The sequence below is a fragment of the Calypte anna genome, chromosome 2, assembly GCF_003957555.1.
Source record: "Calypte anna isolate BGI_N300 chromosome 2, bCalAnn1_v1.p, whole genome shotgun sequence".
Taxonomy (NCBI): Eukaryota; Metazoa; Chordata; class Aves; order Apodiformes; family Trochilidae; genus Calypte; species Calypte anna.
In genome coordinates this window covers 105,448,337-105,560,151 of record NC_044245.1, presented here as the reverse complement: position 1 = coordinate 105,560,151, position 111,815 = coordinate 105,448,337, and the positions used below count along the sequence as shown (strand labels likewise).

The following is a 111,815-nucleotide window of genomic DNA, read 5'->3' as shown; positions in this document are numbered from 1 at the left end:
GCTGTCTGAGAGAGAATGGTTTTGGAAAATCAGAGTTCTTTAAGAGTTCTCAAGTCAGACATCAAAAACTACTAAATATTTCACATTTTTCTCTTTCCTCAGTGTTGCACACCCTCAGAATGGCAAACATTTCATGACCTGAAGTCAACACATCACTGGTGTACCACTGGCTTGAAACAACACCTATTTGAAGGGATATTTTAAAGAAGTCTGCAGTGCTGGAAGGAGGCTTTTTCTGTACAGCTTCTAGCACGGATGTGCTGATCTGAGCACTCAGTAGAATGACTTATTTATTAGAACTTCATACCGTTTCTTTTCTCCCCATTGACACAGGATTAAAATTAAACATCCTTAACAGCACGAGATGAAAGTAGAGTTTAGCTCACTCAGGTACCTCTGTATTAGATACGTGTGTAAGTGATTGCTCTCCACTAGTTTGATCTTGCATTTGTGTACAGGCAAAACTTCCCAGAGATGGCTTGCCCGAGTCAGATGTTCAGATGAACTGTGACTATGCCTCGGGATGGCAGGAATTGCACTAGGTCAGGGCACACCTTTGCAGATTGATTTTCCAAAGACCCCATCAATAGCTGCTATTGATGCTAAGGGAGGCTGTCATTATGGCTGTAGCCCTTGGGAATGCATTGGATTCACAGCACCATCATTTCACCTGCTGAGCATGGTGCTGTGCCAACAAGCACTACAGCTCATAACTCACCTCTTCAGGAGATGGTGAAGAGATGTGTTCTTGGGTCATGCAGCTGCTTGGCTATTGAGTACTGCTCTCCAGTGCTGCCAAGGGGCCCTGGAAACACCAGTGCTGGAGGAGTCTGGCCAGGTAAGAGGCACCTCCACAAATTGAAATTGCAGGATTACTGAAGCAAAACTCAGTGCATTAGCAGCAAGTGAGGTTAGCACTCAGTAGACCATTTAGAGACCTTTAGAGAAAAGGATGGTGCTTTGGCACATGCAGATTGTGCATGGCCCCTCAATGAAGCAGGGGAGTGCCAGGGAAAGCTGTGATACAGACACAAGGCAGCCAACAGCAGCATGGCCAGTGGTCATTTGGGCCACCTCTTCACATGAAGACTTTGCTCATAGCAGTTACCAGGTCTCAGGCTAAGGGAAAGGGTAGTACCTTACAGTGGTCTCATCACTTGATGGCTGACTCTCCTGAAGACAGTACAGGAGATAGAAAATATCCAGCTGGGTGTCCTGCTGCTGGTGTACAGCAGTGTCTCACCAGGTGGCAAATGAGGAGCCAAAATAGTGAGAGCAGCCCTGGAGACACACAGGATCTAGGAGAGGGAAGGAAAAGCATCCCCAGCCAAAAGGTCCACTGCTAGGGAAGCAGTGCTGGGTGCTTTGGCTGCTGGGAAAGGAGCAGGAACATGCAGAAACCCATCTGGCTGGGTTCTGGCCACTGCTGTAGGGACCCAGGTGACTCAGCCCTAAAAAATACTGCTGGGCCAGACCGTCCTGCTGTAAGCAGCTTGCATTCTGTCATTCCATCATTAAAGTTTCTGCTGTTCCATCAGGTTCACCTACTCCAGTCTCTGGGCTGATGACTTTGGGGTTGGACAGATGGAAAAAACTCCTGAAGATACCACTGGAAGTTCATGGAGGTGGTTTACCCGCACGTCTGCTTCCCTCAGGTCTTTGCTGCCCTTGCAGCTTTGGGGAAAGCAGGGGAAGGAGGTCACTCATCCTGGCTACAGGTCCAGGGGACTGCTGGTCTTTTGCTGGTAAATGAATCACTGAACTGGGGAAGATGGAATCAGGCAAGATGCTGCAGTGGCTTGTGGCATACTAAGAGCATGCATGGTTGGAGCATGGACTTGCTCAGACTGAGTAGAGTCTGCAGGGGCCTTGTCATGGATATAAAGGGCTTTTCTTGGGAAAAGTGTTGCCTACAAAACCCCCTAAGCTTTGTAAAGCATAGAGGTGAGCATGGTGCTCTGAAAGGAGTAGCAGGGTCCATGGTGGAAAGTGGACTCTGCCAGCTCTGACAAGGGGTCTACAAAGAATTCAGCAGATAAGCAGAGATGCAGGCTTCAGAGGAAAGCAGCTCCTGTAGCATTATGTATAGGCTGAATGCTTCCCCAGCCAAGATCACAAAGAAGAGATGAAATACACTTCTTGCTGAAAATAACACTGAATGCGCAACTTGCTTTGAAACAAAGCCTCACACTGCATGCAGTCATCTGAGAAATCAAGATCTGCCTTATCCTTCAGACTGCTGAGTTTCCCTACTTTTGCAGTAACAAGTTTATTACTATGTCAATACCTCTCTGTGCATATGTTAAGTGGCTATATATGTTGTGGTGCCAACACTGAAACCAGCTGCCCTGTGCTTAATATTCCCCAAGGTTTGGAAAGGTGGCCTGGAATGAAAGCTATCACCACAAAGACCTTCATACATGGGTTGGTTGGTAGGTGATTATAGAGTATCAAGAGATGTGCTACTAGAGCTTGGCCATTTTTATTGCAAACACTGTGGTCAAGGTCCTGCTGTAGGAGTTGAGGCACCCTCATTCATGAAGTTTAAATCCTATGACAAAAGGAGAAGCAGCCATGTTACCAGTGCCTGCAGAATCTTATATGAAATGTATATGAAAGTACTTCCAGTGCTTCCATCTCCCCAGAAGTAAACAGAAATTAAAATGTGCTCTAAATGTGCACACACAGAATCATTAACTTGGTATAGTTAGGGACTAGAGGGAGGGAGGGAAGAGGGATTTTTGGTACGTTTTTTTCTTTTTTTTTTTTTTTTTTTTTTTTTTTTTTTTGCCCTGGGCAAAATTTTCAACATTAACTAATTAATGTTTATAAAGCACTTTGCATATATAGTGCCTTTCATCAGGGGATCTCCGAGTATTAGATTATATTATCTTGAAGGCCCCAGGCCTGTGCATACTAGCCCTATAAAGTATTAGCCTTACAAACTTTAGTAATTCACCTCGGGTTTTTTCTGAGCTTTTTTTAGTTGGGTTTTTAATCTTCACTCTCCTGAAAAAGTGCCGAGCGTTTTGGCTGTGTATGTAAAAAGGTTGTAAAAAGGGTGGTGTCATCTAGAATGACCATATGAAAAATCAGGGCCCCAAAATGCACTTCTGAAATCCTCTAATTGCTGGAGTTGGGGAGCAGCAACCGTGCCAAACTTAAATTGAACTATAAATCCCACACGTCAAGTAGGGATCAGGAGGACGCATCACCACCAGTGGGGGAAGCAGCTCTGATATTTGCTTTGCATTACCTTGTAATGACAGCGGGGAAAGGGAAAGAAAGGGAGACCTCTGCTCTCTAGAAGCATCAGGAGACAAATGTGGGGCAAGGTGGCCCTTCTGTATTATATAAAGTTTCTGATACTGGTGGCTGGGAGCTGGGAACCCAAGGATGGGCATGAAAATGGCCACATTTAGCCCATCTGGAGCATCTCCATTTCTGCCTCCCTCCTGGGCAGAGGCAGGAGTCAGAAGACCCCAAAGCCACGCCAACAGTAGTGAATCTCCCATATGTTAAATCCAAAAAGCCTGCTTGGGTGTGGGCTCAGTGGATGACTCAAACAATTACTTAACAATAGCTGGTTGCATGAGCTGGCAGGGATGTAGCCAGGTTCACAATGGAAAAAATGTGTGGGCATCTCTGCTTTAGCAAAACACATGGGGAACAGACTTGCTGCTGCATGCAGGACCTACCAACTGAGAAAGCAAGGCCTTGGGGAGCAGAAACTTGACAGGGACAAGGCAGAGGATGTCTTTGCCCTTACTTGCACGTCTTGCAGGTGGAATTCCCCCAGCTGAATTTAGCTGGGTAAGGGCTGCTGCTCCGAGTGCAAAGACTGAGCAGCAAATCCAGCATCCCAAAGAGTCAGCGGGATTCAGAAATTAAGAACAGAGCCATCCTCACTGAGGTCATCTTGCCCAGACCAAAGTACCCTTGCAAGCAGTGAAAGTTCACAGCAAAGAGAGGGATAGCCCTACCCTTTAAAGCAGAAGGAGAGCTCAGCAGACTGACCACGTAGCAAAAACCAGACAGGTATTTCTTCATAAAAACAGCCTGAGAGCTCTTCCAGAGCCTGCACACAATGAAGAACTTGATGGAGAGCTTGGGATGAATAAAAGAGCTCACATGCCTTTAGTGGGCTCAGTCCCAAGATAAGCACTGTGTGTGCCTCCCCAGGGAGAAGCAGCTGGGAGAAATGTGTAAGGGGGCTGAGGGGAATGGGTTGCCAGCTGGGATGCAGGCAGCAGCTGGACGTAGAAAGTCAAATCATGAAACCAAGAAAGTAGTGTTCATTCATTGCAATGTGGACAGGAGGCCTGGGAGCCAAAGTCTTGCACCCCACACTGTACACTCTCAGACCCAAGGAGGAGTGGGAACCCCATACAGATCTGGCAGGTGACCTAGAGCAGCATTCAGATGGAAATAGAGCTGTAGCACTGCTCTTGCTGGCAAGGAGCAGCCAGACAGCTTTGCTGTGGAGCTCCATGTCCTCTATCCCTGACGCCAGTGCTGTGAGAGACCAGGAGGTCCATGTGCTGTGTTGGCAGATCTCTTAGGAAGAGTGGCCCCCATGGACTGCTCCATTACTGTAAGCAAGAGAGGATTGTGAGGACCAGCTGTGGACTGAGAGTGAAAAAAGAGCTAATTTTCCCCCTCTGGAGACACTACAGCACAGGGGTGGCCTGTGAGCAAGCAAAGATCTCACCACCTCTCTTTCAACAAACATTGTAGGCTGATGGACCATATGTGACTTCAGCAAGCACTGAGAAGGACTTCTGGTTTTCTCTCTCCCCCTCAGGCATCTGTGGTTGAAGAGAAATTGGGAGAAGAGGAATCAAAGCAAGAACAAAGCTGGGGTTTGGATAGGTCTGTCCTCCTGGGCTATGATACTGCTATTTTCCTGGGATCTCAACACGTGCCGGGCTCGTTCTGTTCTTTCAGCATCTCCTGCCCTACACACACTGTGTTTGTCTCCCACTAGCAAATACGTATTTATATTGGCAAATGAGACTACCTACCAGATAAAGGGCCTCTAACAAAGCAGGCAGGCACGTTTACAAGGTTCTGCTGCCGCTGGCTGTGCATGTACATGTTATTCTCCCTTCTTCTTTGATATAGACACTTTGCTTAGGGGTCAGGCTGATACGCCTGGTCCTTCAGGACAGGATACTCCCACATTTGCTCATTATGCAGCATGAGGGAGTGCTTGGTGCTATTGATATTACCTCCAACCTAGGGCAAGAATGGATTAGTTCAGGCTCATCAATAGGGAGCGAGGCACCTTTTCCCTTTCGCTGAACTCGGGAAGCAGACGTTGCTGAAGAAGGCCCCGGGGAGGCTGGAGCCAGGCACGGTGGCTCACAGGTAACCATAAACCAGCTCTGAGTCATTCCTGCCCTGGAAGCCAACCAGGTCCTGCTCATGAGCTACCATTGCAGGAGCTGCTGCAGAGCCCCTGTTACAGATCAGGGGTTTCACTGCCCCTTGGTTGCTGTCCCTGCCCATCGGGTTGGAAGTCACCTGTGCTCCTCTGCCACAGGTGGGTAGTACAAGTGCTCTGGAGCAAACTATGGTGCTTGGCTTGGGAGGCTGTGATGCTTTGCTCATTTTATGGCTGCAGCTCCACCCCTCACTGAAGCAGGTGCACTGCCAACTGCAGGCTTCAACCTCAGCAGTTCTGGGGCTCTTTTGTTGCTCTTCCCATTTGCATGCAATTCTCTCTCACACTTGAATCTGTGCCCTGTGACAGGTAATTTGCCTGCCTGACAGAAGCTAAGGAAGAGCCACGCAGCCTGGGGTTTCCCCACATTTCTCACCAATGAGTCCTGCTTGGTATTCTCCTGCAACAGTGAGCTGGGACATCAAAGCAACAAGGAGCAACATGCAAGGATGAGAGTGGCTTCTCTTGAAGCAGAAGAGATGGTGGCCCGGTGCAGTGAGGCAACTGTGATGTGCTTGGGCTTAGGAAGACCATCTCAGGATGCTGTGTAGGCAACCACCCTTAGGAGTTCTTTCCCACAGAGGTCACCCTGCTGGTCCTTCAATGTGGACAGCTGTAGCTGAGCAGCAGCAGCACGACTGAAGAGCTTGCAAGGATCAACACCATGGACCTGGCAGTGGCTGAAGGACTCCAGAGGGACACGCAAGAAAGGACTTGCAACAAAGCTGACTCTGCAAGGCTGAGTTGGGCAACAGCAGTTTAGATCAGCAGTAGATCTAGAGGCCCTCAAGAGAGGTAGGAGACAGAGCAAACTTCCCTCTCCTGCCAGCACATCCATATTTGGAGGTGTGGGTGAAGGCTCCTTACTGCCTAGGGGCTGAAGTGCCAACATATAGGGCAACTTAGTCTATCACTGGGGAAGTCCACCACAAAGCTCTCGTTCTCAGGTTTTGGGGGGGTTGAGGTGAGTTTGAGAGAGGAGGTATTAATTTGTGCCCCCGGATAAAATATCTTGAGTTCTGCCTTATAGTGAGCTCTTGTGTAGTATGGAAAGCAATTTATGTCTCTCCAAAAGAGTCGTTGTGGGCAACTCTCCCTACCTTGGGCAGTGCTGCTTTGGTTTTACAGACCAGACTATCTACATCTCTGGACTATTCAGAGTAGTCACTCTCTCTTATTAAAGCCTGTGGGACAAAACAGAGATGGTTCTTCCTCACCTCCTGCCCATGGAGAGAAGACTGACCATGGTGCAAGTGGCTCTTGGTCCCCACCATGGTGAGATGGGCACTGGGGCTCATCCATCCTTCCAGGCAGCTCAGCAGGGCTATGAAGGGGCATCAGCCAAGTCCCACAGCAGGAGAGAGCACTGCAATGAGGCAGGCTTAAGGGACTGGGAGGGTGACATGACCTCCTTGGGCTCCAGCTTAGGGAGGAAGTGTTCCTATAAAAACATGTGAGCCTTGGCTCCAGCCCGTCGGCACTGACTCCCGTGCAGCTTCCCCTAGAGCACTGAAAACATAGAGGGAAATACCCTTCAGAAACTGCCCAGATTTTGTATTTGAAATTCAGACCACCAGTCTTGTGATTTCTGGAGATCTGATTCATGCTTTTTGAACATGTGGGTTTGGCAGTCCTATGCTTGCACTTACAGCCGTTTCCCAACCCCTTATTTTCCCCAGAGGTGTTCTTACTTTTCCCTTTCTTGCTCTTGTATACATGAAATAAACTGCTTGGGGGGCTGAGGGAGTTGTTACCAATAGCAAAACTCATCTATTAAACTCACAGCGAGCTGCTCACGGAACAACAACAAAAAAACCCCCACAACTTTATAGTCTAAAATAACCACTGTGAATTGGGGCGACTCCTCCCTGCTCTTGCTTTGCCTTGGAGTGGTATAGACGGAGTGAGGACTCTTCTCCCCAAGAAGAAAAGTGCTGTCCCCCCACAGCAGCCACTCTGGGGGTGGTGGACAAGCCCTGGGGTATCATGGTGGATGTGACCCTGTGTTTCTGTGGGAAAGCTGAGCTCCTGCCCATATCAGATACACTGGGGAGGGAGGTCTGAGGTGCAGGCATGCACTTAAGCCCTGAGTAGAGCCAATCCTGGGGTCGTGAAAAGAGGATGGTCTTGATTTGGGAGATTAAGTGTGAGACTTTTGGACCCGTATCCAGATAGGTATCAAAAAAACCCCTGTTTTTTCCTCTCAAATACTTTTTTCATTCAGTCATGGCAGGGACTGTATCTTTATCGCCACAGATATCAATCAGGGGCATAAGTGCTACCTTAGCTCAAAGAAACAGAATTAATTATCTGAGGCCTGTGCTGAGCACCATTTTTATTCCCATACACAGCCTGCTGCTGGCACGGTAGAAAGGCAAAACCCCACACCCATGGGAGTAGAGACTGTTTTCCATTCCCTGCAAATGGAAAGGATCACTGCCCTCTTGAAGACAGAGCAGCAGTCAGGGAACAAATGGGAGTCCTGTTGAAAGGGAGAGGGTTTGTGGGGTGCCAGCCCCAAGCTGGGGAGAATCATGCTCTCAATGAACGTGCAGGGCCAGGCATGGGAGGTGATATGAGAAGTGGACTTGCTGGGTGGGTTTGGGACTCACAGCTACTTTTAGGAAAGGACTTTGTTAGCCCTGCTAGTCTGGACTCCACTGCCTCAAGTGATGTGTGAAGGAGATCCCCAGAGGATGGCACATCAGGAAGGGGAACTACCAGAACTAGGAAGAGGGAAATGCCCAACACAGGGCTCTAGATGCTGAGAAGTGAGTGCAGAAACCTAACTATGTCAAGTTTTTGTTGACATTGCAGCAAAGCCCAATTTGAAAAAGATACCCAAGAGAGAAGAGCTTAATAACTTAAAGGCACTGTAGCTGCCTGGGACAGCCTGCCTCCAGTCTACAGTAGCTCCACACAGGGATTCAGGAAAGGAAAACTTTCTCCGAGCTGTCCTCCCTTGGGGAAAGGGAATCTGCATCTCCAACTCCACAGGAAGCTGGAGTTGATGGTGGAGACTTTTGCAGCAAGCACTCCTCAAGGCTCTCCAGAAAACAGTTTCAAGATTTGGAAGCTCTTGAGAGGGCAAGTGCAACAGGGGTGAATTTAACAAAAGTCTTAAGAAGAGAAAGTAACTCTGCCCTCTTTTACCCCTGCTGAAGTTGATTTCTCATGCCCAGAGGGTCTCCAGGTGCTCACAATTTCTGCCTGTGCATAGGACAACAGATTTGCAATCAAGATCTGTCAGCCATTAGTCCAGATGGGTGGCAGCTGAGGAGCTGTTGTTTGTGTAGCAGATGTCTCCTGTGGAAGGAAATCAAAGCAGTGAGCCTGAAGAAGGCTGGGGTGGGACTGGAGTAACCCAAAGGAAACAGATTACTTGAGGGATGGGGAGAAGAACTGGAGCAGCCATGGAAACTGAAGAGGAAGGCAAACTTTTGGGAAGAGCAGAAGTGTCCAGCAAGCTGTGCAAGACAAGGGCACCCCATTTGCTTGGCTGTGAGCATTTCACTCGGGTTTCACCTGAATGCAGGAGTTAAAATCAGGCCAGAGGGTGCTTGGATGAAGCAGACTGTTCACTCCATGTTCACAAATCATTCCCAGGGCTTAAAACATGAGGAAGGACAGTGGCCAGGGAGATCCTTGAGGGAAGGCAGGCAGTGTGATGGTGTGTTTGTGATGCAAGGCACAGGTACCGAGGCAAAATGCAAAACTATGGCAGGCTGGGGAGTAGTGGGGGGGAAGGGAGGTGGGAAGGAGATCCAACAGCACAGAAACCAGGAGATGAAATGCAAGAGTGGGGAAGAGGAGCTGGGCCACTGCACCTGCATCTCAGTCGAGCCAGGGAGCATTTGTGCCACATCCCGATGTCAGGAGCCTGAGTTCTTTTCATATGGCTCACTTGTGATGGAGACGGGCTTGGCAAGGAGACCTCCTGGACGTGGGGCACATCTGAGGAGAGGGAGCATACATGGTGCTGTGGAGGATCAAGGAGGACCCCATGGGGATCAGGTGGCCCAACAAGGCCTCAACACCCCAGCAGCCGGGCCTCCCACCCACACTCCTACAAGCTCATCCTCTGGCCAAGAGCCATCAGTCCCCAGCCCGGAGCAGCCATGGGGTAGGGCAGTCCCGCGGCGGCTCTGTGGGGCCCGGCAGGCTGGGCCGGGCCAGGCATGCCCGGCGGCCCCCGGGGCGGTGGGGTGGTGCTGGCTCCCCTGGGCCCTGTGCCAAGCAGTTGGCTTTCCCAAGGGTGCCTCAGCCATCACAGCCCCACCCGGGACAGGGTCCCCATGCAGGAGCTGTGAGCCTCTTGCAGACAGCCCCTACCACCCATTGCCCCTGTGCCAACCCCATTGCCCCCTACCACCCATTGCCCCGTGCCACCCCTTGCCCCCTACCACCATTGCCCCCTACCACCAATTGCCCCTGTGCTACCCATTGCCCCCTACCACCTATTGTCAGGTGCCACCCCTTGTCCCTGTGCCACCGGTTACCCCTGAGCTACCCATTGATCCGTGCCACCCGTTGCCCCCTACCACCTATTGCCCCTGCACCACCCATTGTTGCCCCTGTGCCACCCATTGCCCCTGTGCCACCAATTGTTGCCCCATGCCACCCATTGCCCCATGCCACCCATTGACCCTACCACCCATTGCCACATGTCACCCATTGCCATGTGCCACACATTGACCCTGTGCCACTCACTCTGCCCAAACCCTAAACTGCTTCAATATATCCTATGTGCCAACTCACTGCCAGAGGCAGGTGACAGCTATACAGGGTTTTAAATCCCTTCTTGAGCAGAAATCTGTGCTTCTGGGGGTTAAAAAAAAAAAAGTAACAAAAGAAGCAGCAGCACACTGCCTCTCCTGCCCTGCAAGGGCTGGGCTGACCCTCCTTGGCTTTCTTCTTCTACTGCACCTGGGGTCACCCTGGCTTCCCTGCTCCCAGCCATTCTTTCCCTGCTCTCAGCCATCATTGGAGACTCAGCTGCAGGTCAGGGCTGCAGAAAATTTAGCCTGTGACAGAGAAAAAGGCTGAAAAGACAGCCATGTGCCTTAAGGAGATGGAGGAGTCTCACCCAAGTATAGGGAGGTCTGGAAGAGCTGGGTCTCTGCAAAGTTTTCTGAAGTTTCAACTTGATCAAGAGTGTAGAGAAAAACAGAAAAAGAAAAAAAAAAAAAGGCCTCCTGACTCACACTCTTCCCAAGACTGCCCTAGCCCAGGGCATTTTCCCTGCCTTGGGAAGTGTTGCAAAATTTGAGCTTGCCCTAGAGGTATCTCTCACTAATTACTGGATATCCTGGTTTTGTGTAAGGACAGAGGCAGAACCTTCCCACAGGTTCTTCTTTACAGCATGGGAAAAAAAACTAGAAACACTGATTTCTGTTTCAGCATCTCCAGCAGACTGCTGTGAAGGGATGATTACCCACTCGAGGGGATCTCTTTCTGGAGCCATCCTCCCCTGCTCTGGGGCATCACTCACCAACAGTCTCTAAGCAGCAAGGAATTTCAAAGGCAAAACTGAACCTTACTTTTAATATTTGTGCTCTATACCTGCAGTTTACCTGCAGACTTTCAATTTATTTTTTTTTAATTTCCCCTGTAATAAAGAAGGCTCAAGCTTTCAAATTAGAAGCAAAGATTCGGAGAGCTTTGTGAGATGAGGCCTTTTTGAGTTTGCAGCACCTGACAGCCTTGCTGCAAAGGGCTAATGATTCAGCAGGTGGAAGGCAGGGTGCAGAAAATTACAGCCCTGGTCTTGAAAAGAGGTAGCACAATCCTGATTACCATGCCAGGTCAACACGAGGCAGGTGCTTATAAGGGCTGCACTGGGATTCAGAAAAAGGTAAACGTCTCCAACCAAGCTGTCCTCCCTTGGGGAAAAGGGAATCCGAATCTCCAATACCATAGGAAGTTGGAGTTGATGGTGGAGACCTCTACATCAGTAGAGGAAAACAGTTTCATGCCTGAGATTTTGAATAGCCCATGCTATACATACAGTTTCTGGCATCTGCTCTACCTACACATCTTCTGCACGTTCCAGCCTCCTCTTGCAGCCCCAGGCGGGCCACCAACTCCTATGGACAGCGTGTGTCTCCCCAACCTGCTGTGCTTCATCTCTGTGGCTGGACCACAGCACTGGGCTCCAGCTGGCAATAATCCTGACTGCCACTCCTTCAGAGATTTGGAGATGAGATCACTACAGAGGGTTTCTCCAAATTTTAAGAGATGTGAAGAATGAAAACTGCGTTGAACAGAAGGCAACTATTTAAGGATTTCTTCCTCCATGTCTGCTTTGTTAAATACATAGCCTGCATACACATATGCATCTACTTTGAGAGGTTTGACTTTTTCTCTGGAAAGGCTCTTTTCTGTAAATGAAAACCTCTGCCAGAACACACATAAAGGTATCACTGAGGGTCCTAGAGCAAGCTCTGTCTTCAATCCTCTAAATGACTTCTCCCTTTTCTACCCTCCCTTCTTGAGAAGTCCTGCTGATCAGCTCCTCAAGGGAGTCTTTATTCTCTGACCAATTTTGCACAAAGGTATCAAAGGATTTTAACATATTAAAACTTGCAACCTCTTCAAGAATTTGCCTCCCTCTCTCCTTGTTGCTGGAGTTTCACACCTGGGAGCTCTTATAACTCAGCCCTTACAAGTAGTAGGGTATTTCTTTTTAAAAGTTACTTAGCTATCCTTAGACACAAAGAGTACATGTATATTCATATATAATTACTTGGAAAAAAATGCTCTCCCTCCTCCCTTCCAGCTTCTAAGGACAGAAATAAGAAACACCTTCAAATAACTGTAAATAATAAAACCCGTCACGCTAAACACTTCAAAGTGCAAGTGCAAATATCTCAAGAAGCTTGGGGAACTACACATAATTATAAATTAACTCTCAAAACCAGATACAGATGATCTGTCAGATAATTTTTCATTCCAAATATATTTGAAAATACTGTTCTTTGTGATCTGGTAGAGAGAGTAATTGTTTACCAATAACTGCAGTTCTTCAAGGAAAGCCTGTGGAGCAGGAGCGTGCATCGCCAAGCTGCTGAGAGCAGACAACTTTTTAGCCTTAGCAGTATTAATGCAGAAGAGCAACCCCCCAACACCTTTGATCCCTCCTGGCAGGGCACATCCCCAGGGGCAGCTGTCTTTTAGTGACACTACTGATGGTCAGAGCTCTGGGGAAACACATACTGGTCACCCCTGAGGGCTTCAGCACAGCTCCTGATACCACCCAATGTCTAGTGGAATCACACGACAGCTATACCCTTTCCTACCAGAGACAGAAAGAGGTTGGAGAGGAGATAATGTGGAAGAGCTGTAGGCTGTGAGATGGGGTTTTGGGAAGAGAATGGATCACTGGCTCCAATAGGGTCTCTGGCAGGAATTTTATGTGGCTCTGAAGAAACAATTTTGCTAGGGAAACACACATTAGAAGGTGTGCAGTACCTACTTCTGCAGAGACCTTGTAAAAACCCTTGACAAAGGTAGGAGTTAATGGTAGAAGTCTTGGCCACCATGAAACACACACTTCCTGCAAGGATCTGCTCCCTGCACTGAATATTGCAGCCTTTGGGCTGATGAAAGCTGAACTGCATCACCACCTCCTTCCACTTCAGAAGAGCCCTTCAACTTTCAAGTCCAGGATGGAGATCCTCCCTTCTTCAGAGCAAAAACCCTTGCCTGGAGGCAGCTTGTGAACTGTGAAGCAGGGGCCCCTGAGGAGGGACTCAGCACCAAAGTTAGCAGCTAACATGTCAGAGTAGCTACAGAGAGCAAGCAATGAGTGACCAGTTCATGCCTACAGTAGAAGAGGAAAGAAGAGGTGGTAGGGACAAGGACTGATATATCTAGAAGGAAAAGACCAGGCTTGTTGCCTATTCCTTTGAAGTATTACAAACCCAGAAGGGGTGCTCACCCAGCTTCCAAGAGGTCTGCACCAAGTGGAACATTGGCACTGCAGACTGCAGACAGGTAGCCTTCCTACTACATGAGGGTAGGACACACCACTGAGATGTGGCAACAAGCCCAGTGCCAAAATGAAAAAATAGAGAAATCCAGTGTGCTACATTCTTCAGTCACGGTACTTAATTTTGCACTCATCAAAGCATTTCAGTCTTCACTGCAGATCGCAGTTATCTCCAGAAGAGTTATCTGCAGGCTGCAGCCATGGGACTTCGGATAACAATGGTTTGATCCATCTCTTGGAGGATGTGCAGACATCACGTGTGCTACGTGCAGAGAGAAGTGGTGTGTGCTGCACTTGGCCTCAGAAACCCAGCAGCCCTCATTTAAAAAGCTGCTGGGAGCAAGCCCATTTCATCAAGTCCAATCACTTGGACTGTCTGCCCTTTCAGCACATCCTTGTTTGCCTTAGTCTCTCCTTCTTCACCCCAGTGATTACAAATGAAAAGGAAACCAAAGAACAGAGCAGAGATAAACCTGGAGAACAGCTGAGGGCATTTTTTGCCAAGCACTCACATGGCAGGACACAGGTGCCTACAAGAGAGCAGGCCTATAACAACTTGATGCAAACAGTAGCCCTAAGCTACTCATGTCAAAGTGTCCAAGAGTGCAATGGCTTTGAGGAATCATCTAGCAATGTCTCATGGCCCCCACTACCTTCCTCATTAAACCTCAAACAAAGCTGTGGGGTATGCTAGTGCACTCCAGCTAGTCCTTCCCAGGGGGAGGAGGGAAAAGCTGGAGTCAAAGGTAGTGCAAAGGGCTGGATTCAGTGGTAAAACTTGAAAATGGCAATAAGGGGAAAAAGCAGCAGCTGGAGGAGTACAGGGCCCCTTCTGTCACCACATAATGTACAAAACTTTGCATACCCTGCTGCTAAGATAGTAGTACTCAAGAACCAACAAACAACAGCTTTCCCCCCACAGCTGTATATAGTTTTCTCTAAAGGCTGAATACTTGAATGGCAGGGAGAGTTGCCCAGACAGCTCCATGCATCAGAAACAGCCACTAGGCTAGCAAGGCCATCAGCAAGAAGTGCCTGGAAGAAGCTTTAGATGCCTCACAAGCACTGGTGGCATGGATGGCTCTGCTGCTAAGTCCCTCAGCTTGAACTTGAGCAAGCTGAGAACTAAGAGGCAAGAGAGCCAGATGGCAAGGATTGTCCTCATCACCTTGTGTGTCTGGGATTTAAGTATTCCCATAAAGTGCAGCAAGGTTGGGGAAAAGCAGGTTGGGGAAAACCCCTGGTCATCTCTCCTTTAACTCCTGGTGTGACTGAGCAAAGCCCAAGCATCTCATAAATGCCACTTCAGAGGACATTTGTTCTTCTTGGAAACAGAGCTGAACTTGAATGAGAGGGAGGCTGAACCCTTGGGAGGGAGACAAGTAATTTTAGCCTGTGCACTTAGCCCTTGTCTGCTCCTCTCTGAAAAACATTTCTGAAAATATCTGCTGCTCCTTAGAGAATAAAAATTTGGGGGCCAGTGTGTTTCATAGAATCATAGAATTGGCTGGGTTGGAAGGGACCTCAGAGATCATCGAGTCCAACCCTTGAACCACCGTTGCGGTTGCTAGACCATGGCACTGAGTGCCACATCCAGTCTCTTTTTAAATATCTCCAGGGATGGAGAATCCACCACTTCAGTGGGCAGCCCATTCCAATGACGGATCACTCTTTCCGTAAAGAAATTCTTTCTAATATCTAACCTAAACCTCCCCTGGCACAACTTAAGTCCATGCCCTCTTGTCTTGTTGAAAGTCGTTTGGTAAAAGAGCCCAACCCCCACCTGGCTACACCCTCCTTTCAGGTAGTTGTAGAGAGCGATGAGGTCTCCCCTGAGCCGCCTCTTCTTTAGGCTGAACAACCCCAGTTCTCTCAGCCTCTCCTCGTAGGGTCTATGCTCGAGTCCCTTCACCAGCCTGGTTGCCCTCCTTTGGACCTGCTCCAGGACCTCGATATCCTTCCTGAACTGGGGGGCCCAGAACTGGACACAGTACTCAAGGTGTGGCCTCACGAGGGCTGAGTACAGGGGCAGAATCACTTCCTTGGACCTGCTGGCAATGCTGTTCCGGATACAGGCCAGGATGCCATTGGCTTTCTTGGCCACCTGGGCACACTGCTGGCTCATGTTCAGCTATGTTCAGCTCATGTTCAGCTCATGTTCAGTTTATTGGCAAGAAGAAAGAGGTGGAACACAGGGAAGAACTACTGGTGAAAGAGACAATTTGCTATAGCAGCAGTGAAAGCATGCAATCTGCATCATAGGCACACCATAAGAACACTTGAATCATCTTTCATTTTAAGTATTGCATCGCTTTAAGAAGAGGAAGAGGCAGGTCAAGATGCAGATGCTCATTTGTGTTCTCCAACCTGCACTTAATTAATTGTGAGTTGCTTTAAAAATAATTTAGGACAATGCTTCCATTGCCCACTGCTGAAGCGAGACAGTTCCTGTGTTACTTCCCAGATTAACATGTGCCCTACCTGTTAAAAAAACCAACAAACCAAAACCTCCCAAAACCCAGCCTCTCTGCTGACTGACTGGGGGAAAAAAATCAGACAAATGAGAAGCTGCTTTTTCTCTCTCCCCTTCAAGTAATTCTTTGCTCTGTTTAAAAAACTTAAAATTTAGATGTTTATCATTAAAAAGTCATGTGGGGCAACTGAGCCAATTCCTGCGATGGGCAGATAGCTGGGGCTCACTCTCAGAGCCATGCCATTAGTCATGGTGATGACAGCTTCAGACGCTGAATTTTGCACATTAGGAAACAGCTACTGATTTATTATTTTTAATAAAATAATTGCTTTAATGCAGTATTTAAAATAATTTTAAACATCTGATCAATAAGATACAGTACACAAATATGGAAAATGCTGCACTTTACATAAAAAGTAAAGCTATGCATTCAATTATACAAAACGATTTTGCCCGATGCCATCAACATACTGCAAACTATAGCTTAGTCAAAGTACTGCTTTTCTTATATATATATATATCTGCTATATATACATATATAAATACTTTACAGCATTCATTTACTAATTTGTTTACTACTGTTCCAACAAAAAAAAAAAAAACCAAACCAAAACCAATCCAAAACTTAGTATATTTAGTAACAATCTGCAGTGGTTCTGACACTTGAAGGCATTTGAAACATCGCTTCAAATTCTGAAGGAGCATGCCAAGTAACTGCAGGAAGCTTGTTCCTTAAAAGAAAAGTTTCAGCAGAAAGCCACTCAATACAGTCAGTGCCTTTCCCACCAGTCTCAAGAAACAGCCATGCTACACAGCACTGTGTCATGGGAGGCAAAATGTTTGTTTGGAGGCTGGGAGAAGGGTGACCCGGGGTTTTTTCCTGCCATCGCACAGCAGTCTTTAACAGCAAGCAGAAAAATCTTTGAATCTATTCTAGCAGTCTTAATAACCCAGAGTCCTCCTCCCCACTGAATGGAAACCAGGCAATTGTCTTAAGTACTTTCTATTTGGGAATTTTCCCTGTTATACCGTGTTAAGGTATTAAATCAATATTCTAAATAAAGCGGTGAAACTTGTGCTTTGCAAACACTGCTTTTCTCCTTATGGGAGTTTCCAGCTGCAAAGTTTCACCGTGCTTCAAGTTTTCCCTTTTTTACAGTCAGCTCAGGTTGCTTTTCTTCATTTCTTTCTATATCTGTGTCCAAGTTCAATACTATTTTCTCTATCTACAGAAAGATAAAACTGTTTCTTCTTTTTACCTGTCCCTTCTAGGTTCTTTCTCGCCTTGTATTCAAGTTCAGTAACTCCACATTTTCCCTGAACATCAAAGTATGCCCGAAATAGACTGCCTGATGTACTTCACAAGAATGACCAGTTTGTTCACCTTCCCTCAGTCCCTTTCTCAGAGGAAAGGGAGATTGTAGATGAGGCAAGGTGGGGGTGAGAAAGAACCCCTCATTCCTTTTGCTTGCTCCTTTGCTCTCCACAAAGTAGTAATTCTAAACCCAGAAAAACTGAAGAAGATGCTGAGTCAGATAGGTAATACATTAGCATGTTGACTTACTGCTGGTTCATGGTTAAATACTGTTGCCATGCTATGCAGTGCCTTTAAAGTCTTATTTGATTCCCTAGATAAGGTTGGATTAGAAGAAGGCACTACATGTAGAACAGATGTTGCAGACTCTGGAGTAGTGAAGCAAGTGACATACATAAACTAGGGACACGTATCAAGCCCTCGGAGCCTGCAAGACAGTTAAGTGCAAGCAGGTTGTCAGGTGCTCCTGTGTGCATCTCAGTGTTTGTACTGGTTTACAGACTGATTTAAGCCAAGTATTATTAAAAACCCTACAGGTGCTAAGTTAGGTATTTAATAAAAATGTTTATCTGTAAACAAGAGTTATCCTTACAACGGATCATATTCCAGAAACCGGAATTTCAAGACAGTGCAACAATGCTTCAGTGTTTTCTTTGGCAGTAGACAGCAATTTGAAATGTAAAACTCTAATCACTTCAGCAGAGCACGGTACAAGGTTAGAGAATGCTTCATCTCCCTCTCTTGTTCCATGCAGAATATCAAGTCCCTGAGACAGACACGGGTTATTCTTGGACAGAGCAACTGTTTCGTAAGGCAAAAACCTGATGATCCAGGAGCAATTCCATTGCCTTTCAAATCCTAAATGGGGAAGAGAGAAAAAAAAAACCCACATTAGAATTCCATGTAAATACAAGCTTTTAACCAAATTGGCTGGATTATACTGCCTACTTGCATAAAATCAGCTTGCTTATGTTCAGCTTTACGTGTTGGAAAACCATTAATCCAGAAGTCCTTGCACATTGCATACTTCAAAGACAAAGCCAGCACTTGCCGGTTAACGGTTTGTTTCAGTCAAAGCGATGAAAAAACCCTCAGTAAAAAATTCTTTTTAAAAAACTGTATCATTACAGTGAGATAAATAACTGTCATTTCACTGATGTCATACTACATAAACACTTGCACTACATAAACCAGCTAAGTAAGAAGGTACTACCATGGTCCCTGTGCAGAACCTAGGTTGTGCAAGGCTCTTACTCCACTTGCCAACACGCAGGCTCCAGTTTTTCCCATCTCTACTTGAAGCAAACCATGACTGCAAGTGGGCTCTAGCCTTGAAACACAGCCAGGAGAAATTCTTACCCTGGGCATCACCTTTGAATTGTCCTTTTAAGGGAGCAACAAACAAGAAGTCAAATTATCCGCATGTTCATAACACTGTACCCGAGCCTATCCATCTCAGTTGGCTGCCTTGCTTGGTTATGAAAGCACAATTGGTAGGAGATGATGATGTTTAGTAGTTATACATTCAGGCTACTGGAATGAGCAACCCCCACGCATTCCAAAATGCCCCAAGATTTATTATTAGAGGCAGGGAGGAGGAAGATTACCATAAGCTGCACAATAGACTGGCTACTTATCTTGGAGCCAATCTATGCTACACAGCCAGTCTCTTATCACTACTGGAGGGTTCTCAGTAATGAATGCAATTTGTACAAATACGAGTGCTCAGTCTCTGTAACTTCAGCAAGGCAATGCCTGCCAGCATCAACACCACTTGGAGATGGTGTTGCTTGGATGCTGAGTTAACTATATAAATTCTTACCCTAACACTCTCTGCAAGACTTCAGCAAAATGACTTTGCCCACTTTGCTTAGAGAAATCTGGTTAAAACCCCCATACATTAGAAACAAATACCAGTGCTGGACCATCTATAGCAATGAGTGCTACTGTTGTTAAGGGGGAAGCATTGAAATTTACTAAAAAAAAAACCAACCCCACATATTCACCAGAAAGCACACACTAACCACAGGAAACCCAAGGCATATTGTAGAAATGGAAGCTGTATTTCTTACTAGCTGCATGCAGGGTATTCAGCATCATTTCATTTGCTTTACAGTCAATACTATTAAACACTATGAAATGTCATCATCTGAAACTTTCAGTTTGTTAAATGGCTTGGAACAAATGTGTGTGTGGGGAAGACTGCTGGCCACATCGTGCAGGGAGGGCACTGCTGTCCTGGTAGGAGACAAAAGGGTCACAGTTCAAGTTTGTCATATGACAACCCTGAAGGATCCAGGGAAAAGATAGCTCTGCAATGCAGCTGCCAGCACGGGTTGAAAAGGAGGTCAATCCAACAGGATGCAGCAGAAGGCCTGAGGCAATGTTATAAATGAAACAGACCCCAAGGGCTTTCAGTAACCCAACAGCTATGTCCTTTATATTTAAAAAATAAAGAAACCAAAACTTTATGGAGGTGAAAGCATTTTCTCTCTAAATAGTCATTAGACTAGAAGTCTTACCTTGAAAAAGACACCAAACAAAGCCACTTCAAAACTGTTCACCCCCTTAAAAAAAGAGAGGCAGGCAGCAGAAAACCCCAAGCCTGCTTTGGAAGCTGTTGGAGCTGCAAGGTGCAGGGCAGAAGTGCCAAGCTGCCTGCATTTGAGACATAGTGATGGATTTCTTTATTCCTGAATTCCTAACCATTGTGCCCATTACAGAGACACAAAGTGATGTCTGTAATACTGCATCCAAAGCCAAAGCTTATTCTGGACTCTTGTTTGCTAAGACAGTAAGTTAATACTTCTAACTTTCATGTAGAATCATACCAGCTTATCAGAGGTACTGAGTCCAGCATCCCAAGGGCCAAGGGCTCTTTGAGTAGTTACTGAACATACCTAAACAAACAGCTGTTACCACATTCAAGTTAAAAGAAAAGGTCTTTCTCTCAAAGTGCACAATGGCTTAAAATTGAAGAAACCAACAGTCATCTTAGGTCATTCCAGTCCAGACTGGGACAGTGTCAGGGAACTCACTCCGAGCTAGGTTTACCTGGGTATGAGCACCAACCACTGGCCCCTGCAGCTACATCAAAGCACTGGTCTTCCATTGTTTTGTTTTGGACTTTGGACCAAAGCAGTGGAGAGTGATGTACTTACTACTTGTCTTCTTGCAATAAAACATTTAGGGAACCAAAAGTAAAACCACTTCAGGTTAAGATGCCATGCTCACCAAAAGGAGCCTGATCCTGTAACTGTTAATGTCCAAGATCTTACTCAAGAACTGCCCAAGTCTGAGCTCTACAGCTGAAAAAAGGCACACTTTAGGGGAGGATCCTCTGCTGGTTGCTTCTTGAGAGAGCCTCTTCTTGAGCACATTCCTGTCGGGTAGACATCAGTCTTGTCTCTTCCTAGGCACCAGGCAGCAGTCCTCTCCTTTACACCTCATATGTCTTCCTGCACAGAAACTTCCCCACACTGCCTTTGAGACCTTAAATACCCTGGTTCATTCACATAATTCCAGTCAATCCTTTGCTCCTAGACATCTCTATTTTGTTCCCCCCTGTTGGGCAGTCCTTGCTATTTTAGGAGATTCTTCATTACAAAATTCTTTAGCCTAGGCTAAATCACCTTTGTGAGCACCTTCTTGTGAGCAGGACGGTTAGACTAGATAATCTCTCTTATCATTCTGTGAATTTGAGTGAAAAGTGCTGCTTTTCAACCAGGCCACGGACAAGTATGAGGATAAATTAATCCAAAATGCACCCCCGCAGAACAAATTTTAAGAAAAGGGTGCTGCAACAAGCTTGCACCCCCTCTCCTGCAATATCTAATTATTGGTGCCTTAATTAGCAAATTCTTCTTTTTTTCTTTACTTCTTCTCCTATTTATGTATTTTTTTTTCTTAACTGGGAACACTCCCCTTCTCCACAGGGGTGGCTGGAAGAAGTCACCCATATCCTGAGATTCCTGCCTTTCACTTACACCCCCAGTACCCTGCTTTCCTTCCAAAAGGGAAAGGACACAGATACAGGCACTCCAGGAGGGGCGAGTACCAGTACAGATACCACCAGCTGATCTGGATATGCTACAGCCAGCAGCAACAGCTTCAGCTGACAGATGCTATCCATAAACCACCATAAACCAGGTAAGGTACTCTGGCAACAGGGCTCTGTACCACTGGAAGCCACTCTTTGCAGTACCCAGCTTAAAACAAGCTCCTTGAGGCCCCAGTGGCAGCAGTCCTGCTTTAAACCTGTCCTCAGAGTCAAGTCAAATCAGCAACTTTGCCAAAGCAACATTCTGTCACCCCTTCTTGATCCTCAGAACCTTTTATATACACCTGACAGAGATAATTTACTCTCACTGTTCTTGGCAGCAGAAGACATCGCAGAGCTCCTGCAATAGTCCCACACCTACTGTGCGTTTGGTCTGGGAGGTTCCTCCTGAAACCCATCTCTAAGATTTCTAGAGCTCTCTCCAGTGGCTGGACCAAGAATTAAATGCTAACTCTGAAAAGGCAGGAGTGAAGGTGATACAGAGCCACAGCTCACCAGAAAAGTCTTCCTTTACCTGAGCAGCCACCACCACCTTATTCCTAATCTCCAAGGTGCTCAGAACATCCAAACACATTTGTATCGTGGGGACTGACAAGACAAAAGTTGCTCAAAGGGCTCAGCAGACACCGTGGGTCAGGCTCAGAGGTGTTCCCAGCAGAGTACACCCTCCTTTCTCAATTTCAATGGCTTCACAACAATCAATTTCAAAATTTTAAACTCTTGAGAGGAGCACTTTAAGAGAGCAAAGTGTTCAGTCAAATGTTAAAAAGGCAAACAAAGATTTCTCTTTTTAGTTTCTGGTGTAGCATTAACATGACCCAGTCCCACAGCTAAGATCTTAGGAGAGCAAAGTGTCATTGCAAAGCACGGGACAGTTTTCAATGACATCTTCAAAGTCTAAATAATTCCAGCTGTGTGCATCAGAGACACTGTTGGAGAATGGCAAGAGCAACCAGCAAATCAGAGCAAAAGCATCCAAGTTCAACCCCCAGCTCTGTCACCTGTGGTCACACTCAGGTCTGTGATATTTACTGCACTCCCTACGACAGATTCCCAGCCATAAAACACAGAACAGGTTTCTGTGACAGGAGTTAAAAAGGTTAAAATGCCATTAACACATTGTGGAGTGCCCAAACACTTTACTGGGTCTCTCCCAGCAGCAAGGGGGAAGGAAGAGACCTTATCAGAATTGTGACAGTTTTTCTTGTAAAAATAAATGCTTAATTTAGACCAGAGAAAAAGGAAAAAAAGTTGATATTTGGTGACAAGCCAGCCTACTGATGCTGTCTATTCTAACAAGCCTCAATCTGATAGAAGCAATCCCACATTCACAATAGTAAAATACTACATTACTCAATACTCATATGATTATTTTTTAATATAAACTTGGTTGTACTAGGTGGTTGGGGTTTTGGGTACTTGCTTTGTTTTCTTTTTTGACCTTATAGACCACTAGGGTAGATCAAGCCAACATCTGAAAGACTTAGATCTCAATTCCAGGCTGCTTCTCATGCAGCTAAAAACAAACGTATATTTATGATGCTATCTGCAGCCTACAAAGAAGCCTCATGAAGCTGTCAGGTCTATATAATGGAGAATGCTATTCAGCTATGCATTCTTCCTCAGATTTCACTGCAACATTCCTACAAGTCCTTTCAAATGTAGGCAACAACATGTTTTACATATTGAAACAAATTACTACAAATGTAATGTCAGTTTATTCACTATTATGCCCAAGATTCATGTACGCACGTCACTTCGTATGGCTACATCAGATGCTTAATCTGTACCTGGAGGTAATGAATACTATACAAATATGTCATGTTAGTTAATAGACAATTATTAAGCTGAAAATTTCTGGCTCTTTGCCACATGATTTTAAGCAATGTATTGTCAACTAAATTATAAATCTCCTGACCCTTCACATGTCATCAACATTCGCGCGTTACCAATATGTTCAGCCTAAAGCTACAACGCAATTAGTCATTTAAATTGCAGATATCTTTCACACACAAGAAGAATTAAGTTCATCTCTAGCACAGAGAAGGCACAATATGGGCCAATGAACTGGATTTCTGAAGTGTGTGAATGGCAGTTGAGAATATTTTTGCCTATTCACATGAGAAAAAATTCACATCAAGTGTAAATGGCCTAGACTGACAGCAGCCAAGAAATTCAGTGCTGAAACTGAAACTCTACAGCTGACAGGGCTCTGCTTGGCTCTTCCAGTAGATAAGGAAGATGCTGAAGCCATGTTTTATAATTGCAGTAACACTTTTAGCTCCTCTCTTCCCCAAAGGTATGACTGTGCTGTAGACTCTTGAGTTGTCTGACAACCTGAATAAGAAGCGGAATCTGAAATCAAGAGTCTGCATATATTGAGCACTTGCAAAGGAGAAAAAGGAAAACTCTTCCTGTATCACTTTAGACCTATGGGCTGGGGGAAAGGGTGGTAGAGACAGAGAGACACGTAGAGAAAGAGAGGGACACCCTTAAAGTGTAGAAATAGGTTATGTAGCTGGGCTCTGAACACCTCACTTACATGCAAGTAGCCTAGGTCCAGTTTAAAGTGATCACTTTTAAATTAATTTTCTGCAGATTTTAAGAAAATACTTTAACAGACTATCAGGTACTAATGCCAAGAACCAGCCAGCAGCCTCTCTGCAACCCCTGGGTACACATGGAGTAGCAAACCTATCACCATTGGCTACAGAGCCAACTTCTGTGTTTAATTCACGTTTAGATACAGTCAAATCTTTAATACCAGTTCTGAACTTGATGAATTATGCTATCGTGTTCTCTTAACAGAAGAATTTATATCCAAAAAGGCGCCAAGATCTTCTCTAGCTAACACTTAGAAGAGCCTAATGCCAAATATACTCTACCACACATCCCCCCTGCAAATGCCAAACAAGTAAAAGCAATCTGATTGTCACAGATTGCAAAAACCAAACATCTCTCTTCACCAGTCATTTGGAAGAGCTGGAGTTTTCCTTCATTCTTAAGAAATTTTTACTTACAGGCCTAGTTCTTCTAAGGTCAGCCTAAAGATCCTTTCCAAAGCTTAAGCAAGCATCATATGCAGAATGTGCTTAATATAAGTGCATACCACCATCCCAAGCTGTAAAGCAAGAAGGGTAAGTTTAAATTCTGTTAACAATGATCAGATGTGGCAGAGACCTGGCCACAAACATGACGAAACACAAAGCTTATTTTCTCCACCCACAATAAACACTAAAAATGGAACAATGAGCAGTTTGGTAAACAAACACTTCTTCCTGCTGAACTTCTTCCCAGAAAGAAAATGGAAGCTTACTTGTGAACTGCAGTACAAAAAGGTGTGCATCACCCTACAAGTATCACATTATTTCATGCATGTTGGCCCAAGCTAGGGATTTTACAGTAAGTACTCACATGGCTCTGCACTGCCCCCATGATACCAGCTGCATAATTTCTTTCTGCAGCAGCTCCACAGCATCCATAAAGTAATATTAATAGTTATTATATAAAATTATACTTGTAGTAGCCTAAGTTTCCACAGCAGAGCTAGACTACAGGTGGCAAGGCAAGACCTCCACTTACAGAGCAGCCATTCTCGGTGGTGGATAGAAAAGCTGCATGCAGTATCTGGAATGAGGATGCTTCTTTTGCTGATGGATCAAGCAAAAAGAAAGAAAAGACAAAATTTAACCCTGAGTAACTCAATGTAATCACCATGGAAGGAGGAAAAAAAAAGCACAAACCACCAACAGCACTTAGGGGAAAGACAGACCACATCATTTGTGAAGTAATGTGCTATCACTGAGTCAAAAGGAATGATAAGCAAGCTCTCTCCCCCTTCCCTGACCCCCCAAAAAAGCCCCACAAAAAAACCAAAAAAGCCATAAAAAACAATCACAGGAAGTGCAGAGGCCCAAATAAGTTTTTATATATAAAGCAGAAGAATGGTCCAAGCACAGTCTTCAGAAGCTAACCATCAGAATAACAGCCATTCACCTAACTCTACTTTCACAGATGTAGATAGATTTTTTTTTCCTCCCTGCTGCAGGAAACTGCACCATACTGCTCTCAGTTCAAGACTGAAGACAACCTCAGACCCAGGACACCTTTGGACACAAGGAAAAACAGTTTAAGGACTCAGAGATGCAGATTGTTTTCTCATAGACAAAACCTTTAGATATCTGCAAGGGTTTTCTTACTTTTAAGATTGAGTTGCCAAACTAGCTCTGTCATCAAAAAAGCAGCAAAACTTAATAAAAAAGATATTTCTCTGTCTATTTCTCACCATTGAAAACATTATGGGGCATGATCCCAACCAATAAAAACTCTGAAGCAGAACACAGAATTGGGAAAATAAGCCTGTGGCTTCAAGTTTACTCCTTTTCTGTTTTGTTTTAAAAGTGTTCTCCACTCTCAATATGAGTTATTTTTCAATTCTTTCCACCCTTTAATTCATTACTGGTCACCACATGTCCTCAAAATGAGGGAGAAGAAGAGATAGGTAACCAATATACAAACCCCAAAACACATATTAATCAAATCCAAAGGCCTCTCCCCCTCATTGTATGCAAAAGCGTCTGGAGGGACCAGCACAAGAGAGATGGTATTACCACCTCTGGATTACAAATAGCACCAATTAACACATTTTTATAATAGAGGGACTTTCTTACCAATACTTTCTAAAATTACTTTTTTGAACAACACCATTCAAATGTTCAGTTGTAGTGAAGAGAAGATGTAAAACTACTCCAACAAGTGGCTCCAGCCAGAAAGGGAAGAATTCCCATTATGCTGATGCTTTTTTTTCTTTCATTAGGCCTAGAGCATTAGCCTTATTTTTTCATTTCATGATCCTCAAGGATTTGCCCCAACTGCTATTTCAAGTTTAGTGATACAAAAGCAACAATCATGGCAAGATATAATTTATCATTTTATATTCAGGGTTTTTTAGGTCCAAATTAGTTGACAGATGCTCCTCTGGGCTCTTTCTTTATTTGCTACCTGCCACACTATGAAGTCATGTGGCAGGCTTCTAGCTGTAAAGCACATGCTCATTTACCACATGTTCTAAGCTTCCAAATTAAAATAACCCGTAATAGGTCTCCTAGGACCAAGTAAAGAAAGCAGAATTTCAGGGAAAAAGACAGGATGAATGTGCAGGAATCAGACACCGAACTATCCCAGAATTAAGACTTCCCAGAAGAGGTGCAAAACCAGGTGGCAAAGTAAGGAGGAAGCAGATATTTAGGGCTGAAGAGTCACCCAATTAAACACAGATACTCATTTGTGGAGAAAGGAAACATGGCAGACTGACAAAATGCTGTTCTTTAGCCCCTCACACTTACTGTTACTGCAACAGAAGGTAACAGATCCACACCAACCCAGTCTGCTGAGCTGTACAACTTCCAGTACCCATTACATTTTGGTACCGAATAAAGGCAGGCGAATATGGAACAAATTTGCTTACAGAGCTTCACTTTTTTAATACATACTGTAAATTATTATTTCTTCCCTGTCTCCCCAAATACCTTAGGGCTTCAGTTTACATCAATAATGGCTTGAAACAATTCCTTTCCTTTAATTGTTCTAGTAGGCAACAATAAAAAGAAGCTGAACAGAATCAACTTAGTTCTGACACAGACACATGAGATACAAGGAACATAATCCAAGGAAAGTTGAAGTCTCAGTAAAAAATCCAAATGCAGTTATCATAAGTGATTTCACTCAATACTGTCAAAGGATCATTCTTATTCAGGATTAACTTCTTCCATCCTACCCATCTAACAAGATACTCAGCTTGAAAAAACTAATAAATGGTCACTGAGGTATTATGCACAGATTTACTCCTTGCCACTGCATTGCTACGAAGTTCTGACATTTAAGATTTCTTGAGAGTAAAGCTGTCTGTATTTGCAATTTGAAATGAAAAAGTACATCCTGCCTGTTTAAATTATTCTCAGACAGGTTGCCCAAAAAGATGATTTTAAAGATGCCCAAATGTGTATCAGCCTCAGGCCATATTGTACTTGCTTTCAGTTTCAAAGACCTCCTTTCATCTCTGAAGAATGGAATGTTGTTTACTGCTCAGGATGTTTTGCCATGTTATCATGAATGTATTACAAATGTACTGCTTCTTGAACAAGAGAATGTTTGTCAAAATCATTCTTTATTCTACATGAGAAGTCTAAAGCCTTTTATAAATCCTATTCAGATTTACTGGGACATTTAAACATTTAAGTATAAACATCTTTGTCAAGTTTGCTATCCTGCATAATTTCATAAAAAAGAAAAAAGGTCCACAGAGAATTGCTTTCTGGTAGCATGAAGCCTGAAGTACTAGGCACTGGAATGCCAGAAATGCATGTGAGAAACAAAAGTAGTTGCACAGGCAAAATTACTTTCACCTACTGCCCTCACAACTCAGTCTAGGAAGGCCACCTATATGAGAAGGATCTTAAAATACAGGAGGTAAATTTGAGACAATGAAATACTATAAGGTTCATGGTCAGTTTTAGGCACATTGTTTCCCTATCCTTTTAAAATGGCAATATAAATAATGGATCAGCACCTCACAACAGCAACACTGTTATTTGTCTTTCTTTGGCACAATCTCATGAAGCTTTTAATAAAGCAGACATAGCAGGCAATGAGAAATAACTGAAAAGCACCCAACAGGCAGACTTGCTAAATATTCAGAAACAAATTCTGCAATAATTACAGAAAACCACTATGAAGAACAGGAATAGTTACTTGATAGAAGCTTGAGGGAAGAGGACAAAAGGACGGGGAAAACAGTTCTTATGCTGGACTAATTTTTTCAAGTTTTTCCAGTAGTATTATAAAAAAAAGTAGCTATACACCTTCAACTTCATGTGAAATTGCATTAAAAAACTTCAAAGTAGTGAAGACTAGCTGCTCAAAAGCTGGGAATGCTGCTTTCTGCAGCTTGTTTAGACATAGATTTCTTTTCCCTTCACTTGTGTTAAAAAGGGAGCATTCAATGAGCTAAGTGTGTCTCCACATCAGAATAAAATCAAAGAAACAAGTCTACCTCACCTCCTTAGAGAGGTCCCTTGCAACAGTCCAGGCTGAGGGTACAGACTGCCTCAGTTACATCGCAAATAGCTGAACTTTATACAAGGTTCTTCCAGCATGCAAAAAAACCCCAAAACACTGAAGTATTTTCAATCCTAGCTTCTCTTTAAGCTTCCTAGGCCACAAGAATAAAAAAGACTTAAGGCTTATTAGAAAGAACAACTTTACCACTGCTTCCTCCACACATGAGTTACTTTCCAGGCTTCTGCTCCCTGTGCTTGGGTCAGTGGCCAATCAGTCATTCACTTGAGCAATACCAAGGCTTCACAAGAAAGAGGAGAAACTAGTGACAACATTTGAATGACAGCCTTCAATATGTTTCTCCCACTTCCACCCACGATGATGATCTTGAACATTAGTAGGCTGTCAGCCTCCTTGGAAAGAACTTCTGCAGCCCTGTAAGCTTTCCAGGTCCTGGAAACAGTTAAATCTCCAGTACAATCGTAAGAGAGCCAGAAAAGGTGACCTGGCTCATTGCAGGACCTGGATGGTCCAGCTTTCTTTACTGATTTTGAAGGGGAAGGATCTAACCAAGGTAAACTGTTCAGTCTCTATGCATTGGAAAAAAAAGTCCACATCTGAATGCCATAGCAAGAGCCTTTTCAGAAGAAATTGAAAACAAGCACTGTGACTTCAGCTGAGGGGCCATGACAACTAACTGCTGTGGAAGAACACACCACAGCTTCATTACCCTCCACTGAAGATGGAAGTTTCTCTAAGCCATCATTTTGTTGAGTCTTTTACAGACAGTGCCCTTATCTGCAGATCTTCCCATAGCACAATTAAACATCTCCATCAAATTTACCAGAAAAAATGCTTTTCTAACAGAAAGTTTCTAGTTTTCTTACAGTATGTAACCAGTCATTTCATGTAGGAGAATTCTCACTTCTTCCTACAGGGAAGGATAAAAGTAATTCAGTATGAAGACAAAACATCACCATGCAAATCACTGCAAGATATGTCCATACCTCCAGCCCTCCAGATACAACGTTTGCTGAATCCAATGGTCTTTTCTTCCTTGGTCCAATGGCTGCCAAAGCTGTGAGGTTGGCTTCTCTTTGTTGCATTTGAGCTAACTCCAATTGTTGCATCTAATTTGAAAAGAAAACACTTTTGTTAATTATGACAAACAATATCCTAAAAAGGTCTTGGTTCTCTTTACAGGAGCTTCACATAGTTCTGCAGTCCCTACTGAGACAATGTATTTCACAGAATCTTTTCCTGTCCTTCCAGACACTTTTGATATATTCTAATATATCAAAACTCAGTCATACGTAGAGCCTTAGAACACTCATGACCCTATAGACAACACTGTGTAGAAGTAACACTTTATGGAGACCACACTGTAGAGTCTAGGTAGCTTCAATAGAAACCTTGCTCCTGCTTCCTCAGCCTCATAAGCTTTGCCATTTCTAATTAAGAGAAACTATTGACCAGAAATGGCTTATGAGGTTGGATTAGTATTAAAAGTAGAAGTTGCCAAGTTCTGTGAGCTGAATGCATTCTTTATTCAGAATCTTAATTAATGACTGCACAAGCAAGATATTAAATTTCTTCAGGAGTAGTATCTGAACCCAGCACTCAATATTGCCATTCTGAAACATCTTATCATCCAACTGAAGAGGATGCTGTCAGTTTACTGAAATTCTTTCTATTCCCTGTACATATTTGAGTCTTCAGGCATATCTGAAGCAAGTTGGACATATACTGCTACATTTATTTTCACTCGCCTCCAAAAACTGCTCAACACAAAAAAATCCTTGGAAACAACCTCTGCTTGGGTTAGATAAATTTGAGATAGGAGAAAAGCCAATAGCTTAGACAATCAAAGAAAAAAAGGGGAAAATATTTATCTCTGCAATTCAAAGTACATAGTACTCCATTCTGTTCAGTAAGTATAGATGCCAGCTGCTCTGGAGCTCAACCCAGTCAGGTCTGCAGGCAGGTGGATGACCTTGGATTGGCCACCTTGCCAACACAACCATGCTGCTTTCAGACCCAACAGCTGTCCAAATTGGAGCATGGATGATCATGGGAAGAGCTCCTTTTTCTCTGGAGAGAAAGAAGACTTTTGTATTTACTCGAGTTTGTCCCTAAATACAAACCTCTGGATTTGATGTTAACTCTTAGATGATATGATGTGCAACTAGACCAGCTCCTCAGCCCATGCTCTCCTCACTCTCAGGACTTAGAAAATTACTTGGATGCAAACCCTTTGCCTGCCTGTATGTGCCTTATCTTTAAAGTAAGTACAGCCATATTACAGTAGCAAAGCATCCAACTCTCTTCCCTTCCTCCTCTACAGCTCCCCCAGTCATAAAAACAGTTAATTAGTTAGAATTCCTCATCCAGTCAGTACAGATATTTTGCTTACTAAGCTTGCAACACACTAAGTCTTTTCTTTTCAGCTCTCAGAGATCCCACTTCATAAGAACTGAGATCATACCATCTACAAGGCATTATTCCCCCACTTGTTACTACTTAAATAAAGAAGAATAAGGTAATAGTGTGGGGTTTGTGTGTGTGTGTGGCTTGGGGAGGAGGGCTGCTTAGTTGGGTGGATTTTTTCACAAGTCTTATTTTACTTCAAATAGGTAAACATGTTCTTACTTTAGTGATGCTGGCAGCTCCACATCAAGTATAGCAGCAGCCAGGCTACTGAAAGAAAAATGGTGTTTCAGTGGAGATTCCTAAAAAGATATCTTGCCCTGGAAGGTGCCAACTACAAACATGGTTTTTCAGCAGAAATCAGGAAATGCAAGACTTTGACATACACACATTGAGAACAATTTGTTTTCTGGTTGGGATTTTTTGAGGAGTTTTTTTATTTGTCTGCTTGTTTTAGGAGATGAGACAAATGTGTCAGTTATGAAAACAACACTATTTTTAAGTCAGCTTTGATCACACATTGTGTAGGTTTTTGCTTACAGAAAAGCAGTTGTACTTCCTCAATGCTAAATACCATCATTCAACAACCACAGAGACACTATTCTTCCTTTTGTGTGCATTGTAAACACTCAACCTTACTTATCAGAATTCATTCAGTTCTGGAGACTTGTTTGTTTTAGAGAGACAGTAATATTTTATGTCCCTTAAACCTGAAAATTACTAGTGTTGTGCAATTGCTTGAATTGTGCAATTGCTTCCCTTTATTCTCAGTCTTAAATGTGTATACTTGCACTCAGAAACATGTTGCAACCAATCAGGGACGGGGGGGGGTGTGAAATAAGACTAAAAGTGAAAAATTAACTTGAAAGTTCACAAACACCACGAAACACTGACACTTAGAAAATATCTTTATATGATATCTTCATCGCTTCCCAAAATAATCAGAAGCAAATAAGCACTGAGATTCTTTGGTGGGGGCACATGCTGACTCACTTCCTGCCTCAGCTGCCCAGGCCTCCAACACCTGCAGCAATTCCTATTTACAGGAAGCTCCAGAGCATCCCTGTAGCAGTAACACCTTCCAGCTACCAATGTGGTTCTGTCCTCGTGCTGGCCATGCGTACAGAAGTTTGTGACACTACAACATGCCATCCCTCTCAGGGCACATTAAATTCCGAAAGGCTCCAGTGGTAAAGAAAACCAGAAGGGGAAAGATGATTTGCTTTACTTTTAAGAATAATTACACTTAAATCAAGCAGGATTTTTAAAACCATTAAACTTAAAAAAAAAAATCAAACAAACCAAATGCCTTTACTAGCTTGACCATGTGCCTTCATTACCATCGGCCATACAAAAACATAGCCCTCCTCTCCGTCAACCCTACAAAACACACCCAAACCAGCTTCACCACAGTTAGACGTGAAAAAGCAGGTACCTGGTGAACATTTGACCATTGGCTTGAAGCAGAATTGAAATAAGACCCTCTCTACTTTTTAAAGCTTATGCTGATGGACAGCCATGGTAAAGACCAAGGACAAGAGGCCAGAGCTATGAATTAAATAATGAGAGGCCTTTGGGTAGGTATTGGGAAGAAATTCTGCAGTGTGAGGGTGGTGAGACAGTGGCACAGGTTACCCAGGGAAGTTGTGGATGCCTCATCCCTGGAAGTGTTCAAGGCCAGGTTGGATGGGGCTTTTTAGTGGGTGGTGCCCTTAACTATGGCAGAGTGGTTGGAACTAGAGGGTCTTTTAAGGTCCCTTCCAATCCAAAACCACCCAGTACAGGGTGGAGGGGACTGGGTGTGTTGAGTGCCTCTTGGTGGATTACCAGGATGATGCTCTGGCTGAGGACTGGGTAGCACCTGGGCACCATAACTCCTTTATCCTACACAATCCAAGCTGACAAAGCATACTGTCAACAGAGATGCCCCCCAGGAGCTAGCACTGCTGCTGGAGGACAGCACTGGCAGAAAACCAATGCTGCAAAGGATGGTATGAAATGATGTGCTTTCTAAAGACAGAATTGATGCATTAGTGACCAGGCAATTCCCAAGAAAATGCCAGAAATGGAGCCATTACCATGATCTACTCTTCTCAATACATTTCCACCTACTACACAGTCAAAAGATTTTTCAGATCAGGCAGAATCTCACCAGGGTTTGGAGCAAAAGAAAAGAGAAATCATAGTCTCTTTTCATTCTAGACATCTTGGGGATTTTTCTGAGAACATAATTAAGACAAATGAATTTAAACACTCAATCTCCATAATGGACTCAACAGATCCCCATTAAGTGTTAAGGGCAGGCATCCAAATTACCCCGCTGAAGCCAGCAAAATCATCTTTTCATCAAGTTCTGTTGCATTAAAAAGCGTGAGATTAAATGTCCAAACATTGTGTGAGCAGTTAAAAGCACAGTATAAGGAGAAGACAGGCAGATAACATCAAGGGATACCCGAGGATACTGGCTGGCTAACTACTGCTGGATTTTCCTAAACAAGATTAGGAAAGAACAAGAGGCAACTATGTTGAGTCAAATCTTTCTTTAACAGACAGTTTTGTAGCACACAAACTAGGGTAGAAAGATGACTGCAGCAAGTGAAATGTCCTATATACACTTCATTAAAATATAACACAGAAAAGCTGCATCTGGTAACTGTTTCTCTTCTGGGGGCCAGCTTTACTAATATTGGTGTCTCTGTCTAGAACAGGATATAAATACCAACTGTCATACTCATGTTTGTATCTTGAAAATAGCTTTTTTTTTTCCCTTTTGAAGACAGAAGTGTATAATGGCAATTCAAGAGGAGCAGGGGGAACCTGCATCACGCACCAGACCCCCAAACTAGCAGATTTGTCCTCAACCTGACTTACTTCATCTACTGAAAGATGCTGCTGTTCACCACAACAGAAAACTACAACACATGTCCTGCACAAAATTTATTCCCCAAGAAAAGGACTGAGAGGGGGGAGTCTCCAGGCAAGAGGCAAATGAATGTTCAAGCTTTTTCCCAATTTTTACATATGCTCAGAATAGCAGTACTAAGAATTCTAAAATCCTGTGTATAAAGATCAAATTGCTATGAAAACATTTCAAGACTTGTAAAATATTCTTTGTTGCTGCTGGCTTTTTTAATAATAAAAATAGGGTTTAAAGTCTGGTCGGCAGCAAGCAGGAATCTCTAGGGTGACACAATAACCATTTAGGTTAATCTGACCTGCAGCACAAATCAAGAAGTAAGGTATATTTTAAAGTTCTCCCTCATAGTGAAATGGCATTCGCAGCATGGCTGTAATCACACACAATGAAAGGTTTTAAAATTGACCTCTCTGTTCTTCACTCAATCCTCTACTGAGAAAAATATTTCTTTTCCCGTTCACAGAAATTCTATCTCACTTCTGTCTCATACTCCACATCTCAGAAAACACGCAAAATCTATTTCCACTACCACACCAATGACTTTTTTGTGTCATTTTAATATTAAAAAATAAATTTCAAGCTGCATAAGATGAGCAGTACTTCAGCTATGAGATGCTGAGACTATTTTTAAAGCAATACTGCAAGCTGGTCCCAAACCCTTTCACTTATGAAGTACATGATATATGGTTGTTGAATTATTTGAGCTCTGATACCATTAAATGACACAAATCTTGCAAGGTTTTCCTTAAGCACTGCAACAAAACTAACCTCTTAAATACAACTGAAGAAAGTAAAAAGTATACTCCACTACAAATAAAGTCAACTAATTCATACCATTGAATCCATGATATGTACAGCACCAGGTGGGTGCATCATCAAAGGGGGAAAGGAAGAGCTACCCAGGTGAATACAAGTTTACATTCAAACAGGAGTAACAAACCCGCTCACGTTGGTCACAAAGTCCCCAAAGCAGAACACTGCAGTTGCTATAAGCTTTTACAGAAAACAAAGAACATGAAACCTTTACTCTTTAGATACTCAAGAGTAGCTTTAGCAGGGAAGATTTCCCTAAAAGTAGAGACAAGAAATTAAGCATCTGTAGGGCCTCATAGAGCAGTAACAGGATCCAGGTTAAAGTAAAGCCAGGCATGTGGCACTTGTCCAGTATGATGCTGGTGGATGACACTGTTCTCAAGAAATTCATACCACTGCCTACTTCTGCAGGAGCTTCAATATGTACAGTATTTGGAAACAAATTAAGAGAGATTTCTCCATTTCTCAGATTTAAGTGCTAGGAATTTGTGTTTAGAAAAAAAAACCCCAAATAGTCTTGGCACTGCAATAACAAATAAATAGTCGTATGGATATAAATGAGCTCGGAAGAAATGCTGGCAAGACAGATGGGGAAGCTAAACATCACAATTCTGTACTTGGTTATAATTAATTTAAAGGAAAGACTGAAAAGTGTATGTACAAGGATTTATACAAAGAAAAAAGTGAGAATGTCACAACATATGACATTGTAGGCTGACAGAATATGAGACAGATGAAATAAATATTTAAAGTAAAAGAAGAACTGTCAGGAAAGGAAACCAGGGAAGGCTGAAGACAAGTTAATGTATGCCTAAGGGTTATGTGTGCTATCCAGCAATAAGTGCATTAGAAGTAATAAAAACACTAAGGTAAATGAACAAGAATTCATATAAGACTTGCAGTGGTATAAAAGCAAGGAATATAAGCATGTAAAAGAGGCAGAAGCCCCCAACTCTTCAACTTCCACAATAAAAAAAAAAACATACAATAAATTAATGAATATTCAAACTCTAAGTAAGTCAAAGCAACTGTGGACAAATATCAGCATTTACTTTTTTACAGACTGCATCGGTGAAAAAGGAACCTGAATACCTAAGCAGGTCCTTTTTACTGCCCATTACTATACAATTAAAAAAAATAAAATATTGAGGTGCCTTTTAAGTGGAGTCACTTATCCCACTGAACTGACTCCTCTCTCTTCTATCCATTCTTTTTTCCTGACCATTTTTCCCAAGTTAGACTGGGTTTCATTGTGTCTTCTATGAAGTACATAGAAAGTTTTCTACTGCTCCCAATCACAGAATTATCTGGGTTAGAAGGGACCTCTGAGATCATCAAGTCCAACCCTTAATCCACTGTGACTGTGGTTCCCAGACCATGGCACTGAGCACCACATCAGTCTCTTCTTAAAAACCTCCAGGGATGGAGAATCCACCCCCTCCCTGGGCAGCCCATTCCATTACCTCTTCACCCTCTCCGTAAAGAATCTTTTCCTAATATCCAACCTAAACCTCCCCTGGCAGAGCTTAAGCCCATGCCTCTTGTCTTACTGATAGCTGCCTGGGAGAAGAGACCGATCCCCCCCTGGCTACCCTCTTCTTTCAGGGAGTTGTAGAGAGTGATGAGGTCTCCCCTGAGCCTCCTCTTCTCCAGACTGAACACCCTCAGCTCCCTCAGCCCTTCCTCACAGGATGTGCTGGATCCCTTCACAGCCTCCTTGCTCTTCTCTGGACCTGCTCCAGCACCTCAATCTCCTTCCTGAGCCCAGAACTGGACACAGGACTCAAGCTGTGGCCTCACCAGTGCTGAGTACAGGGGCAGAATCACTTCCTTGGACCTGCTGGCCACACTGTTCCTGATACAGGCCAGGATGCCATTGGCCTTCTTGGCCACCTGGGCACACTGCTGGCTCATGTTCAGCTTCCTGTCAATCCAGACTCCCAGTTCCCTTTCTGCCTCACTGCTCTCAGACACTCTGTGCCCTGTCAATTCTCCATTCATTGACATCAGAAAAAAAACCCTCTTATTTTCTTTACATGGCATTTAAGCATTTTAAGGAACTTGTGATGAAAATGAAAAATAAACTTCAAAAATCTGTTTGCAATCCCAAGCCTCTCACACTGGTTATCAAAAAGCTCAACAAGCATTATTGCCTCCAGCCTCCACCTTTCCTATACAAAACTTTCTGCCCAACAGGTTGACTGAGGCTGAATAGCAGACTTCTCATATGGGGGAGATTCTCTGAGGAAAGCTGACATTTGAAGGTTTCATATTTAAACATTTATCATCCTCTCCTCTTGTCTATAATGCAATTTCTCTTCTTACAATTGCTTCCTTTCAAACTGTTTTAATTAGCCATACAAAACACCGACTTTTCCCTCTCTTGTAATTTATGTTTAACAGCAGAAAGGTTGAATAGCATGCACTGGTTTGATAGGCACTCCTAACTTATCATAGGGCTGTATGTAATACTGTAGGATTCTCTCAGGTTAATATTGCACATACCTGATTCACTGGACAAACAGCCCCTACCATGGCTGTGTGCCACAAGACCAGGTGCCTTTTCTGGTTAGAACTAAAGGGTGCAGTGCAGTAAGACAGGTTGGAGAAAACAGATTATTTTTTTTTTTTTTCCAGGAAATCCATGAAGCAATTTGCCCACAGAAAAAAAAAATTCTTCAGTTAATATTTGACATTCTTTGATCTATAAATGAGCAGGTGCCCACATAATTTAAAAAAAGGTCCAGGGTACAGTGACTTCTTGACTCCTAATCTTAACTATTCTGGTTAAGACTTTCCCAAGTGTAGTCTAGAATAATCTAGAACACCTGGAGCATTATAATTAGACTCTGTAGTTTTTGCTTCAGATGCTATCACATTCAAGAAAACCACTCAATGACCACCAGCAGACCTGCATTATCACAACAGGACAGTGTCCAGCCTTTGCACTGTATTACTTTAAAACCAATCACAGTTTTTATAAATGCACACTGTTTTGAATTATTTTCAGCTACTCTTAACATTGTGTATTCGCTCACTCTGGAGGTCTCAAAGCCAGAGAATGCTGAAGACTTAGCTTCAATCTCTAATTACTAGTCCATCTCATCAGGCAGTCTACCCAACACTCCTTCTCAGCACAGAACACTCTGGCCCTCCATCATCATCTTTTTGTTGTACTTTTAGTCCTAAAATTTCCTCTATTAGCAAGATTCTAATCCAAGGCCATATGCTCAGCTCATTACATGTCCATTACAGTGTCTTAGAGAAACTTGGAAAAGGCTAATTTGACAATCCAAAACAGGCTTAATGGACTTGGAGGGGTGGGTGTGGGTGTTAGTTTTTCACTAGACTGAGGATAGTTGCTGTCATCTTCCAGCCAGATAATTTTTGGGAATCTGGAACAGTATCTCAGCTGCTCTTTTCTTACAGTCCTTCCAAACACCAAAATGAAATGAATTTAGTTCACTCTGCAGTTTGCTCAATAATCTAAACACTTGACAGGACTTCCATCCCTGACTTCCTGCAACAACTCATAACACACAGAATCTCTGATGACAGACCTCTAAGCTACATTGCAGGTAACAAAATTTATGTCTGTTCAATAATTATGCACCTTTTTTTTTTTCCCAAAACATGCAGAAGCAGGTAAGAAACAGTACAGAACAAAGATAATATAAATCAGGTAATCAACCAAAAGCTCTCAGGATGTCACTGAGGGCTCAAAAAAGGCAATGGATCATGAGGAGATTTTACTTTGGTCAAAGCATCTTGTTTGCTTTTTTGAGAGGTTACGGTTAACTAGGGAGCTTCCTTTTCCCCTGCCACAAGAGTGGTCTTAAAAAATCTGAACCATTAGTTCCAGAAGAGTAAATACAGAAGCAGCACAAGAGGCATAGAGAAGAAAAGGAAATAAACAGCTTGAAAATGTGGGTTGGAGATGATACAGAGAGCAGAAGAAAAAGAATTAGGTTTACACTTACTTGTTATCCCAGAATGTAAAATGAAATAAGTAAGAGAGGATGGATAAGTGACATAGGGGGAAAAAAAAATCACTAATTTTTAAAAAAAGATACTATGGAACAACTACCTTACAGTCATTACTACACAGCACCCACAGACTCCCTGGAATCATGCAAACTTTTTTTTCTATGTTTTTGATGGGGCTGTCTCCACAAAAATCCAAACCAAACGAACAACCAACAACAAAAAACAACACAACAAGCCTATAAACAAACAAGGGTTTGCTCCCAGTCAGTTGATAGTACAGGTACTGAATTTTCTCAACATATAATCTGTTGCTGTCTTGAGGTATCTGTGTCGAAACTGTAACAGTGAAATGCACACATGCATCAAGCAGGAAGGAACAAGGAACTGGAAAGACCCATGCAGTTGTAGAAGAACAGAGATGGAAAGGGCAAGGAATGGGGCAAGCAATTCTGCAGTCCCTCAGAGGCTTGTTCCACACCCTTCTTCTTCTCCTAGTTCAGGACACTCAGCTTTACCCACTGATAGATGCTGCAAGGTGCCACAAGTTGAGAACAGAGATGAAGGTAGCTACTACAGAATAAGCAAAGATACTACAAGTACAACACTTGGTTCAGCTACACAACCCCAAGCAGCAATCTTGCACACATACAATCCAAAAGGTTTGCCCAGCCTCAGCCTTAGGCTTCCTGAAGCCATACTTCAAGCACACTCACTTCTGAAGCTGAGGCAGAAGTATAAGACACCAGGATTTATGGGGTTTTTTTATATTTATAGTACACACTGTTTAATAGTGTGTACTGTTTAATAGACATTTTTACAGGTCTTCCGGGATGCACTTTTCATATGAAATTCTTGTGCATTTGACAGCATCCTACACCTACTCAATTTAAGTAAGCTCAGTCAGAGAAGGGACGAAGCCAGAGAAATTGTAAATACAGCTACAAGAATTGCATCAGCAGAATATTTGCTTTGTAATTGGCAGTATAGCTCAAAGTAGAACAGGAAATAGCAGAAAGCACCAAAAAAAGTTATGCTTTAAAAGTGCAAGTATCAGGGACACTGCAAGGACTGAATCCTCTCAGCTTGAAGTGGCAGATAAGGCTGAATGAAAAGCAGGGATAATTTACTCAGACTTTGGGAACGAAGTTGCAACAAAGAGCTGGCCCATGAGGTGTGCAAAGACAAAATTCTTGACTGCACAAAGGAGCAGCTTGGGGCAAGCCTTGCAGCTGCCTCACAAGGAATGTGCACTTTCTGTAGGTATTAAAATCTGCTGAAACAGGTGAAAGGGGAAAGTAAATAAAGACTTAATTCATAGCAAACTACGTAGACTAAGAATATAGGAAAGTAAATGAATGACTTAGCACAGGGGAAGTTTGAGGCAAAAGGTCATGCAAAAAGGGATGAAAAGGTCACAGCAATTATGTATAGCCTTTTGGATAAAAGAATTCACTGCTGAGTCTCTGGATGTACTTCCAGCAATGTTAAGATGTTGCCTCCAGCTGCTGGATGACAGCACATCCTGGCTTCATAAGTATTCATTGTTAGCATGTAGACTACATTTTGAGAAACACTGCTTTAGAGACACACTCCAGTGACATTACCCTACACCCTCTCCCTTCTCCCAGGGGTCACCATCAACATAAAAAAACAGCTTTGAGGAAAAAAGACCTGTATTAACTTTTAAAGAACTTCAAGCGGATCAAATATGGCTTTCCAGTGGATATTCAACAAGAGTGGCCTGGAAAGGATCTAATTCCAGCAAACAGAGGTATCGAAATTCCCAAGTGTGGTTTCTTAGAGCTGGCTACACTAATAACAGGTCAAGACAGACTATGGAGAGCCTTTTCAGGCTTTCATCCCAGTACAGACCATGCTTCTGCAGTACCAGTTTTAGACTCTGCATATTTGTTGATTTTCTTTTGTTCTTACTCCATCTTTACTCAAGTCTGGTTTTTTGCTTTTTTTAATGCAAATGTTCTTTGACCATTTATCCCTAAACTGTCAATAAAGTGCCAAAACTGACCAGCTGCATTTGGGCTCATTTCCACTCAACCTTGAGATGGTCTTGCAGGTAAGCAGACACAGCAGGTGGGTGCAGCACGTGAAGCCTGCAGAAGTTCTGGCTGCCTCATTCTCTGGAGAACAAAACAGCAGGACAGAGGGCAAGGCAATACCAGTACAAACATCAGCATCTACCCAAAAGGCACATCTGCCTCTTCTTTTTTGAAGCAGTTGGAGACCATATCACTCTGAGAGGAGCACAGCATAAAGGAAATATGCAGGCCAAGTACCATGAAGGCTGTGAGAGTCTGGCATAAGGTAAAATGCACTGAAGAGGGTGAACTCCAAGCACTTTGTAGAACACCAAGCACTAAACTTAGATGCTTTCTCTGCTCTGTTGGTTCCTTCTTTGTACATCTATTTGCCACTTTTAAAAAGAGATCTCAATAAGAATACCAAGCAATCTAAAAAAAAAAGTCTCAGAACACATAACTAACTTCTTTCTGATACCTGAATCACAGAATATTATTCAAGACAGTACATATTATGTTTTAAGTTAACACACACTATTTTTCACAGTAAAATAAATTGTATAAATTAATTGCTCTGCAGCATTTTATTAAAAGAAAGATCCTCTAGAAACTGTCAGATGATGCAGAGGTAAAGCCTCCCACAAAACAAGACAACTTAGCATCACCCACTGGTTGTTGATCCTGGTGGCACTAGAGGCAAACTGGGAAGGGCTTTAGGGCAACTTTGTACTCAGATTGTAAGCACGAAGAAAGAGTTCAAAGCAGAAAAAGAAAGAATTAAAAGACAGAGTAAAGCAAATTCCTTTTCTGTCTCTGTATTTTACAGTTTCTTCTACTATGGTGCAAATCCAGAGCATTGATTCTAATACTATTTTACTGGATTTCCATTTGTTTTGCCTGGGTTCCTACATTAATCCAAACAATAAGGGTCTTTAAAGCATTCATAAATAACCTGCTGCTGCTGCTGGCACCTAGTAGCCAAGCACAGCAATGTTAAGGAACAACAAATTTCATAGTTCAAGAGGCACAGTTAAGGAGAAAGGTTGCTCAGAAAATCACTCTCATTTAGCACAAAGATCCTTAAAAATTGCATGAAATCAGTCAAGTAACTATAGAAACCAATTTCTTCAGCTCTGTATCACACGTCTCACACCTCAATTGTCTTTATTATCGTCTGCTGTCAGATCCTTAATCAGAAATGTGAACAGGCTTGATGATTTATTCAGCAGGGAAAAGAATCTGTAGGTCAAGTGAAAAATTTCACACACACATACACACACAACTTCAACCTTAGGTACTTTCATTTCATTCTGTTCCCAGTAGCTCTGGGGGCAACTCCAGTGAGATCCAATATTAAGGCTCAATTAAAATAAGCTCCAATTAGTGGAGCTTTTTTCTCTCAGGCTAGAAAAGTCAGGAAATGGATATTGGGAAATGTAAAAAGTCAGCTACTGAGAGGAGGCTGCAGACATAAATGAACTTATTTGTTGATTTCTACAGTTGCTATGCAGAGGCCTCTGGGAGTAAAAGCTTAACCAGTCTAAGCTATAAACTAAAACCCCTGCAGCTAAACATGAACTGTGTGAAACAAGGGCTCCATTCCAGAACAGAAAACTGCTGGGCCCAGAAAATTAAAAGCCAGAGGCGTTTTCCATTTAAAACTAAATCCCAGTACCGCCTCCCAGCCAAAGAATTATAAGCAGTATCAGATTTACAAAACGAACAATTACCCTGGAAAAATGTAGCCTATTGTACAGTCCCAGATGCTAAATCTCAAAGTTTCGGGGGTTTTTTTGGTTTTTGTTGTTTTGTTTTGTTTTTTAATCCCACATTATATTCCTACCAAGTGTACTGCTGCAGTTTACAAAGAGCCATTTCCAGACAGGACTGAAAGTATGAAAATAAAACGTTAAAAAAGAGAGAGCTCACAATTCATTGACCTCATTTGAAGCGCTGCCCTTGCCTGTGGCAGTTCCTGTCCTTCCCCGAGGCCTCTGCAAATGGTATGCAGCAGCAAAATAAACCCTGACCTAATTGCCAGGACAGGGCTGCCAACCTTCTCTCAACACACAAAGGCAAGCATGGTAACTTGGTAACATGGTCCTACCTCTTTCGCTTTCTGCTTTAACCGCAGTTGCTCTGGATCTTCTTTATTGGAACGGCTCTACCAGAGGAAGAGGAAAAAGATTGAACAGAAATTACTGGCATCCAAACACCGTCGCATCCGTTAAATATTTAATAAATGACAATTTTCTCTGGTGATTGAAAGATATAGCTCGAGGGTTGAATGCCTCAATCCAGACTGGCTTCCCTCCCCCTCCACGTGCAAACACGCACGCACCCCAACCCCCCCCACCCTCCCCTCATCTGGGCCGGCTGCCTCTGCTCTAGCCTGAAGCAAGATTAAGCTGAAAATGATGCTAACACTGTCAGTCAGGTCCAGTCTAGGCATGATGTTGTTCATGTCAGCAGCAGACACTTAAAAAGGATGGGAAGTGTAGGAAAGAAAGGGAGTCATACTCGTGCAAGTACAACACGATTCTTTTAACTCCAGATCAGGCTTCTACCCCAGGGGCTCCAGAATTCAGCTTGAAACAAAACAAAAACCCAACAAGCAGGAAACAAGAAATTCACATTTCATGGAGCAACAGCTACTGATATTTATTTTCATTTTGCTCCTGCACTTGAAGGCAGGAAAGAGGGAGGAAAGGTACTTATTCAGTCCTAGCAGTGCTTCCATCAGGGGCTTGGAGATGCTGAGGTACCAGCTCCAAGGCTATCCCTCTGATCTAACTACAGAAAACAAACACATCTGGCAGGGTAATGGATCTCACCAAGCTCCAGCTTGAACAAGCAGAACAAACCCATATTTTCAAACAGTGCCATGCACAGATACGGATAAAGACACACCAATTTCAGAGTCAGAAACAGACCCTGGAAGGACCTTTATGGCTATATGAATTTTTTTTTTTTTTACCAGTAGGACTAATCTAAAAAAAAGACCACTAACCACAAATTTCAAAGAATTATTGTGATTTTTTTCAAATAATACAAAATCTAAAATCCTTTTCTGTAGAGCCTAAGATATCATAAACATTACAGTTTTCCAGTTACAAGGTTAATGGTTACTACATTTCAAGCACAAAGAAGAGAAACCTAAAGATGCTCAGCAGTCTAAAGGATACCACTACTTCCCTGGAAAGTAAGAAGTGCAGTTCTTACCTTGGCTGCTCGAAGCAACATTTCACGTTCCTCCTCATCCTTTCTCTGCTTTTCTAGGTGATCAAGCTTTTCAAGAAATCTCAGCTGTGCTCTGGTGTCACTAGATACGACATAGTTATCACTCCCCTGGAAAGAGAAGTTTGTTATAGACAACCAGGCTTTTAAATACACCATTAAAGCTCAGAAACCCAATGGGAACAATCTGAACAGAACAATGCTATTTTTTGAAAGCTGAAATGTGTGACGTTTCTTAGCATCTGTGACTACTAAGAGGCTATTGCAAAAGTGGCATTAGCAACATCTAGGTCCATTGTTTTTTGACTATAACAACCAAAAAGTTTTCAACTTTAAAGGCTAAAATTTTATTTTAAACAGCAGTACTATATTCAGTAAATATATGTACAAGACTACTCCAGACATGTTAAGAGGAAAAAAAAATTAAAAATTACAAAAATTAAATATATTAAAAAAAATTTTAAAAAATTAAAAATAAAAAAAAGAGGGTGAAGAATAAATAAAATTTGAGAATTTGAGATTTTAAGTTTCTAATGTTTGGAGTTGTGCTTTCAGCTATTTAATCCAGAATTTGAAGTAAGCCTCACCTAGTATTAAAAAAAAAAAAAAGAAAAAAAGGGGGGTTTATGGAACACAGGGGTGATTTCAAACTGGTTATAATGAACCTTGGAAGGTGGGGAATATGAGATGATTAATTATATATGGTACGTTAAAGCTTTGGGAATACATACTTCTGCCTCAGTGGGTGCTCTCAAGTCATACAATAGCTTTTGTTGAAAGGTGACCTGTGCAAGTCATCTGGTCCAGCCCCTTGTAAAAAGCTGGGCCAGTGAATACTAATGACAAATTCCAACAATAACTGAACTCAAACAAGACTACAGGCCTGTTGGGCTAAAAAAAAAAAAAAAATGCAATCAGAAGTTTATTTTTCCTACTGTTTTTGCTCTCACTGGAAGGCCTGAGTGAGTTTAGTTTTACTTTGCCTAGATGGAAAACAGAAAGGAAAATAATCTAAAATGAGGTCAACTGACAGTGACAAGTTTGGGTTTAATATTCTGCTCTTCCAAATACATGTTATTTCAGCCATGCACTAGTCAAAAGAGCATTAGACAAAATAAGGCAGAGACATCATTCTGTGAGATATGTCTTAGCCACCTGTTTGTACCACGCTATAATGCACATCCTAGTGTTACTTTCTGCCTTTTTGTCACTTTGTGAACTTGTCTTTTCTTGAGAAATTTATCCTTGGGTTTTTACCAGCTAAACACACTATCTGTTTCCAGCAACCCCTTCCTTCTACCCTATCCCTATATACCATACCCCTATATACCATATACCCTATCCCTATCCCCTATACCATATCTACCCTATCCTATCTCACACTTCACTGAAGCAACCTTGACACACAACCGATCTGGAACAGGCACAGATGCTTTATATATACAGCATACTTTAGGCAAGGATGTATTTTATGTATAGGAACTATCCATGACTTCAGTTGCTAGTTTTTTATTTTCAAACACACTATGCACAGGCTGTTCTTCTCACACCCAGTCATACACTTTTAAAAGTTGGAAGAAAAGCAAATGTCTTCTTGGGAAGCACTGTCATCTCCCAGTCTGAATTCTCACAACCCAACCAGAGCATGAAATCAATCCCCCTTCTGGAATTAAGTTTGTGCCTTTTGAGCCACAACATTGTCATGTAGCTCATTGTGGCTCAGAGCAGATCAAGTGTTGCAACCGAGCAGATTGTCTTTCCAAAGTGGAGTCTGTGGCTCTGCAAAGAAGCCCAACAAACTTTTCCCCCTTCTTTTGTCACTGGTCAAGATGGGTTTTTGTAACTGCTCCCCACAAAACATATACTACTTTGAGTCAGTCTCAGTGCATTAATACAATTGTTTTTGAAGCAGCTGTTTATAATAATCCACCATCATGCCACAATCCTTTTAAAGGGTCAAAGAAGAAGACCCTATTACCAGAAGACTTTTTTTCCCAAAGTTTAGAAGTGTTCAGCTCTGGAATGCCCAAAGTCAGAGTTAGATATTGCATTTTAAAGCCACATCAAAGCCCCTGTGCCTATAAGGAATGCAAACCTCTCAGTCAGAATCAGCCCAATGCACTACCATGAGCTTATATGGGATAAGAAATGGAAGGAAAAGGAAAACTTGGAGTTATAATTTGTTCTACTCAATGAAGTTGCTCTCTCTGATCATTTAGCAGTGAATTATTTTGACAAAAAACATTGTAATGTATCTTTCTGTAACTTGTAACCATAACTGTTATGATGAAGCAAGATGGAATCAAGTTTTTGCTCACTTAACAGTTTAACTTCCTCACTTAAAGCCAAGCTGACCCCAGCCACAACAGTGAAATTGTAACAAAACTGAAGTTACAAATGTAATCAAGGACAGAATTTAACTTGGTGATAAGGAACATAACAACAAGGGTGTGGTTAGATTTGTGTGTTTCAAAGCTAAACTTGTATCTGACAGCTAAGAAGGTGTTTTTACATTAACTGAGCTAATTTTAACCCAAGAAGCTATTGTTCTCACAGAATGGTATCACATTAGTGTACTTATACAATCTTGTTATGAAATTCATTCCTCCCCGTTTTTTTTCCTTCAAGAGACATGTACACTCAAGACATGTATACTCAAGATTTCTCCACAGATGCACTCCAAAACACAGACAATTCCTACTGAAACTTTGACTTTACACCTATGTGAAACATGCAGCATTGAAGCAACGCATTCCTATGTATGCCTTTAGTCAGAAGAGAGCTGGCAACACATTCAGGAAAGGCTCTGGATGATTCCCCAAAATACATGGAACCCATATTGCACACTGCCACCTATCAACAGCCTAAAGGGAAACAAGGACTGAGAAAGCACTGTCAGAGATGGAATACAGGGCTGTGTGTACATGTGTGTGTCTCTGTGTGTATATACATATAAAATAATACAGAGCTCCAAACCCCTCTAGTGTTCTGTTCTTGAATTTAGATCTCTAAAACCCTGACAGCATCTTTCATAATAATACTGCTCACAAATGCAGTCCTCTGTATTGTAATATCATCTTCATGAAAGAGGGTACCTGTGCCTCTAGGATTATTACGCCCATTACTTTTTTTTTGGTTTTTTATTTGCCTCGTTTTTGAGAAAAGAGGAAAAGAAAGCAAGCTTATTGCAGCCCCACAATTTTATCATAGCTTCTGGCAATTCAATCAAACAAAAAACTATCAGTTCCTCTGGTGCATTTGTTCAAGTTTTAAAGAAATCAGCCCCTTCAAGCCCCCTGTCCAAAAATATGGTCTTGTGTCCTTGACGGCTGAAAGCCACCAGGACCTACTGGTTCTTCAAGACTCAAGCTTCCACTTCACTTTTGCTCATGAGCAATACTGGATCTCACACTTTGAAGAGACAACACAGAACATGTGCAGATTACTAACAATTTCTCATTTTAAAAATTCACTATACTTTTAGACTGATTTTTTTTTCCTACTGCATCTTCTGCTGGCAAGAAACGGCATACTCCAACTGCTCCAGACATCACTATAAATACTTGGAAGCTTCCAAATAGTTCCTGCTCTTTACTATTACTTCTCCAGTGCTTAAAAGCCTATAAAAAGTGTTCAGTAGAAAAGGAACTCCTATCCCATGAGTCAGTTTCTCATTAACTTTGTTTAAAAAACCCCAAAAAAACACAAATGAGAAAAAAAACAATCAACCCAAACAAACACTCAAAAGTCAACAGATACATCTGCTTCTAACTTCCAACTTTTTTCAGTACCAAGCATTTATAGAAAAAATGACTAATATCTTATTATGGAAAGACAAAATAAAAAGGCATCGAAGATCTATTTGGGTCACTAGTAACTTATTGCTTCACAATTATACCATACAACCATCTTAAGGGATAATGGATCACTAGAACCCAATACAGTTTCTATTGAATGGAACTAATACAGGAAGGATGGGAATGAAACTTAAATAGCAATGGTGGAAATAAATTTCTGGAAACTTTAAGATCACAGTGGATCTCTGCTTTCACATGGAACACTTTCTAAAAAAAAATAAATTCTCCTCAATTCAGTTTCCTAAGGCTTCTCACTGTTCCACCAATAGGAAGTGCATAAAGCAAAGAGGCTCCTAAGCCAACCCAACCACCAGGAGCATTAAAAAAATAGCTTCATATTTACCATCCAAGACAGATTTTGTATAACAGCCACCACTTCTATGTAAGAGGAGAAACACATGCATTTACTCCTATGCTTGGTTTTAAGAGCACTTATCCAACAAGTCAAATGGAAAATGTAAAGAACAATTAGAGGCTATGAACAGTTAAAACCAGCCTTTGGTAGATAGTGAAGATGCACATATTGCATATGATGTGCCTACACTTGGAAGAGGTTTACCTTAAAGGCTGCAAAGTGGGAAAACCTTGGTGCAAAACTTGCTTAATGATTTCCTTTACCTTGTGGGTTGATACCCTGTGCTGAGCAATTACAGTTAGTTTTTCTAGGAGACCTCGTAATCTCTCCTGTGTAGCGTGGGAGATCAAGTTCACAACATCAGAGTTAAGTTCCATAATGTCATGCCTTTTACCTGTGGAAGCAGAGAAAATCCATTACATGTTTTAGTAGTAGCTGATAATTGAAATAATTAGCACAGCAGGTATTCTGTTCCCCCTGGAAGTCATACCCATTATGAATAAAGGTTTGGAGATTATGATTTTCCTGGTAAAGTCAAAACTTCAAAGATCTTAGACATTACATTAATAAAACTTAGCCTGGAGCTTCAGAAAATATAGACATTGTTTCACTTAGCCTCCAGAACCACTCTCCTTGCAAGGTCATTTATAGGACAAAGTTAATAAGAACACAAATCAAGCCTCATGTTCGGGGAGGGGGAGAAGCAGTAGCTGTAGAAATTAGTGCCATATTCTGTTAATTCCAGTAATTAAAAAAAAATAGAGAATTACATTTTGCCCTGCTTGACACTGTGCTTGTTAACAACTCATGACATTTATTCGATGAGCAGGGATGGTTTTTGCAGCACACTCCAGGCACATGGGATCCTCTCACCTGCCTCAACCAGCCGGCACGGGGCAGACAGACCCAACCATCCCACGGCAGCAGCTCGGACAACACGGCCCGGGTCATCGTTGCCATCACCTTCAACCTTTCCTCCAGGGCTGCCCCTGCCTCTCTGCATTTCAGCAGCTGTGACCAATGCTGGCTACAGCTCCCAGCAAAGCTGTCCCAGCCCCGTGCCCATGGCTGGGCATCACCTCTGCAACCTTCTCGTGGCTGCAGGCTGCCGACGGAGAAGCCTTCCTCTGGTTGACAACATCAATCACTCGGTGAAGCTCCGTCAAGACACCTGGATGGCAGAACTTTTCCCTGGTAGGCACAGCAGGCAGCAGTTTCACACGCCTCATACGCCATGCCCCTCAGAAGTGCTCTTCCTTGCCCCTCGCTGCATTTAACAGCAGCTGTAATGCTTTATGATGCAACATACAGCACGCCTTCAAAACCCATTTCAGAATTTATTGGCAAGTGGAGTGTTATGAATGGATAAACAATACACTGTAAAAACAAAACAAAACCAAACCTAATCACCTATTTCATTCTTCTTTGCTATTCTAGCTGAAAATTAATAACAATCTTGCAAGACAGGGAAAACCTACGATGTTTTCCCAGATACACTCAAAAGTGTTCCTACTGTTTGATCTTGGCCAGTAAGCACTGGCCTAGACCTCAGCCGAGTGCAAAGTGCATTTTGCTCGAGCACCTTTCAACATTTCTTTAGCAGTTTCCTCACTATCCTATAACAATACTGAAACATTAACTTTAAAGACAAAAGCACCTCAAACCCTAAACCCAAGGACCTCATTCCACACACACACTTCCTAAACCAGAGGGCGCATTTCAAGTGTCCATTTTCTGAATTGCTATACTTCCTGACCATATTTGTCTCCTTGCAAGCAAAGCACTTTTCATTTATGACATGAATTGATTAATAATAACAACATTACCAGCCATGAATCAACCAGGCTGCTGTATTTCCCATCTTTCAATGGATTGTTTTCATACCTAAAATCAGATAAGTATTTTTTCTTTGTTTTTGCAGACCTCTATTTTTCTTTAGAACTTCTTCCCTGGGATGGCTGACTAACCCTCTTCTGAGTTTTGGGAAAAGCTTCTAAGTACCAGTTTCAATGTGTTCTTTCCATTCTTCACGAGCAGCACAGCACTTACAGGTCACTCAGCAACTCCCCATGCAACTCAGACAGCACAGCTGGCTACCTGGAGTGAGATGCATTGGGGCAGCAGATAGCATTTGCAGGTTACACACTCCTCACAGTCTAGCTGCTTAGCTTGGACTCAGAACAAGCTGCGTGTAGAAAGGCTTTGCAGTCGTGTAGTTAAACCACTGTGACAGAATTATGACTGGGCATACAAACTGCAGGCTTTCCTGAATGCTCAGCTGTAAAACTCACTGTTCCAGTATGGCAAACTACCAGGCAGAGAGAAGGAGCAACATCCGTGCAGTTTGCTGTAGACAGCAGTGGTACCAATCGGTGTGGTGCTATACCAATGCATGCTCCTGCTCTGACATTCTAACACAACATTGCTAAGCAACAGTTATTATTTTGCTTGGAAACTAACAGCTGAGATGATACATACACTAAAAACTTCATACTACAGTTCAGTCTCAGCCCTTCAACACACATTCCACAGTATTAGTCACGGATACAAACTGCTTTAATGTCTCTTTTGCATAAAATTAAGGATTTTGCCATAGAGAGAGTTACAAACAAAGCTCTGCCCTGTGCAGATTGGCAGCTTGAAACACCTTCCTGATCACATGGGCAGGATCTGAAGTGCTGTACCTGTATCTGAACAGGTTGAGGAATGATTAAGCTGTTGGGAAAGTCTGTATAATGAATCAAGTTAGGAGCCGTGGAAATGGAAAAGCACACTTAGGTGTGCTAGCATCTACATGGTTGTTACTTGCCCTGTTAACTTTAAAAGAAATCAAGCTGCTATGCTCTCGCATGTAAAAAAGGCACCAATTTATTTTTTTCTGGTTGTACTTCAGACTATTTCCACATAAAAAGCCTTTTTAAAAAGTGGTTTTCTAGAAGGAGAAGTAAAAGCCCCATAAAGCTTGGTAAAAACACATGAATAAAGAGGTCAGATCTTAATAGTTCCAGCTCCTTCTTCAAAGACTGAAGGCTGGATGATGAAACAGGCAGAAAAACACTACATCCATACACATCTGTTAAATCTGCTTTGTTCTCACCTATGCTCAAGATCTTCTTCTGAAGCACTTCTGAGGAGAGAAAAGGTTCATCTGCACAGGACTGGATCACTGTACCAATGAGCTCAGTGTTGTTTGCCAAAATGTAGGCTTTCTCCTCATTAAGATTGACCCCAGCCATAGAAGTCACATCATTTATCTCATCTTCATCCCTATTAAAGAGAAAAACATTTTCTGTTTTCATTCAGAACAGATACAAAGAAAAAGGCTCTCAACTATCAATAAAGAGCCACATTCAAGTATCCTGGAGCCTACCCCCATGCAAGACATCCTTAGGGTGGGGGTGGACAGACACAGATGACTCCTAGAACCTTTCAAACTTTAGAGAAATGCTTCTCAGTGTCAGCTTGACTAATGCCTCTGTTGCTAGCCGTACAAATCTTTTACATGAAAACAAAATTTTGAACAAGTTCAGAAACCAAGGACTGAGGTAAACCTGGATTAGAAGTCCCAACAAGGCCCCCACCCTGCACCACTACTGACAGTACCACTAGACTACACCACAGTCTGAAATTTCTTTTAAAACTTTAATACACAAGATGCAATCAAGTCTTGAATTAAGTTGAATACTAACTCACTGAACTTACAAACAAGCTCGCTTTCTGAGATGCCTACTGTATGAAATTACTATTACACAAGATCATTTACTATTAGCGCAAGATCATTAGCACAAACTTGATCTTCACTTTTCTTTCAGTGAATTCCTTTAAAAAATAAGATACAAATACCCTTTCTCAGTATACAGGACCAACCAGATCTTGCCCTTTGAATCAATCCTACCACACAGTACTTATGTTCATAGAAGGGAGGATGCTATGCTTCTGAAGAACAACCTCAATAGGTTTCTATGGCTGAGTATCTTTCAAAAACTTCTGGAAAAAAGCCTGGCTAAAAGAGTCTGGCCTTCCCCTACTTCTCCTGCCATTTGTTTGCATTCCCTCACGGCTAAGAACTTCTATGTGATATGCTCAGGGGAAAGGAGACCAAACAGATTCCTATCCATCTTCATTCACAAGGTCTAACTAGACATAGCTTCCTGACTAGGCTTGCATCCAAAACCCTTCACGCTGAGAAAAGCATTAAACCCTAGGATTATAAGAATGGTTAAGTGACCTAAGTTACAATCCAAAGCTGAAGTCATGGATGCCAGAACAGCTTCCCTTCTACCCCTTCACAAACAGCAAATGAGCAGTTCCAAGAGCACACTCAGGCTCTATCAGCCCAACAAAGAACATGATCTTTCAATGAAGTTTCATTGCATGCTGATTGAGTGCTGCCTGATCTTCACAAATACACTCTGGTTTTCTTAATGACCACTACAGAGATGTTTTTGCTAGTGGCAGAGACAAGAATCCCACTAAAGTGCAGGATCTGTTGATAAAGATTTCAAAATCAGCACAACTAGGGTTAAGAATAACATCCACCACAAGTATCAGAGCTGAAGATGCTGGAACCTGAAATTATGATGATGGAAAAGTATAGAATGGTTTGGGTTGAAAGGGACCTTAAAGATCATCTAGTTCCAAGCCCCCACCATGGCAAGCCACACCTTCCACTAGACCAGGTTGCTCAAAGCCCCATCCAACCTGGCCTTGAATACTTTCAGGGAAGGGGCATCCTCAACTCCTCCAGGCAGCCTCTTCCATTGTCTCATCACCCTCTCAAGAGAGATTTTCTTCCTAATATATAATCTAAATCTACCCTCTTCCAGCGTGAAACCATTACTCCTCATCCTATCACTAGATACCCTTTAAGTCCCTCCCCAGCTTTCCTCTGGGGCCAGCTCTGGTACTGGAAGGCTGCCAGAAGGTCTCCCCAGAGCCTTCTCTCCTCCAGGCTGAACAGACCCAACTCTCTCAGCCTGTCTTCACAGGAGAGGTGCTCCAGTCCTCTGATCATCTTCATGACCCTCCTCTGGACTCTCTCCAACAGCTCCATGTCCATCTCATGTTGGGGAGCTTCAGACCTGGACACAGTACCCTAGGTGGAAGGTTCATGAGAGTGGAGCAGAGGGGCACTATCACCTCCCTTGACCTGCTGGCCACACTTGTTTTGACGCAGCCCAGGATATCGTTTGGTTTCTAGGCTGCAAGTGCACATTGCTGGCTCATGATGAACTTTTCATTAACCAATACCCCCAAGTCCTTCTCCTCTGGACCACAGTCAATCCATTTTCTGCTCAGCCTGTAATTGTGCTTGGGATTGCTCTGACCCAGACGCAGGACCCTGCACTTGGCCTTGCTGAACTTCACGTGGTTTGTACAGGTCCATCTCTCATACCTGCCAGCATACCACTGGATGGCATCCCTCCAGCATGTACACTGCACCACACATGTTGGTTTTGTGGGGAATCGTGCTATGAGTGCACTCAGTCCCACAGCCAATGTCTCCAATAAGGTAAACTGAGCCAGTCCCAGTACTGACCCTTGAGGAGCACCACTCATCACTGGTGTCCACTTGGACATCGAGCCCTTGCCTGCAACTCTTTGAGTGCAATTCCCTATGCACTGAGCAGTCCATCAACCAAGTCCATCTCTCTCCAATTCAGAGACCAGGATGTTGTGCAGGGCAATGCCAGATGCTTTGCAGAAGTCCAGGTACATGGTATCAGTCGCTCTTCCCTAACCAACCAACACTGCAACCCTGTCTTAGAAGGCCACCAAATTTGCCAGGCACTATATGCCCTTAGCCATGTAGGCTGCCACCAATGACCTCTTTATTTTCCATGTGCCTTAGCATAGTTTCCAGGGGGATCTGCTCCATGGTCTTGCTGGACACAGATGTGAGACTCACTGGCCTGTAGTTGCCCAAGTCTTCCCTTTTTAAAATTGAGGGCTATATTTCCCCTTTTCCAGGCAGGGGGAACTTCCTTGGACTGCCACAAATATGACAGACATGATAGAAGTAAGGATGCCTGCACCTCAGGTACAACTGTATTGCATGCAGTTTCAGTAAGTGATTTTAGCTTTTACTCTGGCCACATACTCCAAATACTCAAGCAAGAAGGAGGTGAACTTCTATAGTATACACCTATCCACCTTTCTATAAATACAAGTTTGGTTCTCTAAAACCAGCCTTTATCAGATTACTATTTTCTTTAATATTTCCATGCACACAGTCTCTCTTGTGGGTACACACATGCCAGAGCTTATATGCAAGTAGACATATGCATGTGTCTATGCATATGCATAGACACCTGCAATGTTTTGGAGGACCAATGCCAACTAATTCACAGTGCGATATATTTGCCTTAACTCACTGAGTCACTAGCCTTGATAAAAGATTAATTTGCATCTATGAAAACACTGCTGCACTTACTTTACTTAACCCAAAGAAACTATCATTGCAATTCCTTTTAAGTAGTGCTCACTAAAGATTAATGTAAGTTTCAAAAGTCATGTGAAGTTTTTACTTTTTACTATTCTTTTTTCCATGCTGTTCAAAATTGAACCATTTTAAGTAAGGTGTCATGTACTTTGAGTAAGCTATAAAAACCCCACAAAGTGATAAACTTGAAATATTCCTAAGTACACATGCAACTGTTTCTGCCAGAAATTAACCTTTCATTTTCAGCAATCCCTCTCTCAAGTCCCTCTTCTACACCACATTCTTTAAGACTTTTTTTTAGTTGTTTGTGTCACACCCAGGAATCAAAAAAAAACCTCTTGCAGATGTTTTAAGTCTTCAGTGATTTAAGTTTATCAGGCTAAAAGGGAAAACAGAGAAGAGTTCTGAGCATTACCCTGCATGAAATCAGGTTTGACGTTTATACTGAATGTACCACTGGAAAAGAAGCTCCAACAATGCACATGCAACTCACACCTAGGGGCCTGGCTGAAAAGTGAGTCTGTGGCACCCTCTGGTGTTCCACCAAAGCACATGTCTTCTGAATTCATCTTTTACTCTATTTCACACAACAAAGTGAAAACCAGAAAGGCACACTTAACACAAACCTCCACACACCATCACAGACAACTATGTGGGACAGAAAAATTCCAGCACTCCCCACCACCACGGGGCAGGAGTAGCTACCCAGATGTTCTTATTTTTTCCAGGGTACTCTAGCATATACTTCAGACACACGTAAAGCACTTTATAAAAATCTCAGTGCTTCTAAAAACAGACTGCCCATTACAATACATACCTTGGGGCAATCAAGTGCCAGAAATGTCCATGTTTAGCTGAAATCTTCTCATTTGTCAGTCTTTTTTTAAGCAGGAGGTGGAGATTACCATTTTTTAATACCACTTATCTCAAGCAACCAAAACAGCTGATTTAAGAGCAGACAAGGTCATATTGCAGCTTATTAAATTCAGCTTAGAGAGTATTACATTCCCAAATCCTAACCTAACCAAGTCACACAATGGCAGGCAGGCATGATGACATACTGCAATGAGAAGCCACAGTCTGAAGTGTCATATGTACAATCATCAATTACAAGACATGCCCTCAGCCCATTAAGAATCTTTAACAAGACCTGAAAGGGGGGTGTGATACTTCTCTCTGCCTCACCAATGGACAACCAATTGATGGATCACAAGTCAAAGAACAGCTGTGCAGGGAGTAACAGAAATTAGGACAAAAGAGAGCAAGGAACATTTGCTGCCCAGGCCAGATTAACACTGTGTAGTGCTAGACCTGCTTGGAAAACACCAATATTTGACCTAGGGAAGCAAAAAGTTCAGGTACAAACTGCTCATGTTCAGATATATGAAGATTCTCATATATACTTTTTTTGATTTTAAAACTTTTCTTACTTTGGTGAAAAGGAGAAGCATCAGGGATGTATCCGAAGAGATACATCCTTCGGAGAAGAGACTTATCAGAAAAACTGAAGGTGAGCGAGAGATTCCAAATCTGAATTCTCATGGACTTATACTACTTTGAAAATCATAATGCAAACAAAAATCCACCTTGGATCACACTGTAGACAAGAGTTTTTCCTTCACTAAGAACTTACAATTCATGACAGGAATTCAAGGATCCAGACTTTCTCATGTAAGACAATTGATAGATTCCGATTGGAAGATCACACTCACAAAAAAATTATTTCTAGGCTGTTTTGTGGTCATATGCATTGTTTTGTTGAGATTTTTAAACACATTCATTAAATGATTTTTTTCAAACATCACCACATAAAACTACATCACAAATTATATTCTGATGTGTATTTCATAAGAACTTGAGGAATCTGAACAGAGCTATTGCTTTAACATCAGCTTTTCGGTTTAACTTTTGGCTACCAGAGTTCTAAGTGTTCGGTGTATAATGCACCTTATTATAAATAACAACAGCTCTCTCAAAATCAGTGTGCACAAAACTATAGCTTTCAAGAGATGAGAAGTCAACTGGTCAACAAGACAAAGCTGTCATGTCTGCTTTTATCCCTAGAAGAGTAACTTCAAGCTTCCCTTAAGGTCTTAAGACCAGCAATGCTTACAGCAGTCTGTACCTCTGTTTCAACACTTCAGAGATACAAAAAATGATTTCTGCTTTTGAAAAGCTAATCAATTAACAGGCCTAAAAGCTTTAAGTATTCTTGTAATCTAAATGCCTAGAAAGTATGCTGGATGCTGTAGTTACAGGTGTAATCAAAGGCTTTCACCTCTACATACAAGAACAAGCTTGTAAGAGGAGGTAATGAAAGATTTTGTAGCATAGCACTGAGCTTTAGACAGGTTACCAGTTGGTACAATTTACAGTCAGTACAACAAACAGTTCAGTGCTATGTGGTAGTCTGTATAAACAGAAGAGCTTATGGAGATTAATGGAAGATAACTTTGCCTTAAATCAGGTAACAATACTTACAGAATGGGGATCAACATGCGTCCTCTACAAGTGAAAAACTGATATATATCGATGCACACTGATTAGACTCTTGTGATGGCACAATGAAAATCCAACCTCATCAGGACAGTTTTCTTATAATAACTAACATCTGCTAGAAGACCAAAAATTTTTAGGTATCCCCTTGCCAATTAGCATTCTAACATGAAAACCACCTATCACAAACAAGTCTCTAAAGAAAGTTGCTTTTATCTGGGATCTGTTCCCACCTCTATACTTGCTGTTTGTTCCTTTAGTTCCTTCCTATAGTAAACGTCTGATAGCATTTATTTTTACCTGAAGGAGGTTGCTCCATTCTCTTTTATTCCAGCTTTCTGAGCAGAAGATGCTTGAAGCGACAGAATTTTATTTCCTGGCAAGGTAATTTGTTTCAGAATGGGACCTACAACAGAACAAAGAACATACCACAGTAGAAAGAAAAATGCTAAGACAGTTGTTTAGTACATTCACACTTGTAGCAAAAACTACTGGATTCAACAACAACTAATTAGGTCCATTTGAAAACTCCTGGAGCCTTAGATTCTGCAGGTTCTGAATGGCCCAAAACCCTACACACTCTCAGCTCAGACCCTCCTCTGTGCTGACCCCTGAATGGTTTTAGTGAAAAAGGTTATACCCGATGGACAACCACCTTCTTATATTCCTGTGACCTACCAACATACCAACAGCCCACACTCATTTCTATACCTCAGCAGTTCTCCCCCTTATCCATTAAAGAGGTCCCACTGTACCTGCAGGGCAGTGGTTCGTTTGTACAAGTGTATTCAGTGGCATCCTTTTCTCCACAGATTTCTGTAGGGTGACTGCTGAGGGTTGTGGGGGTATGGATACTTGCTTTACAACTGCTCCTGAAGGTTGCTGGACTACCTGGAAGTGGAATATCCAATATCAACAGTGAGAAGAGATAGAGAGAAGTAAACAGTATCAACGTATTAACCCAGCCAGCAGCTAGGCTGGCTATGCATCCATGTCTAGCTTTCATTTCTAACAGCATGCTCACAAAAAAAGGTTTTTTTAAATGATTTTTAATTAATATTTTTTTTTTACTTCATGACAAGAAACAAATCTTAACAACTGGTGGTGAGATTTAAACTCCAGCTCATTCAGCAAGCTCTGACATTTCACCCCTACTCTCTACTGATAACTGTATTATACAAGCTTCACCAGGTACTACATGATCCATTAAATGAAGAGGCTTTTCTCTCAAGTCTTGCATAACAGATAAACAATTAAATATTGAGCCTGCCTGTCAACAAGTCCAAACAGGAAAGGATCACACACATCTAGTTAAAAAGAGGGAGCACCAAAACAAATTGAAGTCTTGCATTAAACCCTTTTCCTGTCAAGAATTAACAGTACACACTACAAAGTTACTAATGCATTTTTGGAGCCGTGACATTAATTGTAAAATGAGATGCTGAGTTTCAAACTGTCACTCAAAAGTACACTGAACAAACCAGTCAGCTGGAACATCAAGTTGCAACACCTACAGCAAGTAGAGCCTCTATAAAAACATCAGTATACTGCTGAAGGGTGAAAAGGAAGGTGGTTGATAGTTTTGTTTAAAGAGGCTCTTGAAAGGAACAAAATCGGACATCAGGAGGTCATCACAATACTGACCTACAGGCACAGCCCCAAAATACTAATTCTTCCTCTTCTGGGGTAGCTATTAAAATGCAAGAAAGTAATAAAATTGAAGCATCCCTAAAAGCCTCAATTCTAAGCCTCCTAGCTTGCAGGATGTGGGCTGCAGTTTCTGATACATCTTTTGGAAAATTCTTGATTGCAACAACTTGAGTTTGAAGCCTACTTTTTTAACAGCAGAAAGGTAATACAAAGGAATCTGCAGGGTAAGGAAACCACTTTCTCTCCTCTACATCATCTTTTATTCTAACTTCAGAAAGAGTGCTTGTACAGCAACACTGCACAAGTTTAATTAAGGACTTGATTATACTTCAGAAATGAGGCTCTTCCCTTCTGCCATCTAACTTCATATTTATCAGTAAACATCATCAGTGTAAGTATCACACTCAAAGAAAAAAGGTATTTGGCATATCAAGAACTCAAGCCACATCCCCATAAGAATTTGCTAATAGCATCGTAGTTTGGCATAGCAGCAGTTAACACAGAACTGAATTAAAGGTGATGTTTGAAAATCAGACAATGAAGAGGCAGCTCTTGAGAACAAATAGAAGATCCGTATCTCCCAACTTTCCTTATGGAGAGGAAAGAGTCATGGAGTACAGGGACTAACTGCAGACAAGAGTCAAGGCTCACATGCAGCACTGCCTTACAAACCATATATATACACACACCACTGTCTGCTTCTGTATGTTCTTCTGAAAATACAATTTGATCTTCCTGAAAGATGCAGCTTCCATGGGCTGGAGGTTGAAAATTATGTTAACAGCATCATTTCTATGGTCAGATAATTACCAACCAGATTGGATAAACTACTCACAGGTTCTGCCAGCACCCACACTAACATGCACCTAGAGATCTTCCCCACCACCGAGAATGATGCATCATCTGCGGCATGAAAAGCACTGAAATAAGACAGGAGGAAACACAGGCATTCAAAGGGAAGGTGTGTGTGAAGAAACAGAGATAGCCAGTGATAAACTAATGTCCTAGGAGGAGACTGGGAAGTAAATGAAGTAACCGAGGAGACTAGATCAACGAGAAGCAGAAAGGATGTGTTGGCAGGAAAGCTGATTTTGTGTTTGCTATTCTAGCTGCTAAACTAACAAATTGTGGAAGTCCTTGGGACTTGCAACAGGGCAACAATCCCAGAAATTTTGACAAGGATCTAATGCCAGAAAGAAGTATTCAAAAAAAACAACACCTAGTGTCAGTAAGGAAGGGCTATTGACTCAAGTTAGCAGTAAGAAGTAATAAAGGGACTGTCTCTTTGTGTTACATTAATTAGGTTGACAGAGACAGAGTAAAAAGCACTAACATTCTTGAGTTAAAAAAAAATATTAAACCCAATGTAAGATTCAGGTGATAGCACAGGGACAACTGCCTGAGAGAGATTTTGATGAGCCTCACTTGAACCTATTTTGCACTCATAAAGCAGAAGTTCAGAGATCAGCAGAGATGGTAAGGCATGATCACACACCACTAGGGCTTCAAGAAGAAAGCCTCACCAGCTGAATGCAAAAGCATACATCCAGGAAAAAAAAAAAAAAAAAAAAAAGGGTTCTCTGCTCAAGAAAGCTCAGCTCTGAGGGAACTCAACATAAACAGCACAAGCATTTCACTCTTTGCTTCAACCACTAACAATATCCAAATGTCCATGGAGCACATCTCTGGTCATTGAGGCGACGATCCCATAAAACTCTTGCTCATTATGCTTAACTTGAAGTTCTAGTCTCACAGCAGCTCTCACCATTGGAAGTTGGTGACTGGTAACAAAATTTTTCATTTATTGTACTTATACAAGAGAGCAATTCTATGGCAAGACAAGGAATCTTTCCAAGATGAAACTTTTGTGTATGCCAATGCCCTTAAATGAGGCTGTGCTAAGGAAGTCTGTGAGGAGGAACCCTGTCCAACATGCAGTTCCCACTGCACAGGCATGTGATCAACCCAAAGAGCCTCCCTGAAGAACACCTCCTTTGGTGTCCACCATACAAACCCAGAGTTTCAGTAATCATGCCACAGGGAAGACACACACTACGTCACCCTGGTAACAATTTTGATAGGAAAATACTGCACTGCTGAACTCTTAAGCAGCACCAATGTTACACTGGAGCTGGCACATGGAAGTCTGCTTTACATTTCCAAGCATGAGACCTAAATTAGAAATGGGCAAGCAGAGGGAGTGTATGGCATAAGACAGCCCTACAGGCTGGAAAGGGGAAGAAATTGCTGGCAGCATTGTATGGACAGATTTGCACAGCTGGCATGTGCTTCTCTTCAGCTGGCAGCAGGATGCTTCTGTTTAGGGAGGGGAGGTCCAGATTTGTTTTCTTGTGGGAGGAAAACAGAACCCCTTGTCCTTTCAAGGAAATGCACAAGGGAGGCAGTAAAAGATGCAGCTGCTTCTACTAACTGGCTCTTCGTACTGCTAGGTTGCCTGAACAAACCCCAAGCTCCTGATATGGCTAAGCTGCAAAGTGGTCAACTCAGCTCTTCAACCACAAGACAAATTAAACAGACATTTTGAAGAGCAAGTACTTTAATCACTGTGCCTAGCATCTACCCAGATGGGGATAAAAACACATTTTGTATGCAATTCAATGCTTGTAAGAAAAGCAATTGCAATGGGCTGCAAAGCACCAGTAGTGGAAGAGGCCAAAGTCACTTGAGTTCACCAATATGATATTCAAGAAGTGTTTGGACTCCCTAGTGTAGAGTTAAGCTTCCTCATCTATTTGTACAGATGGTCAACCTTTCCCCTGGATTACACTGCTTGTTGTGTAGCCAACAAACTGCTCTCCAGCCTTTGTACAACCTAAGAAACACTCATTTTCTTCTGGCTGGAATTTCAAATTTAGTCCTTAAAGACAGTAAGGATATCAGTTCATTTTCCAATTTGGCTTTAGCTATTATTATCAAAGACTGTTAGGGCATATGTTTGATACCTGTTTTTAAAAACAAACCCACTCATAAAAAGGCCCCTCCATATATTGGAGTGCTTTGGTTTTCTTAAGCAAGTCTAAACACGTGAAAAGCTGTTACCATAAACTCTTAAGCAGAATGCAGGATTCTTGGATTAAATCTGCATTGTGCACTTTGAGAGCAAGAAAAATAAAGACATTTTAGAGGCCTGAATATTATCAAATCAGGTATACACAACAAACAAACTAAAAAGGAAATCTGCACTAGATGCCCTATTCTACCTGTGGAAATTAATCTAGCTTCACAGAAGTCTAATGTTTCTCCTTTTCTTAAGAGCAAACCTTTATAAGTACCATTCAAGACTGGTACTTATAAATATCACCTACCTGGAGTTGTACAGAGCATTCAACGCTCCCACACGACATTCTCATCTATGAACTGGAACAATATGGATTTGATGGATGGACCACTCATTGGATAAGGAACTGGCCAAATGGCTGCAGAAAAAGAGCTGTGATCAATGGTTCAGTGTCCAAATGGAGAAGTGTGATGAATGGTGTTCCTCAAGGGTTGGTACTAGGACCCGTGCTGTTTAACATCTTTGTTGGTGACATGGGACGGTGGAATTGAGTGCACCCTCAGCAAGTTTCTGATGACACCAAACTGTGTGGTGAAGTCAAGGTGGTGGAGGGCAGGGATGGCATCCAGAGGGACCCTGACATACTTGAGAAGTGGGCTCATGTAAACTGCATGAAGTTCAAGAAGGCCAAGAGTAAGGTTCTGCACCTTGGCTGAGGCAATCCCATGCAAAAATACAGGTTGGGAGGAGAAAGGAATTGCAGACAGCTCTGAGAAGGATCTGGGGGTGATGGTGGACCAGAAACTTAACATGAGCCATCAGTGTGCACTTGCAGCCCAGAAAGACAACTGTGTCCTGGGCTGCATCAAAAGTAGCATAGAGAGCCACTCAAGGGAGGTGATTCTCCCCATCTGCTCTGCTCTTGTGAGACCCCACCTGGGGGTCCAGTTCTGGAGTCTATAACATGAGAAGGACATAGAGCTCCTGGAAAGTGTTAACAAGAGAGCTTCTTAAATGCTCAGAAGGCTGGAGCACCTCCCCTATGAAGACAGGATGAGGAAGTTGGGGCTGTTCAAAGATGACCTTATAGTGACTTTGCAATACCTGAAGGAGGCCTACAAGAAAACTTTTTGCACAGGTGTGTAACAAGAGGACAAGGGGAAATGGCTTCAAACTTGAAGAGGGGAGGTTTAGGTGTTAGACATTAGGAATAAATTCTTTAACTTGAGGATGGTGAGATGTTGGGACAGTTTGGCCAAGGAAGCTGTAGTTGCTTGCTCCCTGGAAGTGTTCAAGGCCAGGCTGGATGGGGCCTTGAGCAACCTGGTCTGGTGGGAGGTGTCCCTGCCCAGGCAAGGGTGTTGGAAATAGATGATCTTTAAGGTACCTGCCAACCCTGCCATTCTATGATTCTAAGATCTGTAAAAAGGTGACTATTCTTTCAAAATACTTGAAAGCTTTATTTTCAGGTAGACCAGTCACACAACATACTGCTTGGAATCTAAAACACCCAAAAACCAAAACTAAGGTTATTTCACAACACTGCTCTTCTGGGTACGTCTGTGGTCCACAGTTTGAAGGTATTTAACAGTAACGTTAGAAGAAAGTTAATCTGTGCCAAGAAGAAAAAAGTTAACACACTGCTTTTGAGGGCTTAGTTTTAACAAGACATTATTCCTCCTGGAATTTGCTAGTTAATGAGGCCTGATGGAAAAATCTCACTTTTAGGTGACTTCATAATTAACATATTTGTAAATCTGGAGGTCAGAACTCCCCTCTGAAAAGCTCCTTGAATTAGTTTGTACATTTCAGTTAACATATCACTAAACAACAACAAGTCACCTGTGCAAAGTACCCAGAATATGAACTACCAAGGTAGAGAGCCTGGAATCCCTGGTGGCTAGCGAAGACACAGCCCCGGGAGGGTACCTAATAGGAATTAATGCATGCATTCCATCAGCAGTTCCTGTTTCTTACACTACCATTTCCTGTCTTCTTTCAGATACCAACATAGCCTGGCTGTATGCATAGCTCAGGTCAGAATTCACATTCCCTCAGTTCTCAAGCTGTATGCCCCATCTGGCAACAGGGATCAGTAGTATGTTTTGCAAGAGACTTGAGCTTTATATTCACCATTTCAGCATGGGCTTGATATCCCTATGACAAACTTAACTGATTAATTCACAACAGGTTAGCTGTTTCTGGTAATTCATGATAGACTAGCCTTGTATGTTAAAAAAAAAATCCAAACTGGTATTTTTTTTTAAAAATGGTTAGGAGTTACAGTAAAGAAGCCTGGTTACAGAGAAGCAGAGAAATTCATCTTACCAACTGTTTCACTTTAACCACCTGCTGAGCACCCACAGACTGTGCAAGGATGGAGCTCGGCTGTGAGATTTTAATACTGACTGGGGCTCCAGTGGCTGGTTTCAGAGCCTGGAGAGGCTTTGCTGCTGAAGATGCTGCTGTAGAGACCAGCAGTGGCTTTGCAGACTGGAGAGAGGACGTTGCTGCTGCAGAGGTGAAGACAGGCTTGACAGTTCGGATGGCAGTCAGCCCCGACGTGGCTGTCGTTGTGGTGAGGACTGAAGCTACAGGCTGAAGAGATGCTGTCACCACTGTGGAAGCAGCAACAGGCCTCACAGTCTGCAGAGAACCTGTTGCTGTTGTACTGACAAGGACTGGTTTTATAACCGGAGAGGCTGTGGCTATCACAGAGGCAGACACTGGTTTTGTAACTGGAAGAGCGGCTGTTGCTACAGCTATCGAAGGAGCCTGTGCTACAGAGGTACAAGGAGAAACAGCTCCTGGGGTTGTAGCTGGCTGCTGTATACACTGCTGGATAAAGCTCTGAGGATTGGGCATTAACTGTCGTAAGGCAAGCATGCTTTTCTAGAAGGAAAAAAAAAAAAAGGCAAAATATAACAAAGTGTAACGTCAGCAAAACCTTTCTTCCTCATTTTCCAATTTATGTAAGACAATAAATTGCTTATTCCAAACAAGTTTTGCTAGAATTCAAGCACCCTTAGACTGCTGATGATACTATCCAGTGGAGACCACAAGAATCATCAACACAAGCCAAGCAAAGGTCAACAATCACACATAGGGTAACTCACCAAATTGTGCTTTTGTTCAGATTCTTCAATTTGAAATTTCTGTTCTATAAAAAGACCATTTAATCTGTTTTACTACCTCAAAAAAAATTGTTTTGCCAAAAAAACCTGCTATATTTTAACAGCTGTGTTTATTCCATGGAGCCTGCCTGACAAGTGAACTACAAATTATCCAATAAAGTCAGAAAAAAGCTCTGAAGATATGAAAACTTCTATACCAATACAGCTGTATCTACACTAGAGGGGGATACCAGTTTAATAATGCCTGTATATCTGCAGCAGAACAACTTAAGACAGATCATTCTCTACAAAAAAAGAGAAAGTTAAAGATATCTGGCAACATCTCATTTTCAGTACAGCAGTGTTTGAGATGGTTAATGGACAGAATAATCCTCAAGCCCTCTACAGGTTTTATCCTTGACTATTTACAATCTGTTGTGGCTCAGAACCAGGGGAAATCAGTTCTGTACAAATCCTTTCTTCCCCTCCCTCCCTAAGTTTTTGAAACCTGTAAGTCTCCAGCACAGTGCTGCTGCTCTGGGCTCCATGCAAACAGAACAAGAGTGTTTCACATGTTAATATACCAAGCAAACAAAGTGCTTGGACATCTATACTTTCTGTGGCACACCTATCTTTAATGTTCCGTTCCTTTGCTTTTAAAACACTCCTCAGCTTTCCTTATGCTCCTGATGCAGTTTATTTACCAAAGGCATCCAACACATATCTGAAAACTGAGCAGGCTTTACAGCCAAAGTCAGGGTATTTTCCCAACTATTGGAACAGACAAAACACATGCAGCAACTCAACTTTATCAAAAACCTGCAGCTCAAAGATAAGAGACAACTCCACAGAGTCCTCCCCTAAAATTCCACTTCACTAGCTGAAAGTCAATTGGCAAGAAACCCTATCACATTTCTTTCCATACCCAAGCTGCAAGCATTTCTCCAACAAAGAAGGCCAGTACTGATGCTCATAGCACCTTAGAGAAGTGCTCCTGAAGTCACCTTCCATTTGGCACTCAGTCCTGTCACAGCTGCTCAGCATTACATGCCAATTCATCCTGGTCTGTTTCAAGCACACATCCTTAAGGTATTTCAGAAAAAAAGTAATCAGGGTGCAAGATGTTTTAAAGGATAGTAACGCTACAGTCAGCTAATGTTTAATCACCTCCGTGGTTGAAGCTTCTGAAAGCAGAGTATTTCATTGTTAATACAGAGTACAAAAGAGAGAACACCCTGTCAAAAAAGTATGGGGTGTGGATACTGTCCAAAACAGAAAAGCCTGGATGATACAAGTACCTGCCAGCATCCTGCAGGCGAAACATGCAACCACTCTGCTGTGATGGGTCAGGGTCTGACTCACACTGATGAACCCAATATAACTCCTGTGGAACTACCTCAAGGTCTATACACCACACACAGCAGCTCCCTTTGCTGTGGGATGGTGCTGAACACCTCCAAGTGTGCATAAGGACAGCACTGTGCCTGAGATGATAAATTCTTGGAGAACTCAAAGGGGTAGAAGCATTTGCAAGTGCTGGGCAGCACCTCTTGGCTCAGCTTCCCCAGCATGAAGTAGTTCAGGGCTGTCAAGGCTCACCAGAAAAAGCTCTGCCCCAGCTTTAGATTTAACCATTTCTTCCTTGATTCTCAACTGTGCCTAGAGTAAATGGCAAGGAAAAGTATAGCTCTATCAAGCCTAAGAATACTATGTGCGTTGTAATCAAATGTAACCAAGTATTCTATGTCTTCACTGGAATTTAATGCTTGCTATACAGCAAATACGTTCATTTTTGTTTTGATGGTTCATAAATTCCATTCTCCAATACAATTTTTAAAGTTTTTAATGATAAATACGATTTTTAAAGTTTTTTTGGTTTTATTTACATCATTATTTGCTTGAATGGAGGTAGAGTTATCCTAGGTTACTCTTCCTAAATTCCAGTAGTCCTGTCATGAAGTTCTACAGAAAGAGATGGGTTTTTTTCAGCCTCCAGTTAAACATTAACTGTCTGCTGGTTTAATACTACCTATATGTAGCTTCTTTGAGCTTATGCTTTGTGCACTGCATAAGCTGTGCACAGACTCTGTTGTCAATCTTCTGCATAAGGATTAAGTACAGTAACAGTTTTGACAAGAAAGGAAAAGGTCATTTTATTATAGCTACTCTACTGTATATGCATCATCTTCCAAAACATTAGTCTCTGTTAATGACTAGTGGATAATTAATCACCAATTTCAGACAACGCCTCCAAAATCCTCCATCCCCCCCAGAAAATTGTCTTTCCAAGAGCAACAGTCACACATGGCTAGGTTAAACATGATTTCCTCAACCTGAAAACACCTATTTGAATGCTTTGATTCTTTTCCTTTCCTGATCCTCCTCCCTCCCTTCATTAAGTACTACATATCCACAATCAGACACTTACCTTGAGAAAAGGAACCAAATACGGTTGTGGAGACGACTTGAGCTCTATGTATAGCTTTTTTGTAAACTCTTCTGGTTCAATTTTTGCTTCCTAGGAGGAAAGTATAATTGCAATGGTAAGTTATCCGTGGATCTACAAAATTTTTTCCCAGGTCTGTCAAAAATTCATGGATATTTACATTATTGTGGAATCCTTCAATATCAATTCTCAAATTTTTTTCCTCTTATATTTTTAAAATGGTTTAGGATAGAATTATCTTATAATTTAGATATAGTATTATAAAATTAAATTACTTTCTTGAACTCCAGGCATGCAACATACTTAAGGATACAGGATACTTGTTCAAACACCTCAGTGAAGTGAACTGATAGAAAATGTTTACAAGTAACACTGAGTAGCAACCAGAGCCACACCGTTATGCAGAAATATTTAAACTCTACCTCAAGCACTTTGTTTTATGTAAAAGTAGCTTATCTGTATAAAGATCAATTGAAAGAGGCTGTAGCCAAAAGAGAAAACAGCATCCTCTGTAAGACTATGTTATTCTAATGAATGTGTAGCATAAAGAATACTTAATACTCTTTCAAAAGCAAGAGAAACTGAACATGAGAAAATCACTTCTGCATACCACTAAGGTTAACAGTCCCCTGGCTGTCAGAGCAGTCTCCTTGCTTATTAATTTCCACTCTTCCCCAACAGAAAGACCTGGCTCCAGGCCTTGGAAGCTGCAGTGGACTTCTGAGACCCTTCACTCACTACTTTAGTGCCACAACAGCAAGGCTAGGATGGTGGGCAGGCCCCACAGTTCTGCCCTTTCCCAGTCTCCTAGGGGAGACCCTGCCACAGAGTTACCAAGAAAAAATCCTCCAAGAAGATACAGACCCACAAAGAAGAGGGGTTCAGCTGACACAGATGCAGCTATGGGGTGCACTACATCTCAGTACACGTAAGGTGCTTGACACCCACTTCATAAGATGCTGCCTGAAGGACCATCTTACTTCACAGCTGCCATTTAAACATTTCTCTCATGCATGTGGAACATTATTCTGCATTTAAATCACATACACATACTGAACAGCAGAACAGCAGTTTTCTTTTTGTGTAAAGGGTATTTTAATTTAACAGCAGAGACAATTCCAATAATTTGAGGCAGCATCAAGATGTAAACCCCAACAAGGACACAAAGACAGAGGAAGAAGAAGAATCAAACAGTTTTACAAGGATGCTTAAAACAGTCTGCTCCTTAAAATTACACCTCCATCTTACACTATGCTTTTCTAGACTGAAGAGTCCATTTGTACCACCAGTAAAGCCATGCCCCTCCACCAGCCCACAGCCTTCTGCTACAGTGGAACAACAGAACAGCAGCAGTGGTCAAATGCCAAGACAAGAAGTGGCAGGAGAAATCATTACCAAGAAAACCCAGCTGTGCTGGGGTACAGCAAAGTGGCACACAGAAGCTGCCTGCAAGGACAGAGACAGAGAGCTTGGCAGCCACCACATTATTTTCTCCATCCCATTGTCTAAAGACATAAATAATGTCATGCTTGTTCCACTGAAGCTTCACTATCAACCTGGAAGTCAGTTCTGTCTTGGAGTAAAGCAGTGATCTGGACTTAACACTGCATTACAACCTCCAGGGCAACATTCTTGCCATTAGGTACTCAAAACTACCTGAAAGAAAAAAGCAAAACAGCTCAGATCCAGAAGCTTTGTTAACACTATCAGCTGCTCCTGCTGTCAATTACCTGCATGCATAAAACAAAACAGGAATGTGAGAGGGAAAAAATACAGCACTGGATCCAGTTAAAAATAAGACTTGTGACATAAGCATGAGAGGGTCAGGTGTACTCAGCCACCAATCCAACTCTTCAGCTGTTAAAAAAAAAACAATTAAAAAGACAAGAAACACAATTATGAAGAAGTCAGTACAAAAAATAATAACACAGATGTTGCAGACTGTTTTAAAAGGAGTCTCACCAATAGATTTTGCACCAGGTTCTTCACATTCTGCCCCATCTCAGAGGCTTGAGGTCCACTACACGCCAGTTTTATTAGTGTAGCAAGAAAATTCTTGCATTTCTTCACATTCTCTAGCATCTCCTAGCATGGAAATAAAGAGGAGGCTGTTAGATGTGGCACTGGCTCTCCAACCTCTGATGAATATATAGAATGCTAATTTTTAATTAAAAACTTTTTTTTTTCCTTACTGTAGAAGCACTGGTCTGTGATACTGTTGTGCCCTCTGCTTTCACAGAGACTGCCTTTTGGGAAATATCTTGTGCAGGTGGTCCTGTAACTGGAAGTTTTACAGGTGTTCCAGTACTCGAAGGCTTTCCAGCAGTAAGTGCAGTAACACTAGCTGCTGCAGCTGCTGGCTGAAAGGAAAAATTAACACTTTTTAACCAAACACTAACGTGACAAACATACTGTATTTCACTAGCATATAAAGTAGCACCCTGTATTTGATAGAGTCAGCGACACAAGCCCCACAGCCATAATTCTGTTTTTAAATCAAGGACGCAGTAAGAAATGACAAAGGCTCACCCAGACTGACGGCTACCCCAAGTGAAGAGAAAAAGGTAGAGTTATCTTGAAGAAACCTACAGATAAACTTTGCCAGGTCCCTACAGTCACAGACTAATCAATTTTGGACAACATTAAGCAAGGTGATACTACTTTGAAGATAAACATGTCTCTAAGTGATTATTTGTCTTCGTTCCTTCCTCCTCTGCCAACTGCAATACCCCTTACTTTCCCTATCGCATGCACAGTAGGCAAGAGATGTTGCCCTTCCAAGTTTGGAAGATGATGTACATGGCAGCAGAAGCAGCCAGCTGAGCAAATGCACCTAACAAGCTCTTCCTGCCTCTTCCTCGTGGGTAGCAATCGGATTTCACTCTCCTCTGCCCAGACACAGGAGAGTAATAGAGGTTTAGGAAAAAAATGCAACCAAATGACAATTGCCTCTCTCCTTTACAAACCAGGCTAAGTGGCAGTTTCCAGAGGAGAATATACTAAAAAGTATCTCTGCTTCAGATGTTAGAGAAAGAAAAAAAAATACAAAAAAACCCGTACAGCTAAAAGACCCAACACAGTTCTGATAGAAGACAGCACAAATAAAAGACACTGCTCCTACAGAAACCATTAGTTTTGATTTCTAAGCTTGAAAACTAAAAAAAAGATTGAACCCGCAGGTTACACGGAAAAAAAATAAAGTCTCAGTTTAGCATTTGAAACCTGAAGTTGGGTGTAATTTTTGCTCCAAATCTTCTTAGAGAAAGGGTAAGTCTGGTTTTGTAGGCCAAATTCTAGGTTTAGATCTGCAGTCCACAATTGCTTTCACTGACTTAACACACTTAAACACCTCAGTTTTGTCCCAAAGATCACAAATTAATACTTGCTACTTGCATTAATGATAAGACGGTATCACAAGAGTCAAACTGACCTGCCATGGATAAAACAAAATCTAATCATAGTTGGACAGACATCACGTAAAATATCAAAAGCCTTTTAAGACTTTCAGGATATGTAAAATGAACAAATATTTAAAGTTAAAGCAAAGCACTGCCACTTTTGTAATCTATTTATAAATTATTTTCTTCCTGGGTGGGTGTCTCTCTTCCCACCCCTGTAAGCTGCTGCCAGCTTGACATGAAAGATGCAGACAGCTACCAGAAAACTTTCCAGCTTAGGCTCCCACTGCTGGTAACACTTTAATAGCTCTCTGCAGGATCTTTGCCACCACCACTGACTCATCCAAGGATGAGGCTCAACAGCTCTAAGACCACAGGGAGGCAAACTGGGCACGAGAATCCCACAAACAGATGGACTGGAGGAAGACAAAGGGGACACAGTACAGATCTGTCAAGCTGCAATGCCCTGGGCCTTTAGAAGCTGAAAACCTGAGATTTGCAGGAGCTGATCTCTTGCAAATTCCAGCATGTTTACACATCAAGACCAGAACACATTTTATCAACCGTGGGAGGGAACAACAGGAAGTCTGCTGGACCCTTTCCCCAGGAAGATGAGTATATGGGAATTAACTTTTGTCACCTGCCCTCAACCTTTTTCACTACTGACAATTCTCATTCTCACTTGAAGCAACAGAAACAATTGCCACAGAAAATGGCATTAATCCTGCATATTTTGAAGTAATTTCAAGACAAGAAGTGCTCTGCATCTAAATGAAAATGCCCCAGCATGATGTTAATTAGATGCTTTGTAGCTTCATTACCCCATCTGGGAAGAAGGTAAAAAAAAAAAATGTGCAGATATTTTGTCTAACATTCAGAAATTAAAATAAATGGAAACATTTTTGTAGATGAGGACAATAGTCCTGGAGTCAGTAACTAGACTTTTGCAATCAGTGGTGTTTGAAGTTGGACTGTAGCACAGGACAGGAGACACAAAACCAAACCAGGGGTTAATTTCCTCTCCAGGGTCTCCTACTTTTTGTGGTGACATCATACTCAGACACCAACTGCCCTCTCCCATCACCACAAAAAACTGTCAAGACATCAGCAAGTCCTTTTAATACTAAGGAATGAACCATTGCCAAGGTTATCAGACCCAAGGGCTCTTCCTTTTGCCACAGTTCCTGCAACCTTATTCTTGTACTGCTTTGTCAGTGATCTCCTCTTGTCCACCAATGGGTGAGGGGTGATGTGGCCCCTTGACAGCAGGATGTATCCATATTGCACCTACTTATTCCTTATTGTACAAGAAGCTTGTACAAAGGGCTTTTCAATCCTATGCAAGACACAGGACTCCAAGGAAACCACTCCAAACACTCCAAGTGTTTAAATCCAGCCCTATGGCTCATTAGAAGTGTTTCTACAACAGGAAAAAATAGAGCTAAAAAAAAAAAAAATACTCCATGTCTACCCCTAAATATCTCAGAAAAACACAATTTAAATTGGCTATATGAAAAGTGAACTAAGAAAATACTGAAGAACCAAGTGAAAGGCAGATGTAAATTGAAAAGGAAATCAAGTTAATAGCACAACAAATCTCAAGGTTTATGCACACAAGTGTGAAGATGCAGGAGGCTACATCCACCAGATGGAAGAAATCTATACATTCATCTCTTCTCCTCCGTGTAAGCATAGTATAGTAGATGACTACTGCTTTTATACCCTGAAGATCTCTATGCAAAGATCACAAGCACATGGTTTGTAAGCTGGTATTCCAAAGTAAAACTGGATAAGGAATACCCCTTACTGTTCTCAAACACAAAGCATATGTTTTGGGGTTTTTTTGCTTAGAATGGAAACAAGTACTAAGAGGTGTCTGGGTTTTCCCCTTTAGCCCCTACAGTATCAATTTGTAGTGATAAGAAAGAGAAAAAAGATCAGAGACAGAGCTGTGAGTAGTTTTCAACTGCTGATACAGAGCACAGCAGGAGAACAAAATTCTAACTCAGACTGTTAGTTACTGCTGTTGGCAAACATATCCCCCAAACCTTCAAACACCCTCAAGGCCAAGAACATAAATGCAGCACGTTTTTCTGAATGATTGATCCTTCTCATTCATTGAGTGTTTGGTAAACTCCTACAGCCCAGTCTCCAACAAGCTTTTGTTAACAAAAGATACATATTCTATGGGAAGAGAATATTTTATCTGCAGAAAGAACTAATTTTTTTTTTCTTCACACGTGCTTATCCAGAACTCTAGTCCCAAGGAGCAGAGAATAAACTGTATCTAGGCAAAGTCTCATACTCTATAGGTGGCATGAGCTACTTTAGAGTATTCCTACAACATATTTCTCTGGAAAAAAAAAGATAAATAACACCGAGAAAATAAGGCAAAATCACTACCTAAGTGAGGCATTTCCACCCACAGTCTATTTACAGTCATATCTGTGGAACCTGTCTGCCAAACTCAATTAGAGGCATTCCTTCAGTTTTTAGTGAGGGAAAGATGTACACATAAAAACCAGCTTGACTAATGCAGACAGCTCCTCATCCCCATAAAGTCATCGCAGGTATACTCAGCTATACTTTTTTCCCCCACTAAGGAATCAGGGAACCCCAAGAGAAGAGAGCTATAGGAAGTCTCCATCCCCCAGAAAAGCTTCATCTAGAGTCTGAAGGATCTCTGTCATAGGGTACAAAAAAAATGGAAATGTCTCTCTGAACACTTGGTTTATCTACTGTTCATGTTCTTTCTATTGTAGTGAGAAAATATGATCTGACACACACTGGCAGAATTAGGAATTTTCAAAAAAGACATTTAGGAAAGAATTTATTGTAAGGACAAAAGTTACCAAGCTTATAAAAAAAACAAAACAGACTAGAGTTAAAAATAACAAGAATGCATTCATACTTCCTTCAGTTCTCTGTCACTTATTCCACAACACTGTAAAGCTTGCCACCTACCTGTACTATAGCAGGTGGCTGAACAGTAGAGGCCACAGCATTTGTTGTTTCAGATAATGTTTTCACAGGAGTAGCTGCTACTTTCTTTAGTAACTGGGTGCCAGAGTTCTTAGGAAAAAAAAACAAAAAGCAACTGCGGAGAGCATTTGTCACACAAATCAATGACAAAAGAGACACTGAAGTTTGCACTTGCTCTTGTCCAATACAACCCAAGGCACTCACTCTTACACTAGCAATTCAGGCATTATTCACATACACAGTGCATGTAGTTTCAACACTGTTCAGCAAATATATTTGTCTAGCAGTTTAGTAACTCCAGGAACAGAATCAGAGACATTTAGACACAAAACCTAATGAGAAAACATGGATAAAAGGATGAGGTTGTTGGCAAAACCTATACAGAGAATTACTTTTTTATATGTAAATTCTTACTCCTGCAGGCTGACCACATTACAAGAGATGGAAGAAAAAAGCCAGCAGAGCTCAGGGAAAGACAAACACCCTGAGGACATGGAAAAGGTCCTCAGCTTCATTCAGATTCAGACAAGTATCCCCCCCAGAGGATTACAAGGTTGCAGTTACTAGCAGTAGCCATTTAGGCAAGTTTTTTTATTTTTCAGTTGGTTTTGGTGTTTGGTGGGTTTGTTTTCTTTTCTTTTTTGGTCTTAAAACCCTTTCCATCATCGTCATCATCACCAGAGAGGAATTCCTTAATCTGAACTATACCATATGTAATGGCTAACAGTTTTGTCAAACTAAGAAAGCAAAGCACATAGTGATCTTTTTGGGCAAAACCAAACAAAGTCATGCTTATTTAATAACGCTTCACAAATTATTTGCAAACCCTGTTATAAATGCACAACATGCAACTAGATCAAGGTAAAGCTATAAGAGAAGTTACCTGTACAGCACATATTCTGATTGCAGGTGTGCTAGCTGGTACAGATGATCTCACACTTGTGTTATTTTGTGGCTGGCTCTGAACTTGTGATATTGCTTGTTGGGATACTAGCATTAGTTGGCCATTACTGCTTCTGATAAGAACAGCTCCTGTTGGGAGAAAAACATTCAGACTGTTAGAAGTGATATTATGGCTTTCCTGTGCTTCTGTGAAAGAAGTAACTAGACCACACTGATAAGATAATGCAATATTTAGTTTCTTACTCCAAGGAACAGATGTCAAGAAACGTAAGAGCTAAGACTGCATCAGTTTTACTCTTCATTTTATGACAGAAAACAATTTCTAATGTCAAGAAAAAAAGAAAAAATCTTAGCTAGACAGCCACATCAAAACACTACGTGCATACAAAATGCAAACTGCAAAGCAGTTTATCTTCTGAGTCAAAAAGATTTGGGACATTAAAAAGACAGAAACAACGCCCAAACACACACTCTGGGATTACTTTACCAGTATCTTCCTTTAAGCAGTTCTTCAACCTGCAAAATTCATTACCACTATCAGACTTGGCCCTTACACATTTTCATGTTCTGAACATTCTGGCACATGGTTACAGGTGAAGATACAGTTTAAAATGAACCTGCAGTGGGAACTGAAGCCCGACTAGTAGCATCTCACCTGCATATATATATATACATACATATATATATATACACACACATATACATCAAGACCATCTCCCTTGGTCACAAGTCTCCAGTGAAAGTGAAAACCACTCAGACATTAGAAGCTTGTCCCTCATTCAAGGGTTTGTCCAAAATCATTAAAATGCATCCTTTTAAAAAGCACCTTATAGCCAAACAGGAAGATTCCAATGGAGGGGGGGAAACAACAGCCAAAACAAATCCCAAGGGAAAAAGAAATAAAAAAAGCAAACCAAGAAATCAAAACCCCACAATACAACAACAACAACAAAAAAAAAACCCCAGCAATGAAAAAAAGAGTATTCTGAGTTGTTTCCTTGCTTTTTTTGGTTTTCATTTCTACACCCTTTTTACTAAAGCTTTCAAATGAAAATTAGCCTAAGGAGAATCAAGCAGATGCTACTACACAGTCTCATCCTCCCTGCATTTAGAAACCATTCAACTACCAATCCCTCCTCATCCTAGGCCCCCTAAAGGTTAGGCTCTGGAAAATCCAGACATCCCATCAGAATCACAACCACAGGATGACAGCTGGATTCCTGCTCTGAAGGGCTTCAGACCTTTCAAGGAAGACACAGGGTACCACCCTACCTTGGGTGGTGCCTAACCTTCTGCACCTTCCAGAGCAGCTGCTGCAGAGAGAGCCCACCACTAAAACCACTGCCCTCAAACACCTAACAAAGGCCTTTCACACACATAAAAGGGGTAAGGTACAGAAGAATGCCAGATGTATAGATAAGAGTATCTCAACATTTCTGGAGGCCTGCATTAAACTTTCTTGCAAGTTACCCAACACCCGAAGAATCCCAGATCTCCTCTGAACACTTATGGTATTCCCCAATGTAAAACAACCCTGCATCAAAAGAATAGTCTTTTACAACCTGGTTAGTCTGGAAGCTGTCTAAATACTGCTCTACAATACAGCCAAACACACTGCTTCTGTCCTTTAATTAATACAACAGCAAAAGCCATAAGCCCAATGAGTTGCCTTCTGTTTTGGTTTAGGTTTTTTTGTTAGGTTATTTTTTGGTTGGGTTTTTTTGGTGTTGGTTTTTTTTGTTTATTTGGGTTTTTTTGATGGTTAGTTTGTTGGGGTTTTTTGTTTGGTTTGTTTTTTTATAAATAAGTAAAAAAAAAAACCAAAACAAACAACAATCAATCAAGCTATAACCACATGCTTAGCACCAGCTTTTCATCCTCCACATCAGAAAGCATAACTATAGCAAGACAACACAAAACTCAGCATAAAATGCTGTCACACCAACCAACACGTTGTTGTTCCCCTAGCATGCAAAAATTGAGACTGCATTTGAGACCAGTGATCCTCTCCTTCCTCAAACAGCCTGTGTGAGATGGGGCAGATGCAGATCCAGAAAACGGTTACTCCATCTGGAAACACAGCTTTCCCCTCCACCACTAAAGTCTTGACTAATTATATTTAGGCACAGATGGATCTTAATTTCACCAATGAATACCTAGAATCCAAGAAAGCATACGAGTTTTCCTAGTTTCTTTTCATGTTATTTTATTTAGACAGTGATTCATGGCACGCAATTAATGACCACTAAGAAAACCCTATATTTTTTTCCCTTTTCACATCATATGCTTATGCAAATTCTAGGGGAAGAGAGAAAGTTGACAATACCACACATTCTGATAGCAATAGCATTTCTCTCTGCTACAGATCCACATTCAGGATGGCAGAAGTGTTGCTAATGAAAGGTTTTAAGCTTTTCTAAGCTTGCTTTAAAATGTCATTGCTAGCTCTATTCTTTTAAAAGCCACATATTTATAATTTAATTCCTTCAGAGATTTAGAATTCATGAAATGTTTTGTTTTCATATATTTGGATATTTTGTCACTACTCATTACATTTGTTGTTAAAGACTAACTGTGAGAAACACCATTTCCAGTTCTCTGAATCATACTTCAAACCAGAAACAGCATCATTACCAGCCAGCTCAATTTTTGTCTTGTTGGGTTTTTTTTTTTGCACTACTGCTCTGAAGCTTCAGTTGGCATTCACCAGAGATGGAGACCCTGCCTGAAGAGTATCCCATCCTCCAGTCACTTGAATTAGGAGCTCCCAGCAGACTCTGCTTGACAGGAAAGTAACTCAAGAGCACCACAGCTACCAAGCTTACACAAATATAAAACAGTTCATATGCAAACTCACAAGCATCTAAAAAAAAAAAGTAAACAAAACCCAACCTCCACAAATATTAACAAGTCCCTGTTTACAAGCCCATTTACATTATTAGACCATGGCTGCAATGATCTCCAAGAGCACTGAAACATGAATCAACTTTCCTCCTACTTCCTTCTAGTAGCAGGATTACTCAACACAAGAACATCCATACTTAACCATACTATTGTAAAGTAACTTTAGGGTTATTCTCAGTCAGACCACCCACAGAAGTAGTCTCCCCAGTGGCCAGAACTGTGACTGAAATACATGACTAAGATGATTCCTGTTTACTTCCATATAAGCCATGGTAAGAACCTGTTCCACTCGGAGCAAACATTAACTTCCCTATATTTGTTTAATTTTGCAAAATTCTTAATATGGTGGTAGCCTTTTCATGGCAGGAGTGTTACCTGCCAGACAGCAAAACTGAAACTCCAAAAACAAACAAAACAAATATTATGGTCATCTACTAAGTACTGCTTTTGTAGGCTTAACACTGGAAATGTTACTGTCCCAAATTTTTTGTCCAGTTTGCTGCTGTCCAAATGCTTGATACAAGCATAAATAATGTAAATGTGATAAATGGAAGGCAAGTTTGAAGTGACAGTCATAGCTACAGACCTGTATAGTGAAGAGCCACACAACATCACTTCTAGCATGAAACACAGTTTTGGGCAGTTACAACCTAATGTCACAAAGTGACTGTAAACTGACACCTGAATTGTCTGAAACAGTTTGAAAGCTGTACAGAAGGGTATTTCCTTCTCAGTGCTGCTTGCTGATACTTACACCTTTTCATAAGCTAAAAGTACCCCTGCTCTATTGGTACTCCCTTTCTGCCTTGAAACAAAAGCAATGACCCAACATCGAAGTCAACATTGCAGGCTCCAAGAGGAGACACAGGAGGTGTCTTCTGCCAGAAGGAAAGGTTCTACAGCACTCAAACCAGTGACTGAAGTTTTTCATACTCGTAACATGAAGTAGCTGCAGGTGATGATATCCTTGCAAAAAGACTCATGCAGCTACCAGGAGGTTACCACAGGAACTGAAGAGAAGTGCAAGATACTCTTCACTCAGAAAAAAAATACTGCTTATCAAGAGCTGTTTTCACATTTGCTAGAAAGCAATTTCTGCCAAACTAAATATGAAAACAGATCAAGTCTTGCACTCAGTCACTACATTAAACTCCACAGGAAAACAAGGAGGAAAAAACCTCTGAACAGCTAAAACAGTGAAGTTTCAGCTAACACCTCTCAGAACAGCATTTAAAAGAAGAAAAAGTATCTGCAATCTCTGACCATATCAACATTAACTGCACTTACTCAACAGCATCAGGCACCTGCATAACATGAAAGGCATCTTCTTTTGGGCAGCATTTCCAGGAAAGCAGTGCTGACAGGATACATGGTTTGGTAGTTTGAACTTCCTGTTTCTGAGAGCAGGAAAGACTTTCTCACCAATTGTGCACTTTGATAGTGAGTCACAATCCCCTTAGGGCTACAAGGTTGTTCCTATTTTCAGATCCCACACAGAACACGTAGGTGACCAGTTACAGGTAGGGATTAGCTCTCACGTGTTTCACTGGAGGACACAGGTCTGTCTACACAGATTAACAGCCCTTTTTACAATTAAATGAGACTTCTGTCTTTAGAAATGCTGCCTGTCCTGCCAAAAACATCCTTTGGAAAGTTATTTACTTTTCTTGACTGTCAGAGAAGGCAGTTCAAATAAAACCAGCTATTTCATCCCTTTGCTCCCTACATACCTTCCTTTGGCTGCAATCCTGCAAGAAGGCTGTAAGGGAAGGAACTAGCAACTGAAACCCAGCTCGGCTTCCTCCAAATCTATGCAGAGTGACACTATAGCTTCTCACCTCTAAGAGCGGTCACTGAGATCTGTACCCTCTCACCCCACTGACCTGCCTGCTCCCGGAGCTGTACATCCAGAAAGAGCACTCAGTGTCACTCCTGCAAAGCTCAGGCAGCCACGACCCTGAAGAGCCTCTACTTAGGCACAGCAGCAGCATGTGCCATGGAAAACTATAGGCCTTCTATTAAATCTCCATTTGCTGCCCAAGTTTGTCAATTTTTGCTGTCCCAGCACCATCAGCCAAAAAAATCTAGGTTTTTTCTAAACTTGGTTATAATGGACTTCAAATTTTCTAAGCTGTAGCTGTGTTTAGCATCCAAACCAGGAATGAAGAAACACAGGTTAACAGAAACAGCTTCCAGATGCCTCTTCATTGTAACTCCAGAGAACTAAAATTCAGACATGAACAAGATGCTGTAGGAACATGACAGATCTGTTTATGTCACTGCCTGTAAGGCCACCTGCATGTGCTTCACTGTATTTCAAGAACTACTGCAAAGGAAATCACATTGCTGTTAATGTAAAGCTGCATGGCCAACATTCCATCCAGCAGCACTGAACACCAATGTATTATGAAAGCATCCCACCATGAGGGCAACTGCCACCATTACATTTCTACCAGATAAAAGAAGCTCAAGGTAATTTCTTAAGTGGAACATTAATGTGTATAAATATACAAAAGGGTAAGTATCAGGAGGATGGAACCAGGTTCTTTGCAGTGATGCCCAATGATAGGACAAGGGGCAATGGGTGCAAGCTGGAGCATAGGAGGTTCCATGTAAATAAAGAAAAGCTTCTTCATCCTGAGACTGACAGGGCACTGGAACAGGCTGCCCAGTGAAGTTGTGGAGTCTCCTTCCCTGAAGGCATTCAAAACCTGCCTGGATGTGTTCCTGTGTGACCTACACTTGGTGATCCTGCTCTGGCAGGAGGGTTGGACTCAGTGATCTTTCGAGGTCCCTTCCAACCCCTAACATCTGTGATTCTGTGATCCAGAATGAATTTCCTGAGATGAGCCAGCCAGTAGGAGTGTTCTGGTAGAGATACACCATATACTGTTAAACATGAAGCTGAAGTTGTCTGATTTGATTATATGGTTTCCAACACAATGGCTCAAAATAACAGCTCTTTGGAACTGCTGTCTGGGGAGCAACATGAGGAAATGCAGTCTCTTGCTCCTAAGATACAGAAAAACAAGCAAGAACCAACTGCATTAGACTCAAAACATTCAAGAAAAAAGAAGTTACAAAAGCTACTTTCAAAGAAGGGTTAGCTTAGCTTTTTTCAAACCAAAGGGTGCCTGCACAGATATATTACCAACCTGAGTGAAGTTCACTTTAACACTAATTACAAATACAGGGCTGAATGAGACATTCAGGTCCCAGAACAGTAAATGAACAGTTCAAAAACAAAAGTGTTTTTTTAAAACAAGTCATACATCTGTGCTCCCTGTTCCTAAACAGATCTCCTTGCACTGAATCATTCAAAACAAAGGGATAAAACTGCTTTTAAGGCAGTTACAAGATAAAACCAAGCTTTAAAGGGGATGTTTTTTCAGTAGGAAACTAGATGGCAACTAGAAAGGAGTATGTTTCTTAGCCTGATTATTTAGAATAACTCTAAATTCAGAAAAGGGCCAGCTACTACTAATTACTACTAATCCATGCAATAGATTTGAAAATACTTTGTCTTTGAAAGCATGCTTTCAAAAAATGCCTTTTTTATTTCCTTCCCAATGCCATTTATTGAGCCTCACAGAACAAGTCACTTAAAAATTATAAAAGCACATTCCAGGAATGAAGAATACATACCCAGACAGGACATTACTAGACACATTGACTCTTTAGGCAGTGATCATACCAAAATGTGTGTTATGTTGTAGACTGGCTGTAAAAGATTGCTGAGGAGGCAGAAAGTGCTGATGAAATACTGTGAAAGACACAATAGGCAAGTTTGATACTAAAGTCACTAAATTCTTGCATGACCTACATAAGCTTTCTGATATGTTGGAGCTGTATATTTTCAGATGAAGTAAAGACTGTACTGCATGCAGTACTACTTACTCCCCATGACCCTCACTTGCAACTCAGGTTTTTCCAGATATCTACTGCAGATTTCTGTACTGAAGATGAAGAAAAGACAACAGCCCAATCTGGAGGCAACACTTAGCTATGCTTCTTACTGTCTCTAGGAATGAAGCTACAATGAAAATCTGGTGGTCACCTGAGGTTACCTCACCACAGGCTCCAAAGGATGAGCTCTAACTTCTATGCTTAAATCAAAGACAATTGACTTTGAAAAACTGATCTTCTGAGGAGTCACAAAGATTGCCTGTTTGGGGTTTTTCTTAGGAAAACACTTCTGAGTTCACAGACAAGGAGGGCTGAGAGCTCATCTACACCACATAGGTCAAGCTGAGTTCATCAGCTTGTATTCAAAATCCATAAAGCATTTTACAGCACACAAATCATTTCAACCACTGGAAGTCAATGCTAGTTGAGGAACGAGGAATGCAAGAGGAATTCAGCAACAATCACCCCATAATCAACACTTAGGTCTGACACAAGAATCACTCACCATGTACCTAGGTCCATGACCAGTTCACTCTGTTCACATGAAGTTTCACTAACCAAATAGTTTCACTAACCACATCTCAGAAATCACCCTCTGTGCCCCTTCCCTCTGTTCCTGGGAAGTTCCTGTCCTAATGGATCTTTGTAGGAGTGGCCCAGGACCAGTGACCATGCAGATATTACAGTGTCACAAGGAGATGCTCAGTTTTGAGTTCCAAAGACACCTTGTTTTGCCCACAGATACGGAATGCATCCATTTCCAGGTCAGGAGAAAAGCTCAAAGAGCATAATCCCAACATACTTTAACAATACAACCAAACACAGACAGGTGAAATAAAATACAACACAACACACTACAGTACTATACCCACAAGTTCTTTAAAGAAGTTGACTGCACAAGCACTGTGCTGCATATTACAGTAGACTCTGGCATCACTGTTGAGTTGAGAGCACTGTTTCACAGCATTAATTACTGATCCCCAGACTGCCTGGATTGCTGTGAGCAGCATTTTAAACCACCACACACCCACAACTCTTGTCACACTAACAGCTCAAGGGGCACACAGCCCCAGCAAATGCTGGTGCCTCCAGTAAGGCCAGTGCTTCTCTAGCAAGGTTCTTTGCCAGCAGTGGACATCGGTTCCTGAGACATCCAGTCCAGGTACAGCCTTTTCCAATGACAGGACCTGAGGGAATGGTAGGAAGATGGGGAAAGTTTAGGTTAGATAACAGGGAAAAGTTTTTCACCCCGCGGGTGGTTGAGCAGTGGAACAGGCTCCCCACAGAAGTAGTTATGGCACTAAGCCTCCCGAGTTCAAGAAGCATTTGGATGATGCTCTCAGGCACATTGGTGTGATTCTTGGGGTGTCCTAAAAGGGATAGGAGTTGGACTTGATGATCCTGATGGGTCTCTTCCAACTCAGCAGATTATATAATTGTGACTTTCAACTGGAGGGAGCCAGGGAAGGAATGAAGAAATCTCTCTAGGCAAGATGGAGCAGAGTCTGATGACTTATTGCTTCAAATAGTCTGGAATAACAGACACCACACATCTTCCTGAAGAGTCCAAACAACATCCCCTCTTCCTCCCTTCCTCCAGGAACTAGGCACAAAGTGCTAAAAATGCAAAAATCTGAAGCAAAGTTTCATACACTGCTTACTCAGTAAGTCTTACCTCAAGCTGTTGGAGGTTAGCTGCTCACCAATTCATTTTGGTGCACAGATGGATATCTCAATTTAACACGCTAGTAATTGAGGCCCCATGGAGCTGATGCCTTTTTCCACAGAATACAGACCCACATTTTAGGGCTAAGAGTTCTCTTTGGCTACGCGCACAGTTGAGCTTCCTTACTTGAGAATACATTTACATCTGTGCAATATTACAGTTATAGAAGTCTTGTGCAAAAATGTAACTGCCCCAGTCACAAGGCTTCTATTTATAGTCAACAACAGATGTCCATACCAACGATCTAAAGAAAATCTGGATATTGCATTGATTCTTGGAGGTCATGGAAGTTTTTTATGCATAGTTCCAAGATGACGCTACAGTTTTTATTTGAATTCAAATAGTGCTTATCACTCTCAAATCTCGAGAGTTTTTGCAAGAGTTTTGTGGGTAGGCACAAGGGACAATGCTGCATTCCACAAGGTGTACTGGGAGAACACCTTGCTCTTGTCCTTCCATCACGTCATTCAGCAAAGAGGATCACTTCCCATCAGCATCTCCCCATCTCATCTTCGTGGTTTGCAACTTAGCTACTTGAGGCTTGGTTGCCTTCCTATCTGAGTAATCAGCTGGTTCAGGTACTGTCCACAGGCAAGATGATCTACCTTAAGAGTTCTCTAGCACCCAAGCTACTGCATGAAAAAGACACTGAAGCTATCTATACACCACACCTTCTTCTACTTTGCTGTATAATGGTATTCACTGGAGTCTAATTCTTAAAATAGCAAGTTAGATGCTTGGCACATTGCAGCTATATATACACAGCATACAGCTATATAAGGACCAGAAGGTCCTTATATTCTATATATTCTTATATTACAATTTCTAGAACACTTTGAGTTAAGCTGTTACAGAGAAATCTGAAACTTGGAGTGCTGAACTATAAATCCTAAGTTTAAACAAAGAGACGCAAAAAACATAGCAAACATAATTTGATAGGGTTCTAATAAAAGACAAGATCAGCCCCATTTAAATAGCTGTCTCCTTTAAATAAAAGGAGAATCAATTAAATTAATCCAGATTCATTTCACAATAGGACATTTGTTTTCTTGGTGTTCACATGATGACAAGAAGGTGGCTGAATTCAATTCAATCTAATTTTGCAATAGCAAATATTTAGCTCTCTTGATTAATGCATTTTCCCTGATTTCAGAAGGGCAAGCAAGGGCTTAATACTGAGTTTTAACACTGATTACCATCTTGCTCTAAGTGGGAAGGAATAAACAAAAATTCTTGTAGAAGGCAGAAAAATCTTTATGGAAGTATTAACTTCTGCCTACACAATACTATGGAAACTGATACTTGTCAAGTGGCCAGCACACAAGCCATGTATCTATGAAGATGCTCTGAATACACTCACCCCCTTCAGCACACACCATCAAGAAGGACTGGGCTTTAAGGGCTCCACTTGAAACAGGTGGCAACTGGCACCTGGCAAGCTGCAAGTGAAAGTCCTCAGGTGTTGTGCCAACTAGGATGTGCTGTTTCATCCACTTGTTAACCTAGCCTGGACATCCACACAACGCACTTTGATCTGGCAACTCCAGGAGCAGCCAGTACTAACCAAGTCATCTCTTCACCAGACTGTAAGTGTGCCCCAGAGGAGTTCTGCAAGCATGAGCTATGAAAACCAAGTGCCATCATAACTTCTGACTGCTCTTAGTTGACCCTACCAACCCAGCAAAATAATTTAACTTCATGAGTTCTCTGGACTTAACAGATCCTAGACTGGCTCATTAGCAAAAAGAATCTTCCATCTGCTACTACCATTTTTACCCTGCTTCACTTGTGATCAGAGACTACGTCCTCAAGACACTGGTGGAAAAGATCCATTAGTGGACTTTGTTCTAAAGGTGACCCAGATGGCAGAACAGACCTTCACTCCTACAATCTGCATAGCAAGGCACTTAGAAACATCTATAGTGATCTTTGCAATTTACATACATTTTCTGTCTTCATCATAGTTTTCAGATTAGTAGCTTCATGCAAAGCAAACTCCAAAAAAAGCATCTGCCTTTGGGTTTTTGTCTAAGTAGTTAGGGCTGCACCAATTATTCACCTTTAACAGTCATCAGAAGCTTTGCAAATTAGAGCAAAACTCACATACAAAATTGTAACACACTATCCTACACCCTAGGCACAGCACAAGTATCTACTATATGGCATGGCAAATACTTGGTTAAGATTAAAAAAATAATGGTATTGCAAACTACAAAAAACCCAAAGTATTCACAGCTCTTAAGCCTACCTACTTTACCAGCATCTTTGGGAAAATACTGAAACATAATTAGCATTTCTTCCAGATGTCACTTCTGTGTGGATGATGCTATTTTTACTGCTACAAGCTGAAGGGTCCTTTAAATACTGCAAAAGCAACAGAAGCCAGGCTTGCATTCTCTCCTAAGGACTAAAAAAAGTTTACTGTTCACCAATCTGTAGCTGTAATCCTTTGCAATATACTCCAATTGCTTGTAAAATCTGAACAGCATCTAACATTTAATTTTACTGAGCATCATATTTCAGTGCTTCAGTATTCAGAATGCATCTCGGGGTTTTTTTGTGAAGTCCATAAATATACAAGTTAACATCGTATCTCCTGCCAAGATTTAAATCTTAATTCCCACAGAGCTGTGCATTTAATGATATGAAGGCATTGTTTTGCTTGACAGAGTCAGTCCTGGAAGCAAAACCATATCCCATGGCACAGCTGAAATTTCTACTGGTTACAGTGAAAGCCATTTTTCAAATGACTTAGTTTCTCAAGCCTACCAAAGCTTTGCTGGCCCCTCTTCAGGAAAAAAAAAAAAAAAAAAGTTGACTGGTGTTACCTAGTAAAGAAAGAAGTTTGCAAAGAGTTCATCGTGATAAACCAAAGGACACCTAAATAATAGACTGCAACCACCTATTATTTAGCTCATTCTAGAACACAAGTATTATGCTTAGACTTCATGAGATTATCAACATCCAGGAACTGCAATAATACTTTGAAGGAGTTTCTGTGAGTTTTCTGTCTTGCTTAAACAAGAAATCTTTAGATAGCTTCCTCCTACACAAACATAATATGAACTGAGAAGTCTTCTAAAATCAGCACTTCTTCCTGTTCCAAAGTGAAGGACAAAAAGCAAATACAAACATTTCAAATTCCTAATGTGGTTTTACAACCAAGAAATGACAACTACAACACAAAGAGGGAGATCCAAAGTATCTTAGGTGAGAGGTACTAGGCAACTATAAGATGAAGTCAGAAGCCAGGTATTCACTACTCCGTACCTCTTCAGGTTAGCTTAGTTCCTGTATCAAATTAAGAGAAAAGTGATGAGATCAGGCTCTGTACCACCCCACAGCAGTTTGAGGATAACCACACCACTCCTCTCCCTCCCACCCACAGGTGTCCACACACCCACTGCCACCCTTCTTGCCATGCAGCACTGGCCACCTGCCATGGACAGTGGTTGTGCTTCCTGAACAGTTACTCACTATCAGCCTAGATAAGCTGTGGGGAGTGGAAAACCTACCACAGGCAACACAAAACACCCAACAAAGATAACTGAGTTGCAAAAAGAAACCAAGAACCTGTCATTCCTTTCCAAGTCAGATCTAAAGGAAACTTTATACAGCAGCCATGCCTCACACCAGCTTCCTAGTATTAATCAAAGCAGGTTCAGGGCAACTTCTCTTTGCTGTCACCATGCTCATTCAGGCCCATGGTTAGCAAAAACAGAAAGTGCTAAACAGAAATACACACACCAGAGGCAGCTGATGCTACAGTAAAGCATGCTGGCAGCTGCTGTCATGGTCTTGTAACCAGCAGCAGTGTTATCAGGTGAGCTTTTTGACGAGCATCCTATTGTAAGCACATTCTAAGGTAACAATTAAGGATGTTAATATCTAGTTCAGTTCTACATTTTTTCGTCCCTCCAAAAAATCAGCAGATACATCTGCTAATTGTCCTTTCAACGCCTGCTAGTAATGAGCATCCCAGGACAAAAGAAAGAATGAAAACCACAAGAACATACACAGAAGTGATAAGAAACTATGCTCAAGAAAACTAAAGAAAGGAGACCAAGGAACAACATTCTCCTTGTTAATTTTATGCTCTTTTTCTACCCTTCATTTCTCCAAATCAGTACAGGGTCCAAAGACACTAAAGTGAGCTACAGACCTTCATCTACGAAAACCTCGACACTCCTTCTCCTTCTCAAGTCTTTTAACTATTTCCTCCTGTTAAGAGGAAATGCTCAACCACTTCCCACCCATGAACAGTAAGCTCAAGTTAACAAAGGGCACATTTTCTTGTTAGGCAGATGTTCCATGATACAAGACATTTGCAGTTGAGAGCATCAGCACAGCCCAGATAACCAGCAAAGCTCAGGGCTGAGGCAGTCCTGATCTCACAGTGGTGGTCTGCTCCCTGCTAACCCCACAGACTGCCACATGCAAAGCCTTCCAAAATGCTGCTAGCCTGTGTCAAAAAAAAGGGCAACTGGGGAAGGGTCTCTTTGAAGATCATACTATTTCCCTACATTTTGCTTTGCTAAAAAAATAATAAAAATTAATAAAGTGTTGCAGAGAGACTCTGCATTTTTCAACACAAGCATATCTATCTTACAGCAATGTTTTCCTAATTCTACAACCGTGATCAAGTCAACAACTTAAAAGCCACTAATTAAATAAGGAAATATTTAAGTGGGATCTACGGTGCTGACTTCTCCTTTTTCAAATGCCAGGTTTATATATGTGACCATGCATTTCAAATGGGTCAAGAGAGCTCGGTTATAAGTACCCAACACATTGCTGTGAATTAATATTTAATCAAATGTACAACATAGGGATGAATATTAAAGCTTATCTTTGATTTTGACTTCCATTAATTTCTTGGGTTTCTAAACCCCTCTGAAAATCCTTCAGTATTTCATTATAGTGTTACTCATGTGATATGTTTTTTAGCTGTGATTAAAGCTAGTGAGAATGTAGATCTACAAAGGGAAATCTAAGCATGACCTCATCAGCATATAGGAAGACACTGCTCAACCATTCCACCTAAGAACTGCTGGTATGAAAGGTCAAAATGCTACGATCAAGGTACAACCTGTCCAGCTGAAGGCGTATAATGGACACAGTCACCAGATGGAATTCTCAGTGCAGGAAAGATATTGAGGTCCTGGAGCAGGTCCAAAGGAGGGCAACCAGGCTGGTGAAGAGACTCGAGCACAGTTCCTATGAGAAGAGGCTGAGAGAGCTGGGGTTGTTCAGCCTGGAGAAGAGGAGGCTCAAGGGAGACCTCATCACTCTCTACAACTACCTGAAAGGAGGGTGTAGCCAGCGGGGGTTGGTCTCTTTTCCCAGGCAACTCTCAGCAAGACAAGAGGGCACGGTCTTAAGTTGTGCTGGGGGAGGTTTAGGTTGGACATTAGAAAGAATTTCTTTACTGAGAGGGTGATCAGACATCAGAATGGGCTGCCCAGGGAAGTAGTGGATTCTCCGTCCCTAGAGATATTTAAAAAGAGACTGGATGTGGCACTCAGTGCCATGGTCTGGTAACCGCAACGGTGGTTCATGGGTTGGGCTCGATGATCTCTGAGGTCCCTTCCAACCCAGCCAATTCCATGATTCTATGACAAAGCACATAGTGGTAGCCAGCTGTAAGCCCAGGGTGGACTCACACCTCCTGACTGCTAGTACAGCAGATACCCTGAGGGTGAAGGAGGAAGACCCTGCATACCACTACCAGTCTGGACACTGGTAGAAGAGCTGGATACTCAGCTGAGAACTGGCACTTTGTATAGGAAAACATAGGAAGGTGATGAAAAACTTGTTACTCATGAGAAATTCTGGGTCCTGCAAGACCTGGAGAGCTTACAAAGCTGAGTGATCTTCCCTGGGCAACCAGGTAAAGTAGCTCTTGGCAGAGGCACAATTTATACTCAGAGAGGCAAGGTCATACTGGCATGACTCCTGGCCTTATTCTGGGCAAGAGGAAGAGAGAGGCAGAGATGAAGAGAAAGGCCTAAATCCACGACTTCCATGAATCTCTGCTGCCCTGCAAGCCATGGCGGCAAACATAGCTCCTGTGGTGCCCTGCCTTCCCCAGACTGCAGCCCTACTGAAGCTCAGGAACAACACTTGCTCGAGGACACAAGCAGTTCATAGTACTTCAGGATGACCACCAAGGGCAAGGCTGTTCAGCCTTCCTCAGCACAAGCCACTTCAAGTACCTCCCTTGGAAACCTAGGGGGAAGATGCTTTCCCAATGTGTTTTTCTTATTAGAAGCCACAGGTTGAATCAAGCCAAGTGCATTCTCCCTTCTGTATTTTATCCTGCATGGCTAGATCTTGCAGTTTATTTGAAATACAAACTTTTCAAGCCTAAGAATTCGGTGCTTTGTTCCACTTCTTTATAAATGACACTAACATTCACAGCTTTAGTGCTATTCATCTTGTATTTCAATTCCTGAATTATTCTGTTACTCATTAAAAATTGAATCTACATAGAAGACAGAGGTAGAACACTAACACTAACTCAAGCCAGAACACATTTTACATTTCCTTAGGAGGAATTATTTAGACAAGTTTCTGTGAAGCACTGGTCCAGTTTAAATCTGACAACTTCTACCCTCCTTCAGGAGCATTAAACTCCATATAGTTACTTTTAATTTACAATGCTGCACAGTACCAGCACATCTGAACTTCTAATACAATGTCTGCTTGTTTTTTTTTCTTGTCCCAGTAGCAGGAAAAACAATCTGATGCAACCAAAGGGTAACACTGCTTTTCTTACACCTGCCTGCTGCCACGATACAAGTCAGATGACAGTCAGCAGTATTCCTTGATGTAATGGAACCCAAGCTACAAGGAAAAAGTTTCTTCTGCTAACGTGTAGTTCTTAACCCAGTGGCAACTCACATGAGCATTCACCTTCACAGAAAGGTGTTTAACTGAATGTCAATACATTCAAGAAAGCCAAAAGATTATATAGAAATCCTGAAGATCTAGGAAGCCCTGCTACAAAAAAAATGACTATATTTCCAAACATGTTTCATTTTGGACAGAAGCTGGCAAGGATTTAGACTTACCCTTGACTGCTGACTACTCAGAGATTACAGCATCATTACAATGCTGAGTATTCTACAGTAAAATTTCCTGATTAAAGACTTAATTTAAAAAATTATGTTAGCATTATCTATTTCCTTGAGAGGGGCGTATCTTCGATAAAGACACGGGGGAAAAAAAAAAAAAAAAAGAAAGAAAAAAGTGAATAAAATGCAAATATGCAGCAGTAGCACAGGAATTAATTTAAAACCAGTCATCCTTTCAAGAAACATTCTATCTGGAAGTAATTGCAACAGATGCTCCAACAAAGGAACTGTCCTGGCAGGAAATTATAGCAGCAATAGCAACAAAATGATTGCATACCTGGGGTCTCAATATAGCAAGACCAACGGAATCAAAAGACATTTGCTTTTTTAAAAAAAGATTCAAGAACAGCCTGACAGGGAAGAGCAGGAAGTTCAGAACCTACAACATGTTCTTACTCTCAGAGGACATGCAGGTAAGAGTCCTGGCTAACACTCTGCTGCTATCCAAACTATTAATCCATGAAGCAATTCCTACAATTCCCATTTTCTTTATACAGGGTAATATTTTGTTCAATAATGTTTCACACCGGCCTGGCTGTAAGAACTAAACCGATCCTTCCATCCAGCAGATCCTGCCCGGAGGGGCGGTCAGAGCTGCCTTGGCCCGGGGGCTGGGAGTTACTCGGCAGCCGCTAACTCACGTTCAGACTTCCCCGTGTTACTCGCTCATCCGAGTTCCACGAAAGCCTCAGTTACCAATCTTCAAGTCACAAATTAAGGCAGCTCGGCCGCCGAGTTCTCGGTTTACTCCTCCTGGCTCCTCGTGCTACCCAGCAAAGTAAAAAAGTCGCCTTAATCCAGACACTTCCAGATCCATCCTCCAGACACTCTGTAAACACCTCGGATGCTCTAGGCATCCCAAGTGCTACCCGACTTAACCATTTACGTACCCAATGCGCAGACAAACTCCCCAATGCCCAGAAGTTTGGGGAGGAAAAGCAACTCGCCCCAAACTTTCGGCAGACGCCTGCTAACACCCCGCCCGTCCCGTCCCGATGCGGCAGCTGCCGGACCCCCCGCCCGCCGCCTCTGCCCCTTCTTCCCTGTAGCTCGCCCTCCGCAGCAAGGGCAGGGCGACAGCCTCCCGGGGCTCCCGGCTGCCACCCCCTCCTCTCGACCCCGGTCCCAGGCAGCAGGGAGCGCGACAAGCCAGGCAAAGTCGCGACACAGCAGGTAAGTCGCGACACGGGACCCAGCCTTGAAGCTGGAGCATCCCCACAGGGCGCCCGCCCGCCCACTCACCTGGGGGCAGCTGGAAGTTGGGGGGCAGCTGGAGGGTGGCCGTGGAGGGCCCCTTGGGCGCCACCGGCCGCGGGCCCCCGGGGGTGACCACCCGCGCCACCAGGGCCCTTACGCTCGGCGGCGGCTGTGGCAGGGAGGCGGAGGGCGCCGAGCCGCCGGGCACGTTGGCGGCGGGGCTGCCCCGTTCGGTCGCCGGGTCCGAGGCGGGAACGCAGAGGAGCCGCTTGGCGGGCGGCTCGGCGGCCGCCTGCTCTGGGTGCCCGCCGGGCATCAGCCTGACGGGGGCCGCCGCCGAGGTGCTCATGGAGGAGGAGGCGGCGAGGGGACGAGGGGGGGCGGCCGCGTCGCGTCGAGCCCCGCGCCGCCCCGCAGCATCGCGGGCGGGAGACGCTCAGGCGCTGCCCCGGCCACCGGCTGGCTGACGGAAACACATGGTGGCCCCGCTCTGCCGGCTCCCCGCCGCCGCGCACGTGGGCCCGCCCGGCCCGGCCCGGACGGGCCCGGCCTCCCTTGCCAGCGGCGGGCGGGCAGGAGGGAGGGGAGGGCGGGCTCACGCCGCCGGCGGGCTCTACTGCGGCGGCCCAGCTGGGCCCAGACGCGCCTTCCCTCAGAACCCGCCCGGCCGCCCCTTACCCCCCCCCGCCGTGTTTATGGAGCCATGCGGACCCCCGCGCAGGCGCTGAGGGCTGGCTCCCTCCGTCCCCCTCAGTAATTGGCGCTGGCACTGAGGAGAAAGTTGGTGGCACCCTAAGAGCCTCCCTCTGCCTCGGCTGCTGGGCTGGTGAACACCGCCGGGAGAAGGAGAACGCGGCTACACCGCTTCGGGATGGGGTCTCGCCTGGCAGCGAGACTGCGGGACTCGGCGGGAAAGCGGTGCTGTCCCTGCCTCGCTGCGGGACCCGGCTCCCATTCCAGCCTCCGCCGGGCAGCACCGTCTCGGCAGCCGCCCGCCTGCGTCCGGAGCCCCGGTTGGGTTCAGCTTGACTCGGTAAAGCGTGGGTGAGCACAGCAGAACCGCCAAGCTGGAAGCGAGCGGGCCCAGCGCTGCTTTTCCACGCCCTTCCTCCCCCCCCCTTGTCATCCTCCGGGCCGCCTGCCCGCTGGCTGCACCTGGAGGCAGCTGCAGGTGTCCTTGGGGACACGGCATTGTCCTTGTCCTCCCGTTAAAAACAGAAGGAGCTCCAGCAAGGGCAAGAAGTTCCCCGTCTCAGTCAGCTCAGGACCGGAGCTGAACTTGCTGACGGGCCAGGAAGGCGAAAGCAGCACCTGCCTGTGAGGATGGAGGGGGCAAAAGTTGTCCCGTTTGACCTTCGTGCCCAGGACTCGATTTGAGGAGAGGCTGAGCTGGAAAAGTGAAGCTCATTGCTCTCGCAAAGCCAGCGTCAGCATAACAGGATACATACAACATAGCTCTGTAAACCAATTTTCACAGTCAAAGTGAAAGTTTTTGCTCGTTTAATAAGGGTATCAGCATGACCTCCAGTAATGCTCTTCTGAGGTTTTTGCTTATCTGAGCGAAGTTTGGGCTAAACTTTAATACGGTTTTGAAGCATACGTATGCACATGCTGCTCTTTGCATTGTTCACATCTGCTAAAGTTGAGCACAGTGTAAGCAATTCAGGTCATTATAGTGGTATGAAATGCACAAAATCCAACAAAATGTTAGTAGTTATTTTTTTCCTCTTCTTTTATATAAAAAAAAATCCATTGCAAGTATGTTTTCCTTGTGTACATTTGTACCTGAAATTCTAATTCTTGAAGATGCACTGAAAATCATGTAAAATGTGAACAGAATGCAAAAAATTATACAACTCTTTTCCATGCTCTGGAAGATAGTTACATGCATTGCTGTTTACAGGTTTTACAGACTGCAGGAGAAAAGGAAACATTCTTTTTTTTTTCTTTTTTTACTATTTTCATTCACAGCCTTGCTCTATTTCATAGTATTGCTGATTTAAAATGCTGTCAGCAGCAGCTGAAACAGCTGCAGAATGAAATCAGATTAGATGAGAACTGAAAGCATATGGCCACAGCTTAGTTTCCAGTGTGGTCATAGCACAGGTAACTGTACTCTTCTAAACTCCACTAGCACAGGTAATAACAGGCACACAGATTAGTCAGGTGGACTAGCTGGGTAATGTTTTACATGCATGTTAAATTCATTCTACCATGTTTTCATCATGGAAGAGTCAAACCTGTAGCTTTAACAGATTGCAGAAAGTGCAACTATCAAACCTGCATTTGCAACGTGCCAGGTAACCAACACAATGGCACAGAAGCCTAAATTCAGGGACACAAAAAATACCATATTTCGGATACAAACACAATATTTGCTGTCTCACACGCATCTCTTCTCCGTCATTGCTGCAGCTTTCACCTCACCTCAGCTTTTACTGTCCCAACCATTCCAGAACAAGCTTTCCAAAATCCAAGAGGCCACAGTAACAATGGTTACAGTTTCCAAGCATGACAGCAGGCTAGAGAGATGGTGGAAGAGGGGACAACAGGATAACCTGGGAGAAGGCAACCTCTGCACTCCTTAGAGCTCTGCCAAGTCTGAGCAAACAACATCGCTTCTTATGCATGCGAAGATGTGTTACACCCCTAAAGTAACAACCAACACAGGGGGAGTTACCTGCCGTGTGCCAGAGGATGCTCAAAGACCAGTGGACAGGGAAACATCAGTCCCAGCAGTGACTGATAGCAGCAGGAGGAGGGAGGATGCAAGGGAAGGCACACTGTCCACTGCTCTCATACTTCAGGAAGCTGGCTTATTACTTAAGACAATTTTTTTTTCTTTTCTAGGGGTCATTTGGCTTCTGAAGGAATCTGAGCCCCCTATGCAAATGCTCAAGAGTGAAAACATCTGGAAGAGAGAAAAAGAAGCAGCTGAAGAAGACCCATGTATTCAGTAAAGCTGCAAGGTACAGGAGAGCAAGAAAAGAGGAAGCAAAAAATACAGAATTGTGAGAGAAAAACATAGAGGCTGAAAAAGGAGCAAAGGAAGTGATAGGAAAGAACACAGAAAAAGGTAAGGCACAATGATAGTAAAGAGGAAAAAACTACACTGAACAAAGCCCAGAAGATATAGAAATATGCATATTTAAAAAAAAAACACTGTGTTAAGTATAAGTGCCAAAGGTCTCCTATCCAAACAAAGCAGATGCACCCATCATTCTCTGAAAATGCACAGGAAATAAAAGGAAGGGTTTTATTTTTTTTTCACACTGGAAAAATGTGTCGTAATATATTATCAGTACCTTCAGTACCTGAAGCAAAAGAAATGCAAAAAGTCAGCATAACAAGGAACAAAAAATGTCATAGAAGGAAAGTTACTTCTGTCATTACCTGGAATTTGGGGTTTTGGTTTTTTTAATCTTTATTTTCTTGGATAACTGCTATCAACAACACAAAAGAAACAAAGAAAACAGCATTGAAGCAACATTGAAGTAAATCATCATTCTTATCTACAGCTTTTTTCCCAAGACCTTGTCCAGGACATACTGATATGGTAACTGCTTTTCAAAGTCAGCTGAAGATACCTCATTCATTCCATGAATGCTCAGCCTTGGCAAATCAATCTGTGCGTTACTGCTTCAAATAACCCATGAATGGACTCATCTGATACTCACGTAGAAGTATCTTCTTTACCTTCCAGGCATAGGAAAGCATTACTGTAAATAGTTCAGATTTCTTTCCCAGGAGCTATTGGGTTATATACTGCCTGTAGTTGGGTCTGTGTAACCCCTTACAACAGCTGAGACACCATGCACATTGAATTGGTCTCTGTTGTACTAAGCTTTCTCCAGGGTTTCAAATACAGGGTTTTAAACCACAAACCAATTACCCACCCCCTAAAATTCCTGTCCAGAGATCAGGCCTTAACTCTTTCAAGACAGACCTTTCGAAAATCTTCAGGTTTTAAGTCAGTTTCACATTTGATGCTTTGGTTTTAGTTTCCTACAACCCTATAAAAATCCATCTAGTGTGCTTCAGGAATTTTAATCTCTCAGTGATCCTTTTTACAAGTTTTATTTTTCATGAGAAACTTGCAATATTTGCCTTATTTTCTAAATGACAGACACTTGGCAGCACAACAGAATTAACTTAAGCATGTAACTGCAATGTGAAGGGAAGAAATATGTGCAAAAATTTAATCTCATTAGTTAAAATAGTTACTTTTAATGAGAAAAGTGGAAGGCTTACTGTGAAACAAGTTCAGTAGTAACAAAGAACACTAGCTTTTCAGGAAAAGATGCTGAAAGAAATGAGATACTGTAGGTAAGTCATAAAAATCAATACAGAATTTCATACAAGAATGAGTCAGTTGGAAATGCTGAGAGAGAATATTTGCAATTTGAGTAGAATTTTTTTCAATATACAACCAATGCTACAGTCTGCCCTGGTTTTTTCTGTCTTGACTGATGTGCCTTTACTGAGGTGCCTCTTTCTTTTGGACATTCAAGTGATAAATGCCAAAGCAAACATTACACTTACATAATAAAGTCATACTCTTTTGTCCACGAGGTACAGTACACTGCAGCTTCAGACCTTTATAAAAAGTACAACAGAAAGGTACAACAAAGGAATCAGGCATATACTTTTACATTGCTCTTAGCTATAAAGCTTGGTTGACTGTACTGAGCTACTAAAAACAAGAGAGTTAACTGAAGACAGAGCTTAGAAATATAGTGAGGCACATTAAGTCCCAGCAGAGAAAGCCTGTCTGGATGTGCCCCTGCAATTCCTGCTGGTTTGGGGAACTCAAAGGAGCACCATGAAGCCACAGAAAAGATCTGATGAGGTGGGAATGTCAGGGAGCACACTCAACTCACAAGTGAAGATTTCAGTGAGAAGGAAAGATCAGAAGACTAAATGAACAGAGGGAGAAAGAGAGGAGGAATGGGTACAAGCAATAGAAATGGATTCCTGGAAATACACAGGAACAGGAAAAAGGTAGAGTTAAAATGCCTCAACAAAAAAAATTAACAGCATTAAGGGTTTAGCCATTGGGCACAAATACATTCTCTGTGGAACATAGAGTAAAAAAAAATTGTAGAAGACTCACTCTTTCAAGAATTACATAACTGTGTTTAGAAGTCATACTGGGTACCACTTGCTATCTGCTAAAATTCACTAAGAGCAGCTGTATCACTGAAGCTGCAGTGGCCTATACAGCATTATGTAAAGTGGCATTGCTAATCTACTTTTTGTGAATAATGTACAGCATTGCAACACATAGCAAATGAAGTCGGAGCTTTCCTGGATTCATTATACCACTGAGCAATAATTACCCCATTTGCAAAAAGGTACAGCAGAAAAGGAAAAAAGAAAACCACAGGTTCTGACATATTCTATATATCTTGAAGCACAATTAACCAGGGGCAATTACCAGCCTCTGGAAAACATGTTAGTAACTTTTTGAGGCAAATACATGTTCAAACAAAGAAGAATAATATCTGAATATGTGCCTCATTGCACAGCACAGAATGAATTAGCATATTTGACTTAGAACATCAGTAACTCCACCAAGTTTTAGAAAAGCTACAGAACTCAGGAAGTAGTAAGTTCATTCAGCAGCTCTGCACTGTAGACAATTACTGCCTCTTAGAACATCAAAAACACTGTAACACTGTGCCCTAGTATTAAACAAGCTCGGATGTCAGTCAGAACTATGCTCCTCTAGCTACTTTCCAATATTTAAAAATATGTACTATACTTAAGTGTGTTCATTAGTGTTTTATAAACATGTAGGTAGTTGTGCCAGCTACTAGAATTTTTTATTTCTAAAAGAAAACACAACACTCAAGAATTAACATTGGTGAGCATTCCAACTTTGTTAGGAAAATAAGCCTATAACACATTTTTTTTTCTCTGGGGAAAAAAATGCCCCAAAAAACAACAACAACAAAAAAAAACCCTCACCCAAACTAAACCCTGTACTACTGACATAGCAAATCAATTTAATCAGGGCAAATCATTATTTCTCCTTCAAATGTTGAGACTGCGTCCTTGTTTTCCTTTATCCTTCTAAGTATCAAGTTGTAGGAAACTATTGCTGGAGTGCTGTGTTCAATATTCACCTCCCTGTGCTTGCATATCCGCTTGGATTAAGCAGGTGCATGTTTTTTAGCTGAACTGCTGCCCTTCCACTGTTCTCATAATTTGATTCACCCTTAACACACATAAGGCATTTAAGCATGGAAATCCATGATTTCTGAACCTGGAACTGCAGTCTTGATTCCTTCTTTCAGGTCCATGCATGTTTCAAACAAGTTGGTTGGCTTGAGCAGAAAGACAAAGTGCCTGCTATGAAGATCTGGATTTATCTTTTACTTATTTTGGTGAATAATAAAAAAGATCAAGATTTTTTTCTTCCCTATTCTCCTCCCTCCCCCATTCTCACATTTAAAGAATCACAGAATCATAGAATTGGCTGGGTTGGAAGGGACCTCTGAGATCATCAAGTCCAACCCTTGATCCACTACTGCTGCAGTTACCAGACCATGGCACTGAGTGCCACATCCAGTCTCTTTTTAAATATCTCCAGGGATGGAGAATCCACTACTTCCCTGGGCAGCCCATTCCAATGCCTGATCACCCTCTCGGTGAAGAAATTCTTTCTAATATCCAACCTAAACCTCCCCTGGCACAACTTGAGACCATGCCCTCTTGTCTTGCTGAGAGTTGCCTGGGAAAAGAGACCAACCCCCCCGGCTACACCCTCCTTTCAGGGAGTTGTAGAGAGTGATGAGGTCTCCCCTGAGCCTCCTCTTCTCCAGCCTGAACAGCCCCAGCTCCCTCAGCCTCTCCTCATAGGCTCTGTGCTCGAGTCTCTTCACCAGCCTGGTTGCCCTCCTTTGGACCTGCTCCAGGACCTCGATATCCTTCCTAAACTGAGGGGCCCAGAACTGGACACAGTACTCAAGGTGTGGCCTCACCAGGGCTGAGTACAGGGGCAGAATCACTTCCTTGGCCCTGCTGGCCACACTGTTCCTGATACAGGCCAGGATAGGTACTTTAAACATTTAAACCAAATGTTAGAACTAGAAAATTAATGTCAAAAGCATTAATGAAAGGAAAATTAATTGCTTAACTTCTTTAAATATTTGGGAAAATGTGTTTACATATTCTCTCCTCCATTTTTCTCAGTGATGTTTATCTAAACATCCAAGTCCCAGTCACTGTACTATTGTATTGGGAGAGCTGAAATGTACACTGAATTTCAAAGCCCAAACTCTTTAAAATTTGCTATTCAAGCTGAAGGCCTAGAAGCAGTCAATAGGAAGCCCTATGTAGCTGTAGTTGGTCTACCCCTTCTTTCCATCCACACCTGAGAGATACTGACATTAAAAACAAACAAACAAACAAACAAGAAAACACAGTGAGCTGGAACAACGAGCAGTTTTGAAGATGATGTCTTTATTTTTTCCACCAACTATTAAACAATATAATTTCTGAGGTTGGAAGAGATCTCTGGATGTCTTTTGGTCCAACCCCTCCCTGCCCAAGCAGGGACACCTAGAATCTGTTGTCTGGTAGCTGTGAGTATCTCTAAGAATGGAGACTGCAACCTCAATGGGAAACCGGTGCCAGTGCTATGTCACCCTCACAGTAAAAAAAAAGAAAAAAAAAGAAACAAAAGAAAAAAAAAGAAAAGGAAAAAAAAAAGAAAAGAAAAGAAAAAAAAAAATTTCTGATGTTCAGAGGGAATCTCCTCTGTTTCTGTTTGAGCCCATTACCTTAGGTCCTGTCACTGAGCATCAGTGATAGAAGCCCTTCCTTTAGGCTTCTAAAAACATTTTCTTTTCAACCTCCTTCTAGGTATTTACAGACATTGGCTAGATCCCCCTGAGCATCCTCTCTTCCAGGCTGAGCAGTTCCACCTCTCTCTCAGCCCTTCCTCATGGGTGAGATGCCCAAGTCACTTAAGCCTCTTTGAGGCCCGTCACTAGACTCTCTCCTGTATATCCATGTCTCCCTTGTACTGGGAGGCCCAGAACTGGACCCAGTAATCCATATGTAGCCTCACCAGTACTGAGCAGAGAAGGATCACGTCCTTTGACCTGCTGGCAATACTTTCCAGTATGCAGTAAGTATTAAAATAGTTGTTCCCAAAAAAATGAAACCACTGTATTCTCACTTGTGTCCTGCGACAGGACGAGGGGCAATGGATTCAAGATAGAGCAACCTGAGGGACAAATTCTTTACTGTAAGGGTTACAGAGCCCTGGAACAGGCTCCCCAGAGAGGTTGTGTAGTCTCCTTCTCTGGATGCTTTCGTGATCCATCTAGATGCATTTCTGAATGACCTGCCCTAGTTTTTGTCCTGCTCTGGCATGGGAGTTGTACTTTATGATCTGTAGAGGTCCCTTCCAACCCCTGACATTCTGTGATTCTGTGTGATTCTGATAATATTTTTATTGTACATTTTAATATATACCATAAAAACTATATTTCCCACTTCTGATAGAAACAGAATCTATTAAGCTATGAAGGGACCACAGCATGTCAGAAATTCTGTGATAAGGATCACTGCAGGCTAAAACATTGCTATAATTTTAATCCTTTTCAAAGACAATGATAATGTTTTGTACAATGCACACAAATAGCATGTTGCTATACACCTTCCTACACCAACCACTTCCTCCATGAAATGTTCCCAACAGCATCTCACACTATTATAAATTAGCAGCAATCACTATAGCTCCCAGCACTATCAGTCTACAGAGACACTAGAAAAGTCACCTAACATTGTACCACCAGATGTTAGGCGAGATTTCATACATCAAGTTGAATGCACAGGTGTCACCTGGAATAATTTCTGTGAGAAGATTTTGCATACCAGTTATATACTTGTTTCCTGTAAAGTCATTAACACATAAATGTGGTGGCTGGTTTCTCACTATAGCAAGTCCAATGTTTTTCCACCAGAACTCTGCAGTGTAGCATACAATGAAATCATTAAAACAAATATCTTTACCAAGCATTTTACATTTTCATGAAGGAAAGATGTCCAAGATTTTCTTGGAGCATTTATCATGTGCTTTGTATTGGACTACTTCTTAGCAAAACTATTTTCTAATACAATGTTGCCCTTCTGAGCTCCTGTACCTTCTTCTGGGTAATTCTTTTCCAAAAATTCTTACTCACTTTTAGCATTGTCACCAATTCCATTGGCCTGTGGAGGACAGAAAAGGAAGTTACAAATGTCAACACAAAATACATTAACTCACCTGCTGGAAATAATCTTACAAAGGCTTCTGTACATTTCATACTGGGACTGCCTCACTATTGCTATTCAATATGCAGTGCACAACTTGCCTGTCTGCCAAGTAAATTATTTCCCCTTGCAGCTTCTGCTTAGACTCTGCTAAAGTTTCAAAACGAGATCTTAAGGTATTTGGGAACATAAATATATGAGAACAGCAGTTCTCAAATTTTTATGCCACATGTCTTTTTCTTTTAGTGAACTCTTCTAACTCTTCTGTGTTTGCTAAAACCTCTTCTGATGTAGAGCCAGGGGGAAGACAGAAATTTCAAAACCATTTAATACAATCCTGTGAGCAGTTGTTGAAGGAATTAAAATTCTGTCCATGGAAAAAGCATTCTGAGTAAGCCAGGATGTAGAGTTCTTCCCTCACCAACATACATACTGATGACTCATGCTTTCTTCTGTTTAGAAGTGCCAAAGTTTGGTATCTATTTGTTTAGATCAGACAGGAAAAAAAATATACACAGGGTTTCTCTCATATGGAATGAAAACCTTTTTTTCAGTTTCACTGGCATCTAAATTGCTCTCTGAGCTTCCAAGTGAACTGGGGACTGACAATGTAGTCTGATGGGGAAGACTGACTTATCGTGCTGCACCTATTGACTTTTCTTGCAATATGTAGTTAATAAATATTTAGTCATTCAAGGATTATCTTCCACTCTCTGACATTTAATAATAAAAAACTATTGAGTAATAACAACAACAACAGCATGTGAGTAGCAGAAAGTGGGCAGAAGTTTCATCTGGTTCTCCTGAGGAGCTGATTATAACAATCTCCACCCATGCCATGACTTTGTCAAATAACTGTACCCATGTTGGCCCAACACACCTCTGCCAATTCTGCAGTCAAGGCTCTTTAAGCATTTTCTCAAATTAAATGAGAACAGCAAGCCTGGTGTCCTGCACTGTTAGTAGTGAAAAAAAATACATTCAGAAAGCTAGAGGACTCTCTCAACCCTGCCTCTGCCTGAATAATAACAATAACAATCACAACAACAATCATTCATCATCCAGTAGTAATACTCTTGGTCATTGCCTCCATGACCAACCAACTACACTACAGGAATTAAGGCTTAATTAGATTATTCTCTAACATGATCTAAGACACACTTTCAAACAGATTTGAAGAAACACCTCAGATATTTATGATCGATCAGCCTGCTCACAGGTGTTCTGCCAGCCTTTGGTATTTCAAAATAAGAATATGTGAGTTTTACACTGAATTAGGTCATACACTTTGCCCTCTTTCATAGGGAATTCTGTAGTTTTCTTTTTAAGTTTACATTTTTATCTCATCTCCTTTACACAGCAATATTGTTTGGGCTCTCTGCATTATTATTTCCAAATTACACAACAAACTTCACAGATAAATACATATGAGGAACAGTTATATTTGCTGGTGCTCCTTAAAATAAAAGAGCTCATAATGGTGATTATTGATGTGTGAAAACCAGTTATTTTTCTGTTTTTCTCAAGTGATAGTAACTTTTTTTAAGTAGTCAGACAAAGGAAACTTAATCTGACTTCCTTTTTTTTTTTTTTTTTTTAACAGAAAATAATAGAAAAAATTGGTTTGTTTTCAATATTTAGGATCATCTCTTGCTTTTAAGAAGAAACCTGTAAGTGTCACATTTTTTACCTGCTAAAGTTGCAAAGCAATATGGATTTAGTCCTGTAGTGAGACAGGACCAGGTGCCCTGAGTTATTGATGAGTGGGTGTGGGTTCACCTGTGTCTGGCCTCCCTCCTGAGCATGTGCAGGAGCAGGGGGCCAATAAGAGAGCAGCTGACACCCACGGAGAGGGCTCTCACTCTTCAGTGAGGATGGAGAAGCCCACAGCTCGAGGAGCCTCAGGAGCAGGCAAGAAGGGGTAGATCCCGAGGCTTCAGGAACAGCCCTAGGACATCGTCTAGGAATGGGCTAAACCCCGAGGCCTCAGGAGCAGCCCTAGGAGCAAGAAGGGCTCCCTCCCGCTACATCATCCCTCCAAAAACTCATATTAAAAGTACCCTGCTCCCTGAACTGGATTGAGCAATCACATAACTTTGTGGCAACCCACACAAAAAAATAAACAACACTTTGCATCGAATCAGTGAGTTTAGGACTATTTTCTTCAGTAGCAGTTTGTGTGCACAGTTGGTTAGATGTAACACCAAATTGCATCCTCAGTGGGTGATAATAATGGTATTACCACAAAAAAAGAAGAGTTCCATCTCCTCCCTATTTCCTTCCTTCCCACCCATCTTCTCTGTATACAGAGTTATAGGCTTAATACAGTTGCACACTGAATGAATTCTACAAGCAAAGGAAGAGATATTTTTTTTCTGTGATGATAGTGAGTTGAGTCAGCTCACATGGGGTCAAAGAAACATCAAGAAAGGTCACTAGGGAGGAGATGACAATACCTAGGGTAGAGCAAAGACAGGAGGAAGAAGTGGCACCAGCCATAAGCCCACATTCATATGAGTTTAGACCAATCTAAGTCAGTGTTTCTCTGGCTTTCCTCTGTGAACTGCTCCCCTTCAGCCTGAGACTCTGCTGGCTCCCCCCTGACCTTCATCAGACACTGCAAGAAGCCTTTTCTTCCTGTCTCATCCCTCTGCCAGCCAAGCTTCCAGCCTGGTTTACCAAACCTCAGCCAGGCAGCAAACCCAGCACTAAAGTGACAGTGGAAGAATACAGCCAAGAGTAAGACCTCTTTCTTGCAGTGGCAACTAGCCAGAAGCAGTCAGTTCAGTGGTCACACAAAACTGCATGTTGAGATGAGATGTATGCTTTAGGCAGCTATGCCAACCAGCATGCTGAATTTCCATGCAGTTTTGCCTTCATTCAATCCTCATCTGAAGGAAAATATTCCTTGCAAGGGCAAATGTTCACAGGTTCTAGTTCATACACAGAACAAGAATCTCCAAAATGAGACAGGCATGTCAAGGAGAAGGAAAGCAGCACAGATTCAAGCTGAGAGTTGTCTTCCAATTCTCCAAGAGTATTTTTAAGACCATTCTGGTTTGTTTGGCTGAATTTGATCTATAGCTTTGCCTTTCCCTTATTGCCACTGCAACCAGTTCAGAGTATCTCATACTATCCAAGAGGCGGGGGTCTGCTGATGGTATGCAGATAAACCCATGTAAGACAGGTAAAAAAAAGCACCAAAAAACAAACAAACAAACCCCCTCCACCAGTAAGTTTTAAAAAATCAAAATAATTCCCTGAAATCCTTCAGCCATATTCAAATCAATTATGCAGGAACTCAAGCCTTTATGTCCTAGCACCGATCTCCCAAATCACTGTGTCCACCTTCACCATCGTCAACATCTTTATGTTTCTCATAAATGGAGTCTTTAAAGGCCTTTTACGTACCCCATAGGTGCAATGGAATGTATTGTGGAGCAATAACATTAGGAACAATACCTGCAAAAGCCAAACAGACATGGCACTCAGTGCCATAGTCTAGCAACTGCAACGGTGGTTCAAGGGTTGGACTTGATGATCTCTGAGGTCCCTTCCAACCCAGCCAATTCTATGATTCTATGATTCTACATACATTTTCCTCACAGTTCATCCCTCTTGCAGACTGGTGACAGATTTCTGTGTGTATCCAACACACTTGAATCCAGCCCTAAAAATCCAGCTGGTTAGACAAGAACAAAGAGCTTGTTATCTCAAACATTTATGTTATGCAGAAGAGAGGTTATAATACAAAGACTTTTCACAAGGACATAGGCAAGCAGCTATGTGGAGACTGTGCCATTTTCCTGGAACAATAAATAATAATGTCTGACATCTGCTGGGAAGGATAAGTGATAAGGTGTGGTAAACACCACAGCAAAAAGTTTCAAAGTTGCAAAAGCTGTGGTTTACAAATCCAGTATAGAGAGGCAGCCTCTCAACTAAAAGGCTTACAATCAAAGTAGAAAACAAAGGAAATAAGGTGGTTATTTGGAAAAACAAAACAGATCAATGTGATGAGCAGTACTGTCAGTATCCTCACAGCCTGTACATGCAATCATGTCCAAGCTGTTCTAAAAGCTAACTGCTGACAAAGAAGGGTAATGCCACTGCCCTCATCTGCCCCAGGAATTACCCTCCCTTGCTTTGACATTGAAACTCATCTTCCCCCAGTCTGTGAAACTCAACAGGCAGAAAACTGCTTTTCTAGAAAAGCAATTGCTTTTCTGCTGATTACACTTCCTTAACATCTGACTAGAAGATTAGATGAGTAAAAAAAGTAATGGCACAGGAGACAGAGTGGGAACACATGGCCACAAGGGAGTGTAGAGGAAGCTTAAGAAAAAACAAGGCTTTTGGTAACAGCTACCTGCCAGCTTTACTTAGATAATGCCAGACTGCAGCTTGAATGCTTTCACTGGTTTCGTAAGTATTTTGGTGGGGAAGAGTTCTGAAAGTAGACAATGAATTACTGCAGACATGTGTGAGAAGCTCCTTTCATATCTGCAGGTAAAAAGAGAGAAAGATGAGAACCTCTGCTTCAAGAACTTCTAAGAAAGACTAATGGAAGGGATGTTAGGCTCAGCATCTCAACAGATACGAAGTTAGTTTCTTTCTCACTTTGAAATTTGAAATTTGGCATTTCCCCTCATAAAACCTTGTTCTTAGAAGATGCAAATCAATGAATGGTGAAAAGGAAAGAAAACCTGACCAACACTGTGACAGATCTGACAGTGGGCTGAAGAAAACAAATGAACAACATGATCAATGATAAACTAGGGTTTAGAGCTGAAAGTCTCAAGCATGACTCAAATAGCACATAAGCATCCCCTCCCTTTTTTCCTTTCTCACAAGACACTCTCCTACCAACACAAAAGAATCAAGCAAAAGAGGGCTTACAGGAACACACAATTAGTCCTTTCCTTGCAGAAACTTATCAACTAATCCAGCACTCAAGAAAGAAAAGCTCTTTGAATACGGTCCATACAAAATTCATGCCTTTTTAACATCACATTCTTGTGTTAAATATTTATCTTGCCAAAGTTTTGCTACATCACAATCAATATAAAATTTCTCAATTTCTGTGATTGTTTCACACAGAGCATAAAATAGTACAGGAATGAATATGGAAAACTGTACATTATTTAAAGAGACATAAGATATCTTTAGGCATTTAGGAAGAATAACAGAGTGTGATTTCATACTTCTACTGTGAAGTATTTGCTCTTTAAAAAAATACAAACAAAACAGGCACATACAATGTAGCCATCAATTCTACTTGGTTTAGAGCTCATGCAACTTCTATTTTGAATAGGCCAGTAAAAGTTTTTATATGCAATTTCTTGTCACATTTTCAATCCATTACAAATGTTGTCCTTTGTTCTAGCCCTATAATTTACTACTTTGCTTACAAAAAATTAAATCTGAACCAATATGTATCAATAAACCTAAGATGTTTCATCTATTTCTCATCACCAAATTTGACTCATACCTCTTCCACTTGGGTATCCTCATAATTTCTCATGCATTGCATGTTTTTTTATTCTTATCTTGAAAGAAGAATTACCTCCACTCTTGATTCGTAGGTTATAAGTTCTTGTCCATGCCAGTGTGTAATCAACTTTTAGAAGTTGATGCTGACCAAACACTGTGAGGAAGTCTGGCAAAGAGAAACATCACTGAAAATAAAATCTATACTTAATCTTTTAAGTAAACACACAAACCCTGAATTCTACAAATTCAGAAAAAAGAATTATTCCAAACTGAATTATTCCCAATAGCTAATCAGCAAGGTAAAACAATGCATCACATAAGGCAGAATCAAAAGCCCACGTAGAATGAGTAGGAAAGAATGTAGCATTTCGAAAACTAAATAATGAATTTATCTGAGACCCTTATTCCTGCAAAAAATATATACACACATCAATATGTGAACACATTTAGAAATTTATGAAAAATCAGATTTTATGATCAATTAATGAAAAATTCTTTTTCATTAAACATAAGAATTAATCTTTAAGACCTTCTCATAAAATATACAGTGACTTTGCAATACACTAAGTATAGAAAGTTGAAGAACACAACTTTCTATTTATTGTTATTTTATGATTTAAAATGTAATATATGGAGAACATAGGGAAAAAAATAAAGCAGACAGAAGAGAACAAAGCCACATTTCATTTATATGAGACAGTAGGAGGAATGGAGCGTGGACCTCTGCCTTGGGATGGATGAGGAGCCAATTGGAAGTTGGTGGGGCAGAACATGGGTGAAGCTGTTCTGGGTGTCTGCTACAGAACAGTAAGAAGTAGAAGAGGCCTTCTTCACACAATTGGAAGAAACTTCATGTTTGCAGACCCTGAACCTCATGAGGGACTTTAACCATCCTGATATCTGCTGGAGCGGTAGCAGAGCAGGGCACAAGCAATGAAAAAAGTTTGTGGTGATTGACAAATGTACAGTGATTGACAAATCCCTAATGAAGGTGATTGAGAAGCCAGCACAGAGGGGTACTCTGCTAGACCTTACACTTACTAGCAAGAAAGGACTGGTTGGGGATGTGAAGCTCTGGGCCAGCCTTGGCCACAGACACCATGAGAAGGGGGAGTTGCAGATCCCAGGAGGAAGGAACAAGCAAAATGCAGGATCACAGCCCTAGATTTCAGAAGACCAGAATTTGGCCCATTCAGGGACCTGCTGGAAAGAGTCCCATGAGATATGACCCTGGAGAAGAGACGGCTCCAAGAGAAATGGTCAATTTTAAAAGGTCAGCTCTACCAAACTCAGGAATTTTCCACCAAAAATGTCCCTGAAAACAGGGGCAGGTGATGTGCAGCAATACAGAGACACTGTCTGAGCACGCAGGGAAGGGAGAGCACTGGACTCTTAAAGTCTGTCTTAGTAATGATTAGACAGTTACCTCCTTTAACATTCTCAGAGGCAAACTGAAGTACAAATTAAGTAAGTGTAGAGGAAGGTGTACTGAAAACTAGCTGGCTCATAGGCTTGTGGTCAGTGGCATGGAGTCCAGCTGGGGGCCAGTCAGTAGTGATACCTCTCAGGAGTCAATACTGAAGCCAATCCTGTTTAACTTCTTCATTAATGAGCTGGATGACAGGAGATATTACAACCTCAGCAAGTTGGCAAATGTCTTAAGAATTGCAGGAGCTGCTGATAGACCAGATGGTTGTGCTCCAATTTAGAGGGACCACAACATGTTGAAGAAATGGATGGATATAAAATTCATGAAGATCAACAAGGGAAAGTGCAAATTCCCATAATGGGGGAAGAACAACCCCAGGCACCAGTATGTGCTGGGCACTGACTGGCTGGAAATCAGCTTTGCAGGGAAGGCCCTGGGGGTCCTGGTGCACAAGGTAAGCATGAGCCAGCTGTAGTGGAACAAAGCAATCAGACGCCTCTGATTACCGAGAAGTGGGTGTGAGCCGGTATCAAATCCACCTGTGCCCAGTTAGGGCAGGCCCCCTATTGAGCATGTGCGAGACCAGAGGGCCAATAAAAGGTGAAACTCACAGCCACAGACTAGCTCACTCCCAAGCACTGTATTACCTTTATTGTGCCACTAGCGCTCATCGCCTCCAAGGTGAGGCTCTTGTGGTGCAGCTGGCTAAGACCCAGTACTGCAATGCCAAAGGCCCCGGGTTTGAGACTCCACAGAGAGCCTCACCCTGGAGACGATGAGCGCTAGTGGCGCAATAAAGGTAATACAGTGCTTGGGAGTGAGCTAGTCTGTGGCTGTGAGTTTCACCTTTTATTGGCCCTCTGGTCTCGCACATGCTCAATAGGGGGCCTGCCCTAACTGGGCACAGGTGGATTTGATACCGGCTCACACCCACTTCTCGGTAATCAGAGGCGTCTGATTGCTTTGTTCCACTACAGCCAGCAATGTGCCCTTCCAGTAAACACCAAAGAGTATCCTGGGCAGTACTGGGAACAGCACTGCTAGCAGAATAAGAGTTCTTCTGGTCATGGGATGAGGCTTGCTGAAAAGAAATCGCACTTGACATAATTCTTTCCCTATATTCCCCTCAGCAAGTTCTTGGTCAGGATTGTGACAAGGTAGAAGTACTGCCTTGTAGCCATTCAGCCATTTGCCTTCGTGGTCATGAGTCTTCAGAAAGCAGAAGCTGAAGATGACACAGATGATGCAGAAGAGTCCTGACAAGCATCTTCAGAAGAATACTATACCTTCTGTTACAAAAGTGTTGCCTTTAACAGATAGGAATATTCAGATTGTCAAGATCATTGCTATCTTTTCAGCACTGCTTGGCAGTGCCTTCTCATGTTTATCTTTTCTGCTTTGCTTTTTGACATTCAAAAAATGAGGAAGTTAGTGACCAGCAGTGTTTTGCTTCTGTGTTCTAAAATAAAACATCAACCCTAAAGAATTCATGAAGAATTTTCAGCTCTAAGGAGGCTTAGATGTTCTTCTATTCTTTATTTATAGCATAGGTTCCTAGTAGCTGGAGATTCCCTTTTGAAGAATAAAATCAGGACACAGAAAGATTTTCTCTCTGCAGCTGTTGCACTTACTCACTGCTGAACGTGCTGTGAGTTTCTTTATTCTCAATATTTATATTTAGAGACTAAAATGACAGATACCATAATAAAAATTTAGCATCCCAATGAATTTTTTTCTGGGCTTGTTATTGCCTCTCTGGAACATGGCAGAGACACCAATATCCTTGCAATGTGCAGTGTTGTTTGGGTACTTCACTATATACAACACATAGGTTTGCATTTCAGGTGCTACTTCTTATTAATAATCTCTCCAATAGCCAGTGTAGAGTATAAATGAGAAAAAGTCACAACAGAAAATAAATTCACACAGAATAAACTCGAGGTGAATTTATCACAGAGACTGGGCATGAAGTAAGTCCTACCAAAGTTAGGAGATCACAACCAGGTCCCTCTCCCCCCCTCCCCCCCCTTTTTTTTTTTGGAATTGCAAGATGAAAAAATATCCTACTCTGAAAAAAATAAGGCTCAGAATCACACGATCATCCTATTAGCAGTAGATCCTAAACTATCATACTCATTAAGGAAAGGGGATTTTTTTGTCAATTTGAAGTGAATAAGACATCACTAACATGATGGCTTTGTAAAGGCTTTGTTTGACTCTCAGGAATCATGCTCAACTTCCTTTAAGTCAAGCAAGTGATGATGCTACAGTAAAATTCCTTGCTGTCCTCTTTTCTGTATATATAGCTTTGTAAATGCCAAGTTTGAAATTTTAATTTTAAATGTAAATTTGAAAATTATGATAAATCATCATTCTGTATTTTCCTGCTTGCTGATAAGAATGTCTGTAAGTTCCTTCTCTTACTTACTTATCCAATACCAGAGAATTTCTGAAAACTCAGATAATGAAAATGGTAGAAAATACAGACAGAAACTGAAAATCACTTATTATTTTTTCTCATAATTGTTGGAAGACTGGATCACTGCCAATATTATAGGTTTCTCCAAAACTAAGTATATTTCTCTGCAATGAGGAATTTCAAGCTGAGAAATCCTGAGAAATTTTGAGCACTCTACTGTCAGTACTTCATTTAAAAAAATTACCTTTCTCTAGGAACTAAATATTAAAGCTTTGCAGATCCTAGCCTCAGGAACTGTATCTTTACTTACTACTTATTGTTGAGAAATATGAGTTGGAAACACAGGGAAACACAGGGAAAAAAAACTTTCAGCAAATGATTCCCTCTCCTCTGTTTACATCCTTTTCTCTCTAAAAAATATGACATACTCAAAATGCACATCAGCAAAAAAGATACTACACTGACAAAAGTTGGAACAGAGGTGGAAGGAAGATCTAACTGAAACATGTTAGCATTTGAACTCTTGATGATGGTCTGGATTTATGCATCTAAATTACAATTAAATAACGTTGAAGTGATGAGTAACTCGCAAGACCAACGAAATGTGCAATTCAAGAGAAAATTTACCATATGTCCTTTGATATCTAGGCATATTGCAGTGCATTAAGAAAGTCATGAAAGAGACACCCTGTTGTGGTTATGTGTTCTGAGACATGTGGCACATTTCTGTTGTAGCGATCTATTTCCCTGCTTGTATGCATCTGTGCCATTATTTAAATGTTGATTTTGAGTGTGAATTCCCCTTTGCATGCTAAAAAAAAGATTAAAATGGGGCTGTGGATTCTTGTTATCAATGCTTCTTTGTGTTGTTGGCTATTTATGAATGTGGAAGTCCATAACGTTAAACATATGAATGAAAAATCATCACAAATGGGATACAAATGGATTTAAACCCCAGAAAAAAATAGGCAAAGGAGATGGTTTTAGTTATTACAAATGGATCATCTTATATCTTCCTCTAAAACAGACACAGTTGAATTCCAAATATTGCTCTCCCATATTTTGCATGGAAACTGGAATGTACTAAAAAATGCCACACATTTTATTTGGACCATTTGGGGAAATACAATGGGAAATCACTAATTTAAGGTTCTTCACCTGTGGCATTCCACAAGTCTTTTCTTTTCCTCTATAGCCTGAAAATGTGGAAGAATATGATGGATGGATCATACAGATCCTAAAACCAGTATTTATGTGGCTGATATTTAACCCACACTGTGTCAAATGTTGTGATCACTAAGACACCCTAATGTGCAGTGTTTTATAAACAGTGCTTGGTTAACCAAAGAATGAGAGCAAGACAAGTTATATTTGTGGGAAAAGAAAAAAATTTTGTGGAATTCCCACTGTTCAGGGAGTTTCAGGAGAACATGTTTGCTTTCCAGATGCTGAAGATGCCTGCAGCCTGCAGTTTCGGATACCTCACCAGTTCTCCAGAATCAAGTATATACTTCTGCTGAAGAAGTAAGTCCTTGTAACTCAATTTGCAACCAGCTATGAGATGGTACCTTTTGATCATACTGATTGGGCCACAGCTGTCTTGTATTCTTCATTCCTAGGATTCTTTGTAGTCTCTTGTTTTAACTACAAATAGCATAAATTTGAGCACAGAGATATTATGGCAGTTATCCTAAGAATCACAGAATCATAGAATTGGCTGGGTTGGAAGGGACCTCTGAGATCATCAAGTCCAACCCTTGATCCACTACTGCTGCAGTTACCAGACCATGGCACTGAGTGCCACATCCAGTCTCTTTTTAAATATCTCCAGGGATGGAGAATCCACTACCCTGGGCAGCCCATTCCAATGTCTGATCATCTTCTTGGTAAAGAAATTCTTTCTAATGTCCGACCTAAACT

General features: G+C 42.0%; 1 protein-coding gene across 1 annotated transcript; it reads right to left on the bottom strand.

Moving 5' to 3' along the window:
• Positions 1 to 17,914: 17,914 nt before the first annotated feature.
• On the bottom strand, positions 17,915 to 91,636 carry TAF4B (TATA-box binding protein associated factor 4b). The gene is made up of 16 exons (XM_030444680.1): positions 91,333 to 91,636; positions 74,399 to 74,547; positions 73,498 to 73,605; positions 69,328 to 69,495; positions 69,098 to 69,220; positions 67,118 to 67,207; positions 63,905 to 64,468; positions 57,663 to 57,798; positions 57,208 to 57,313; positions 55,723 to 55,725; positions 51,067 to 51,236; positions 48,233 to 48,363; positions 43,743 to 43,868; positions 42,628 to 42,684; positions 29,348 to 29,470; positions 17,915 to 18,082 (listed from the first exon to the last, which is right to left on the bottom strand). The coding sequence occupies exons 1-16, from the start codon at positions 91,634 to 91,636 to the stop codon at positions 17,915 to 17,917; spliced, it is 2,526 nt and encodes an 841-aa protein (XP_030300540.1).
• Positions 91,637 to 111,815: the final 20,179 nt, after the last annotated feature.

What these genes read in the sequence shown, in the direction of transcription:
- TAF4B (XM_030444680.1), bottom strand. Translation starts at nt 91,636, where the DNA reads ATGAGCACCTCGGCGGCGGCCCCCGTCAGGCTGATGCCCGGCGGGCAC. An exon ending in TCAGAATATGTGCTGTACAG is followed by an intron (nt 73,606 to 74,398) that starts GTAACTTCTCTT and finishes TTTTTTCCTAAG; the next exon opens with AACTCTGGCACCCAGTTACT. An exon ending in TAAAGCAGAAAGCGAAAGAG is followed by an intron (nt 29,471 to 42,627) that starts GTAGGACCATGT and finishes TTTTCAAATTAG; the next exon opens with ATGCAACAATTGGAGTTAGC.